At 42.4% G+C, this 121,311-nt stretch overlaps 3 protein-coding genes, 2 long non-coding RNA genes, 1 other non-coding gene and 1 pseudogene across 9 annotated transcripts; 4 read left to right on the forward strand and 3 right to left on the reverse strand.

Moving 5' to 3' along the window:
- Positions 1–3,418: 3,418 nt before the first annotated feature.
- On the forward strand, positions 3,419–4,690 carry LOC100995332 (AP-4 complex subunit sigma-1-like; annotated as a pseudogene).
- Positions 4,691–7,880: 3,190 nt separating this feature from the next.
- LOC112440312 (U2 spliceosomal RNA) lies at positions 7,881–8,071 on the reverse strand. Its single transcript, XR_003028473.1, has one exon. It is a non-coding gene; the product is annotated as a U2 spliceosomal RNA (small nuclear RNA).
- Positions 8,072–10,830: 2,759 nt separating this feature from the next.
- Positions 10,831–17,584, reverse strand: LOC117980642 (uncharacterized). The gene is made up of 3 exons (XR_004672063.3): positions 12,541–17,584; positions 12,080–12,139; positions 10,831–11,545 (listed from the first exon to the last, which is right to left on the reverse strand). It is a non-coding gene; the product is annotated as an uncharacterized LOC117980642 (long non-coding RNA).
- Positions 17,585–19,471: 1,887 nt separating this feature from the next.
- On the forward strand, positions 19,472–26,478 carry PNRC1 (proline rich nuclear receptor coactivator 1). 2 transcript variants are annotated; one of them, XM_003822868.6, is made up of 2 exons: positions 19,472–23,101; positions 25,396–26,478. In XM_003822868.6, exons 1-2 carry the CDS (start codon positions 22,550–22,552, stop codon positions 25,837–25,839), a joined length of 996 nt encoding a protein of 331 aa, XP_003822916.2. In that variant the 5' UTR covers positions 19,472–22,549; the 3' UTR covers positions 25,840–26,478. The 2 variants fall into 2 exon arrangements, with proteins under 2 accessions (XP_003822916.2, XP_014200909.1); XM_014345423.5 differs by having other exon boundaries at positions 19,472–23,089.
- An 11,053-nt stretch (positions 26,479–37,531) lies between these two features.
- Positions 37,532–59,556, reverse strand: SRSF12 (serine and arginine rich splicing factor 12). Of its 3 annotated transcripts, XM_055113955.2 has the most exons (5): positions 59,349–59,556; positions 48,678–48,784; positions 46,960–47,061; positions 46,652–46,793; positions 37,532–40,520 (listed from the first exon to the last, which is right to left on the reverse strand). In XM_055113955.2, exons 1-5 carry the CDS (start codon positions 59,411–59,413, stop codon positions 40,151–40,153), a joined length of 786 nt encoding a protein of 261 aa, XP_054969930.2. In that variant the 5' UTR covers positions 59,414–59,556; the 3' UTR covers positions 37,532–40,150. The 3 variants fall into 3 exon arrangements, with proteins under 3 accessions (XP_054969930.2, XP_034818401.3, XP_034818402.3); XM_034962510.3 differs by lacking the exons at positions 48,678–48,784; positions 59,349–59,556 and adding an exon at positions 48,207–48,345 and having other exon boundaries at positions 46,960–47,083; XM_034962511.3 differs by lacking the exons at positions 48,678–48,784; positions 59,349–59,556 and adding an exon at positions 48,207–48,341 and having other exon boundaries at positions 46,960–47,071.
- A 54-nt stretch (positions 59,557–59,610) lies between these two features.
- Positions 59,611–73,114, forward strand: LOC134730506 (uncharacterized). Its single transcript, XR_010112294.1, has 3 exons — positions 59,611–59,698; positions 61,888–62,005; positions 62,809–73,114. It is a non-coding gene; the product is annotated as an uncharacterized LOC134730506 (long non-coding RNA).
- A 15,934-nt stretch (positions 73,115–89,048) lies between these two features.
- Positions 89,049–109,896, forward strand: PM20D2 (peptidase M20 domain containing 2). Its single transcript, XM_003822867.5, has 7 exons — positions 89,049–90,946; positions 93,595–93,743; positions 97,385–97,527; positions 99,089–99,243; positions 102,658–102,793; positions 106,116–106,223; positions 106,442–109,896. The coding sequence occupies exons 1-7, from the start codon at positions 90,482–90,484 to the stop codon at positions 106,594–106,596; spliced, it is 1,311 nt and encodes a 436-aa protein (XP_003822915.2). The 5' UTR covers positions 89,049–90,481; the 3' UTR covers positions 106,597–109,896.
- The last annotated feature ends 11,415 nt before the right edge of the window (positions 109,897–121,311 follow it).

Below are 121,311 nucleotides of genomic sequence, written 5' to 3' on the forward strand. Positions count from 1 at the left end.
CAGTGACCAGGGAGTATGAGAAGCCAAGGGATTCATGTGATCCATCTTCTAAAATACCAGTACCACTCAAAGATTGTAAAGTAAGCGGAATCTTGCTTTTTCACATATGAAAATCTGGAAAAGAAAGAAACCGTATGCACTGAGCAAATAGAAAATTTGGCACTTTTGAGAACCTGGTGGCAATGGTGTTGCTGTTGTATCAAAGTAATAAGGGTGAGTGAATTTTGAGAGATAAATTATGCCTGACCATTGGAACCAGTGAGCAGCCGAGCATGTGACAGCAGTAAGCCTCCAAAACCTAATTTTTTGGAAAAACAAGCCGGTCAGCTTACAACCAGTGTTTATGATTTTTAATTTTCTTTTTCAAGAGACAGGGTCTCCTTCTGCCACCTAGGCTGGAATGCAGTGGGGCAATGATAAATATTAGTAGCACCTCTGTAGCAGAAAATACTGTATCAAAAAGAAGTATAGGATATTCTTAGATGTTCATCTAAAATATGGATTTTAACCTGTGGTAAATGTGCTTAAACCAAAACCTTCTCTTGAGAATATCCTGACCAAAAAATGGCCAGAGATTTTGTTCCTGCAGCCAGAAAAATCACTCACATATGTCAGATGAGGGTGTAGTATATAGACTATATAAAGAACACTTACATCTCAATGACAAAAAGACAACCCAATTAAAAAATGGGCAAAGGATTTGCCTTAGTCTATTTGGGCTGCCATAACAAAATATCATAGACTGTGGCTTATAAACAACAGAAATGTATTTCTTACAATTCTGGAGGCTGGAAGTCTAAGATCAAGGCACTGGTAGATTCATTGTCTGGTGAGGCTTCACTCCCCCATAGACTATCATCTTTTTATTATAACTCACACAGTGGAAGGGGGCAAAGGATCTCTCTAGGTTCTCTCTTATACAGGCACTAACCCATTCATGAGGGTTCCGTCCTCATAACCTAATCGCCTCCCAAAGGCCCTTCCTCCTAGTATCACCACCTTGTGGATTAGAATTTCAATGTATGAATTTGGGGAACAGACATTTAAGGACTTAAATTTAAGGATGTTTAAGGACTTAAATAGACATGCTCACTTCGGCATCACATACACTTGTTTGTTCATTTTGTATATTTTTTATTTTTATTTTCATCTTGAGACTGGGTCAGGAGGCTGAGGTAGGAGGATCACTTGGACCTGCGAAGTGGAGGCTGCAGTAAGCTGTGATTGTGCCACTGCACTCCAGCCTGAGTGACAGAGTGAGACCCTGTCTTAAAAAAGAAAAAAAAAATCATGTTGTTGTTTGAAGTAAAGTAAGTACTACCAGGTCTAAAACAATCCCAGAGGTCTCCTGGACTCCTTCTAACCACCCTTGCTTCCTGTCTGCTCCCTCCTCCCCCAGACAACCTTTCAATCCTTCTTCTTCCTTCAGTGTATACCTTCATATTTTAAAATAAAATGCATATAGTTTTATACACACACATACACACACACACACACACACATATATATATATATATATATTTATTTTTTTTAGACAGAGTCTCGCTCTGTTGCCCAGGCTGGAGTGCAATGGCACAATCTCGGCTCACTGCAACCTCTGCCTTCCAGGTTCAAGCGATTCTCCTGCCTCAGCCTCCTGAGTAGATGGGATTACAGGCATGCACCACCATGCCCGGCTAATTTTGTATTTTAATAGAGACAGGGTTTCACCATTTTGGTTAGGCTGGTCTCAAACTCCTGACCTCAAGTGATCCACCCACCTTGGCATCCCAAAATGCTGGGATTATAGGCGTGAGCTGCCGTGTCTGGCTAATTTTTTTGTATTTTTAGTAGAGATGGGGTTTCACCATGTTGGCCACGCTGGTGTGGAACTCCTGACCTCAGGTAATCTGCCCACCTCAGCCTCCCAAAGTGCTGGGATTACAGGCATGAGCCACTGTGCCTGGCCCGTATAGTGCTATAATTTTTATATCTTGGTTTTAGATATAAACTGATGACTTCTACTGTGAAGATGAGGTTTTTAGCTCTATTATTACCCAGAATGTCATCTAAAGACATTTAAATGTATACATACATTCTCCTTCCCCATCCTCCTAATAGTTATGTCCTAAGTTTGAATTCTATTGATATTTATGTTTACATATATAATGAATTGTGCTATAGAGACCATTTCTTGTACTTTTTCTCTTTTTTTGCAATTAATAAGTGCCTTACACTTGCTTGAAGAAGTGAATGATATGCCTTCCCAAAATATACCAAATTGGTATTTTGATTATTTTGAGTTGAAAACATTGGAGATGTAGTTTTGGAAAGGGCGAGCTGACCATCTTCTCCCGCATGCAGCAAGCCATCAACATTCCTCTGGGAGGGGCACTCTCCTGCACAAGGCTCAGAAAAGAGCCATTATCCCAGAGTGGGATTGCAATGTACCTGACAAATATATTTATGGAAATCACCCTTATCTTCCATATATCTCCTAGTGACACCCCTGGAAATGTATTGCTCCTACTTAGGTCCCCTTAGTCCTGTGGTTTCTTCTCAGATTCATCATTCTTTGTCCCAAAAGTATAAAAAAAACTGTCTTGCTTTGGCCATTTCTTTGGACTTGACGCTCTTGTGAAGATCCCCATGTATGTGTAATACTAATGAATTTGGGCCAGATGCGGTGGCTCACGCCTATAATCCCAGCACTTTGAGAGGCCAAGGCAGGCAGGTCACTTGAGGTCAGGAGTTCGAGACCAGCCTGGCCAACATGGTGAAACCTCATCTCTACTAAAATAAAAAAATTAGCCGAGTGTGGTGGCACATGCCCGTAATCCCAGCTACTCGGGAGGCTGAGGCGGGAGAATCACTTGAACCTGGGAGGTGAAGTTTGCAGTAAGCTGAGATATTACCACTGCACTCCAGCCTGGGTGATAGAGAGAGACTGTCTCAAAACAAAACAAAACAAAACAAAACTAATGAATTTGTATGCTTTTCTCTTGTTAATCTGCATGGTGTCGATTTGGTTTCTAGAACCAGCTGAAGAACCCACGTAAGACCAACAGGGGTACTAGAAGTGATCTCTGGCTCTCCTACACTCTTTTCTTTAACCTCGTTTTTTATTTACCCAGTATTTATTCATCCCCAAGATCTCTGCCAGAAGTGTACATCTCTTCTTAAGTTCTCCAAACATACTGAGAATTCCAGCAATTTCATCTTCTTCTTTGAAACCTTCCCCTTGCCCCAGGACTCATCTGTCCTCCTGCTGCAGGCTGGGCTAGTCGGCTCTCTCGCCCTGTTGTACAGATGCCATATGGAGACTGCCTCTTACCCTCCCCCCAGAAATTCCTCTCACTCTTCTCCTGAGTGAGCTCTCATGCGTCCTAGATTCCATGTCTTATTCTTTCTTGGTTTACTCTCTTCAGTGAAGCACTTCTTCCGGTAGCTTCCTGGAAAAGACTGCATCGGGAATAAATTTCTTGAGGTGTTATGTGTTTGGAAGATTTTTATTCTACTCTTATGTCTGATTGACAGTTTGGTAGGAAACAGACTTCTAAGTTGGAATTAATTTACCCTTGAAATTTTGAAGTCATTGTTCATTGTCCTCTAGCTTCAAACTGAGATTTCAGATACTATTCCAATTCTGATGCTTTGTGTGTGACCTGTCTTTCCCTTAGAAAGACTGTGGGCTGAGATTGGGGCTCACGCCTGTAATCTCAGCACTTTGGGAGGCCGGCGTGGGAGTGTCACTTGAGTCCAGTTGTTTGAGACCAGCAAGGGCAACACAAGGAGATTCTATCAATACAAATAATTTTTTTTTTTAATTAGCCGGGCATGGCAGACGCCATACTAAAAGCCAAAATGGCTGCCCCGAGGAGGCGCGCACCGCGTAGCTAGTGAAGGTTGGGGAGCAAGCTTCTGCGGGAAAGAGGGAGGGGTTCTCCAGGAAAAGCCGTTGAGAGGACCATCACACCCCAAGCAGCACAGGTTCCAGTTACAGCCATCCTTTGTCTTAAGTCATAACTTTTGAACTATATTTGAAAAAATACTGGCCAAGAAAGAAAAAATGATAAAATTTTTCCTCATGGTGAATAAACAAGGGCAGACTCGACTTTTTAAGTACTATGAACATGTGGATATTAATAAGCGTACACTTCTGGAAACAGAAGTCATAAAGAGCTGTCTCTCCTCGATCCAATGAACAATGCTCTTTCATTGAATTATAAGGATTTTAAGCTGATATATCGGCAGTATGCATCTCTCTTCGTTGTGGTTGGAGTTAATGACACTGAGAACAAGGTGGCTATTTATGAATTCATTCATAACTTTGTGGAAGTTTTAGATGAGTATTTCAGCTGAGTAAGTGAATTAGATATAATGTTTAATTTGGATAAAGTACACACAATTTTGGATGAGATGGTGTTAAATGGCTGCATTGTGGAAACTAACAGGGCAAGAATTCTTGCCCCTCTACTAATTCTTGATAAGATGTCAGAAAGCTGAAAGGAAGTCTCTTCCAGACAACATGGATTTATCAGAAATGCGAGTACCATGGAATACATCTCAACATCTGTAACCCAGAAGAATATGGAAGACCACAATTACAAAATGGGGTATCCTTCCAAAGACATTATAAATAGGCATTTTCCACAGTTCCTAAAAAGACAACAAAACTGTACTTTAAAATATGTACAAAAGAAAAAAATTTTTTTAAACTGAGAGCGAAGTTTTACTTTCTAATTGTAAACATATCTTTCCTACTTCTTTAAATTCTGTTGAGCACCTAAGGAACCCTTATTGGTCTGTGCTGCTTTTTGCAAATTGAATTCAGGAATAGCAGGATGGTAGTGGGAAGAAAGTATGGCAGTTTTCTGTCAGCCAATGAAGTTTTAAAATTTAAACACAAGGCATTTTGAGTAACGTTGTTTTCTGAAGCCTGTCTTTTTTTTGAGACGGAGTCTAGCTCTGTCACCTGGTGCATTCTCGGCTTGCTGCAGCCTCTGCTTCCTGGGTTCGAGCGATTCTCCTGTCTCAGCCTCCCAAGTAGCTGGAACTGCAGGCATGCGCCACTACACCTGGCTAATTTTTGTGTTTTTAGTGGAGATGGGGTTTCACCGTGTTGGCCAGGCTGTTCTTGAACTCCTGGCCTCCGGTGATCCGCCCGCCTCGGCCTCCCAAGGTGCTGGGATTACAGGCATGAGCCATCACGCCCAACCAAGAGGTGTTTTGTTTTTGTTTTTGTTTTTGTTTAAGAGAAGCAGGTCTTGCTGTGTTGTCCAGGCTGGACAGCAGTGGCTATTCACAAGCATGATCATGTTGTACTACAACCTTGAACCTTCTGGGCCTAGCTTTAAAAGCTTTGTAATGTGGGGCTGGTGCAGTGGCTCACACCTGTAGCCCCTGCACTTTGGGAGGCTGAAGAGGGAGGTTCGAAATTTGAGACCAGCCTGGGCAACACAGACCTCGTCTCTACAAAAAGTGCAGGGGTTAGCCAGGTGTGGTGGCGCATGCCTGTGGTCTCGACTGCTTGGGAGTCTGAGGCAGAAGGATTGCTTGAGCCCAGGAGTTCAAGTCTGCAGTGAGCTATGATCGTGTCACTGCACTCCAGCCTGGGTGACAGAGCAAAACCCTGTCTCAAAAATAAAACAGTCCGAGGGTGGAGGCTCAGGCCTGTAATCCCAACACTTTGGGGGGGCCACGGCAGGAGGATTGCTTGAGCCCATTAGTTCAAGACCAGCCTGGGCAACACAGCAAGATCATATCTCTACAAAAAATAAATAATTAGCCAGGTTCGGTAGCTCATGCCTGTAGTCCTAGCACTTTGGGAGGCTGAGGTGGGCAGATCACTTGAGATCAGGAGTTTGAGACCAGCCTGGCCAACATGGTAAAACCTTGTCTCTACTAAAAATACAAAAAAAATTAGCCAGGCATGGTGGCAGGTGCCTCTAATCCCAGCTGCTCAGGAGGCTGAGGCGGTAGAATTGCTTGAACCCGGGAGGCGGAGGTTGCAGTGAGCCGAGATCATGCCACTGCACTCCAGCCTGGGCGACAGAGCGAGACTCTGTCTCTAAAAATAAATAAATAACTAATTAAAAAGTTAGCCAGCTGTGGTGGTGAGCACCTGTACTCCTAACTACTCAAGAGGCTGGGTGGGAGGATTGATCAAGTCCAAGAGTTTGAGGCTACAATGAACTATGATCACAACATTGCACTCCAACCTGGGTAATGGAGAGAGGCCCTGCCTCAAAAAAACCAAAACAAAACAAAAAACTTTTATAACGTGTACCTAACAAAGATTGCAGAGTTAAATTTTATTTGCCAGTTTGTAAAAGCCTTTGATATTCATTTTAAGGGCACTTAGTAATTACAATGCCATTATGTAATTAACTCTGTAGAGAACATTACTTCCAAATAATGGATGGTCAGACATTAAGAGAGCCCCAGAGAGTCCCTACAGCTATCCTTTATGTCCCCTTTTTTGTTTGTTTTTTGGAGACAGCATCTCCCTCTGTCTCCCAGGCCGGAGTGCAGTGGTGTGATCACGCCTCGCTGCAGCCTCTGCCTCCTGGACTCGGGTGGTCCTCCCGCCTCAGCCTCCCGAGTAACTGGGACCACAGGCGTGCACCCTCTCCACCCAGCTAATTTTTGTATTTTGTTGTAGAGATAGGGTTTCGCCATGTTGTCCAGACTGGTCTCGAATTCCTGCGGTCACATTATCCATCTGCCTTCGCCTCAGGCCTGAGCCACTGTGCCCAGTCTTTTTATGCCACATTTTAAAAGGTTTGCTTATTACTAAGCTTACTGTTAATGAAATTTAGTTCAAAGTTTAAAAGTAGAATGCAGCCAGGCACAGTGGCTTATGCCTGTGATCCCAGCACTTTGGGAGGCCGAGGTGGGTGGATCATTTGAGGTCAGGAGTTCAGGACCAGCTTGGCCAACATGGTGAGACCCTGTTTCTACTAAAGATGCAGAAAGGTTAGCTGGGCATGGTGGTACGCGCCTGTGATCCCAGCTGCTTGGGAGGCTGCGGTGGGAGGATCGCTTAGGCCCGGGGGGCGGAGGTTGCAGTGAGCTGAGATTAAGATCGTGCCACTGCACTCCAGCCTGGGCAACAGAGCAAGACTCTGTCTCAAAAAAAAAAAAAAAAAAGTAAATATCTCCCATCTCAAAAAAAAAAAAAAGTAGAATGCAAGAAAATGTCTCTGTACAGGTAGGCATGAAATGAATCCTTCTCTTCCTCCCTTTTACTCCTTTAACCCCTTCTCCTGCAATGTCTTGAAGTAAATTACTGTCATTACAGAAGAGCAACACACTGCATTCCCCCAAAACCTTTCTATATGCTTTTGCTACCCAGTTAACAGAAGAATATACAGAACTGTCTTAGGCGAAAATATGTACAGTAGTCCCTCCCTTATCCACTGTTTTGCATTCTGTGGTTTGTGTTACTCATGGTCAACTAAGGTCCCAAAATATTAAAAGAAAATTCCAGAAATAAACAATGCGTAAGTTTTAAACTGCAAAAATAAATAAATAATAAGATTTTAATTTTTTGTCTTCCTTCCTTCCTTCCTTTCTTTTCTTTCTTTTGAGACGAAGTCTCATTCTGTCACCCACGCTGGAGTGCAGTGGCATGATCTCAGCTCACTGCAACCTCCGCCTCCCAAGTTCAAACTATTCTCCTGCCTCAACCTCCCTGAGTAGCTGGGATTACAGGGGCATGCCATCACACCCAGCTAATTTTTATATTTTAACTAGAGACTGGGTTTCTCCATGTTGGTTAGGCTGGTCTCAAACTCCTGACCTCAAGTGATCAACCTGCCTCAGCCTCCCAGAGTGCTGGGATTACAAGCATAAGCCACCACGCCCAGCCTCTTTTTTTTAGTTTATAGCATGTGGGGTGAGAGAGCACAGATCCTGGAGGTACTGCAATACCAGGTCTATGTGTGGAGTGGACGGAGCATGCTCCTATTCCATCTCCCTGCTCCAAAAATCCATTTAATATGTTGTCCTCAGACAAAGGACGTATCAGATATTAAACTGATAAGAAGAGACACTGTACTTGATCTTAGGCAAAAAGCCAAGAAGCAATTTTAAAAAGGTGTTAATGATCATCTCTTTTTATTACTACATTTCTTGATGTAGGACTCATTTCACACATGTGCTGAGCACTCAGTGAGCTACTTCAACCTCAGACTCATGTTTTTCAGTTCTGGTGTATTTGCATAAATTATTTTTTTGTTAATTTCCTCTCTTCATTTACTCTGTTTTCTCTGTCTGGAATTCCTATTTGAAATATTGGGCCTCCTGGACAGATCTTCTTTCTCTTTTCCTTCTTTTCAAATTCTCCATCCTTAAATTTTACTTTGTGGGAGATTGTCTTAAATGTGCTTATATTTTTCAATTTCAAATTTTTATTTCTGTCACAATAAATATTTTAAATTTTCCTTCCTTCCTTCCTTCCTCTTTCCTTCTTTCCTTCCCTCTCTCCCTTCTTCCCTCCCTCCCTCTTTCTTTCCTTTTCTTTCTTTCTTTCTTTTTCTGTCTTTCTCTCTCTTTCTCTTTCTTCCTTTTTTTTCTTTTTTTTTTTTGACAGGGTCTTGCTCTGTCATGCAGGCTAGACTGCAGTGATATGATCATGGCTCACTCTAGCCTTGACCTCTTCGGCTCAAGTGATCCTCCCACCTGAGCCTCCTGAGAAGTTGGGACTGCAGGTGCATGCCATCACACCTAGCTAATTTTTTATTTTTTGTAGAGACAGGGGTCTCCCTATGTTGCCCAGGCTGGTCTTGAACTCCTGGGCTCAAGTGATCCTTCTACCACAGCCTCCCAAAATGCTGGGATCACAGGCGTGAGCCACCGTGCCCAGCTAGAGGAGTTTTCTTTCTTTCTTTTTTTTTATTATACTTTAAATTCTAGGGTACACGTGCACAATGTGCAGGCTTGTTACATATATATACATGTGCCATGTTGGTGTGCTGCACCCATTAACTCGTCATTTACGTCAGGTATTTCTCCTAATGCTATCCCTCCCCCCTCCCCGCATCCCACGACAGGCCCCAGTGTGTGATGTTCCCTACCCTGCGTCCAAGTGTTCTCATTGTTCAATTCCCACCTATGAGTGAGAACATGTGGTGTTTGGTTTTCTGTCCTTGCGACAGTTTGCTCAGAATGATGGTTTCCAGCTTCATCTATGTCCCTACAAAGGACATGAACTCATCCTTTTGAGAGGTGACAGCGTGCTGGCAGTCCTCAGAGCCCTCGCTTGCTCTCCGCACCTCCTCTGCCTGGGCTCCCACTTTGGCGGCACTTGAGGAGCCCTTCAGCCCACCACTGCACTGTGGGAGCCCCTTTCTAGGCTGGCCAAGGCCAGAGCCTGCTCCCTTAGCTTGCAGGGAGGTGTGGAAGGAGAGGCGTGAGCGGGAACCTGGACTGCGCGCCGCGCTTGCGGGCCAGCTGGAGTTCCAGGGGGGCGTGGGTTTGGTGGGCCCCGCACTTGGAGCAGCCAGCCCTGCCCCTGGCCGGGCGGGGCGCCCGCTCCAATCCGACAGACTCACAGGAACCCATGGAGGCGGGGGAAGGCTCAGGCATGGCGGGCTGCAGCCTGAGCCTCCCCGACAAATGCCGCCCCCTGCTCCAGGGCGCCCAGTCCCATCGACTGCCCAAGGGCTGAGGAGTGCGAGCGCATGGCGCAGGACTGGCAGGCAGCTCCACCTACAGCCCCGGTGCGGGATCCACTGGGTGAAGCCAGCTGGGCTCCTGAGTCTGGTGGGGCCTTGGAGAACCTTTATGTCTAGCTCAGGGATTGTAAACACACCAATCAGCACCCTGTGTCGAGCTCAGGGTTTGTGAGTGCATCAATCGACACTCTGTATCTAGCTGCTCTGGTGGGGCCTTGGAGAACCTTTATGTCTATCTCAGGGATTGTAAATACACCAATCGGCACTCTGTATCTAGCTCAAGGTTTGTAAACACACCAATCAACACCCTGTGTTTAGCTCAAGGTTTGTGAGTGTACCAATCGACACTCTGTATGTAGCTGCTCTCGTGGGACCTCGGAGAACCTTTGTGTCCATACTGGGTATCTAATCTGATGGGGACAGTGGAGAACCTTTATATCTAGCTTAGGGATTGTACACCCACCAATCAGTACCCTGTCAAAACAGACCACTTGGCTCTACCAATCAGCAGGATGTGGGTGGGGCCAGATAAGAGAATAAAAGCAGGCTGCCGGAGCCAGCAGTGGCAACTCGTTCAGTTCTCCTTCCACACTGTGGAAGCTTTGTTCTTTCGCTCTTTGCAATAAATCTTGCTGCTGCTCACTCTTTGGGTTCACACTGCCTTTATGAGCTGTAACACTCACCGCAAAGGTCTGCAGCTTCACTCCTGAAGCCAGTGAAACCACGAGCCCACCAGGAGGAACGAACAACTCCAGACGTGCCGCCTTAAGAGCTGTAACACTCACTGCGAAGGTCTGTAGCTTCACTCCTGAACCAGCGAGACTACGAACCCACCAGAAGGAAGAAACTCCGAACACATCCGAACATCAGAAGGAACAAACTCCAGACGCGACCTTTGGAGTTAACAAACTCCAAACTCCACCTTAAGAACTGTAACACTCACCGCGAGGGTCCGTGGCTTCATTCTTGAAGTCAGTGAGACCAAGAACCCACCAATTCTGGCCACACTTTTTTATGGCTGCATAGTATTCCATGGTGTATATGTGCCACATTTCCTTAATCCAGTCTATCATTGATGGACATTTGGGTTGGTTCCAAGTCTTTGCTATTGTGAATAGTGCTGCAATAAACATACGTGTGCATGTGTCTTTATGGCAGCATGATTTATAATCCTTTGGGTATATGCCCAGTAATGGCATGGCTGGGTCAAACGGTATTTCTAGTTCTAGATCCTTAGTTTTCTTGAAGTGACTCTCTTATCTATTACTGCACAACAAACTACCCCAAAACATAATAGCTCAAAATAACCTTGAAGAAGACAAAAGGGATATAGAGAGGAACCACTTTATTTGCTCACAATTTTATAATTTGGGCTAGGCTCTGTGGGTCAGATTTTCGGCTGGGTGTGGTGGCCCACACCCCTGATCCTACCAAGTTTTTACATTTTTTTTTATTGCATCTTGTTTTTGTTTCATGTATGTACTACATTCCTAACACACTGAGGCTATTAATTAGAGGGGCTTTAAACATTTTTTCTTCTGCTGTATTTATGTCCTACAGGTTCCTTTTATTCCTATTTAATTGTATGTGTGGTTTGATTCTCAAAAATTAAGTCACCCTTGCCTGACTGCTTACACTTTAGGATATTGCAGTAAGAGGCCGATTGTATGCTCTGAGTTTGTTGGGACTCAGAAACCAGTATCCCAAAATATAGTGCTTTGATATGCTGAATGGAAGAAGCTTCAAGTTTTCTCTGACGACACTCTCCACCATCTCTCCCAAAGCACGGGATCAAGCTGAAGTTCCTTCATCTGCCTAAGATCCAGACCCACGAAAAGGAACAATTTTTTTCTTCCTCTTCCTGTAAGACCACATCTGAAGAGACTCTTTCAGGAGATAATGTAGAAATTAAGCTCTGTTCCCCTAACATTCATTCTCTTTACTAATCCCCTAAACAGAATGCTGCTGCTTCTTCCTCCCACAGCCTTTTTGTCTGGATGATATATAAGTTTCTAAACTCCCCTGTGGAGTAAGTAATCACTCTGTGATTCTCCCCAGGTAAAATTTCTATGCCTTTTCTCCAATTAATGTCTTTTGTGAGCTGATTTTTCAGCAAACCTTCAGAGGGCAAAGAGCAAGTTTTCCCTTGGCCCCTGCAGTTCACTGGCTTGTGGACTTCCCTATGGGATGATCTATCTATCTATCTGGCTGGGCTCTATGGTTTTTTTTTTTTTTTTTTTTTTTTGAGATAGGGTTTTAGTCTGTCACCCAGGCTGGAGTGCAGTGGCACAATCATGGTTCACTGCAGCCTCAACCTCCCAGGCTCAAGTGATCCTCCCACCTCAGCCTCCTGAGGACTGCAGGCCCATACCTCTATGCCCAGCTAATTTTTTACTCTTTGCGGGGGTAGGGGGTCTCACCATGTCGCCCAGGCTGGTCTCCAACTCCTGGGCTCAAGTGATCCTCTGGCTGGACCGTATCTTAAAGAACATTAGAAATTAAAGTATATGAGTGTCAATATTTAAACTAATCACATTATATGCACTTGCATATGTTAAGAATAACCGTAATATGCTAATTTACTAGTTAAGCTAAAATATCACCCTCTTCTCTCCCCTGAAACTCAAAAAGCTAATGCCATCATTTTAGATATAGCATTTATAGCAATGAGTCATATTTGGCTGTGAATCATAATCAATGTCTCAAATAAAACTTGGCAGAATATCAGCCACACAGGTTCATCCTGAGCTTTCCTGTGAAGGTGGCTGTGCTTGTTCTTCAGCTCTGAAATCCAAACACACTTCTGGTCTTTCTCTGTGTGTTCAGGAATTTTAAAAATGACATAACTTAGGGAATGTCAGTTTTGTCTTCTTGTACAAACCTTAGATTTTTAAGGATGAAATAAAAACATGATAAAGATAACTCGCTGGGCGTGATGGTTCACGCCTGTAATCCCAGGACTTTGGAAGGCTGAGACGGGCAGATCACTTGAGGCCAGGAGTTCGAGATTAGCCTGGCCAACAGGGTGAAACCCCGTCTCTACTAAAAATACAAAAATTAGCTGGGCATGGTGGTGCGTGCCTGTAGTCCCAACTTCTTGGAGGCTGAGGTGAGAGAATCACTGGAACCCGGGAGGCAGAGGTTGCAGCGAACCAAGATCATACCACTGGACTCCAGCCTGGATGACAGAGACCCTGTCTCAAAAAAAAAAAAGATAACTCAGGCAATGTCAATTTGATTGTTCTGCACAAATCCTAAATTTTTCTGGATGTTATAAGGACATGAAAATGTTCTTTTCTTAGTATGAATTGCCAGAAAATCATTAATCAAATCTCATTTTTCTTCTTATGTTCCAGTGTTACAAACTAAAGAAAAAACTCTATACAGTCTCACTCAGGTTAAAAAATTACAAGCATTTCTCCAAAACAAGTGTTCATTTTCTAACCTTTTACTATCACATAGTTGAAAGAGCTCTACAGTCTGAAATTTTATTCTGTCATATCATTTTAAATTCAAATACTGTAAAAATTGGGGCACTGCAGTATTTTGTAAAAATGAAATATGCTATTTCCCTTATGGAATTGTTGCTGACTAGAAGGACAGGAATGAACTGACTGTCCTGAGGCCTGAAAAGTAAATGAGATTTGGCAGGGTACGTTTCAATCCATTTTCCTTAATTTATTTTAAACTTCTTGAAAATAATTTTACTCCCATTCTGGAGATGTCAAGTGAAATAACCAAGGATAACTAGAATGATAAATAAATAGATTTCCATATTTTACACAAGAGTAGGAACACTTTTTGTATAAATAGTTCACTGGCAACTAAAAAGCAACTTAGTTATTTGGGGATTCTTTTGTTTTTAAGAGAGAAAACGTAAAATTTCAATTCATTAGAATTTTTTTTTTCTTTTTTGGGGGAACAGAGTCACTCTGTTGCCCAGGCTGGAGTGAAGTGATACAATCATGGCTTATTGCAGCCTCAGCCTCCCAGGCTGAAACAATCCTCTCACCTCAGCCTCCTGAGTAGCTGGGACTATAGTTGTGTGCCATCACGCCCAGCTAATTTTTTAAATTTTTTGTAGAGACAGGGTGTCACTATGTTGCCAGGCTGGACTCAAACTCCTAGCCTCAAGTGATTCTCCTCCTGCCTCAGCCTCCCAAAGTGTTGAGATTACAAGTGTGAAACCACTGTACCCAGCTTCATCGGGCTTGAAAGTGAAGAACATGAAAAATAAAACCTGGTTGGGCACGGTGGCTTATACCTGTAATCCCAGAACTTTGGGAGGATGTGGTGGGAAGATCACTTGAGCCCAGGAGTTCAAGAGCTGCCTGAGCAACATAGCCAGACCTTGTGCCTACAAAAAAATTAAAAATTACCCTGGCTTGGTGGCGTGAGCCTCTAGTCCCAGCTACCCAGAGACTGAGGTGGCAGGATTGCTCGAGCCAGGGAGGTCAAGGCTGCAGTAAGCCATGATCGCACCACTGCATTCCAGCCTAGGTGACACAGTGAGACCTTGTCTCAAAAGAAAAAAGGAAGAAAGGAAGAAAGGAAGGAAGGAGGAAGGGAGGGAGGGAGGGAGAGAGGGAGGGGGAGAGAGAGGGAAGGAAGGAAGGAAGGAGAGAGAGAGAGAGGGAAGGAAGGAAGGAAGGAACGAAGGAACGAAGGAAGGAAGGAAAAGAGAGAGAGAAACAGAGACAGAAAGAGAGAGAAAACCTTATTAAACCAGGATAATCAGATGGGCACGGTGACTCAAGTGCTGTAATCCCAACACTTTGGGAGACTGAGGCAGGTGGATCACTTGAGGTCAGGAGTTTGAGACCAGCTGGGTCAACATAGTGAAACCTCGTCTCTACTAAAAATACAAAAATTAGCCGGGCATGGCAGCAAGCTTCTGTAGTCCCAGCTACTCAGGAGGCTGAGGCAGGAGAATCGCTGGAACCAGGGAGGTGAAGGTTCCAGTGAGCTGAAACTGTGCCACTGCACTCCAGCCTGGGTGACAGAGTGAGACTCTGTCTCAAAAGAACAAAAAATCACAGCTAGGTGCCGTGGCTCACACCTGTAATCCCAGCACTTTGGGAGGCCAAGGCAGGCAGATCACTTGAGGTCAGGAATTCAAGACCAGCCTGGCCAACTTAGTGAAACCCCGTCTCCACTAAAAATACAAAAAAATCAGCCAGGTGTAGTGGTGGGCGCCTGTAATCCCAGCTACTCGGGAGGCTGAGACAGGAGAATTGCTTGAACCCAGGAGGCGGAGGTTGCAGTGAGCTGAGATCGCAACACTGCACTCCAGCCTGGGTGACATAGTAAGAATCTGTCTCAAAAAAATAAAAATAAATAAATAAATAAATAAGATAGTCATATTTTCTTTCCAAATTGTCCTGTTGGTTTTCATATCCCTGTCAAAGCTATGGTTCCTCTCAAAGTCAACTAGATTTGGAAATCCAGGAGCCAATCTTTTACTCTTCTTTCTTCTCGCCTCTCCTGACCCTCATATTTCCTACCCTGTCTGGTCTCCCAGCTTGACCAATGTCACCAGTTGGGAGGGAGGGAGGGAAGGAAGGAAAGAAGGAAGAAAGGGAGGAAGGGAGGAAGAGAGGAAGGAAGGAAGGAATTCAGTTTTCCAAGAGAAGTCAGAGATTCCTAGAGTTGCCCTAGGATTCTTACTTCCTGAAGTTGCCCTGGATTTCTTACTTTCATTCCTAAAAAAACTCCACCTCATAAAACTACTACATTGGCCTGGCCAATCCTCTCAATGCTTGTCTGTCCACAGTTTCTGAAATGGACCTAAGTGGTTCCTTATAGACAGGTGTCTCACCATCCTGGCCAGAAGCCATCCAGCACAGGTCTAGTAAAAGAGTTCTGTTGAATGTAGATGATATTGACTAATCATCCAATTATCCTGTCTAGACCAATCCATATTGAACCAGTCAGCTTCCCTCTCTCTGGAATTTGAACTTTAGGTAAACAGCAAGCTAGGTGGTGGTGATAGTAGAAGTAGTAATACAGAAAAAGAACAAACAGAAAGAGTAGTTGAGTCTTTTAGAGTAAAGCTCAACAAACATCTGCTAAGAAGTAACAAATAACCTAGTAGTTAAGGCTATATTGGATCTTGAATCAATTTTGAGTTTCCAAATGTCATTTCAAGTCGGTCAGGTACTACATCATAATTTTTGTTCCTTCCATGAGTTCTGGGTATGAAGGTTTTCCTGGTATCTTATGAGGCCTGGTATGTGGTCAGTCTTCTTGTCTTCCTTATGGCTATGTGTGCATATCCTTAAAACAACCCATTACTTTAGGTAACCTGAGTTAATTCTTGCAATGAAGAAAAAATAATATAAACAATAATCTATCTCTCTCCCTGTCTCTCTCTCTTTTTTTTTTTGAGATGGAGTCTCACTCTATCACCCAGGCTGGAATGCAGTGGCATGATCTCGGCTCACTGCAACCTCTGCCTCCTGGGTACAAGCGATTCTCCTGCCTCAGGCTTCCGAGTAGCTGGGATTACAGGTGCCCGCCACCATGCCCGGCTAATTTTTGTATTTTTAGTAGAGACAGGGTTTCACCATGTTGGCCAGGCTGGTCTCGAACTCCTGACCTCAAGTGATCCACCCACCTCAGCTGCCCAAAGTGCTGGGATTAGAGGCATGAGCCACCGTGCCTGGACTCCTGTATCCTATATATACTTTATAATAAACCAGTAAATGTATGTGTTTCCCTGTGTTCTGTGATCTGTTTTAGCAAATTAATCTAACTCAAGAAGAGGGTAGAGGGAAGCCTGGCACAGTAGCTCATGCCTGTAATCCCAGCACTTTGGGAGACCAAGAAGATTACTTGAGCCTATGAGTTTGAGACCATCCTGAGAACAAAGTGAGACCTCACCTCCACAAAAAAATTTTAAAAATTAGCCTGGAGTAGTGGCATACACCTATAATCCCAGCTACTCAGAAGGCTGAGGTAGGAGGATTACTTGAGTCCGGGAAGTCAAGACTGCAGTGAGCTATGATAGCACCACTACACTCCTGCCTGGGTAAAAGAGCAAGACCCTGTCTCAAAAAACAAACAAACAAAAAGTATAGGTGACAACCTACTACTTGTCATTGGTGTCTGAAGTGGTGGCAGTCTTGTGGGACTGAGCCCTTAACCTGTGGGATCTGACTGTAACTCCAGGTAGACATGTCAGAACTAAATTGAATGATAAATATAGGACACACAGTTCTTGTCCCCTAAAGTGCTTGGTGTGTGAGGCAAAACTCCATGCATCAGGTGACAGAAGTGTGCTGTGTTGATTGTTGTGAGTGTGTGAGTGGAGAGTAGGAAAAACAGTTTGGTTTTTCCTATCTCAGGTCTCATGAGGAACAATCCGATGTTGATCCCTGATGCCTAGATTTTGCTGCTTTTTCTTCATTTAAAGAAATAAAGATTTCTTACAGAATAGAATAGCTCACTCCATGTCTTGGGTCAGAGAAAGGCCAAGATAAGTATGGAACATCTTGTTATGGATATAAAGCAAAAATGTTCTTAAAAATATTTGGGAGAAGTGCTAAAGAGACAATAGTGAGGGAGGAGAAAAGGAAAAATTTAGCAGACAGCTAAAGCTAGTCTTTGGTAAAATTCTTTTAAACAGAAAGACAGCCTGAGAAATCAAGCTAAAGGCACAAATAGAGCAGCCTGGGGAAAAACTCAGGTTGCAGCTGCACAGAAAAGAAAGCAAGGTCCAATATAGAAGCTTTTGTTCTTGGTGTAATCAGTTGGCTCCCAGGAAAAAGTTTCCTCCCCTTTTCAGGCATGTACACGGTGGGCTCCAGGGGAACTTGTACAGAGAGTGGGGGTGCTTACCCAAAACATATCCACAGTTGCACAAACGAGAAGCTGTGCTTTGTGTTTGCCTAAAGACATGTCTGCAGCTGCACAGATAAGGGGAGTTACACAGACAGCTTCACATATAAGGGAAGTTACACAAACAGCTACAGAGAAGAGAGGAGTGTCTTACAAAAGCTTTGTATTCAACTGTAAAAACGGCAACCCACTCGGACTCCCTCTCTGCTGTGGAGAACATTCCTCTTCTGCCTATTAAACTTTTGCTCCCACCTCACTCTTGGTGTCCACGTTCCTTAATTTTCTTGGTTGTGAGACAAGGAGCTCAGGTAATACTTCAGGCAACAAGACTGCTACAATAGAAATATCTTGGCTTTCATTGGCTACACCCTAAGGTTTGAGCAAAAAAAGGGAAATGATTATAGATAATTGAAACTATTTGAATCTATTAAAGTCCATAATGATTCTCCAAAGGGAAAATTTAGTAATAAACAGTTTGACTATAAAAGATAGTGAATGTGATAATATAGATGTTAATTTTTTTTTAATTGCAGAAATAAAGTTATGTGTATGGATGATTTTTTTAAAATCTAAAGCATATATTAGTTTATAAAGCACAGACATGACACTTTCCTTGTGAAAGAAGGGAGAGAAGAATAGCGGGAACTGAGAATCAGTCAAGCAGTCCTGGGAAAAAAATTAACCATACCAAGAACAGAAAGAACTACTCCACAGCATCTGTCACACCTACCAGCCAGGCAGAAGGAAGATCCAATAGTCAGTCAGCACCAGAGTCACACAGGACCATGTAGAAACAGAATTCAATAATGTGTTTCAAAATGAAGATGTGCCTAATCAAATGCCGTGAAGAAGACAGCTAACTGCACATTCTATCCCTGCCTCATGCATGATGAACCCTTTCAATGACTCTATTAATCATAACAAGTTAATGAGGCAAAATCAGTCTACAAAAATGGTTAACAGGCCAGGTCAATACATAATGATAAGAAACTAGGTTCTGCAAGGCTAGCCAACTGAAACTTGAAAAAATACACCGTATTTCAGGGAGAGGCATCAATTTACTAGAAATTAAAAGTTCTGCAGGGCCAGGGGCATTGGCTTATGCCAGCGCTTTGGGAGGCACTGGTGGGAGAACTGCTTGAGGCCAGAAGCTCAAGACCAGCCTGGGCAACAAGCAAGACCCTGTCTCTATAAAAAATTTAAAAATTAGCTAGGTGTGGTGGTACTTGCCTGTAGTCCCAGCTACTCAGGAACCTGAGGTGGTAGGGTTCCTTGAGCCCAGGAGTTTGATACAGTGAGCTATGATCGTGCCACTGCACTCCAGCCTGGTCAACAGAGCAAGACCCTATCTCCATAAACTAAATAAAGAAATACATTCTGCAAATGGCAAGGATTTTTAAAAACTTGATCAATGTATACAATGAGAGCAAGGCTCAGGTAAGGAAGGCATAATGGAGACTGTTACCCAGCTAAGACGCAATTGGTTAAACATCAGCTGGTCTAAATGACATGCTTTTTCTATTTTTTTTTTGAAACAGGGTCTCACTCTGTCACCCAGGCTAGACTGCAGTGGCGCAATTATGGCTCCCTGCAGCCTTGACCTCCTGGGCTCAAGCCATCCTTCCACCTCAAGTCTCCTGAGTAGCTGGGATGACAGGTGGGCACCACCACATCCAGCTAATTTTTGTGGGTTTTGCCATTTTGCCCAGGCTGGTCTCAAATTCTTGAGCTCAAGTGATCCTCCCACCTCGGCCTCCCAAAGTTTTGGGATTACAGGCGTGAGCCACTGCACCTGGCCATGACACGCTTTTTCTTTTGGTTTTATATCTAGGATGAAATAGAATCAAATGTCCATCATTATTATTGTACCCTAAGGCTGCCATTAGTCCTTTTGACACCTTCATACCAATAAGAAAAAGCCACCTTAGTCCATTCTGGCTGCTAAAACAAAATATCATAAACTGGGTAGATAACAAACAACAGAGATTTATTTCTCACACTTCCAGAGACCGGGATGTTCAAGATCAGGGTGCCAGCTGGTCAGGTTCTGGTGAGGTCCCTCTTCTGGGTTGCAGACTGCAGACTTCTTGCTGTGTCCTCAGTGGTATAAGGAGGAGGGGCCTCTGTGGCCTCTAATCATATGCATGAGGGCTCCAACCTGATGACCTAATCACTCCCCAAAGACCCCACGTCCTAACATTATCACACTGGTTATTAGGTTTCAACATAGGAATCTGGGGAAGACACAAACATTCAAATCATAGCGATGCCCAGATGGCCCCAGCTCCTGGGAAGATGTCTTCAAGAGCAGAGTCAAAGCTCTGTTTCAGCTCTCCCTTGACTCTTTGGCCAGGTACCCTCATGCAAATTATAACCTGTACAAACCTGTAACCCCAGAGAGATATAAGTATAGGGATAATGGAGACATTAATTTCAATCTATGGTAACAATACTTTATAAGCACTCCAAGTGTCATAAATTTGTCATTATTGTGAAAATTTGTGCATATTTTGCTTTTTAACACAAATTTTAGATTTTTATTTAAACTCTTCAGAGTACATTATAAAATAAGTTTTGTAATCAATGCTGAAATGTTAGGAAAATTTTTACTTGCTAAACAAAAACATTTTGATTTCCTGGTTGTTTTATGTTTAGAAGACTATTATTTTATAAATTTGAAAGATTAATAATTTGAGCATTAAGCAAAACAGAAGGCCGGGTGCGGTGGCTCACGCCTATAATCCCAACACTTTGGGAAGCTGAGGCGGGCGAGTCACCTGAGGTCAGGAGTTTGAGACCAGCCTGGCCAACATGGTGAAACCCCATCTCTACTAAAAATACAAAAATTGGCCAGGCATGGTGGCATGCACCTGTAATCCCAGCTACTCAGGAGGCTGGGGCAGGAGAATCACTTGAACCTGGGAGGTGGAGGTTGCAGTGAGCCGAGCCAAGATCACACTACTACACTCCAGCCTGGGCAACACAGTGAGACACCGTCTAAAAAAAAAAAAGCAAAATAGAAGTTTGATTAAGTGTTCCTCTTTTCACACAGGTGTCCCTCACACCTTAGACATTACAGATCTAAGCAATAGGCTGGGTGAGGTGGCTCACGCCTGTAATCCCAGCACTTTGGAAGGCCGAGGAGGGCGGATCACGAGGGCGGATCACGAGGTCAGGAGATCAAGACCATCCTGGCCAACAAGGTGAAACCCCGTCTCTACTAAAAAATACAGAAATTAGCTGGGCGTGGCGGGTGCCTGTAATCCCAGCTACTAGGGAGGCTGAGGCAGGAGAATCTCTTGAACCAGGGAGACGGAGGTTGCTGTAAGCCGAGATGGCGCCACTGCACTGCAGCCTGGCCACAGAGTGACACGCCGTCTCAAAAAAAAAAAAATTAAAACTTTTGACTTGCAGTACCTGGACTGGAGATCAAATTCTGATGTTAACTTACCGTTTGATCTTTGACAAGTCCTTTAGCCTTTCTAAGCCTGTTTCCCCAGCTGTAAAATGGGAATAAAATACAGTACTGTCCCTCTAAAAAGAAGCTGAGGCAAAATCAGGCCAAGCTTGGGGACTGCAACCCAGGACCATAGATTCAAGCTGCCCTGAATATACACTCGGATTAGCAAGTTACAAGTAGGTTTTTAAAGGAAAAGAGGCAGCTCCTAAATTGTTTACCAATTTATATTAAAATATCGTGGGCTCTTGACTAGCTATACATTGTTCTTTGTATCTTAAATTTCAGAAACTTAAAGATAATGCGTAGGCGGCTAATCAGGAACAAAATGCCTTTAAACAATTGCCCCAGGCATTAGTAGTGAAAGGAAGAGAATGACAGCCTGCCTACTTCGCAGAGCTGAGGTCTGATCTATTTTTCTTAGTACCTATTCGTAAGGGTTGTTGTGAGGTTAAAGTGAGACAATCTATGTAAAGAACAGTTCCTGGAACATAAATGCTTGATAAATTATGGCCACAATTCTTTTTTGTGGTTGAGCAGTGCGGGGAGATCACGAAAAATTTCTATTCACGCGCAGCTAACAAAATACTCTATGTTGCAGAGCTGTTTCACTTTCTCCCTTTGAGATGCAAGCCGGCTTGCCGCCTCCTCAAGTAACCAGGCACAATGTTGCGATCCCAAAGTCTCACAATCCTTCAAGTATGAAATCAGTAAAAACTCCAACTTCCATTTATGGATTTACGGAGAACTTTTTATACATCGAGGGGCTAATTCAATCAGTAAGTCACTTTGATTTTTACTCTGATCACCGAGACTAATAAGCAGCGATGCCGAACCAAGTAAATGAAAGAATCGTGAGCCATACTTCAGTAGATAAAATTTAAATGTAGACTGATTTTCTTCACGATTGCTAGGGAAGAAATCCTTACAGCGTACTTAGAAATCTTTGTTTTAAAATGATAACGCTGTTATGTTGGGCTGAAAATAAAACGGATACTTCCCCAAGGTCAGCAGCGGAGGAGGCAACCGTGGCCTTGCCAAAGTCGTCCCCTCGTCCCAGCCCCCGTTCTTCCTGCCGCCCTCCCCCTGCCCCCTCCCTTCCCCACCCCCATCAACAAACTCCGCCGGGACATTTCAGTACCACCACTCCCTAGCCGGGCGAAGCGCGGGGGCGTGCTGGGGAGGGGTAAAGAGGGTGGGGCGGAAACCCAATTTCATTGTTCGCGGGACCGATTCTTCCCAAAAGAGCTCGCTGGCAGCGCCTGCGCAGTGCGCGCTCTTTGTGCCAGGCTGCAGCAAGCTGGTTGTTTGTGTGTGTCTACCCGAAGCGGCGGAGGCGGAGCGAGGGGGCGTGGCCTGCCTTGTCGCACTCTAATTGGGCTTTCGCAGGAAAGTGGGCGGACGCGGGGCGGAGCTTCCGATAACAACACTCGGAGCTGGGGCTGTGGCTATTTGTTGCTGCGCCGCCACCGCCCGAGTCATGTTCCGCGATCTTCTCTGGCTCTCCTAGCAGCATCCATCGCCGCCACCCTATCTTCACTGGCTTCACCTTCTCCTCCTCTCTTCGTTGCTGAGCGACAAGCTTCCTAGCGCTATGACTGTCGTCTCCGTCCCGCAGCGGGAGCCGCTCGTCCTGGGTGGCCGCCTTGCGCCGCTTGGCTTTTCCTCCCGAGGTTACTTCGGGGCCCTCCCGATGGTGACCACGGCTCCGCCTCCTTTACCCCGGATCCCGGACCCCCGGGCACTGCCCCCGACCCTCTTCCTCCCTCATTTCCTAGGGGGAGATGGCCCGTGTCTGACCCCCCAGCCTCGCGCTCCAGCAGCTCTGCCCAACCGCAGCCTCGCCGTGGCGGGAGGCACTCCTCGGGCAGCGCCGAAGAAGCGGCGAAAGAAGAAGGTGCGGGCCAGCCCCGCAGGGCAGCTGCCCAGCCGCTTCCACCAGTACCAGCAGCACCGGCCGAGTCTGGAGGGCGGCCGGAGCCCCGCGACCGGCCCGAGCGGAGCGCAGGAGGTCCCGGGCCCGGCCGCCGCCTTGGCCCCGAGTCCTGCAGCCGCAGCCGGCACGGAGGGAGCCAGCCCCGACCTTGCCCCGCTGCGGCCCGCGGCTCCCGGCCAAACCCCGCTCAGGAAAGAGGTGGGGCCGTTGGTGAGTCGGGCCCTTAGACGGTCGCGGCCGAGCTCTGGGGCTGCAGACCCTGCACCCGCCGGGTCGGGCGGGTGGGGGCGGGGTGGGGGGGGCGGCTGTTTACTCGGGAGGGAAGTTTCCGTGACGCCCGCTCCATTCTTGCTTTGGGGGAAGAAGGGGGAAGAGGAGGCATGCGCTGGCGCTTCTGATTGGCTCCCAGGAGTCGGCCAATGAGAAGCGCCGCTGCGCCCCAGCAACAGCCCCGATTTAGAAGGCTGGCGGCGTTCCAGGGGGTTTCGGCGTTCCGGGCGCGCGGCGGGGTGGGGGCAGGGACGGGGCCCGCGGGAGGGCTGACGTCAGCGCGCGCTACGTGCCCGGCGTTCCGGCGCCCATGAAGGAGGCGAGGCCGGGTGGGGGCAGCTGGGGAAGGACTGGGCCCGGCTTTCGGCCTCCCGGCTATCGGGAGCCCCAGTCCTAGTCGGTGAAACGCGGAGACGGCCTCTAACGTCCCGCCGTAGGGGGTGGAGTGGGCTCCGAGCGGCTGGGTTTCGTTTGGTTGGAGTTGTGCCAAAATGTGAGGTGCCCCGTGTGGGACGCGCAGTCCAGTTGGGGCTCTGCCCGCCTCGGGCCTGACCTACTTAGTGGTTCCAAGTTAAGAGTTGGCAGGAGCCGCACAAAACTGATTTTATTACTGTTGCCACTGTGTACTTCGTGTTAGTGTGTCCAGAGTAAGTTTTCAGAAGAGTTAGCAATTGAATTGACTTAGCCCGTCTGATTGCAGTGCTATTGCATTAGGATAAAATGGATAGAAGTTTAAATGGGATTAAGTCTACGAAATGATTTCAAAGTCATGTCAGAATAACGTTTGATGGACTTAAGTTCAATGACTTAATCTTCGTAATAATGAAATGAAAAAGTTCCCGTTATTTAGTGAAGAATGTTGCATTGAATTAGAGATTTGCGGTTTATCTGTGCCCTTGGGAAAAAATTTGCCCACCTTGTTTCTTTAAATTATCGTCTCAATGTCTCCCTTTTAAAATTCCACGACTTTTGAAATATCCGTGATTAGCTAAAAGCTTTTGTGCTTGTTTCCTGGCCTGTTTTCTAGAACAGGTACTAACCAGGGAGCTCTGGCAGTGAACCTTATTAACGTGGAAAGTTGTGGTCCTCTTTCATGTCGTGTCTTGCTTACTACCGCGTTACAAGTATTGGTAGTGCAGTGATCTAGTGGATTACCTTACGCTTTTCCATCCTTTCAAGACTTCCTATAAGGCCCACTTAAGTTGGGAAAGATTAAGATTAGTGAAGCAGCGTTCTTGAAGCAGTTACTAAACCAGAAAGGAGGTACACAGCAAAGATTGTTTCTGGCACTCGTATTTGGAAGAGAGCTCATTAGTCTTCCTTACAGTTGTAGAAAGGTGGACTTGGGTTATTTCAGACTTTTTTTAGTTTGACATTTTAGAACTGGTTCACGTTGCATACTGGTAACTAGCAGTGGTGATTAACTGCATTTTTAGTGGCGAACAAGAGTGAACTTAAAAGTCAAGGGAAATTTAAGTTTTTTTTTTTTTTTTTTCTTGAGACAGAGTCTGCCTCTATCGCACTCCAGGCTGGAATGCAGTGGCACGATCGATCTCTGCTCACTGCAGCCTCCCCTTCCCAGGCTGAAGGGATCCCGCCTCAGCCAGCCTCCCAAGGCGCGTGTTACCACGCCGGGCTGATTTTTATATTTGTAGTAGACATGGGGTTTCGCTATGTTGCCCAGGCTGGTCTCGAACTCCTTGAGCTTGAGCGATCTGCTTGCCTTGACCTCCCAAAGTGCTGGGATTACAGGCGTGAGCCACCATGCCCAATTAAAGTTTTTGTAATTTTCAGCTTTTATTTTAGATCAAGGAGGTACTTGTGCAGGTTTGCTACATGGGTATATTTCGTGATGCTGAGGTTTGGAGTATGAATGATCCCATTCCAGGTAGTGAGCATAGTACCCAGTAGGTCCCCCTCTCTCTCTCAACCCCCCTTCTAGTAGTGCCTAGTGTCTGTTGTTGTTCCCCACTTTATATCCATGTTGTACCCAGTGTTTAGCTCCCAAATTCACTTGTAATTGAGAACTTGCGATATTTGGTTTTCTGTTTCTGCATTAATTCGTCTAGGGTAATGGCCCCCAGCTACATACGTGTTGTCACAAAGAACATAATTTTGTTCTTTTCTATGGCTGTGGGCAAACTTAAACACAACAAAACTAGATATGTGATACGAGGTTCATAACTGATTTTTATCTAGGAACTATATTTACTTTTGTGTTCTTGTCTTTGTAGGTTTTAAAATCAAAGATGGGAAAATCGGAGAAAATTGTCCTTCCCCATGGCCAGCTTGTTCATGGTATACACTTGTATGAGCAACCAAAGATAAACAGACAGAAAAGCAAATATAACTTGCCACTAACCAAGATCACCTCTGCAAAAAGAAATGAAAACAGCTTTTGGCAGGATTCTGTTTCATCTGACAGAATTCAGAAGCAGGAAAAAAAGCCTTTTAAAAATACCGAGAACATTAAAAATTCGCATTTGAAGAAATCAGCATTTCTAACTGAAGTGAGCCAAAAGGAAAATTATGCTGGGGCAAAGTTTAGTGATCCACCTTCTCCTAGTGTTCTTCCAAAGCCTCCTAGTCACTGGATGGGAAGCACTGTTGAAAATTCCAACCAAAACAGGGAGCTGATGGCAGTACACTTAAAAACGCTCCTCAAAGTTCAAACTTAGATTTCAGATTTCAGTATGTGTGTAAAACATAATTTTTCCCATATCCCTGGACTCTTGAGAAAATTGGTACAGAAATGGAAATTTGCCTTGTTGCAACATACAATTGCAAAAGATGAGTTTAAAAAATTACATACAAACAGCTTGTATTATATTTTATATTTTGTAAATACTGTATACCATGTATTATGTGTATATTGTTCATACTTGAGAGGTATATTATAGTTTTGTTATGAAAGTATGTATTTTGCCCTGCCCACATTGCAGGTGTTTTGTATATATACAATGGATAAATTTTAAGTGTGTGCTAAGGCACATGGAAGACCGATTTTATTTGCACAAGGTACTGAGATTTTTTTCAAGAAACAGCTGTCAAATCTCAAGGTGAAGATCTAAATGTGAACAGTTTACTAATGCACTACTGAAGTTTAAATCTGTGGCACAATCAATGTAAGCATGGGGTTTGTTTCTCTAAATTGATTTCTAATCTGAAATTACTGAACAACTCCTATTCCCATTTTTGCTAAACTCAATTTCTGGTTTTGGTATATATCCATTCCAGCTTAATGCCTCTAATTTTAATGCCAACAAAATTGGTTGTAATCAAATTTTAAAATAATAATTTGGCCCCCCCTTTTAAAATAGTCTTGACTCTTTGTGTGTGACTGTTTCTCATGTTTGAATGTGTGACTAGGAGATTATTTTGTGTGGTTAGATTTTTTTGACTTCTAGTTTACTGGCTGAATGTGAGCCGCCATGCCTGGCCATAATCTACATTTTCTTACCAGGAGCAGCATTGAGGTTTTTGAGCATAGTACTTGACTACTCTAGAGGCTGAGACGGGAGGATCTCTTGAGCCTGAGAAGTGGAGATTGCAATGAGCTAGGATCAGGCCACTGCACTCCAGCCTGGGTAACAGACGCTGTCTCAAAAAAAAGGCCAAGAGAAAGTAAGGGAGACAGATTTTGAGTGGGAATGTTAAGCAATCAGGTCAAGTAAAGAAGATCGAATATACAAAGGAACTTCTGTTTGATGTTTTGTGTGAGTCACCATTCCTTCCTTACAAATGCAGATACACCTTCCTCACAAATGGAAGGGAAGCTCATTTAGAAGTTTAGTTTGAAGATGCCCCCAATTTTTAGTCACCAATTTTAGCTTTTGTTAGTAATGTGTTGTAAATATTAATACTAATGACTGACTACAGTGAGTTCTGACATCTCTCCCAAATCAGTTTGTGATTCTAGAAAGGGACACATTAACAGGTTTTAACAACACATTTTTGCACACGGTTATAAAAATTCCTACACAATGTAATATAAGTCCTACCGCCTCAACCACCCTTCTTTCCTTGTCCAACATTTCTCAGCTCTTGTCATTTTGAGCAGTATGTCTGCAATTTAATGTGTGAGGGCTTATGTGTAACGTATGTTCAGGAAATAGAAGGATAAATGGCAGAGCTGAAAGTTTAGGTGGGATGGGGAGAAAAGACAAATATAACTAAAATACAAGCTGTATTCCCCACTCTACAACAACAAATGCCTGAAGAGAGAAAAAGGTAAAGTCCCTTAGGGTGAAGGGACTAATTTTGGTGAGAAAATTTTCTCTTTGGGAATCTGACACCTTAGAAAGTAACACTGAGTTGAGCTGGGCATGGTGGCTCACACCTGTAATCCCAGCACCTAGGGAGGCTGAGGCGGATGGATCACGAGGTCAGGAGTTCAAGACTAGCCTGGCCAAGATGGTAAAACCTTGTCTCTACTAAAAATAGAAAAAAATTAGTCGGGCTTGGTGGCAGGCACCTGTAATCCCAGCTACTCAGGAGGTTGAGGCAGAAAATTGCTTGAACTCGGGAGGCGGAGGTTACAGTAAGTCGAGATCGCACCACTGCATTCCAGCCTGGGTGACAGAGCAGGACTCCATCTCAAAAAAATAAAAAAAATAAAATACACTGAGTTGAGCCTTAAAAGATAAGTATTTGACACACAAAAAAGGAAAAAAATTGTGAGGTAAAACTTTGAGCAGATGGTGGTGTAAAAAGATGCACAACGCTGAATCCCAGCACTTTGGGAGGCTGAGGCTGGTGGATCACCTGAGGTCAGGAGTTCGAAACCAGCCTGCCCAACATGGCGAAACCCTGTCTCTACTAAAAATACAAAAAATTAGCTGGGTGTGATGGTGGGTGCCTGTAATTCCAGCTACTCGGGAGGCTGAGGCAGGTGAATCGCTTGAACCCAGGAAGCGGAGGTTGCAGTGAGCCAAGATTGTACCACTGCACTCCAGCCTGAGCGATGAGTGATACTGCATGTCAAAAAAAAAAAAAAAAAAGATGTACAATGTCCAGTAGCTTAAGAGAAATGTAAGAAAGGAAGGGAAGTTTTTAAAAGGTATATTGGGGTAAGAACACGAAGGGCCTTCAGTGTCACGCGGAAGAGCTTCAACTTTATTTTGTAAGCATGGCAGTTCTCAAAGGTTTATGAGTAAGGGAATGGAATTCTTGCTTCAAAAAGAAAACGTAGAAATATGGAGGACAGCTTGATAAGGGAAAGCTTGAAACAGATTACTCAGGTGAGGATATTTCAGTAGCTCAAAAGAGAAAAGGGCCTAGAGGGCATTATCAGAGGTATGGGCTTATTTGGGGGAATGTTTTAGAGCTAGAATTGAGGATTGAGCATCTGAATAGAGGGTAAGGAAAAGACTTGAAATTGAGCAACTTGAAGGATAAATCTACCAATTAGGGGATTGCAGGGGGATCAGAATTATAAAGGAAGGTCATTTTGATTTGGCATGTTGAACTTTGGGGTGCCTCTAGGACATCCATGTGGAAAGGCACAGCAAGTAGATAGAAAATAGGTCAGATCCAGAGGTATGGCTTTGGTAAATAGTGCACAAAGCAGTAATTACAACAGGGAAATGAGAGTGGAATATTTTATCTCTATCCTTTTCTTTTTGTCTCATAAGATTTAATGCTTTTAGGCCAGGCACGGTGGCTCATGCCTGTAATCCCAGCACTTTGGGAGGCCTAGGGGGGCAGATCACTTGAGTCCAGGAGTTCGAGACCAGCCTGCGTGACATAGGGAACCCCGTCTTTACTAAAAATGCAAAAATTAGCCGGGTGTGGTGGCACATGCCTGTGTTCCGAGCTACTTGGGAGGCCGAGGCAGGAGGACCGCTTGAGCCCGGGAGGCAGAGGTTGCAGTGAGCCGAGATAACGCCACTGCACTCCAGCCTGGGCAACGGAGTGAGACTCCCTGTCTAAAAATAATAATAATAATAATGCTTTACCAGTAGTCTTGACCTCATCCTCTCTGCCTCCTATGGACTGTCAACTTCACTGTGATAGTAGTTGAATTATAATTTCCTCATGAAACTTATATAGAGGTTGTTTTTTTTTTCTGTACCTGTAAAAGTCTGTTATTAGACAGTTCTAATTTAAATTCTGAATTCTGATAGCAGGGGCCCAGTTGGTGCAAAGGAGGAATAAAGTTTCCTTCCCTTTTCTACAATTTGAAATTGGGTGAAACTGATCTTTTATAACTCTTTATCTCTTCTTGCAGCTCTCTCATCTCCTAATAACCCTCCTCATCTTATTGCTGGATAAACTATCCTTTGTTTTCGTGGGTGGAAGGCAATTTATATGCAATCAATATCTGCTTCAGGTTGAAGGAATCAAGTATATGTATCCTTGGGTATGAAAGGCTGATAGTCCCATCATACTCCTATATTTAAATTTTTGAAGGACATTGCTAAACTAAATACATTTTAAAATCACAGAATTGCCTTGCTGAGTCTGATCCCTGAGCTAACTCCTCCAAGTTGTTTTCTCATTGTTGTACTTCTTTCCTTCTGAATCTAGAAATCTCCCGGAAACTGTTGCATAAGTTTTCAAATGGGGAAAGAAAGTATGCCTGTGTTGTGAGATGAGATGGTGTAGGAGACAGAATTGTGTAAACACAAATAATGTAATTCAGGAACTACTTGTTTTGTTAACTTGAATTATAAAAATACCAAATTCAATAACAATTTAAGACTTATAAAAGGTGTTGCATTTAGTGAGGGTCCACTGTTGAGATTTTAGAATTCATTTTCTAGAGCAGGGTTTATAATAATGTGGGCTTAGTGTAGAACTGGCTACACAAATTTTAAATTCCCTCATTAAAGGAATAGCTTATCATAGATTATGTGGCATTAATCATAGTTTCTGAATTTAGTAATGGTAAAAAGGGACAAAGTGGGACAATTGATAGAAGCAACCTACAAAATTTATGAAAGTCAGATACACATTTATCAAAGGAGGCTACATGTTCTATTCAAGCTGCATTTAATTAGAAGAGGTCAGATAATCTTGAACATTTAACAATACTTTAAAAGACAAAATGACATTAAACAATGATAAAAATACCTCATTTCTCTAGTTATTCACACAATATTTTTATGAATGTGGAAGAAAAGATTCAGGAAAGTTAAGTAATTTTTCTTAGTCTAATACAATTAGCATTCAGAAAAATACGTGTTATGTCTGGTTGTAAAGACACTAGATGATAATCACACTCCTCCAAAGCTGGTTATATATACATGGCTGCTCCTACTAAATTATTACAGATAGTTCTCTTCTTCCAAGATTAGAGTTTGTTAATCTGACATTGTCAAATGCAAATTACAAATGTGTTCTTGGCATCTTGGCATTTTAGGATCTTGGGCAAGGGATGGCAAGTAGAAATGTTTTCTTTTTTTGGAGACAGAGTCTCGCTCTGTCACCCAAGCTGGAGTGCAGTGGTGCAATCTTGGCTCACTGCAACCTCCACCTCCTGGGTTCAAGTGATTCTGCCTCAGCTTCCCAAGTAGCTGGGACTACAGGTGCATGCCGCCCTGTTTGGCTAACTTTGATAGTTTTAGTAAACACAGGGTTTCGCCATGTTGGCCAGGCTGGTCTCGAACTCCTGGCCTCAAGTGATCTGCCTGTCTCAGCCTCCCAAGGTGCTGGGATTACAGGCATAAGCCACCCCACTGGGCCTTTTCTATTTGAGACAGGGTTTTGCTCTGTCATGCAGGTTGGAGTGCAATGAGTGGTGCGATCACAGTTCATTGCAACCTCTGCCTCCTGGTTTCAAGTGATGTTCCCACCTCAGCCTCCTGAGTAGTTGGGACTACAGGGACGTGGACATGTGGTTTCACTGTGTTGTCCAGGCTGGTCTCAAACTCCTGAGCTCAAGTGATCCACTGGCCTCGGCCTCACAAAGTGTTGGTATTACAGGAGTGAGCCACCAAGCCCAGCCGAAAACGTTTTCCCTTTTTGTTTTCAGGGTTTTTAAGTGATTTCTTCCTTTTTGTAGCCATTTTGATGATTTTTGGTTATTTCCAATTGCAAATGTTTGATTTAAATTGAACTCACAATTGCCTACTAACAGTAAGATTTTTAAATACAAGATCTTTATTATTTCACTTTACTTGACAACATGGAATCAGAGGGCTTTTTGGTCCCATCAAAACTTTGGATAAGTTACAATTTGAGGGGATTTTCTAACTATAAAACAAGGGCTTTCAACAATCCCTTCCAAAGTTGAGCAAAATTAACCTTACTCTTCAAATGACTAGGCATTTAATGCTCTCAAATTTTAGAAAGGATTACTATCAAAGACTGGAAATGTCCCTTTTCTACCAGACTTTCAAGGCTCTTAGAGTCAGTGTTCATTCAGTCCAGTCTCCTTAACCATCCAGGTCTATTTCTTAAGTTCCTGTAATCATGTGATGCCTGAGACCAGATCCTGAATTTCAAAAATAAGAAAACAGAATTGTTTATGAAAGGTATTCAACCAAGGTTTTCTGGCTGTACTTTAGCTAATTAGAATACCCCATGTATGAATATTCCAGGTTTTTTTTGAAATACTTTGTTAAATTCAAAATACTTGGGGGATAGATGGAAATATATGTGGCAAAGCAGGTGTAATTAACTGCTAACTGTAGAATCTAGGTAGTGGGTATATGGATGTTCCACTTTAAAATTCAGCTACATTTAACATTTTTTTATACTGAAGATTTTTATAATAAAGTGTTAAAGAAAATAGAGTTAGGGAAAATTAAGGCTGCTTTACTGGTTCACTCCAACATTATATATAATTTGAATATTTGCTTTTTTTTTTTTTACTAATAATTCTAAAAGCTCACTTATATGTAGCATACAGCACAAATAAGCTGATCTTATGAGGTTGTAAACTTTGAACCTTCTGAATGTTTTCCTCTGCATTTTCAAGTAGGTTGGCTAGTTGGTTATAATATCTAAAAAAACAGAACTCTAGTTAATGACAGAAACACCAAGGCCATTGTAAATAAGAGCTGAAAGATTAGAGAAACAATAACATATTTAAGCACTGGCTTATTTAGGAAATGTGACAGATAACATTTAATGTTAATGTTAACATAAATGTTAACATTAACATAAATGTTAATACTTGAAGAATAATTAGAGAAGGATAAAGAGGTAAGTTGGGATTATAAAGATTCTGAAAAGGGCTTGGTTTGGTGCTCACGCCTGTAATCCCAGCACTTTGGGAGGCCGAGGCAGTAGGATCACTTGAGGCCAGGCATTTGAGACCTGGCAACATAGTGAGACTATTTCTACAAAGATTCTGAAAGGGATTTATAACTGTCCATGGTTTGAGAAGAGAGTTAAAGAAATGAAAGTGGAATAACAAACTGCAAGCAGCAAAAGGAAATGTGTTTATGAAGAATGTCGCCAGGTACGGTGGTGCGTGCCTGTAGTCCCAACTACTTGGGAAGCTGCGGCAGGAGGATGGCTTGAGTCCAAGAGTTCTGGGCTGTACTGTGCTATGCCACCTGGGGGTCCACACTAAGTTCAGCATCAGTATGGTGACCTCCCAGGAAGGGGGACCACCAGATTTACTAATGAGGGGCGAACTGGCCCAGATTGGAAACAAGCAGGTCAAAACTCCCGCGCTGATCAGTAGTGGGATCATGCCTGCGAATAGCCACTGCACTCCAGTCTAGGCAACATAACAAGACCCTGTCTCTTAAAAAAGAAAAAAAAAAAAGATGCATGTCCCCAGAAAAGAAAGGGGCTGACTGAGGGTTACTTAGCACTGAAGTGACTAGGGAGTAGAGTGTAAGGCAGTGTGCAACTTTTAACATTTCACTGTTTCCTGCCTTTTAAAGCCTTTAATGCTGAGTTAACACCAGTGGAGTAAATGAGATGCTAAAAGCATTGTTTGAAATTATTCCTTAAGTGATGTAGTTCCACTTTCTATGATAGACGCTGAAACTACAATCTTTTGGTCAAAATAAAGGGTGGACAAGGTGTGGTCACAAAAGCCCAAATGAGTATCAGTTATATTTGACCATTGATAGGCAGCTCAGAGCTTTGTATAAAGGACTATTTGTACTTTAGAATACAAAATTTTCATCCATGTTTTTAAGAAGATTATAATGGAGCATGTATAGAAACCTGATACATGGCACTTAATGTGGTACTGCAGATCAAGTCCCAGAAACATCGCCATTACTGGTATTCAGTAATGGTGCTGGGACATTTGAATTTCTATATGAAAAAATATATGTAAATAAAAATATACATACCATTCTAGATTTGTGTAAGTACACTCTATGTTTGCACAACAGAATCGCCTAACAATGTGTTTCTCAGAATGTATCCTGTCATTAAATGATCTATGACTATATCCATTAAAAACTGTAATGGGCCGGGCACGGTGGCTCACACCTGTAATCCCAGCACTTTGGGAGGCCGAGGCGGGTGGATCACGAGGTCAGCAGATCGAGACCATCCTAGCTAACACGGTGAAACCCCGTCTCTACTAAAAATAGAAAAAATTAGCCAAGCCTGGTGGCGGGCGCCTGTAGTCCCAGCTACTCGAGAGGCTGAGGCAGGAGAATGGCGTGAACCTGGGAGGCGGAGCTTGCAGTGAGCGGAGATTGCGCCACTGCACTCCAGCCTGGGCGACAGAGCAAGACTCTGTCTCAAAAAAAAAAAAAAAACTGTAATGAACATTCTAACTAGAATATTAGTATTTTAAATTCAGCTACATTTAACACTTTAAGGCCAAAATTTTAAGGTTTACTGACAACAATCAAAGTCTAAAGATGTTTTTCCTAATAGTCTTATGAAATTATATAAATACTAGCCAGGGGTGGTGGCTCACGCCTGTAATCCCAACACTTTGGGAGGCCGAGGTGGGCGGATCACGAGGTCAAGAGATCGAGACCATCCTGGTCAATATGGGGAAACCTGGTCTCTACTAAAAATACAAAAATTAGCTGGGCGTGTGGCACACGCCTGTAGTTCCAGCTACTTGGGAGGCTGAGGCAGGAGAATAGCTTGAACCTGGGAGGCGGAGGTTGCAGTGAGCCGAGATTGCACTACTGCACTCCAACCTGGCGACAGAGTGAAACTCGATCTAAAAAAAAACAAAAATTATATAAATACTTCACAGTGTTAAGATAAATTTGAGTAACACTTTTTTTTTTGAGCCAAGGTCTCGCTCTGTCACCTAGGCTGGAGTGCAGTCGTGCAAACACCGCTCACTGCAGCCTCGACCTCCTGGGCTCAAGTGATCCTCTCACGTCAGCCTCCTGAGTAGGAGGACTACAGGCCCGCTCCACCACACTCCGCTAATTTTTAACAATTTGTTGCAGAGACAGGGTCTTAACATGTTGCCCAGGCTAGTCTTGAACTCCTGGGCTCAAGTGATCCTGTGGCCTCAACCTCCCAAAGTGCTAGGATTACAGGTGTGAGCCACCATCCCTGGCCCCTTCTTATTTTAAAGATATAAGATTGCTTAGAAGAGTCTGACAAGTTAATAGCTTATATCAATTCTGAAAAGATATTTAACAGAGTAAAATTGTTACTATGAATCTGATACTGCCTCACAAGTGTAATTCCCCCAACCCACAAAAGTCCGTTGATGTTTTCTTATTATTAAAAGAAACAGGGTATCAGTTGGGGCTTAGAAGGCTATTTTATATTGAGATTTTTGTTGACATTAAAGTCAATTTAACAGCATTTTAAGTCTATACTATTAGGAGTAAGCTAAGAAAACTGGAATGTAGTTTTTGTGTTTTTTTAGATTTTTATTATTATTATTTTTTTAATAGAGATGAGGTCTCACTATGTTGCCCAGGCTGGTCTCGAACCCCTGAGTTCAAGTGATCCTCCCACCTCAGCCTCCCAAAGTGCTAGGATTACAGGCCTGAGCCACCGTGCCTGGCCATAGTTGTTTAGATAACAGGTGATCAGTCTTATAAGCTACATTTCTGTAAAAACAAAACAGGTGGTCACAAGCAAATACTAAGAATTCTGGATCGTGTAAACAAAAACAGGTGGTCACAAGCAAATACTAAGAATTCTGGATCATGTCCCTCCATCTACCTCTAAGAAGTAAATTTCTAAAAAGCATGTAGTACTTATGCATTTGGTTAATAGAATTTTACTCCTAGAGAAGTAATTTTGCTTCTCGCTTCAATTACACATTTTCTGAGGAACTACTCACCTTACACAAGCTTTTGCACACAAAAACCAAACAGTAATGAACATGCAAGCAATGTAGTTATAGGACTAAATATTAACTACTGGCTAGGCAGTCTCTCATGTGAAGAGACTGACCCTTTAATCTACCAACATTCTGAAAGAACCTGAAACCTGACACACAGTAAGATTTTTTTTTGAGATGGAGTCTCGCTCTGTTGCCTAAGCGGGAGTGCAGTTGAGTGATCTTGGCTCACTGCAGCCTCTGCCTCCCAGGTTCAAGTGACTTTCCTGCCTCAGCCTCCTGAGTGTCTGGGATTACAAGTGCCCACCACCATGCCTGGCTAATTTTTGTAATTTTAGTAGAGACAGGGTTTCACCATGTTGGCCATGTTGGTCTCGAACTCCTGACCTCAAGCGATCTGCTCACCTCAGCCTACCAAAGTGCTGGGATTACAGGAATCAGCCAACGCACCGGCCTCTTTATTTTTTTTTATTTTTTGAGACAAGAGTCACTCTGTTGCCCAGGCTGGAGTGCAGTGGCACCATCTTGGTTCACTGCAACCTGTCTCCCAGTTTCAAGCAATTCTTCTGCCTCAGCCTCCTGAGTAGCTGGGATTACAGGGTGTGCCACCACAGCCGGCTAATTTTTGTATTTTAAGTAGAAACGGGATTTCACTATGTTGGCCAGGCTGGTCTCGAACCCCTGGCCTCAAATGATCTGCCCCACCCCCCGGAACCTCCCAAAGTGCTGGGATTACAGGCACGAGCCACTGCACCCAGCCTAGATATTTTAATTTGTAACCTATTTACTAGTTTATAAACAGATGTAGGTTGAGTATGGTGTTTTGAATTATGTGAACCAAACATATACCTAGGGTATCCTCAATATCCTATTTTCATCCAGGGAGTGATTTAAATGCTAAGGTGCATAATCCACATTTAGTACTAGGAAATGTTTTCTAAATGTTTAAGAAAAATGAAAGAAGAAATTGACATTTGAATGCCTGTCAGGTACTTGGCATTCTGCTATGCATTTTTTTTTTTTTAACCCTAACAACCCAATGGGGCAAATATATCATTTTACAGGTAAAGAAACTGAGGCTCACAGATGTTAGGTAACTTGTCCAAGGTTGCATAGCTAGTAAATGTGTATAGAATTCAAACTGAATTCTGACTTCAAAATCTGTAAATGTCTCACTGAACCATTGGTCCTTAAACCCTTGGGAGTCATGGACTTGTTTCAAAATTGTATAAAGCTACATCACCTTTCTTTCGAGAAATGCACACAGTAGTTTGGCATTTCACTTTACAGAGCCTAGACCTGAAGCTCTGGGTCTATTATGCCACGTGAAGATACCCTGCACCAGACAGTACTGCATTAAGTAACATATATCTATCTATACAAGTACCCTACATATTCTACTACCCTGTCTTTGGAAAACAAATTTAATTTTTAAATCTAAGAAATTATAATTTTATTTATTTTTGAGACAGTGTCTTACTCTGTAGCCCAGGCTTGAGTATAGTGGCACCATCTCGGCTCTCTGCAAACTCCACCTTCCAGGTTCGAGAGATTCTCGTGCCTCAGCCTCCTGAGTAGCATGCGCCACCATGCCCGGCTAATTTTTTTTGGTATTTTTTAGTAGAGACCTGCTTTCACCATGTTGATCTGCCAACCTCAGCCTCCCAAAGTGCTGAGACGGCAGGTGTGAGCCACCAGTCAGCCAGAAATTTAATGTAGTTTAGAAGGATTACAAAAGTATTTCTACATACCTTTAAATTTTGACTAATTTTGCCTCTGGCAATGGGATCAAAATAAATGCAGCAATTCTTATTTGTAATGCAACAGCATGTCTTAGAATAGTTAGATCTCAAGTAAACTTTACAAATAAAGTACTGGAATTAATTTACATTTAAAAATAAATTAGCCCAGTGGCCTAAAATTAAATCCGAGGCTCCAAATAAAAATTTCAGCAAATTCCCCTATTATCTGTTAACACCGAAAAATATCAGCTGCTATAAATTATTTGTGCATTATTCCTGGGGAGAAAGCAAGCAAGCAGCTGTCATGGCAGTCTTTATTTTCTTTGACCCTAACTTATCCTCTATGATCCTGAATAAATGGTAGGTAGTACCCCTGCACTAAACTTGGGAAGTACTTAAATAAATATAGTCTCTTTAAAAGAACTGATCACAGATGTCTAAAATTAAAACGTTTGATTTATTAATAAACAAAGTATCTCTCTTAAATGGACCAAGAAACAATTCTATGACAAAAGTGAACCCTGGAATATAGATATTCCCAGAAGACAATTTTCCAGGATACCCAGCCAAACAATTTTCACCTAGTCACAAAAGTCATTTTCATCGAAGCCTACAGTCATTCCTTTTTCTAATTCTATTCTCTCATTTCTTTCTAAACATGATTCTAATAAAGCATATACCTGTCAAAGACTTCTCTTTGCAAAAGACATAGGAACAGCAGTCAGGAAGAGGACTCTGAAGCCCAGTCACTCCACAGATCCAAAGTTTATGGCTGTGTGCCCTTGTAACTTAGCCTCTCTGCATCTGTTTCCTTGTCTGTAGTGGTACTAGGTTGGCGCAAAAGTAATTGCGGGATATTTACCTCATAAGAGTGTTGATGGTTAAATACATGAGTGAATAACTTAAAACATATAGAACAGTGCCAAGCATGTACTAAATGCTCAAAAGAGTTTGAGCTATTATCATTCCAGCTTTTTCATCAAACCAAATGGTATCCTCCTAAGCAGCCCAGGGATTACAATGACAAACCTAGTCAGAGGTAAATCAAAGGATTAAATATGTTCAGGAATACAGAGATTTGTGAATACACAGTAAAGATACTATAATCAATCCCTAGTTATTATTTTTCACAATGGTACCTAGTTATTATTATTTTTATAGATAAAGGGGTCTTGCTATGTTGCCCAGGCTGGTCTCAAACTCCTGGGCTCAAGCAATCCTCCTGCCTTGGCCTCCCAAAGTGCTAGGATTACTGGTGTGAGCCACTGTGCCCAGCCCCTAGTTTTTAAAATGATTTCACTTATGTGTATGAACCCAAACATTCTGAAAATACTAAAAATTTCTATCAATATCTGTCTTACTCATTCTTCAGATTATCCTTTAGATTTTCAGTAGTGCCACATAATTTTATAACTAAATTTTATTATAGCGGAATAATTCAAAGAGTTGTAGTTTTGAAATAAATTTTGCTATGATTAGAGAAAATCTATTCAGAAAGTACAATATACATTAATTTATGGCACTTGTCCAAATATTACCAGTATACAAATTATTGTGTAAGGTTGTTTCTTACATATGGGATCTAATATGCAAAGAAAACTGGAATCTGTATTCAAAACAAATAGAAGCAACACTGGCTCCTATATACTAAAAATATAAGACAGATTTTTTTCTTAAACACTCTGGATACAAATACTAACTGTATGGATTGAGAACTTTGAAGTTTTCATAATGTAAGTCACAAAGTATACAAGTAGAGCTCTATAAATATATCCCCTATAATAATCATATGCAAAACCATTCTATCACAAACACTACCAAAACCCTTTGAAAAACATAAACTACAACACATTTTCAAAGAAATTATTAGTTATAACAACTACAAAAGCAATAAATATCAATAAAGTTATTTGGCTGTCAGAAATGAAGGGCAGTATAATGTAAAATTCAAATACTGCAAAGTTGTTTTTTGAAGATGTAGTCTCGAGTTTCTTCTTCTTCTTTTTTTTAAGTTTTAGAGACAGGATTTCACCATGTTGCCCAGGCTGGTCTCAATCTCCTGGCCTCAAGCAATCTGCCCGCCTCAACCTCCCAAAGTGCTGGGATTACAGGAGTGAACCACCACGCTTGGCCAAGTTTCTTAATACAAGGTACTAAACACTCTTTCAAAAATAATAAGACTTGTTCCATATAAAGTTGAGCAAGAACTCTAAAAAGAAAAAATTAAGCAACAGATGAAAAGTAGGTATGTGGAAATAATGGTATCAAATATGATTTTATACAAAATGTACCATTCTTCAAATGTGTAAGTCTTAATATGAATATTTTTGGATTGTGAGTGTTGCTCAGCCTAATTTTTAAAGAATTAGTCTCAAACCATTCAAAATCCAGTATTTCTCAAAAGTTCTGATATTACTAATGTGGTCATGGTGCAGGATGCAATTTCATGTCAACTTACCTATACTGTTCTACCCAATAAAAATATAACCTTTGAGCTTAGGAGAGAATGTATCTTTTGAATGTTTGATCTCTATATATATTCTACTTTTTGGAACATCAGAATTTTGTAATATGAACTAATATCCACCAGGAATTGGCCCAAGTTTAAACAGAAGACACAAAAGAGACATAGGTGTCAAACAGCTTAAGTCTGCTCTATGCAATTATACAGTCATAGTTACTTTTTACATGAAAGTGCTTTAAAGTCAAAAATATTTGTGTAAAAGGTATTATTAACAGTACTAATACTATGCAAGTAGAATTTTAAAAATTAGTTCCAGTTTACTCATTTCCCTTGAAAAGTACCCTTCTGCCACAATGTAAATAAAAAATGGTCCATAAAATGGTGACATTAGACAAATCATAATTTGTAGTGTGGGCCCTTTAAATGGAGACCAAATTTTTATTAATCCAAAGCTAGAGATTTTATTTCTTCCATATGCCCAAAGTAACTAATATCAACTCGCATTTTCTGTATGCCTTAAAGAATTTTTATTTAACATAATGAGAGTTTAATAACTTATATTAAAGACGGCGTGGTGCTCTTTCTGTTGCTGTTCACCAACTGTTTTTATGACGATAACTTCGAGATCTGGAATGTGACCGAAAATGAGAATGCTTTGCTGTTTGTACTTTAGTTTCAGAATTGGTATACCCTTTGGGAGATTTACACGGGGATCTTGCTATTGAGTCAGAATGTCTTCCATGTGATCTTGATTTTGTTCCTGAGCTAGTCTGCTTTTGAGGTGAACTTGACTGTGATTTTCCTATTGACTTGGACCTCTTTTGTAAGGACTTGGACCTTGACCGTCCTCTAGAGCCAAAATTCCTTCTTGGAGTTCTTGACTGCCTTGCTGAGGTAGACCGCCTTGGTAATGATTTGGAACGAGATTTAGACTGGCTATAAGAAAATCGCCTGTGTCGAGACCTGCAAACATCCATAATGTTAGAGCATATATTTCACACAAAATAAGAGATCAGGAAATAACACTTTCAGGAACTTACATACTTTACATAACATTAGTTATATTTTTACTAGATAAGCTAAAAAAATTTCTCATTTTATTATGCATGCTTTTGGTTCAAACATAAGTAACAAGTTTGTAATATTTGTTATACTAGAATATATGGCCAAAACTTTTTACTTTGCTAGACATACAGGGATCAGTTCTGAAAAATACACTGCATATTTGGTCTGGGTTATACAGCTCTTAAGAGGTACAAAAATCTGAAGAAAAAAAGGTTAAAAAAATCAATTATTTACAGTTCAAATAATGCTTATAGAAATAAAAATCTAGATGTAGGACTTTTGGGTCCTGCCATGACAGAACAGCTTGTATTAGACTAATCTTCCCATAGAAAACAGCTCTCTCTCTCTCTCTCCATATATATATATATATGTATATATATGTGTATATATATGTGTGTGTATATATATGTGTGTGTGTGTATATATATATATATACACACACACACATACATGTATTTTTTTTTTTTGAGACGGAGTTTCGCTCTTGTTGCCCAGGCTAGAGTGCAATGGCACGATCTCAGCTCACCGCAACCTCCGCCTCCCAGGTTTGAGCAATTCTTCTCTCTCAGCCTCCAGAGTAGCTGGGATTACAGGCATGCGCCACCACGCCCAGCTAACTTTGTATTTTCAGTAGAAATGGGATTTCTCCATGTTGGTCAGGCTGGTCTCAAACTCCCGACCTCAGGTTATCCCCCTGCCTCGGCCTCCTAAAGTGCTGGGATTACAGGCGTGAGCTACCACACCCAGCCGAAAACAACTATATTGAAAAGCTACACAACATTTATAAAACAACTGTTCCAAGGCACTGGAGGATAATCAACACAAGCAGGAAGAACCTGAGGGATTACAAGCCTTGGCTCTTTTACTAAGACCATTTTTCAAATGACAGCATGGAGGAGTTGAGCCCAACCAGAAAATGGCTATTTGACTAAGCTGAAGAGAGAAAAGTTAATTCAGGGCTACCAAAATGGGTGGGACATGAGAGGCAAAAACTCTAGAGAAGAGTGAATTAGAGACCAAAAAGTACCTCTAAAATTTGCCTACAAATTCTCCTTAAATCACTGGCCATCTTCTAAGTTGTGTGTGTATGGGAAGAGATTCCAAGGGACCAGCAAAAAACCGGAATTCAGAAATTCAAGAACTGCGCTGAAATTTTTATCAGACACACAGTGCTGAGAGAGAGATTAGAGTTCAAACTCCCAAAAGGTCAATGAGGAACATTAGGTAACAACCCAGAAGGGCTACAATCTAGAGGTAAGGGCCATGCCCTAGGAATAAATTCAAAGCCAAAACAAGCAGCTTTAACAACGCCCAAAACCAAGCCTTAAGATCAAAGTGATCTGCCAGTACTCTGTCTACCAGAAGAAAACAACTGTCTTTGGAGAATGATAATGTCATGCAGAGCCTCTATAATTTTTTGTCCATGTCCACATGCTATGTTAAAAAAAAAAAAAACAGGCAAGAATAACTAAAAACTAAGGAAAATAAAAGGCAAAGAATCATTCCCAAAGTGATTTGGATATTGGCATCATCAAACAGGAATTTAAAAAATTACTATGAGTAATATATTTAAGAAAATAAGAGGAAAAGACAAAACAGATAAAAAGATTGTTCAGTGGAAAACTAGAATCTATAAAAAGAAACAAATAGACATTTAAAACTAAAAATATATGATATCTGAAATTAAAAAGTCATTAGATGGTCTTAACAGCAATCTAGATATAGCAGAAGAAATAATGAACTAGACTGGGTGCAGTGGCTCACGCCTGTAATCCCACTTTGGGAGGCCAAGGCGAGTGGATCACCTGAGGTCAGGAGTTCAAGACCAGCCTGACTAACATGGTGAAACCCCATCTCTACTAAAAATACAAAAATTAGCCTGGCATGGTGGTGCATGCCTGTAATCCCAGCTACTTAGGAGGCTGAGGCAAGAGAATCAATCACTTGAACCTGGGAGGCAGAGGGTGCAGTGAGCCGAGATCGTGCCATTGCACCCCAACCTGGGCAACAAGAGAAAACCTCCAAGACAAAAAAAAAAAAAGAAAAGAAATAGTTAACTAAAAGATCATTAGAAAAACATCCTACCGAAATACAGTGTGAGAAAAGGAATTTTAAGAAATCCCTAAAAGAACACAGCAGATACATAGCATACAGTCACACAAGCCAGAGGAAAGACTGAATAAGGCAGAAGCAATATTTGAAGAGATAATAGCATAAAATTTTACAAAACTAACAAAAAGCATTAACTCACAATTTCAAAAAGCTCAATAAACCCCACACAGACAAAGAAAACTACACTGGGCACATCACAGTGAAACTGATGAAAACCAAAGTCAAAGAAAAAATCTGAAAACCGGCCGGGTACGGTGGCTCATGCCTGTAATCCCAGCACTTTGGGAGGCTGAGGCAGGTGGATCACCTGAGGTCAGGAGTTCCAGACCAGCCTGGCCAACATGGAGAAACTCCGCCTCTACTAAAAATACAAAAATTAGCTGGGTGTGGTGGCGGGAGGCTGAGGCAGGAGAATCGCTTGAATCTGGGAGGCGGAGGTTGCAGTGAGCCGAGATTGTGCCACTGCACTCCAGCCCAGGTGACAGAGTGAGACTCTGTCTCAAAAAAAATAAAAATAAAAATAAATCTGAAAACCTTGCCAGAGAATGAAAGACAAATTTCTTTCAAAGGAGCAACCATAAGACTGACAACTCACTATGGGTATCAGAAAAACAATGGAATGACATTTTTAAAGAGAAAAATAAAATCACTGCCAATATAGAATTCTATCCTCAGCAAAAATATTTCTCACAAATGAATTTTAAATAAAGATGTTTTCAGACAAAAGCTGAGATAATTCACTATCAGCAGATGTGTACTATAAGAAATACTAAATATTCACTGCCCTGGTACTTCTCGGTGAGCTGAAAGAGGAAAAAAAGAAATACTAAATATTCTTTAGACTGAAGAAAAATGATACTAGATAGTAACATTGAACTAGATGAAGAAATTTAAAAAGCTTTCTTTGGAGAATGATAACACCATGTAGAGCCTCTTCAATTTTTGGTTTTGTTTGTTTGTTTCTGAGACAGAGTCTTGCTCTGTCACTCAGGCTGGAGTGCAGTGGGGCGAGCTTGGCTCACTGCAACCTCTGTCTCCCGGGTTCAAGTGATTCTCCTGCCTCAACCTCCCAAGTAGCTGGGATTACAGGCACGTGCCACCATACCTGGCTAATTTTTGTATTTTTAGTAGAGATGGGGTTTCGCCATGTTGGCCAGGCATGTCTGACCTCAAGTCACCTGCCTCAGCCTCCCAAAGTGCTGAGATGACAGGCATGAGCCACTGCACCTGGCCTCTCTTGAATTTTTTATTACATATTTATACTGAAAATACATTGATGTAGCATATTTTCTGGAATAAATTCACAGTCTTTTAGAAATTATTAAATTTCATTCATTTTGTAGACAGCTGTAGGAAGCAAAATGAAGAAAATGTCCTTGAAAAAAAATCCTAACATAGTAAAAGAAGGACGCTATAATATATTTGGACTAAAGAAAAGGGAGTTGAGCAATTTTAACACTGTTCAGGAACATTTAGAGTTCTAACATACACACTCCTTGACATAAAGTTAACAAAGATTTACAGAATACCTTTTTTTACATTTTAATAATTTATTTATTTATTTATTTGTTGTGAGACAGAGTCTTCCTCTGTTGCCCAGGTTGGAGTGCAGTGGTGCAATCATGGCTCACTGCAGCCTTGACCTACTGGGCTCAAGGAGTCCTCACACCTCAGTCCACCCTCTCCCTCCCTCCCAGTAGCTGGAACAGGTGTGTGCCACCACACGTGGCTAATTTTTTTTAGTTTTTGTAGACATGGGGGTCTCACTATGTTGCCCAGGCTGGTCTCTCGAATTCCTGGACTCAAGTGATCTCACCTGGCCTCCCAGAGTGCTGGGATCACAGGTGTGAGCCACTGCACCTGGCCATAAGACAGTTATTAAAATGAGAAAAACTGGGGTCAGGGAGGTTAAGCAATGGTCTTATAACAAGTACAAAGCAGAATAGCATTGCCCTGAAAGATGTGGTCCTTCCATCCCTGATACTCCAGGATGATTTGAGACAGTCAAGTATTATACTTTACTTCCACTAGAAGGCAGAAAATGATGTGAATATCCACCTTATTTAAATCAAGCAAGAGAAAAAAACTGGTTCACTAAGGCTGTAATGCATTTAGAAACAATCAATTTAAAATTTTTTTTTTTTTTTGAGACAGAGTCTCGCTTTGTCACCCAGGCTAGAGAGCAGTGGCGTGATCTCAGCTCACTGCAACCTCTGCCCCCCAGGTTCAAGCGATTCTCCTGCCTCAGCCTCCCAAGTAGCTGGGATTACAGGCCTGTGCCACCACACCCACCTAATTTTTGTATTTTTAGTAGACATGGGGTTTCGCCATGTTGGCCAGACTGGTCTCGAACTCCTGAACTCAGGTGATCCGCCCCCGCCCTGGCCTCCCAAAGTGCTGGGATTACAGGCGTAAGCCACTGCGCCTGGCCTGAATTTTTAGTAGAGACAGGATTTCACCATATTGCTCAGAATGGTCTTGAACTCCTGACCTCAAGTAATCCACCCGCCTCGGCCTCCCAAAGTGCTGGGATTACAGGCGTGAGCCACCACACCTGGTCCATATAATTAATTTCTGTTGTGATTCACTATTATTCTAATAGAAATAAACTCCTGGCTAGCAAAATAAATAACTTGAAAATATCTTTTCCCCTGCCCCCAAATTACTATTTAATATGTCTTCTTCAATACTGCCATACTTGGAATTTATTCTTGGTAACTTATCTTTTATAAGTAAATTGATTTACATTAACTTTAGTCAACCACCTTTCACAAGGGATTTTATTATATTTCTTTTTCTTTTTTTTTTTTTTTTTGGAGAGACGGAGTCTCACCATGTTGGCCAGGCTAGTCTCAAACTCCTGGCCTCAAGTGATACTCCCACCTCAGCCTCCCAAAGTGCTGAGATTATGGCACCTGGACATTTTATTGTATTTCTTACGCATTTAAACATTTTTAAAGTTGAAGATTACAAACTGTTGGGCACATTTAGGAAAATTTTATTTATCTAAAACTCATCACCTTGTTTTTTTTTTTTTTTGCTTTTTGTTTTGAGACGGAGTCTCGCTCTGTCGCTCAGGCTGGAGTGCAATGGCGTGATCTCAGCTCACTGCAACCTCCGCCTCCCAGGTTCAAGTGATTCTCCTGCCTCAACCTCCTGAGTAGCTGGGATTACAGGTGCGTGGCTACCACACCCAGCTAATTTTTGTATTTTTAGTAGAGGCGGGGTTTCATCATGTTGGTCAGTTTGGTCTTGAACTCCTGACCTCGAGATCCGCCCGCCTCAGCCTCTCAAAGTGCTGGGATCATAAGTGTGAGCCACTGCACGCGGCTAAGTATGTATTTTTTTTTTTACTTTTTTTTTCTGCTCACTATATATTATCTTCTCATGTAAAAAGATAAAGTTAAGTCTGTAACTTTAACATAAGAATTAATCCCATAAACCCAAGTTAAATAACAATATATGATAAATAGAGAAGAGTGTTATCTTTTAACAAAAATTGATTATGTTTGTACATTAAGCAAAATGACTAAGGTGGGCTGTTTATAAAAACTTTAAAATATTTTCCAGGCTGGGTGCAGTGGCTCACACCTGTAATCCTAGCACTTTGGGAGCCTGAGGTGGGAGGAACACTTGAGCCCAGGAATTTAAGACCAGCCTGGGCAACATAGCGAGACCTCCAATCTCTACAAAAAATTTAAAAAATTAGCCCGGTGTGGTGGTGCACACCTGTAGTACCCGCTACTTGGGAGGCTGAGGTGAGAAAATTGCTTGAGTCTAGGAGGTCAAGGCTACAGTGGGCCATGATTGCACACCACTGCACTCCAGCCTGGGAAACAGTGAGACCCTATCAAAAAAATATATATCTATTTCCCAGAAAAAGTAGAAAATGAAGTTTTCAGTCCTCTTGTACTCACTCTTTGAGGCTGTCTGACCGCCTCCTATTTCTTCCCCATGAAGAACTTCTACTTCGAGTTCTTCTTTGGCTGGGGCTTCTTGATCTCCTGTGATCACTTGGAGAACAAGGATGACGTTCTTTTGATTTCATTTGGCCTGGTGCTGGAACATAAAGAACAAGACTTATGACATAATTCGTTACCTGAACACCACAGTAACAACCACTCAACTAGCAATCATTTACTGAAAGAATTTTAAATTAAAAAATCAGTCATCACTGAAACTCATTCTGCTGAATAAATAAAATCTAGCATTCAGTCACACTTACTTTTGCGATCACCTTGTGCAAACTGTATTTCAATCTGACGGCCACATACCCACTTTCTATTGAGGTTATAAAGAGCATCTTCAGCATCTCGAACATCTTCAAATATGACTAGCTGTTAAGGACACTTTGAACATGAGATATCAAGTAAACATATTTTAAAAGCATTATTTACATGTGAAATGAAATAAATAGGAAAATCAAGTTCAAGTTATTAAGCTCACATCTTCAATATAATATGAATAATCAGAAAAAAAACTTTCACTTTTTCTCATGAAAACAAATGACCCATTATGTTTAGAAGAGTGAGTCTAAAAATAAAAAGAACAAAACAAACATGTAACTGTACTTTTAGTGTCTACAATAGTGTGGCTGCAGTATGCATGTATAATTTGAAAACAAGAAAAACAAAAAAAAAAGTCCAAATTTGGCTAGCATTATAAAATTACAAACTGTTTAGGACTCACTCCCTTCTTTCAGATAAAGGATCTATCAGATTTTTCACTGAATATCAGCATGCAGAAGCCTTTATTCTGAAATTAAAATTACTCTTTCATTAAAAGGCTTAATTTTAAATTTGACATTTAAGAGAGATTAACAAAACTGCACTTATACAAGTGAGTTAAAACAAAACCTGATTTAGTGCTTTAAAAATGGTATCTACTTTTGAACCTACCACTTTAAATGTTTATGTTTTTTTCTGTTTTTGAGATGGCGTTTCCCTCTTGTCACCCAGGCTGGAGTGCAATGGCGCGATCTCAGCTCACTGCAAGCCCAGGTTCAAGAGATTCTCCCGCCTCAGCCTCCCAAGTAGCTGGGACTACAGGTGCCCGCCACCACACCCGGCTAATTTTTGTATTTTTAGTAGACACGGGGTTTCACCGTGTTGGTCAGGCTGGTCTCAAACTCCTGACCTGAGGTGATCCACCCACCTCAGCCTCCCGAAGTGCTGGGATTACAGGCATGAGCCACCGCACCCAGCCAAACATTTATGTTTTTACTACTTGGGATATAAATATAAAAGAAACATAAAAGCAATCTGTAAATATCTGGAATTACATATACTGGTTTGTAATATCCCACTAAACTTCCTTATGTATATAAATTATATAATATTAAACCTAGCTATAATGGAAATTAGCTATATAAAATTAAGTAACTTTTTTTAGGAGGTTGTTCACTGGTTTAATTAAAAAATAACAAACAGAAAAAGCTCAAGATACACAATATAAAACGAGACTGGCAATTACCTCAATGTCACTTGATCTTGAACCTTGACCTTTACTCTTTAAGGCTTGCAAGATGGACTTTATAAGAGACGCAGAACCAACAAAATCAGACTTGGCTTTGACTCTGGAACTCTGAGTAAATGTAGGAAAGCCGAAGTCTCAACCTGGTGTTGGCTTTGTCTTTTGCTTGATAAAGACTTCCCCTCTTCCAGGTCTTTATATCTGTGTCCACCCTCCCTCTTTACTCCTTGATGCTTGAACTTTAGGTGCCTTTTGTCTCGCCTGCTGGGTTTATGCTTGGATTCTAGCTAACAGGTTGGTTCAAACTGGGGGGTGCTTGCCAGCTACTGTGGACTGCTTTAGATCTTCTGAGATAAAGAAATAAACACATTTAATTAGGCAATATTAATCTCATAACATATGCTACTGAATACATATATGTATAAGCACGCATATACAGTATATTCACATGCACACAATAAAATAAAGGATATTGAACATAAGCAAATCCTCTTGGGCGGCGAGTGTAGAAGTCAAGTGGAATGTAAACGTCTACTATAGGGCCATATCGACCAAACTCACGGCGCAAGTCCTCAGGCCTGAAGTGTTTTAGAAATAAGGCAAAGAAATATGAATAGCTGGATTAAAATATTTTGCCTACAGAAATCCACTTGAAACCTTCAAAAGAAAGAACATCATCTAGACCAGCATTATCTAAAATTGTTTTTTGTAAGAATCATGCAAGGTTTTGAAAGAAAGGGAAAAAAGAAAGGAAAAAAACATTCTCAGGCCAGGCGTGGTGGCTCACACCTGTAATCCCAGCACTTTGGGGGACCAAGGTACGTGGATCACTTGAACCCAGGAGTTCAAGACCAGCCTGGGCAACATGGTGAAACCCCGTCTCTACAAAAAAATACAAAAATCAGCCAGGTGTGGTAGCGTGTGCCTGTAGTCCCAGCTACTCGGGAGGCTGAGGCGGGAGAATCACCTGAGTGAGCATGGAGAGGTTGAGGCTGCAGTGAGCCAAGATCACACCACTGCACTCCATCCAGCCTGGGTGACAGAGTGAGACCCTGTCTCAAAAAAAAAGAAAACACGAAAAAAACCTCCCTAGATTCTCAGACCTCTCTTGGAGGTTCTGATTCAGGAAGTATGGATTAGAGGCTGGAAATCTGTATCTTTACAAGCACTCCAGGTGGTTGTTATGCTTAATTTCCAGAAACACTGACCCAGCATATCCACCTCTGAAAGTTATTATAAGACCTAATAAGTAATTGTTTCACTAAGAACACATTCATTTTGCTTCACTTTAATTTCATGTTTATGTTAATCTTGTTTTGAGATAGCAAGAATTAGATTCTAAAGAAGTCCTAAAATTATTTATCAGGCTTTAAAGAAAAATGGATGTTTTAATATTAAACATAAAACAAAGTAACTACTGTATTCCCAAATCTGACAGGTATTTCGAGCCTGCTTATGTGCCTTCTAGTGCGATTAGGTGCTTCAGAAGGGGTACCAAAAAAAAAAACAGCATGATATTCATCTTCATGGAGCTACAATTTAACTGAAGAGACAAAATATTTAGCAATAATAGCTAACAGTTACAGTGCATTTATATGTTAGCCAGTGTTCACCTTACAACCACTTAATTCTTACAATTTCCCTGTGGTTATTTACAGATGATACAGAGAGATTATGGGTGATACAGACAGAATTTCAGGTTATTTACAGGTAATACAGGCAGATTACAGGTGATACAGACAGAGTAACCTATCTATGCTCACTGAGCCAGCAAGTGACAAAGCTAGAAATCAAATTTTCAGTCTCATACTGGTCCATCTTAACCACTACACCCTACTGCTTCATGGTGCTATCATAGGGATTCGGCATCAAGCTATGATCATAAAATGTGGCTCGGGAGAAATAAAGATTCAAAGATGACTAAGAAGCTTCTAGCTTGGACAAATGGAAAGAAGATGGTGTCAGTGACAAAAATTAGAAGAGAGCTAGATCAAGGAGGAAGAAAAGAGGCAAAAGAAGCAACTTTCAGGTTTAGAAATGCAGAATTTGAGGTGATTAGAACACTGATAAGAGTTCTATAAGCAACAGAAAATTGTGATTATATGCATATTAATTAGTGTGTATTAATATAATTATTAGAAGCCAGTGACTAAGGCTAGAGATGGGGATTTAGAAATTACATATAAGATTCAACAAAAATTGACTAAGCATCGACTTTTTGCCAGTAGCTCAGTCAACATTATGACATACTTTATTTCATTTAACACTCATAGAACATGTTTTACTATTAGTTTCTGAGGACAGTGACAATGTCTTTTTTCTTTTACTTATTCAGAATTAAGCAAATACTTATTGAGCACCTACTATGTGCCAGGCTCTAGGAATATAATGAGAAACAAGAAAAACACAATTCCTGCTCCCACAGACCATAGACTGGCATAAAGAGTCTCAACCTCTCCTGAGTACTGTAATCATCTGTGAAGGGATGTTACAGACAGAGGCACCCCAACCCGATGCATTAATTCTGGACCTAATTAGTGTTTTCCATAGTGAGGCCCAGTTATGTTTAATTTTTTCAGGACTTCACAGGCAATTCTGAGACTGAAGGTTGAGAATCACTGCTAAAGCAGGTGTCTTCACCAGCATATCTCTGTACCTAATGTAGCTGCTGGGCACACAGTAGGTACTCAATATATATTTGCCTATCAATGAAAAAAGAATACATTACTGTTACCATTTAAGAGTTAAGGAGACTGAGGGTGAGAGAAGTTACCTTGCCCAGAGATCTACACAGCCAGTAGTAGAGCTAGGATTCAAATGAAGGTCTTCTGAGACAACCAATCCCATCAACCAAATGTAGTGGCTAAGAGGAAAGGGATCATAGATAATATAAAAGAGGAGGCTGCAGCACTGTGTGCCACAGAGGTCTGGAGTCTGGAAGCCAAGGGTGATGGGAGTCAGATGGAACAGGTCTTTTCAAAAGAGCCAATTCCCATTCACTGTCTCCACTCCCTCACCTGTTAGCTGTTGTTTTATTTTTGCACTTTTGGTATGATCTACTTCAATATTCAAAAAAGTACAGAGAATAATAAACACCCATGTATCTACCAACAAGATTTATTTTCTGGCCGGGCGCGGTGGCTCACGCCTGTAATCCCAGCACTTTGGGAGGCCGAGTTGGGCGGATTACGAGGTCAGGAGATCGAGACCATCTTGGCTAAGAGGGTGAAACCCCGTCTCTACTAAAAATACAAAAAATTAACTGGGCGTGGTGGCGGGCGCCTGTAGTCCCAGCTACTCAGGAGGCTGAGGCAGGAGAATGGTGTGAACCCAGGAGGCGGAGCTTGCAGTGAGCCAAGATCATGCCACTGCACTCCAGCCTGGGCAACAGAGCAAGACTCTGTCTCAAAAAAAAAAAAAATTATTTTCTCCGTATTTGACATACTTGCCATAATTTTCAGTATTTTTAAAGAAATATTATATCCTTCTGTTACCAATGGAGGGTCTTGCCTATGAGTCCTCCAGGTTCTTGGCATTTTTAACAAAGAATTGGACAAAATGCACAAAGCAATGAAAAAATGAAGCAATGAAAGCACAGATTTATTGAAATGAAAAGATACTCCACAGAGTGGGAGCAGGCTCAAGCAAGCCACTCAAGTGCATTGGTTACAGAATTTTCTAGGGTTTAAATACCCTCTAAGGTTTCCCACTGGTTACTCGGTTACACCCTATGTAAATGAAGACTTGGCCCACCACCAGTCTGGTGGAGGGAGGCGACCAATTAGAGGCTGAAGCAAAGCTACAAAGTTACACATGAAGACTTGGCCTGGGACCAGTCTGATTGGTTGCAGGAGGGGACCAGTCAGAGGTACTTTCCATTTTTTATCTGTAATACAGTGCAAAGGGAGTAGCCTCTGATCCTTTTGTTACTTGGGTGTAGTGAGGTGGAGTTCTCCTTTTGATTCAGTTCTAGGAAGTCACTGTGAATCGGCCTTAGGTTCCCTGCCTCCAGACCCTATTCTCCTGCTTCAGTATCACTAGCAAAGAAATTGGTAGGCTGGAGGGTATGCCTATCTCAGCTTCACTACATGTTCTTCAGAGTGGCCCAACCAACTTACATTTCCAAAAACATGTGTTAGAATTCCCACTGTTGCCCAGGCATGGTGGCTGATACCTGCAATACCAGCAGTTTGGGAGGCCAAGGTGGGAGGACTACTTGAGCCCAGGAGTTCAAGATCAGCCTGAGCAACATAGTGAGACCCCCATCTCTACAAAAAATAAAAAAAAATTAGCTGGGCGTGGTGTCTATAATCCCAGCTACTTAGAAGGCTGAGGAAGAAGGATCACTTGAGCCCAGGAGTTTGAGACTGCACTGAGCTATGATCATGCTACTGCACTCCAGTCTGGGAAGACAGGGTGAGACTTGTTTGTCTTTTTTTTTTTTTTTGGAGATGGAGTCTTGCTTTGTCACCCAGACTGGAGTACTGTGGCACAATCTCGGGTCACTGCAGCCTCCACCTCCCAGGTTCAAGCTATTCTCGTGCCTCAACCTCCCAAGTAGCTGGGATTACAGGCATGTGCCACCACACCTTGTTTATTCTATTATTAGTAGAGATGGGGTTTTGTTATGCTGGCTTTTAAAATTCCTCTTGAAAATATGTTGTAGTTTTTGGTGCAAAGGTTCTGCACATTTTTTGTTAACTGTTTTCCTAAGTAAGTATGCCTTTTGATGCTATGGTAAATGCAACTGTTTTTTAAAATTGTCATTGTTTTCAATTGTTTGCTGTTAATATATAGAAATAAAGTTTTTGTAAATTTACCTTATATCCTCATAACTTACTAAACTTATTAGTTCTAGCAGTTTTTTTGTTCATTCCCTAGTATTTTCTATGTAAGCAAATATGTCACCTAAGAATGGTTACTTTTATCTTTCCAATTTTTGTATTTTATATCTTTTTTCTTGCCTTGTTGCACTGGTTAGGACCTGCAATAAAACGCTGGAGGTTGTGAGTGGCATTCTTTTCTTTTTCCTGATTTTATAAGGAAAGCATTGTCTTTCATCATTAAGTATGATGTTAGCTATGTTTTTTATAGCTGACATTTATTAGGTTAAGAAGTTCTCTTCTATTCCTAGTTTGCTCACACGTTTTGTTTTGTTTTTGTTTTTGGAGACAGGGTCTCAGGTCTCACTCTGTCACCTAGACTGGAGTTCCATTAATACACTATATTTAACATTAAAAAATTATTCCTTTATGCAGTACAAAAGCAAAGATATTATTTTTCCTAAGCTACATCTTGTTTCACCAGTGAAAAGAAACATAACACAAATTTTAAAACTATTTATTTTGAGACCGAGCCTCACTCTGTTGCCCAGGCTGGAGTGCAAGGGCGTGATCTCGGCTCACTGCAACCTCCTCCTCCCCGGTTCAAGAGATTCTCATGACTCAGCCTGCCGAGTAGCTGGGATCCTCAGGTGAAGCGCCCGCCTCGGCCTCCCAAAGTGCTGGAATTACAGGCATGAGCCACCTCTCCCGGCCTAAAACTTATTTTTAAAATTTCTTTAGTTCTTGTGTTCAATTTCATTTCTGTCAAATTTTACACTAATTCACAAAGCCTTTTAGTGTCTTCTGCTTTTAATTTTTTAAAAATTTGTTTTGTTTTAAAACATTCTTAGTAAATAAAATTTGAAAAATATTTGAAAAAAGGAAGAAGAAAAGTAAGTCCTACTGTCCAAATTAATTTCTTTCTAGTCTCATTTATTTTCTTTTCTTTTTTTTTTTTTTTTTGGAGACAGGGTCTCGCTCTGTTGCCCAGGCTGCAGTGCAGTGGTGATATCATAACTTGCTCCAACCTTGAACTCCAGTACCTAGGACTACAGGCACGCATCACCATGCCCGGCTAACTTTTTTTTTTTGGTAGAGATGAGGCCTTGCTATGTTGCCCAGGCTGGCCTTGAACTCCTGTCCTCAAGGGATCCTCCTGCCTTAGCCTCCCAAAGCACTGGGATTACAAGCATAAGCCACTGAGCCTGGCCCTAGTCTCATTTTCCATATATAGTTTTTTCCTTTTTTCATTTTTTAATATAGTTATGCACCACATAACAATGTTTCAGTCAATGATGAACCATATATATCATGGTGGCCCCATAATCTTATAACAAAGCTGTCCTAGACAGGTGTACCTTTTAAAAAATCTTTTACACCATATTTTTAGTGTCTTTTCTATGTTTAGATACATGTAGGTAAATGTCTTAAAATTGCCTACGGTATTCAGTATTGTAACATGCTGTACAGGTATGTAGCCTAGAAGCAACGGGCCACACCACATAGCCTAGGTGTGTAGCTGGCTTTACTATGTAGTAGGTTTGGGTTTGTACAACAACAAAATCACCAAATGGATTTGTCAGAACCTATCTCTGTCCTTAACTGATGCATGACTGTAACTGAAATCATGCTGCATATATAATTTTACATATGTTTTATTTAACATTTTATCCCAATGATTTATTTTTTTTTGAGACACAATTTCACTCTGTCACCCAGGCTGGAGTGCAGTGGCCGGTATTGGCTCACTGCAACCTCTGCCTCCCAGGTTCATGCGATTCTTCTGCCTCAGCCTCCCTAGTAGCTGGGACTACAGGCGAGTGCCACCACGCCCAGCTAATTTTTATATTTTTAGTAGACACAGGGTTTCACCATATTGGCCAGGCTGGTCTCGAACTCCTGACCTCGTGATCCACCCACTTTGGCCTCCCAAAGTGCTGGGATTATAGGTGTGAGCCACCGCACCCAGCCCAATTTTTTCTATTATTAGTAGAGATGGAGCTTCACTATGTTAGCCAGGCTCGTCTCGAACTCCTGACCTCGAGTGATCCACGTGCCTCGGCCTCCCAAAGTGCTGGGATTATAGATGTGAGCCACCGTGCCAGGCCCCAAGGATTTTGTTTATAAGCATACTAAATGTTAAAGCCTATTTATTTATTTATTTTTGAGACAGAGTCTCACTCTCACCCCCGGAGTGCAGTGGTGCCATCTTGACTCACTGCAGCCTCGACCACCTGGGCTCAGGCGATCCTCCCACGTCAGCCTCTCAAATAGCTGGACTACAGGTGCGCACTACCACACCTGGCTAATTTTTGTAATTTTTGGTGAGACAGGGTTTTGCTATGTTTCCCTGGCTGGTTTCAAACTCCTGAGCTTAAGTGATCTACCCACCTCAGCCTCCAAATGTGCTGGGATTACAGGCATGAGCCACTGTGCCCTATCTTTAAAGCTAATTTTAAAAGTGTCTACATGTCACATTGCTAGTTAACGTATACTGTATACTACTTTGTACTAAAAGGTTAATACAGATTACATGTGATGATTCTAATTTCATATCATCACTCACCTGCTATTCGATCTTAGGCAAAATACTTAACCTAAACGTTGATTTCTCATCGGTAAAATGGGGTTAATAAAGAACATACGGCCAGGCGCAGTGGCTCATGCCTGTAATCCCAGTGCTTTGGGAGGCCAAGGTGGGCGGATTACCTGACGTCAAGAGTTCGAGACCAGCCTGGCCAACATGATGAAACCCCGTCTCTACTAAAAATACAAAAATTAGCCAGGCATGGTGGCACACATCTGTAATCCCAGCTACTCGGGAGGCTGAGGCAGGAGAATTGCTTGAGCCCAGGAGGCAGAGGTTGCAGTGAGCCGAGATCGTGCCACTGCACTCCAGCCTGGCTGACACAGCAAGACTCTGTCTCAAAATAAAACAAACAAACAAAAAAACCACCATACATTATAGGGTTACTGCGAAAATTTAATATATGTAATGTTTTTAGTATGGCACCTAGTACACAGTGAGTATTCAACAAATGTTAGAGATTTCATTCATGTAATATAATCTTGTAGATTTTGATTGTCTGCCAGTGGCAAAGCTAAAAAAAAAAAAAGTGAAAAAATGGAAAAGGAAATCAGTCAATCTCAACTATCAGTCTCAATCACTCACTGGTGAATGAAGTACATAGATCAGAGATCAGGTGTCACCTGCAGATGTGTTTTATTTGGCCTGCATGACGTTTAAACACTTTTAAAATGTGTATAAATATGAAATTGCCAATATTTTACTGCTTTTATTTTTTTAGTTTTTGAGACAGAGTCTCGCCCTGTCGCCCAGGCTGGAGTGCAATGGTACGATCTCGGCTCACAGCAACCTCCACCTCCCGGGTTCAAGCGATTCTCCTGTCTCCGCCTCCCGAGAAGCTGGGATCACAGGCGCGCACCACCATGCCTGGTGAATTTTTTGTATCTTTAGTAGAGACGGTGTTTTACCATGTTGGCCAGGCTGGTCTCAAACTCCTAATTTCGTGATCTGCCCACCTCGGCCTCCCAAAGTGCTGGGATTATAGGCGTGAGCCACCACGCCCGGCCACAGCTTTTATTTTTTTAGACTCTCTAAAGGTCTCTCTGTCACCCAGGCTGGAGTACAGTGATGTGATCATCGTTCACTGTAACCTTGACCTCCCGGGCTCAAGTGATCCTCCCACCTCGGCTTTCCCAGTAATTGGGACTACAGGTGTCATACACCAGGCTACATTTTATAGCTTTCTTTTATTTATTTATTTTTTGAGACAGAGTCTCACTCTGTCGCCCAGGCTGGAGTGCAGTGGCCTGATCTCGGCTCACTGCCAACCTCCACCTCTGGGGTTCAAGCGATTCTCGTGCCTCAGTCTCCTGAGTAGCTGGGATTACAGGCGCCAGCCACCACACCTGGCTAATTTTTGTGTTTTAGTAGAGACGGGGTTTCACCAGGTAGGCCAGGTTGGTCTCAAACCCCTCACCTCAAGTGATCCGCCCAACTCGGTCTCCTAAAGTGCTGGGATTACAGGCGTGAGCCACCGCGCCCAGCCTTATATTTTACAGCTTTCAAATCTACAAATGGGGTTTTCTTTTTTCTTTCTTTTTTTTTTTTTTTTTTGAGACGGAGTCCTCGCTCTGTCTCCCAGGCTGGAGTGCAGTGGCGCGATCTTGGCTCACTGCAAGCTCCGCCTCCCGTGTTCACACCATTATCCTGCCTCAGCCTCCTGAGCAGCTGGGACTACAGGCACCCGCCACCACGCCCGTCTAATTTTTTGTATTTTTAGTAGAGACGGGGTTTCATCGTGCTAGCCAGGATGGTTTCCATCTCCTGACCTCGTGATCCGCCTGCCTCAGCCTCCCAAAGTGCTGTGATTACAGGCATGAGCCACCGCACCCGGCCACGAATGGGATTTTCACATGATTCAACTTAATGCTAACATCTAAAGACTAAGATTACACATACAAAATCCAGATTTCTGATTTCTCTTTACAACTAGTAAGATATATCAACAATAAGTCCAGATGTCTACATGGCAGCTGTCAGCTGGAGCCTAGAGGCAGATGCTGCACCTTTTAGATGGCATATTTCCTTTTCTATTTGCTATTCTATTTCTATTTGATAGTCCACACCATCCTACTGTGCCTTATAGGCTGGCAGCTTCACTCGTTTATATTACCCCGGCTGGCCCCTGTGAACCATTAGAATTGGAAACCTCTGATTTTTCTACAGACACCCTGAAGAGGCTTGATGCTTATTCCATTTTCAAGTTGTCTGTTCAACTGCAAGGTTTTTTAATTCTGCCCAAATCATAAATTATATTCGTGTTTTCTATGTAATATATTGATAAAAAGGCTGACAGAAGAAATGTAAACAAGGCACCTTTTAGATGTTAACTAAGATATATTAACCACAGCATATAGTTGTGATACATGTACTTGCGGTGATCAAATAAAAAATACTTGGCCGGGCAAGGTGGCTCATGCCTGTAATCTCAGCGCTTTGGGAGGCCGAGCTGGGCGGATCACTTGAGGTCAGGAGTTGGAGATCAGCCTGGCCAACATAATGAAACCTCATCTCTACTAAAAATATAAAAATTAGCCGGGTGTGGTGGCACACGCCTGTAATCCCATCTACTTTGGAGGCTGAGGCAGGAGAATCGCTTGAACCCGGGAGGCAGAGGTTGCAGCCAACCAAGATCGGGCCATTGTACTCCAGCCTGGGGGACAAGAGCGAGACTTTGTCTAAAAAAAATTAAAATAACTAAAAAATAAAAAATACTTAACGTTTATTTACTCCTCAAAGGTAAATTATAATACTCATCTCAGATGACTATGGAGTCAAGAGCTCCATGTATCTATACCTCTCTGGCCCCAGGTAAATCATTAAAACTCTTAGTTTCCGCTCTCCTTTATGTACAATAAAACAGTACTGCATAGGTAGAAAGGCTGGGGGGAAGTAAATGAAGTAAGCCCAGTGAAATGAGAATGTCTATTAACACCGTTCCCTCTCCCCCCGCCCCCAATTTCTCCAGCTCCATTAAGGAAGGAAGTGCTATATGAAAAAGTCATTCCTTAATATCTGTGTTCAGACACTCTGTAGACAAAATTCTCAACAGAGGGGTGGGGCATCAGAATCAACCAGGTGAGTCTATACTCACGCCCTTAAAAAGGGTGTTAATACTGGACTCAGAACTTTAAAGAAAAACGCACTGATCTCATTCATTGAAGTTATTTTTTGTATGCAGAATAAAATTGTGTGAATAAAATGCAAGCAGCACCGTCTGTAAGTAGACCAGAACTGGGGGAGAGAAACTGTAAGGCCCGAGTACGCATTATGGTACAAAACGTTCTCACCAGCCCCAATTCCTCTCCATCTAGGAGGGTTGGATGCGCGCGATTTTATCGGGGCACGGCGACAAAGGAGCTGAAACGCGGGCACTCGCTGGAGCGCAAACCCTCCCGGCTCCAGGCGGGGAGCGACCTGAGCTCGGGAGAGGGGCGCCCCGTGTCCCACGGCCCGCCGGCTGCGGTGCTGAACCGCGGAAAGCGACGCGGGCCGGGGACACGATGTGCGCGGCGCCGGGGCTGAAAGCTGGCCGGGAGGGCGGAGGCGCGAGTTCCGCCCAGGCCGCGGAGTAGTCCGAGGGCTCACACCTCCCCCAGTGGCGCAGCCTGGGCCCGCGGGGAGGCTCCGCGCAGCCCCCCCGGGCCTCCGCCGGGCCTCGGCCGTGCTCCGCGGCGCGGCTGTTACCCCGCCCCTCCTCCGCGCCCCCAACCTGCAGCCGCGGCCGTTCACCTGGTGGCGTCCGCGACGTTCCTGATGAATAGGGAGGTGTTGGGGGGCCTCGTGTAGCGAGACATGACCGCTTCCTCCGTTCCCTCCGGGTCTGCCCGCGGCCGCTGGACTCGCTCCGTCTCCCGCTACCGCTGCTACCACCACAGGAGCTCCGCCGGCCCCCGGCGCGACCCCCACCCCTCGGCCTCAGCCCCGCCAGCGCGCAGCCGCAGAGGCCGGCGCAGAGGGGGCGCAGCGCGGCGCCAGCCTGGACGCACGGGCCGGGGGCGGGGGCGGCGCCGGCGCGGCCCAGGGGCCGCGGGAATTCCGAAGACAGGAGCGCGGCCGTTCCCAGGCCCTATGGGATCCGGGTATGGGGGGTCCTGGAGTGCGACGGGATTTGGGGAGGGGGCGGCGAGGGCCAGTGTATGTCAGGAGGGCGGAGGCCAAGAGGGGGCTTGAGGCCGCGGCGGGGACGCCGGGGGTTAGAGGACCCAGAGGTGGTGGCGGGGCTGCGGCTGGGCGGAGGTGGGGGCAGTGAGAGCCGCGTTCAACCCCGTCCCCGCTCAGCCTCCGCGGCCCTCAGCGCATCGTCCTGAGCGCAGGACCTTGGCAGTTGGTAGGCCTCCTGCCCCTCTGGTCTTGAGCCTTCGGCTTTCCAACTGTGAGGTCTCGGTGTTGTTCGGATTTGTTTTTTAATAGAGACGGGGTCTCGCTGTGTTGCCCAGGTGGTCTCAAACTCCTGGGCTCAAGCCTCTCCCGCCTCGGCCTCCCAAAGTGCTGGGATTACAGGTGTGAGCCACCGCGCCTGGCCTGTTGGATTTTTAAGTATTATATGATTCTTCATCCTTTATTCACTTGGGGCATAACACTCAGCTGTGAGTACATTCATTCACATGTTTATTGAGCGTCTACTATGCGCCAGGCACTTAGCGTGGGATATAGCAATGAACGAACAGGCCAAGCCCCGCCCTCTGAGCTTACATTCTAGAGGGGGGACAAACGAATGTACAAATGAATACATGATGTAGAAGACAACAGTTTAAATGCAGGAACAGTTAAGCAAAATTTAAATTACCCTCTCCCTATTCCCCAAAATGTTGTAGCCCATCCCCTTCTAGTTAGACTCGTCTTCGCCTTGCTCCTGTGGCCGGCAGGCACAGCCTGTTATTCAGGGCTGGGAGTGTAACCAGGCAACTCCTAAGTGTGAAGAGTGCCCCTTTTCGCTCGCAGAAGTGGTAGGCTTTGAAGAATACATGTCGTGGTCACCCTTCTAGCTCACAGCCCTCCCAGAGGCTGTGGAGGTTCCTGGGTCTGCAGCTGTACTGGAACGGTGGCTATTCTTTCATTCAGAAGGGATTGCTCTGGCACTGCAGGCACAGGGCTAGACTGGCACCGTGCCTATTCCCCTAGAGCTTAGAATTTGGTAGGGAGGCAGAATCTAACAATCATACTGGTAAAGATACAAACTATAATACAGGGCTATGAAAAGAACTATATGCTGCTGAGAGCAGGCATTGTGGGATGGTGAGCAAGGCTAGAGGGTCACTTATGTTCCCTGAACAAGTCTTGAAGAGATGGGTAAAGAATGGAGAAGAGTAATTAGTGCAGTGGAACAGCACGTGCAAAGGCTTTGAGGCAATATAGTAAACGAGGCAAAACAGGAGCATGAGGCTGGAGAAGAGTTGGAAAATGAGGCTGGAGAGCAGGCTGGATTCATAATACAAAAGCTTAGAATGCTTACCATGTGTTAGTTGGCTAGGGCTGCCATGACAAAGCACCACAGATTTGGTGGCCCGAAACAACAGAAATTTATTCTCTTGTAGTTCAGAGGCCAGAAGTCTGAAATCCAGGTGTCCGCAGGGCCATCATCTATCTGAAGGCACTCTAGGGGAATCCTCTGTTTCTTCCAGTCTCTGGTGGCCCCACACATGTTTTGGCTGTGGATACATAGATCCAGTCTCCACTTCTGTCTTCACATGGCCTCCTCTCTTTCTCTCTCTCTTTCTCTGTCTCTCTCTCTTTTTATTTTAGATGGAGTCTATGTTGCCTAGGCTGATTTCAAACTCTTAGGCTCAAGTGATCCTCCTGCCTTGGCCTCCCAAAGTTGAGATTACAGGTGTGAGCCACTGTATTAGTCCGTTTTCACACTGCTGATAAAGACATACCCAAGACTGGGGAGGCCTCACAATCATGGTGTAGGGCAAATGGCACATCTTACATGGTGGCAGACAGAGAATGAGAGCCAAGCGAAAGGGGTTTCCCCTTATAAAACCATCAGATCTCGTGAGACTTATTCACTACCAGGAGAACAGTATGGGGAACTGCCCCCATGATTCAGTTATCTCCCTCTAGGTCCCTCCCACAACTGGGAATTATGGGAGCTAACAATTCAAGATGAAATTTGGGTGGGGACAGAGCCAAATGGTATCAGCCATCTATCCTATCCAGTTCTATCTCTTATAAGGACATTTGTCATTGGATTTAGGGCCCACTTGGTTAATTCAGAATGATCTCATCTTGAAATCCTCACTTACATCTGCAAAGATTCTTTTTCCAGATAAGGATACATACCTGGAGATAGGACTTGGACATGTATTTTTGGGGGCCGCCATTCAAACCACTACATTGACTTTGCAAATAAAAGAAACTTGGCCAAAGAAAAGAAACTTGACCTGGTAGGTAGTCACAATTACTCATCCCTGACATACTGTTAAGTGGAGAAAAATCAATTCATGAGATATGTAAACGATTAACCTATTTAGTTAAAAATATATTGGCCAGGCGTGGTGACTCATGCCTGTATCCTGGTGCTGTGGGAGGCCAAGTTGGGAAGATTGCTCCAAGCTAGAAGTTCGTGACCAGCTGGGCAACATAAGAGAATCTCCCCACCTCTACAGAAAATTAAAAAAAACAAAATTAGCCAACCATGGTGGCACATGCTTGTAGTCCTAGCTGCTCAGGTGGCTGAGGCAGGAGGATTGCTTGAGCCCAGGAGTTGGAGGCTGCAGTGAACTATGTTTGTGCTAGTGTACTGCATTCCAGCATGAGTGACAGAGCAAGACCCTGTCTGTAAATAAATAAATAAATTTATCTGTATGTTCATGTATAAATAGAATTTTTCTATTCTATTTTTACCTATTCAGGTATAGGTATTATACTCTGATACTTGCTTTCTTCTTATCTTTTAGTATTGTCAGATTTTTTTTAATGCTTTTTATAAATATAGAAAAAAACCACAAAGCTCTTTACAGTTTGAAAAAAGCTTTTGTAGGAGTATCCAAAAATACTTAGCATGCATGTATGGATAGGGGGTGTTTTTTCTGTTCCTTTTGATGGAAATACCTGAGGAAAGGGTCTTCAACTGTGTAAGGAGTTTCTCTTAGCAACTTGAACTTAAAAGGTAGCTGGAATTGATATAAAATAAGTTCGGGAGCCATAATTATTTATATTACATAAAAACGTATGTTCTTTTTTCCAGATATGATTTGAGGCAGCTAGTGTAAAGTGTAAGAAAGCTGTTTTCTGGTTGGAAGGCCTAAGGAGAGAACATCGTCGGGCACGGCCAACTAAGGAATGTTACAGTCAGCTTGGCCAGTGTCTTGCCCTGGTCCTTAAACCAGTTGAGATGAGTAACTGATGAAGCTGTATTTTGTCTTCCCTTTGGCAGATTAGGATACTTGAAGAGGTAGGGGAAAGGCTTAGGTCAAGAGTAAACACCCTGCCTGTCCCTGGACTCATAAACATATTCATATTTACCCCTTGTCCTAGAACTTAGGTGCCATTTAACAAAAGTATTGCTTTATTGAATCATTGCTTTAAGGCACCAGATGGTACCCTCCAGGCTTAGGAGAGTTAATGTTTTTCTTAAATTGCCCGAGGATTCCCAAGGAGTATACCACTGGCAAATCTGACAACTGTTCCCATAACAAAAGCCTCATTTTTACATGAGAGTTTCATATATTGTTCTTCGAAGTAACTGTTACTTCCATTACTTTTTATTTAATACATTTAAAAAATTATGATCAATTAAATGCTTTTTAAGTTTTCACCTAAGAGAGACTTTGATTTGAAAATATTTTAGGAAAACCTGTGTCATATCTCATTTAGATATCATCACCTGACTTTTCAAAAGTAAATACATTTTAAACTTTTTCATTGGAATCACGGTTTCATAAAGAGTATTGCAAGAAAAATTCAGAATCTCTTTTCAGTTTTACAAGTCTTTAAAATTAGTAGTCTATGTTGTGTTTAAAATAGAGCCACATGTGAATCTATTTATAATGTTTGGTTGTTTACTCCTGAATCCTGTCTTTGGGGAAATTGCTGATATGACAATAACTTACTGTCATTTAGAATCTAAACACTTAGGACTTTCCTCTTATCTCTACCTACCTGCACATAGTCTGAGCTGACTATCTCTTACATTCTTTTTGTCTCTTAGAAACATCTATTCTGAATGGTACAGGAGAAGCACAAACCTCTCAATATCATCAGTAGATTTGTGGGAGAAGAGTTTGAATGTAGAAAATTACTGTTTCTGGGTTATTAGTAAAGTTCACGATTCAAGGCTGTCACTATTTCTTCCTAATTACCGTGGATAATCAAGAAGTTGAGGCAGGTTTACAATGTTGAGCAATACATACGATATTTGTTATTCTAAAGCAATCTGATAGAGTATGTGGTTGAATAAGCTTTTCTTCCATTTCTTAAATGGCTCAGAATGGGCTAATTGTCAGGTCTAATCAAGAAGTCAAATAGTGAAAGACTGATTAATATTTTAACTGCATTAAGCAATACATCTGATTAATATCTTAATCAGATTAATTAACTAGTTTTGTTTATTACTGTCATAGTGGATAACTAGAACTAATTGAAAATTAAATTGTATTTAGGTAGGTATTAGTGTCTTGAAATTTGTGTGATTAAAAAGTACCTTGAAGAAACAGTGTCAGGATTAATGAAGTCAACAGAGAATATCATTTTATGTTGTGAACTCACTCTCCAACAGATGGTGCTAGCTTTCCTCTAGTGAGAGCTGCCATGGCCTATCCTTTCTTAAAACAAACCGTGAAGAGTGATGTGGGGATTTGTATAGAACACATTGTAAACATTTTTCTATTACCTATGTACTTTGGTTTATAAGACATCATCATTCCACACAATCAGTTGGAGAATCTATGATTGTATCCTTTTATGAATTTGATCTCTTCTGCTATAGCCATAAGAAATCATGTTTTTAAAAAGGTCATTTGTGTGATAATAGTGTAACTAGGAGGGATCAAACTAACTTTTTCAGAAAAGTCAACTTAGAAGGCCTGTCACTTTTCGTGTATATTCCCTAAAATCATATTGGGTATTGAAAATCTTGGGGGGGTGTTTCTTTCTAATTAATTTGCCATTTGCTTAGTGTTGATCTATTGTATGTGAAGCACAGTGCTAGGAACTGGGGCTGAAAATAGAAGTTATGCTCCTTAATTCTCAAGGACCTAGTCCGTTGTTTCCCAAACTTAAGTCGTTTTCATCCATCCTGTGAGATTTTTGCCATAATGATGTACTTCTTTACCATAATATGTTTACTTTAAATTAGCTCACTTTTATTTAAAAAGAAAGTTCTATCACCAATATTAATTTTTAAAGTTTTATGGACAGAAGGAGAGCCAGGCACAGTTGCTCATGCCTGTAATCTCAGTGCTTTGGGAGGCCGAGACAGGAGGATTGCATAAGGGCAGGAGTTTGAGACTAGTCTGGGCAACATACGATACCTCATCTCTAATAAAAATAAAAACAAATTAGCTGGGCATGGTGGTGTGTGCCTGTAGTCCCAGCTACTCAGGAGGCTGGAGCACAAGAATCTCATGAACCCAAGAGGTGGAGGTTGCAGTGAGCTGAGATCGTGCCACTGCACTCCAGCCTAGGTAACAGAGTGAGACTGTCTCAAAAAAAAAAAAAAAAAAAAAGGTTTATAGACAGAAGGAGAGCCAGGCACAGTGGCTCACGCCTGTAATCCCCGTGCTTTGGGAGGCTGAGGCAGGATGATTGAGGCCAGGAGTTCAAGACTAGTCTGGGCAACATATGATAACTCATCTCTAGTAAAAATAAAAACAAATTAGTTGGGCATGGTGGAGTGTGCCTGTAGTCCCAGCTACTCTGGAGGCTGAGGTGGGAGGATCACTTGAGTCCAGGAGGTTGAGACTGAAGTGAGCTGTGTTCGTGCCACTGCACTCTAGCCTAGGCAATAAAGCAAGATCATGTCTCAAAATAATAATAATAAACAAAACCATGTTGGAAATTCCAGCCGATTACTTTTGTCTGCGCAGGCTCCAAGCCTGCTCTCTCTTATAAAAGGGAAATTAATCACTCAATATAGAGATGTTGAAGACATACTGGCACAAAACTAAAACTTTCTCCCTAATGTAAATATGGAAAGGGCCTAGTCTGGGCAACATACGAAACCTCATCTCTAATAAAAATAAAAACAAATTAGCTGGGTATGGTGGTGTGTGCCTGTAGTTTTAACTCTCACACTATGCAATTCCACATTTAATGTCTCATCAGTGTAACATATAAAACTAAATAGTACCACCACTGGTGAGTATCTTTAATTTTTGAGAGACGTTCTTGCTAGAGATAGACACGTATGTAAATAAGTCATTATAATATTGTTTCATTAGTGCCACATAAAGGTATTTTGGAGTAGTATGGAGGATATAATGGAAACAGATTAGTTCTCTGGGGGGGAGTACTAGGAGTTATTTTAGAGGAAATCAATGTTTGTGCTATTTATTGGATTAAATTCACCCAGGAATAAAAAAAGCAAAGTGAACTCGATGAGCAAAGGGACATTTGTGGTGAGAGTAGTGTAGTGTTGCTGAACTAGGGGAGAAGGAAGGAAGAATGCTAAAGAGATTGGAATGGAGATTTAGAGCCAAAGTTCTTTTTGTTGTTGCTGCTGTTGTTGTTTTTTTTTTTTTTTCAATTCGGGATCTTGCTTTGTTGCCCAGGCTGGAGTGCAGTTGTGCAATCATGGCTCACTGCAGCCCCAACCTCCTGGGCTCAAGCAATCCTCCCACTTCAGCTTCCCAAGTTGCTGGTGCTACAAGTGTGTACCACCATGCCCTGCTAATTTTTAAATTTTTTGTAGAGGTAAGTCTTGCTATGTTTCCAGGCTGGTCTCACACTCCTGGCCTCAAGTGATCCTCCTGCCTCAGCCTTCCAAAACGCTGGGGTTACAGGTATGTAACCCCACTGTACCTGGCCCCATCAAGATTTTTTAAGCAGGAGATTAAGATCAGATTTGTGTTTAATAAGGATATTCTGACAAAAACGTGGAGGATGAATTGGAACAGTAGAGACTGGTACAAGCAGATCAGTTAAAAAGGTCTTGTGTGTGATATATTTTCTCTTCTAAAAAGTATTTCTCACCGGGCGCGGTAGCTCACGCCTGTAATCCCAGCACTTTGGCAGGCCGAGGTGGGCGGATCACGAGGTCAGGAGATCGAGACCATCCTGGCTAACACGGTGAAACTCCGTCTCTACTAAAAATACAAAAAATTAGCCGGGCGTGGTGGCAGGCGCTTGTAGTCCCAGCTGCTCGGGAGACTGAGGCAGGAGAATGGCGTGAACCTGGGAGGCGGAGGTTGCAGTGAGCCGAGACCGCGCCACTGCACTCCAGCCTGGGTGACAGAGCGAGACTCCGTCTCAAAAAAAAAAACCATTTCTCAGCTGGGTGCAGTGGCTCATGCCTGTAACCTCAGAACTTTGGGAGGCCAAGGCAGGCGGATTACCAGAGGTCAAGAGTTCAAGACCAGCCTGACCAAAATGGTGAAACCCCGTCTCTACTAAAAATACAAAAAAATTAGCCGGGCGTGGTGGCAGGTGCCTGTAATCCCAGCTACTCCGGAGGCTGAGGCAGGAGAATCTCTTGAGCCCAGTAGGCGGACGTTGCAGTGAGCCAAGGTCGCACCATTGCACTCTAGCCTGGGCAACAACAGCAAAACTCTGTCTCAAAAAAAAAAAAAAAATTCTCAGCCAGGCACAGTGGCTCATGCCTGTATTCCCAGCACTGTGGGAGGCCCAGACAGGCGGATCACTTGAGGTCAGGAGTCCGAGACCAGCCTGGCCAACATGGCAAAACCCCATCTCTAGTAAAAATACAAAAATTAGTTGGGCATTGGGGTGGGTGCCTGTAGCCCCAGCTACTTGAGAGGCTGAGACAGGAAAATCACTTGAACCTGGGAGGTGGAGGTTGCAGTTAGCTGAGATCATGCCACTACAATGCAGCCAGGGCGACAGAGTGAAACTCTGTCTCAAAAAAAAAAAAAAAGTAAAGTATTTCTTGGCTGGGCATGGTGTCTCATGCCTGTAGTATCAGCACTTTGGGAGGCCAAGGCAGGAGGATGGCTTGAGCCCAGAAGTTGGAGACCAACCTGGGCAACAAAGTGAGACCCCGTCTCTACAAAAAATTAAAAAGTTAGCCAGGTGTGGTGACACGCATCTGTAGTCCCAGCTACTGGGGAGGCTGAGGTGGGAGGATCACTTGAGCCTGTGAAGTTAAGACTGCAGTGAGCCATGATTGCACCACGGCATTCCAGGCTGAGGGACATAGAAAGACCTGTCTTAAAAAAAAGGCCTGGCATGGTGGCTCACGCCTGTAATCCTAGCACTTTGGGAGACCGAGGCGGGTGGATCACGAGGTCAGGAGTTCAAGACCAGCCTGGCCAAGATGGTGAAACCCCATCTCTACTAAAAATACAAAAATTAGCTGGGCATGGTGGCAGGCGCCTATAATCCCAGCTACTCGGGTGGCAGAGAATTGCTTGAACTTGGAGGTTGCAGTGAGCTGAGATTGCGCCACTGCACTCCAGCCTGGGTGACAGAACAAGACTCCATCTAAAAAAAAAAAAAAAAAAAAATAGTTATTAGCATTGTCCACTGAAAAGGCTTAGAAACAATGACCAGCCCAGTACCATTTGGCACCCCTTATGGCCCAGACCATACTCCCTAAATATAATTTTGTCTTAAAATAAACAATGACTTTTTGGAAGTGTGGCTGATTCCATGCTTGAGGGAAACATGTACACAATGAACCTAAAATATCTTGTCATATCAGAAAAAAGTTATCAAAAGCTTCTGGGGTCATGTGAAAAGGATTCCAAAGACAATCCTGGCTAGAGATAAGACAATTTGAGTAGCAATAAGAACAATAACTGCAATGAATTAAAACATATCAAATATTTTTAAGTGCACAAGTTCATAATTATACTAAAAAACAACCCTAATTGGTCACCTTTGGATCCTAACTTTCCTGTATAAATTTATTCCTCAGGGTAAACCAAATGGTTGATGAAGGAAGTTTTGTTTTGTTTTGGTTTTCTAAAAGTATTCCAGTCAATAAAATAGGAGATGATAGAATTATAATGTCATAATTTTGCAACCCCTAATGAAGTAATGGGTCCAGGCAATGGCCATAAATGACTGCTAAATTAATACAAAGAGAAACATCCATTATATGCTCTTCTGAAGGAAGTTCACATCAGTACCTGTGAAATGCTTTTTTTTTTTTTTTTTTTTTTTTTTTTGAGACGGAGTGTCACTCTCTTGCCCAGGCTGGAGTGCAGTGGTGTGATTTTGGCTCACTGCAACCTCTGCCTCCCGGGTTCAAGCAGTTCTCCTGCCTCAGCCTCCCGAGTAGCTTGGATTACAGGCATGTGCCACCAAGCCTGGCTAATTTTGATTTTTGGTAGAGATGGAGTTTCACCATGTTGCCCAGGCTAGTCTCAAACTCATGACCTCAGGTGATTCACCCATCTCAGCCTCCCAAAGTGCTGGGATTACAGGCCTGAGCCACTGCACCTAGCTGAAATGCTCTTCCAAAAACACTGAGTCTAGCCTAGCTCAGCATTGGTTAATAGAACTTTCTGTGATAATGGAAGTGTTCTATATCTGCACTGTCCAATACTGTGGCCACTAAACACATGGGACTATTTAAATTTAAAATAAAGTTTTAAATTCATTTAGTCCTGTTGTGGGAAGTCAGGGACCCCCAAATGGAGGGACTGGCTGGAGCCGCGGCAGAGGAACATAAATTGTGAAGATTTCATGGACATTTATCAATTCCCAAATAATACTTTTATAATTTTTTATGCCTGTCTTTAATCTCTTAATCCTGTTATCTTCATAAGCTAAGGATGTACATCACCTCAGGACCAGTGTGATAATTGTGTTAACTGTACAAATTGATTGTAAAACGTGTGTTTGAACAATATGAAATCAGTGCACCTTGAAAAAGAACAGAATAACAGCAATTTTTAGGGAACAAGAGAAGATAACCATAAGGTCTGACTGCCTGCTGGGTCAGGCAAAAAGAGCCATATTTTTCTTCTTGCAGAGAGCCTATAAATGGACATGCAAGTAGGAAAGATATTGCTAAATTCTTTTCCTAGCAAAGAATATTAATATTAATACCCTTGGAAAGGAATGCATTCCTGGAGGGAGGTCTATAAACGGCCGCTCTGGGAGTCTCTGTCTTATGCAGTTGAGATAAGGACTGAGATAACGCCCTGGTCTCCTGCAGTACCCTCAGGCTTATTAGGGTGGGGAGAAAACTCCACCCTGGTAAATTTGTGGTCAGATCAGTTCTCTGCTCTCAAACCCTGTTTTCTGTTGTTTAAGATGTTTATCAAGACAATACGTGCACTGCTGAACATAGACTCTTATCAGTAGTTCTGCTTTTGCCCTTTGCCTTGTCATCTTTGTTGGACCCTTATCAGTAGTTCTGCTTTTGCCCTTTGTCCTGTTCCCTCAGAAGCATGTGATCTTTGTTCTGCTTTTTGCCCTTTGAAGCATGTGATCTTTGTCCCTACTCTCTGTTCTTACACCCCCTCCCCTTTTGAAACCCTTAATAAAAAAACTTGCTGGTTTGAGGCTCAGGTGGGCATCATGGTCCCACCAATATGTGATGCCACCCCCGGTGGCCCAGCTGTAAAATTCCTCTCTTTGTACTTTCTCTTTATTTCTCAGCCAGCTGCTGACACTTATGGAAAATAGAAAGAACCTATGTTGAAATATTGGGGGCGGGTTCCTCCAATAAGTCCCATGAGCCACTTTTCAAATGCTCAATATCTATATGTGGCTGGTGACAACTCTAGTTCTATCAGTTTTCAGGAAATACAGGGGCTAAAAAAGCACATTAATACCACCAAAAGAAAGCAATCAACAATATCCACAATGTGGAAAACTACAGGGCAAGCTACAAAGTTTCTTCAACAAATTGCAAGAAAAAAGAAAAAGGAGAGAAGCTGGTGTAGGCAAAGCTAGAGGGTGTGGTGGCCTCTCATTCTGTGGCCAAGAACCCCTTGACACTCATTGAGGGGTTCTTCCTGCAGAGTCAGGGGGCTGCCACCAAGATGTGAGGAGAGAAAAAAGGGAGGTACAGGCCAAAAGGCAGGAGGGTGAGGGAGAATGGGGAGTAAAGGGGATGGGATCATGTCCAATCATGTGTATTTGTACAATAGCATTCTACACAGAATGAAAAAAGGGGTGGACCAACATGCATGAATCCCAAGCACATTGTGTTGAGCAAAAGAAGCCAGATACTGCAATCCTAGCCCTCTGGGAGGCCAACGCAGGAGGATTGCTTCAGCTCAGGAATTTGAGGCTGCAGTAAGCTATGATAGTGCCACTGCTTTCCAACCCAGCCTGGACAACAGAGTGAGATCCTGTCTCTAAATAAATAAATAGTTTTTAAATAAATTACTCAGTTTCAGGTATTATTTTAAAAGCAATAGAAAATGGACCAAGACACCCCTCTTCTCTCTGTTTCTTTTTTTTTTTTTTTTTTGAGAGAGGGTCCCACTCTGTTGTCCAGGCTGGAGTGCAGTGGCACAAATGACAGCTCACTGCAGCCTCACCATCCTGGGCTCAAGCAGTCCTCCCACCTCAGCCTCCTGAGTAGCTGGGACTACATGCATGTCACTGTACCTGGCTAATTTGAGACAAATTTTTTGTAGAGACAGGATCTTGCTGTGTTTACCAGGCTGGTCTCAAACTCTGCTTCAACGGATCCTCCCACATCAGCCTCCCAAACAGCTGGGACTACAGGTGTGTGCCACCATGCCCAGCTAATATTAAAAATATATATTTCTTTGTAGAGATGGGGTCTCAATATATTACACAAGCTGTTCTCAATCTCCTGAGCTCAAGCAGTCCTCTTGCCTTGGTCTCCCAGAGTGTTGGGATTACAGCCGTGAGCCACTGTGCCTGGCTCTTCTCTTCTAAATTAAAAAAAAAAAAGTATACAACACTTTTTTTGTTGTGTCTTGTTTTATTTCTGGAGACAGGGTCTCACTGTGTCACTCAGACTGGAATGCAGTAGCATCATCACAGTTCACTGCAGCCTTGACCTCCCAGGCTGAAACGGTCCTCATACCCCAACCTCCTGAGTAGCTGGGACCACAGGCCTGCATCACCACGCGTGGCTATTTTATGTTATATTTTATTTTATTTTATTAGTAGAGATGAGGGCTCACTATATTGCCCAGGCTGGTCTCAAACTCCTGTGTTCAAGAGATCCTCCTGCTGTGGCCTCCCAAAGTGCTGGGGTTATAGGTGTAAGCCACTGTGCCTGGCCAAAACATTTTTATTTAAGGTAAAACATACATACTGTGAAATAATATGTGTGCAATTTGATGACTTTTGACAAATATATACACTTGTGTAACCAACTCTCCAATCTAGATATAAAACACCTTCATCACTCAGAAAGTTCTCTCATTTCTCCTATCAGTCAGTCTTCACTTCTGAAGAGGAATTGCCACTTTGATTTCTATCCACATCCATTAATTTGGATTCTCCTTGAACTTTTTTGTTTTAATAGACATGGAGTCTCACTATGTTGCCCAGGCTGGTCTCAAACTCCTGAGCTTAAGTGATCTTCCTGTGTCGGCCTCCCAAAGTGTTAGGATTACAGGTGTGAGCCACTACATCTGGCTTTGAACTTCTAATAAATGGAGTCATACAGAATGTATTCTTTTGTATCTGGCTGCTGCTGCTTTTTTTTTTTTTTTTTTTTTGAGACTGAGTTTTGTTCTGTTGCCCAGGCTCGGTTGGAGTGCAATGGCATGATCATAGCTCACTGCAGCCTCAAACTCCTGGGCTCAAGCAATCCACTGGCCTTGGCCTCTCAGAGTGGTGGGATGACAGGTGTAAACCACTATGCCTGGCCTATTTCTTACAGTTCTGGAAGCTGAAAAGTTCAAGGTCAAGGGGCTGCATCTGGTACAGGACTTGCTGGTGGAACTCTCTGCAGAGTCCCAAGGTGGTATCACATGGCAAGGGAGCTGAGTGCTAATATGCTAGCTGAGGTCTCACTCTTCTTATAAAACCACTAATCCCACTCCCAAGATAAATTAATCTATTAACCCATGAACTCATTAATCCATGAATGGATTAATCCATTCAGAAGGTGGAGCCCTCATGACCTAATCACATCTTAAAAGCCCCATCTCTCAATAGTGTCACATTGGGGATTAGATGTCAGCATAAGTTTTGGAGGGGACAAATATTCAACCATATCAAGGGGTTACTGAACAGTAATGGCAATAAAGTTTTAAAAATTGAATCTATCTGGCTGAGTACGGTGGCTCACACCTGTAATCTCAGCACTTTGGGAGACTGAGGTGGGAAGATAATTTGAGCTCAGGAGTACAAGACCAGCCTGGGCAACATAACAAGACCCTGTCTCTATTTTTTTTAATTAAAAAATAATTAATTGAACCTATCCTTTCTCTTGACCAGCTCTACTGGTGGCCTACTTAGGTTGCTAATGTGGGATGGTTGCAGGCATAACTGGAGAGGCCTTAAAAGTTTGTTGTGGACTGGTGGAGGCATGGTTACTTGGTAGAACTCTGTGGTGGGTTTCCAGTGACATGGAAAGTCTTCACACCACTGAGGAGTTTGCTTCAGGCTGGTCCTTGGGAAGCCACAAGAGATGCTGGTGGAACTGTCGCTGGATGACATGAGTCCAATTCCTGCCACAGCCTCTAGCCAGAGTCAGTAGTGTGTGCACCTGTCACTGGCCTTTTAGTGGGTTTCATATTTGTTCAGATTTGTCCAGTTGGCCAGAAGCTGACTTTGCGTGAAATGGGAAATGCTGCTTTCACAAACGCTGGTTGCACTGATTCAACTTCTTGACAAGCTGGGCACTGTTCAAAAAGGAGAATGCAAAAGTTAGTCATCTTTGGAGGACATCAACCTCCAAAGAGAAAGTAATCAAAAGTACTGAGCCTATTGGACACCTATGGAAAGCTGACAAGAACCAACTCAATCCTGAAGGAGGAAATAAGTTTCCCAATAAAAGAACCTAATGAAGACAGATCCACTCAAGAAAAAAGGAGATGATGGTTGAAGTTACAGGGATGATGCTGTCACTGGCCTAGCAGTCATCACTTCATAGAGAGCTTATGCAAACAACAGCTTCCTCATTGTCCTTCAGAAGAATGGGCCGTTCCCTTCCCTCCACTCAAACTTCCTGTGCTGCCAAGCCACATTCATTCACCTTCTCTCCAATAGGAGGTTCATTTTTGCCCTGGATCCAAGGAGGCAGTTCCTGCGGAGATCTCCTTTTCCTTCTCATTCACTTTTGGGAAGCACTTACGGAGCCCTCTCAATGGGCAGGAGTTTTTCCTGCACCATCACATCCTAAAAACAGAAATGAATTCTTTTGAAATTAATTCAAAGTTTGAGTGAACAAATTATTGGAACTAAGATCAAGAAACTAAAGACTGGACGGGCGCAGTGGCTCACACTTGTAATCCCAACACTTTGGGAGGCTGAGGTGGGCAGATCACTTGAGGTCAGGAGTTCGAGACCAGCCTGGCCAACATGGTGAAACCCTGTCTCTACCAAAAATACAAAAATTAGCTGGGTGTGGTGGCACACACCTGTAATTCCAGCTACTCAGGAGGCTGAGGGAGGAGAATACCTTGAACCCAGGAGGCAGAGGTTGCAGTGAGCCGAGATTGCGTCACTGCACTCCAGCCTGGGCGACATGGTGAGACTCCATCTCAAGAAAAAAAGAAAGTAAAGACTTTTTACATCGCTTCTCTTCAAAAGGAATTTTAATCTTTTTTTTTTTTTTTTTTTTTTTTTTTTAGCATTTGAAAAACTGCTACTTAATGGCCAGATGTGGCAGCTCATACCTGTAGTCTCAGCACTTTGGGAGGCTGAGGCAGGAGGATACCTTGAGCCCAGGAGTTTGAGACCAGCTTAGGCAACATAGTGAGACCTCATTCTACCAAAGAAATTTTGTTTTTTAATTAGCCAGGCATGGTGATGCATGCCTATGGTCCCAGCTACTTGAGAGGCTGAGGTGGGAGGAACACTTGATCCCAGGAGTTTGAGGTTGCAGTGAGCTATCATCATGCCACTGCACTCCAACCTGGGCAACAGAGTGAGATCCTGTCTCTAAAAAACAAAATAAAATAAGATAAAATATAAAAATTTAATAAAAGAACATACTTGTGTTCAAAATGACATTCGATAAAACTTTAGCTGTTTTATAAATATTTTAATATAAATCTCATAATTATTTGTTTTCTCTATACATAAGTATAGATATTGTTTTATGTAATTATATGTTTATCAATAGTATACAATTCCAAGTGGATTCTATAGAGTCTTCAGAAGCTCTCAGCAGGGTTGGGCCCTGGCTGCGTAGAGTGGCAGTCAGTTCACTAATGCACACTGTATTGGCTCTTCTTGCTTGCATCACCCTCCTGCCTCCTTTATGCCTGCTACATTTCTCATCCTCCCTTGCCTGTAGATATGAATATGACCACATTCTGGCCAAAGACATGTAAAGGGAAATGTAATAAGAGATACCCGGAATGGCCCCTTAAGGGACTTTTTTTCAGCTGAGGGGACACACTCTTTGTCCTTCTCTTCTTCCTACTGCCTGAAATGTGGGCATGATAGCTGGAATGCCAGCAGTTATCTTGGACTCATGAAGAAACCTTGAGGAAGGAAGCCACACACTGGGGATAGCAGAACAGAAGTGTGACTACTTGGTCCCTGATGGCAGTGAAGTTGTCCTGGACTAACACCAGACATATTTTATATGGGAGGGAAATACAATTCTTATTAAATTACATGATATTTGGGTTTTAGAATAAATGCTGCTAAATCTAATTTTAGTGAATCCATCTTGCAGGGGTCTGTCCCGCAGACCTTGACCCAACAACGGATGAATAACGTACACTGACACAGGTATTTTGCCTGTCAGTCCGGCTGAGGGTCTGGGCCACTTACAGACACCAAGGAGGGTGCTGTAGAGTTGCAGCCTCGGCCCTGACTCCTGGCCCTGCCGGCATTTATTCAGCACACATTAAATGACAAAGGCTTTGAGTCAACACCATTAGAGGGTAATTAACCTGGTTGCCCCCACCTAGAGCCATCCTGATCTCAATCCTGATCAAAGGTTAGTTTTAGGACCACATGAGTAAACAAGTTATTTAGCTAAACTCCTCTACATTCCTATGCATCTACGCCCTAAGCCTTTAAGAGAATTCAGCTTCCTTAGGCCAAACACTTAAGTGAACTATGCAAACTCCCAGGCCTTCCAAGAGGGTTTGTGTTTATTTCCTATAGTTTTACAATTTCTCCCACCATCCTGACTGAACCCCCACACATCTTTTATCCTACCCCTTCAGCTCGGTCTTTCTTTGGTGGTGACAAAAGGCAGGTGGGATATCATAGTAGTTACTAAAATAGTTAGCAACCCAAGCCTATTCCTCAAACCACTTGAAGAATGGATTCCCCATTTTCTAGCTCAGTTTCCCCTGTGCAGTGATACCAATAAGTAGGACCAGAAATAGATCCACAACTGGGGGAACTTGAAGCTTCTAAAATTTGGGGGCAACTATATAAGAACACAACATTACAAATACAAAATTAGATACTCTCTCAGGTGGGGTTCCTTAAAAGCAGAGCCTGAGATGGAGATTCTTGTGCAAGTGATTTATGAGTGGGCTCTCAGAAAATTGTAAGGGAGAAAGGGATGCAAGATAGGGCAGGGGTAATTAGGCAAAGGGATGGTTTCGGAAGAGATCTAGCCTCAGGCTGATTTCTTGGGGAGCTCTGGAGTGTAAATTACCCTGCTGTGAGTCAAAAGCTTTTACATCGATCAGTCACTGGGGTGGTTCAAGCTCCCAGGCAAGGTGGCTCCCCCAGGCCTGGGCAGTCAGTCTGCTGCAGAAGGGTACAGGTGTGGGTCCTTGGTAGTGAACACCTGCAGCAGCTGGTAGATGGGTGCACTGGCTTGCTGAAGGGAATCGGGAAGGAGACTAACAACTATTGCTACAGATAAGAAGAGAAAATGGTCATTTAAAATCTTAAGAAATTTGTAAAGATCACAAAATTCAGAAAAATATACCACTTCTCCTTTTTTTACTTCATAATTTTTGATCACCTCTTCATAAGGCAATGGTTTTGTAATGTAGTTTTCTATAGAAAGTCTAGCATAATTGATTTAAATTTGTTTTTATTATTGATCATTTAGAAAAGTTTCTTTTAGCTTCATTATTTAGCTATAATCCATTACAAGTAATGCCATGTATATTTTTAGGATTATCGTCAAATTTGGTAAAGCCTCTATCAAATTTTTTTTTGTATATCGGCTGTAAGATTTAAAGGCATTTCAAGTTTTCTTGGACAGTGATAAATCTTAAGTTCTCTTTGAATTGGCCACACTCATTAACCAGTTTGTCTTCAATGTCTTTATTTCAATGGCATATGAGTTTATATTATCTTTATTGATAAATTTAAATTTTCTTCCAGTGAGTGACATGTTATCAGCCTTCATCAAGATCAGACAGATTGTGTGTAGTACTGCTAAGTTTGTACCCTATACGCAGTAATTCTGATAAACTCAATTTTGTACCATTCCCATTGAAAGAGAGGAGAAAACTGTGAAACAGTTGTAATTGTGTATATGGCATCATTGAGTATATTCTTCACAAGCAGAACTTCCTTTTTGACCAGGAAGATGAAAACAGACTTGTCCCTCCTTAACAATTTTACATACCTGGTGACTAGAAGCATTTCCAATAGACTGACTTTTACCTCCATTCATTTCAAGCCTTGTTTCCCCTTCACTATCCATATACTTACGGTGTTGCCCATTGTAGGACAAGGTCATATTGCAATATGATCTCTGGCCCTGAACATTTACCTGTGCGGATGCCAGATAAGTTGCCATGTGGGCAATAAGAATACTGCTGGATGCCATTTCTGCACCTAGACAGCTAGATGAGTGTTGCAGACGTGACTGCAATACACATAATTATATCCACTAAACCCAAACCAAATGTATGCCCAGTTCAACTTTCCCTTAGTTGGAACCCAGAATGCCTATGGCCACTTCAATGTCAAACTGTGAGGTCTCATCATCTTTGTTAGATCGGTGTTCCCAAGTATCTTACTGACCAAGAGATGTCCTTACCAAGAACATGAGTTAAATCATGTTCACTTAACTCTGCTAATTCAGTGTAATTTATTTCTAATATGTTAATACGCAAAATATTTTCAAACATATACATCTTCATGATACTTAAATCTTTTAAAATTTCCAACCAGAGGCCGGGCGCAGTGGCTCACGCCTGTAATCCCAGCACTTTGGGAGGCTGAGGCGGGCGGATCACAAGGTCGGGAGATCGAGACCATCCTGGCTAACACGGTGAAACCCCGTCTCTACTAAAAATACAAAAAAATCAGCCGGGCGTGGTGGTGGGCGCCTGTAGTCCCAGCTACTCGGGAGGCTGAGGTGGGAGAATGGCATGAATCTGGGAGGCGGAGCTTGCAGTGAGCCAAGATCGCGCCACTGCACTCCAGCCTGGGTGACAGAGCTAGACTCCGTTTCAAAAAAAAAAAATTTCTAACCAGATACACCATATATACCTTTATATTTGGAAATTTTCCACATTTCATGCCCTTATTAATCTTACAGATTCCCTCAGAATAAATTTCTCTTTTGATGAACTCTATACTTCATTGTAAAGTTGCCCCAAAATGTGGTAGTATAGCAAAGAGATGTCAGACAATTTCTCTGGTACGACTAGTGGAGGCTAAGGGTGGAAGCCATTACTACAGTGTTTTCATCTTACAGACATGTTGATATTTTGTATGAGATGTTTCCTCCAGATTATTGTGTCAGCTTTTAAGGGTTTTCAACTCCCACAGGCTTGCTGTCCTGTTAGAATCATGGATTGATTAAGGTGATTCTCTATAAAGTGTTATAATTTCTCCTTTATACACGGTTCTCAATTCCACTGAAACTTTACTAACAATTGCTGCTTTGGATATTAAATCAACCAAAAACTAATAAACACTTACTGAGATTCTACATTAATTTAAAAAATATACAGTGAAGCTAATAGAAAGTCCAAAATGGGACACAAGAAGCACTTTATAGAAAGAATTTCAGGCTGGATGCAATGGCTCACACCTGGAATCTCAACACTTTGGGAGGCTGAGTGGGAGGATTCCTTGAGGCCAGAAGTTTGAGACCAGCCTGGGCAACATAGTGAGATCCCATCTCTAAAAAGAAAGAAAGAGTTTCAGAGTTTGAAACTAGAATCTGAGTTCATGTATAGGGGATTTGTTTATTTCACAGCCTTAGGTATTTGAAGATCAAATTATTTTGGTTTAGCAACTACAGTGGATGATCCTATCATGCAACATAGAAGTTCAGGTTTAATATGATCTTGCATGAAAATTATTTAGCCATTAATCAAAAGCAAAGAGGCTGGTAATAAGCTATTTTGGCCTTTCCATTTATTTATTTAGCTTAGCTTGTTTTCTTAAACTTACTTCACCTTCATTGTGTAATGCCTGGGCTAAAAATGCATATTACAATTTTTTATTTTATTATTTTATTGCAGACAGTTTTAAAAATAGAAATATTTAGACCAGACTACAGCAATATGAAAATTTTACAGCTGCATACTGTTTCCTTATTCCCCCTCTTTTTTTCTCTCTTTCCTTCAGACATATTCATTGTTTGTTTCCTTTGGTAGTTTCTCTATTACTCTAAAATTAATTTATGTGGTATAGGTCTCTTCTAATGGTAAATATAAACCATTGGACATTCCAGTTTAATAACTTTGATTTTTAGGCCTTTTATTCACATTTTCAATATAATTTTGGTTCACTTCCATTCAACAGCATACACTGTTCTACAATTAATTTTGTCTTGTACTAACCCTTGGTATTTAGTGCTATGATCAAATCTGGGGTTTCAAGATTTCTTTTTTTTTTTTTTAATTTTTGCATTTGTTGTAGAGACAAGGTCTCACTATATTTCCTATATTCCCCAGGCTGGTCTTAAAACTCCTAAGCTCAAGCCATTCTCCTGCCTTGGCCTCCCTAAGTGTTGGGAGTACAGGCATGAGACCATGCACCCAGCATCAAACTTTCAAAGCAACATGATAGATCCATATTATATGTCTTCATGGTTGCAGACCTCTGCATGGTCAAGTGTTCCTGGAGAAACAAATTGGACCACTTGCCAACAACAACACTCGGGTACAACTATAAGCTAATTTTAGACAAGAAAAGAAATGAGAGCATCAACTGCTGCCACTTGGTATGAATTAGACAATGAAGAAAGTATTTACTTTTCTGAAATGGTAATAAAAATGGCATTCTAGGTTTTTGGAAATTTTCCAGGTGAGGTTTCTAAAAAACAAAAGATTTTAAAAAACGAAAAAAAAAAATTGGCCAGCTATCACATTTGCCTGAAAAAAATTGAATTAAATATCTCTATCAGTCCTGGCATGGTGGCTTACTTTGGGAGGCCAAAGTGCTAATCACAAAGGCGGGCAGATCACTTGAGGTCAGGAGGTTGAGACTATCCTGGCCAACATGGTGAAACCCCATCTCTACTAAAAATACAAAAATTAGCTGGGTGTAGTGGTGCACTCCTGTAGTCCCAACTACTTGGGTGGCTGAGGTGGGAGAATTGCTTGAACTTGGGAGGCAAAGGTTGCAGTGAGCAGAGATGGCACCACTGCACTCCAGCCTTGGTGACAGTGTGAGACCCTGTCTTAGAAAAATAAATAAATAAATAAACAAATAAATAAATATCTCTATCATAGTTCATCTTGAACAAACTTTTCCCCTAAGCCAAATTAATTTATAACAAAGAAAGCTAGTTTTAGTGAAGTCAGGTAGCTTACAATAATAGCAATGATGAAATTTTTGTTAGTTGACATAGAAAACTTAATATTAGAGCAAATAGGACTGTAAAATGAAGCTTTTGAGGAACATTTTAATCTTTGCTTTTTTTTTAGAGACCGAGTCTCACTGTGTTGCCCAGGCTGGAGTGCAGTGGCACAATCATTGCTTACCAAACTCCTGGGCTCAGTTGATCCTCCCTAATAGATAGGACTACAGGCACATGCCACCATGACCAGCTAGTTTTTAATTTTTTTTGTGAGAAGATGGGGTCTTGCTGTGTTTCTCAGGCTGGTCTCAAACTCCTGGCCTCAGGCAATCTTCCTGCCTAGGCCTCCCATAGCACCGTGATTACAGTCCTGTGCCACCATACCCAGCTAATTTTTTGTATTCTTTTGGAGAGGTAAAGTCTCATGTTGGCCAGGCTGGTCTGTGCACGAACTCCTAGGCTCAAGCCATTCTCCTGCCTCAGCCTCCTAAAGTGCTGGGATTATAGGCGAGAGCCACCCTTATGACCTTATTTCACTTTAATTACCTCCCTAAAGTCCTGCTCCCAAATACAGTCACACTGGAGGTTAGCACTTGGACCTGTAGTTCCAGCTACTCTGGATGCTGAGGTGGAGGATTGCTTGAGCCTGGGAGATTGAATCAGCAATGACCTGTGATCACGCCCCTGCACTCTGGCCCGCGTGGCAGAGCAAGACCCTGTCTCAAATAAATAAATAAGGTGATAAGGGTGGGGCCCCAGCTGGAGTGGCTGTTGGGTATATATAGGCAGGAAAGGAGAGATGAGTCAGTTGCCAGAGGGAGAGAGGTTCTGGGGGAAAAGAGAAATGCTTAAAGCATTTTAAGGAAAGTTTACAGTGCAAGGTATGATGTAATGCTTTCTTTATCTCCCTTCAAAGCATTCAATAAAATATAACCATCAGTGATCTGGATTTGAATTTAATGCCTCAAGTCTGGCCTAAAGATAAAAATGGAGCAAACGGAGAAGCTGCAAAAGGGCCCCAGCCATAAACAAATTACATTTGTTACACAAACGTGAGCATATGCACATGCAGAGACAGAGAGCTGGGACTACAGGCACATACCACCACACCCAGCTGATTTTTTTTGTTAACTTTTTTGTAGAGATGGGGGGGTGGTCTCACCATGTTGCTCAGGCTGGTCTCGAACCCCTGAGCTCAAGCAATCCTCTTGCCTTGGCCTCCTAACATGCTGGGATTACAGGCATGAAGCACCAGTCCTGTCCTATTTACTAATTTTTAGAACACACATATTTTTATTAATGACTTATCACATTTTTAATAAAAATTTATTCCCACAGAACACCTTGAGGATTGTAACCCTGTGACCATCTATACCTGCCATCCATTCCTGCTAGCATCTTTGAAATATGTAGCAACAAATTGACCAGGAAGTTTGAGAAGTGAATCCTTAGTAAAGGTAATTATTAACCATGGTGTGTACACAGTCGAGGTGAACACATTGCTTGAGGATCAATGTAGGAATCTCTTCAAGGACTTTAAAAGCACTGCACCGGGCCCAAGCTCTAGATGTTGTATAGAGGACCAGGGGCAGTCAAAGTTCTCCACCCATTTTCCTAAGCCATAACGGTAGGAGAGAAATGTTCTTGTTAACCACAAGCTGGGTTACGTCTTTGCAGTGTTGTTTTGTACACACTGTGGGGAATCAGGGCAAAGGAAAAGCCTATCCTCTCAGAACCTCCCTGTCCTCATTTCCAGGAATAGTGATGGAGAACAGAGCAGCTAATCTCACTGCCAAGAGAAGGGAAGCCAAAGGGAGCCTCAGGTCATCAGGTACCAGGACATTCAGGGCTTTAAAGTCACTGCCTTCACTTTGTGGGCCATTTGAAGAAATCCGTACAGAACTTGAAAACGAGTTGTAATAGAATCTTGCCCAGCAGAAGCAAGGGTCTGTCAGGTATTTTTGCTCATTCCCTTTTTGTTTTTCAGGGTTGTTTCCTCAGCTTACATTTTTCCCTTTCAACTCACTCACTCCCTGGATGGTTTAATTCCCCTCTGGGTATACCATTACTCATACTAGCTATGTAGAAATGCACTTTCCTTGGTGCTCTGCTGGTCTCCTCCTGGACAACTGCATCTACCTCCTCTCCACGTGTCTAATGCACATCCATCAATTTGCCCCTCACTCTCTTATTTCCCCTATTTTGTTTCATGGCTTTACCATTCACTCAGCTGTTAACCCGAGAAACTTCAGTTCTCTTTCCCCCTTTCTCTGGAGCACCTTCTTCACCTAAACAGACATTCAGTGAGGCATTAAGTCTGGCCATTTCTGCCCATGGAATGTTTCTGGAATCCTTGGACTTTGCAAGAGCCTTTTATTTATTTTTAATTTTTTAAATTATTTTTTAAAGACAGAGTCTCACTCTGTCACCCAGGCTGGAGTGCAGTGACACAATCTTGGCTCGCTGCAACCTCCACCTCCCAGGTTCAAGTGATTCTCCTGCCTTAGCCTCCTGAGTAGCTGGGATTACAGGCGCCCGCCCCAACACCCAGCTAATTGTTGTGTTTTTAGTAGAGATGAGGTTTCACCATGTTGGGCAGGCTGGTCTCAAACTCCTGACCTCAAGTGATTCGCCCATCTCGGCCTCCCAAAGTGCTGGGATTACAAGCGTGAGCCACCACGCCTGGCCTGCAAAAGCTTTTAACTTATCTCAGACCTAAGTCTGTTTCCAATTCATCTTCCAAATAGTCATCAATTATTCTTGTAGAACAAATTTCTGATCTTGTCTCTCTCCTGCTTAATAACATCCAATAGTTTAGCCATTGTCTAAGTTTTATTTTACTTTGAGACAAAAGTCTCACTCTGTTGCCCAGACTGGAGTGCAGTGGTGCAATCATGCTCACTGTAGCTTTGACTTCCCGGGCTCAAGTGATCCTCAAACCTCAGCCTCCAGAGGAGCTGGGACCACAAGTGTGTGCCACCATGCTTGGCTTATTTACTATTTATTTTATTTTATTTTATTTTATTTATTTTATTTTATTTTATTTTATTTTTTGTAGAGTCAGGGTCTCCCTATATTGTCCTGGCTGGTTTTGAACCCCTGGGCTCAAGCTGTCCTCCCACCTCGGCCTCTTAAAGTGCTGGGATTACAGGCATGAGCCACCAAAACCAGCTAAAGTTGTAATTCCTTAGCAATGTGTTGTACACTTCCTCTATGTCCCTTCATCCCCAATCAAATTCACCTTTCTGCTCACCTACTCTCTTAGTTGTCTGCTTTCTGCCATATGACAACCAGCTCTTCCAACACCTTAGCCCAGATTGATTTTACATGTGCTATCTAGTGCGTGTTACGTGTTTGTTTCAGCTAGAGAGGTTTCTGGAGTTAACCAAGTTTGCATGTGTGTCTGGGGATGCTTAGGAGAATGTTGTAAATGACCAGTATACCAGAGTGACACTGTGATTTGCTTCTTCTCCATGCTGGCAGCAGCAGTCCCCAAATCGTGCAGTGGCCAGCATTTTGTTCAGGAGAAAATTGCTGTAGTTCCAAGTATTGTTAAACTGAAACGATGTAGGCTGGATTCACGTGCACTTTTGGAAATACCATATATTTTGAAGGTATTATAAGTTTGATTTTTTTGGTGAAATATCTGCACTCTCTCCTTGGATTAAATCATTTTTGCACTTTTTATTCCTTTCCCCCACAATTATTATTATTATTTTTTTTTTTTGAGACGGAGTCTCGCTCTGTCACCCAGGCTGGAGTGCAGTGACGCGATCTCGGCTCACTGCAGCTCCACCTCCCGGGTTCACGCCATTCTCCTGCCTCAGCCTCCCGAATAGCTGGGACTACAGGTGCGTGCCACCACACCCGGCTAATTTTTTGTATTTTTTAGTAGAGACGGGGTTTCACCATGTTAGCCAGGATGGTCTCCATCTCCTGACCTCGTGAACCACCCACCTCAGCCTCCCAGAGTGCTGGGATTACAGGCGTGCGCCACTGCACCCGGCCCCCCACAATTATTTTTGTTTGTTTGCTTTTCATTCCTGAAATCCTGCACTGAAGCTCTCTGGTACTTCTATTTACTTTTTCTCTACCTTTAATTTTCTTCATTTTATTTTTCATTCCATTCCTTTTTCTGTTTTCAAAAACTTTTTTTTCTCATTTAGCTCATGCTTTGCCATGAGCTCATGCTTTGCCATGTTGGGGATTTTATTTTATTATTTCTATCTTAATTCAAAGAATATAAACCATACAAAAGCCTGCTGCCTTTTCAAAAGGAGTTCTGAATCTGAAACCCAAAATAATACCCAGTATAGTTGTACAATTTGGCTGTATTTTAGTTGCTTTTCCAGGGTAAAGGAAATTTTTGATCTACTCTTTCCACCACAGCACTCATTTGTCATGAATGTCCTGTTCTCAAAGTTATGGAGTCAGTTGTGATGACAGCTGGTTTTCTAAGCAGCCAGGAAAGAAGAGGAATCTTTATATATTTTTTCCCCTTTTTTCTCATCAGGAGCCAAGAAAGAACATTTATATACTTTAAAACCAGTCCTCAAGAGAGAACTATCTGCACTCCTCTCACCCCCCCAAAAAGGTTATACATCTTAATACTAAATTCTGGATATTGTATTGTTTCCTCAGATCCAGCACCAGCTAAAGGAAGGGAGCTTGTATACATTTTTTTTTGTTTCTAATAAAAACATACAGGTTCCTTACCAGTAGCACATAGATAGGGTAGACAGTTGTATGAATATTATGGGTACAAATGAAAGTAATAGTAAGAATTTATGAGCTGACCAGATTCTAGAAAGCCACATGTCCAACTCCATCAGCTTCCAGAAGCAATTCTTCCTGCCCCCAGCTCCACATAAAGGACTGAGAAGTCTAGGAAGAAGCATAACAATGTCTATTGGTAGTCAGTGTCGTTTAATGGTTAATTGCTGCCATTATTCAGTTAGTTTATTAGATTCAAGAAGAATAATCAGCCAACAAATATTTATTAACACAGAGGAAATGCTGACCATAAGATGTTAGGTGCTGGGGAATGCAGTGGGAAAACAAAAGAGTTTAAAGCCTGGAGGGGAAGATAAACGGTCAGCAAGTTATCACAGTTTATCAAATAAATGAATTCAAGGGTGCAAAATACCATGAGCAAGAAATACAAGGTGTCAACAGTAGAAACTGAATACATACGTGCCTGTGGGCATTACCCACCCACCCACCCACCCACCCACATATATACACAAGGAACAGAGCTTGAAATGAATCTGTCTTTCCTCTACCTCAAGTGGCAGCTTTGTTAATTCCTGCAAAGCAATATAAATAGCAGCTTCTATATGAAATTATATGCATCCCTTTTCTGTTGCTGTTTATTGATGCCTGAGGAGGGCAAACATGGGTTCTACTGATGTCAGCAGGCAGAGTTGCTGCAGTAAAATTTATTCAAAATGAGTGTTGTGGGTTCTGATTTGAATAGATAAACTGTAGATGCATTTATGAATTTGCATGTCTGTTTACACAAGCAATAGACCATGGTGGCTGAAAGTCAGCCACTGGAGGCTGACTCTGGCTTCTGTTCTACAGTGGGTCCACTACTTACTAGCTCTATAATCTTGGACATACATCTGTAAAGTGAAGATAAATAACCACATTAACCACCTCATAGTTTGCTGTGAGGATTAAATGAGTTAACAAATGCTAAGCCCTTGGAACAGTGCCTAGCACACAGTAATTGCTCTACAAATGTCACCTATTGCTTTTGCTCTCCAATCCCCCCTTCTCCCCTTTTTTTTTTTTTCTTTTTTATTGATCATTCTTGGGTGTTTCTCGCAGAGGGGGATTTGGCAGGGTCACAGGACAATAGTGGAGGGAAGGTCAGCAGATAAACAAGTGAACAAAGTTCTCTGGTTTTCCTAGGCAGAGGACCCTGCGGCCTTCCGCAGTGTTTGTGTCCCTGGGTACTTGAGATTAAGGAGTGGTGATGACTCTTAACGAACATGCTGCCTTCAAGCATCTGTTTAACAAAGCACATCTTGCACCGCCCTTAATCCATTCAACCCTGAGTGGATACAGCACATGTTTCAGAGAGCACAGGGTTGGGGCTAAGGTCACAGATCAACAGGATCCCAAGGCAGAAGAATTTTTCTTAGTACAGAACAAAATGAAAAGTCTCCCATGTCTACCTCTTTCTACACAGACACAGCAACCATCCGATTTCTCAATCTTTTCCCCACCTTTCCCCCCTTTCTATTCCACAAAACCGCCATTGTCTTCATGGCCCGTTCTCAATGAGCTGTTGAGTACACCTCCCAGATGGGGTGGTGGCCGGGCAGAGGAGCTCCTCACTTCCCAGTAGGGGCGGCCGGGCAGAGGCGCCCCTCACCTCCCGGACGGGGCGGCTGGCCGGGCGGGGGGCTGACCCCCCCCACCTCCCTCCCGGACGGGGCGGCTGGCCGGGCGGGGGGCTGACCCCCCACCTCCCTCCCGGACAGGGCGGCTGGCCGGGCAGAGGGGCTCCTCACTTCCCAGTAGGGGCGGCCAGGCAGAGGTGCCCCTCACTTCCCCGACGGGGCGGCTGGCCCGGCGGGGGGCTGACCCCCCCACCTCCCTCCCGGAGGGGGCGGCTGGCCGGGCAGAGGGGCTCCTCACTTCCCGGTAGGGGCGGCCGGGCAGAGGCGCCCCTCACCTCCCGGACAGGGCGGCTGGCCGGGCGGGGGGCTGACCCCCCCACCTCCCTCCCGGACGGGGCGGCTGGCCGGGCGGGGGGCTGACCCCCCCACCTCCCTCCCGGACGGGGCGGCTGGCCGGGCGGGGGGCTGACCCCCCACCTCCCTCCCGGACGGGGCGGCTGGCCGGGCGGGGGGCTGACCCCCCCACCTCCCTCCCGGACGGGGCGGCTGGCCGGGCGGGGGGCTGACCCCCCCACCTCCCTCCCGGACGGGGCGGCTGGCCGGGCGGGGGGCTGACCCCCCCCACCTCCCTCCCGGACGGGGCGGCTGGCCGGGCGGGGGGCTGACCCCCCCACCTCCCTCCCGGACGGGGCGGCTGGCCGGGCAGAGGGGCTCCTCACTTCCCAGAAGGGGCGGCCGGGCAGAGGTGCCCCTCACCTCCCGGATGGGGCGGCTGGCCAGGCGGGGGGCTAACCCCCCCACCTCCCTCCCGGACAGGGCGGCTGGCCGGGCCGGGGGCTGACCCCCCCCCCCACCTCCCTCCCAGACAGAGCGGCTGGCCGGGCAGAGGGGCTCCTCACTTCCCAGTAGGGGCGGCCGGGCAGAGGCGCCCCCCCCACCTCCTGGACAGGGCGGCTGGCCGGGCAGGGGGCTGATCCCCCCACCTCCCTCCCGGACGAGGCGGCTGGCCGGGCGGGGGGCTGATCCCCCCACCTCCCTCCCGGACGGGGCGGCTGGCCGGGCGGGGGGCTGACCCCCCCACCTCCCTCCCGGATGGGGCGGCTGGCCAGGCGGGGGGCTGACCCCCCCACCTCCCTCCCGGACGAGGCGGCTGGCCGGGCAGAGGGGCTCCTCACTTCCCGGTAGGGGCGGCCGGGCAGAGGTGCCCCTCACCTCCCGGACGGGGCGGCTGGCCGGGTGGGGGGCTGACCCCCCCACCTCCCTCCCAGACGAGGAGGGAGGACGCTCCTCACTTCTCAGACGGGGTGGCTGCCGGGCGGAGGGGCTCCTCACTTCTCAGACGGGGCGGTTGCCAGGCAGAGGGTCTCCTCACTTCTCAGACAGGGCGGCCGGGGAGAGACACTCCTCACATCCCGGACGGGGCGGCAGGGCAGAGGTGCTCCCCACATCTCAGACGATGGGCGGCCGGGCAGAGACGCTCCTCACTTCCCAGATGTGATGGCGGCCGGGAAGAGGCGCTCCTCACTTCCTAGATGGGATGGCGGCCGGGCAGAGACGCTCCTCACTTTCCAGACTGGGCAGCCAGGCAGAGGGCCTCCTCACATCCCAGACGATGGGCAGTCAGGCGGAGACGCTCCTCACTTCCCAGACGGGGTGGCTGCCAGGCAGAGGCTGCAATCTCGGCACTTAGGGAGGCCAAGGCAGGCGGCTGGGAGGTGGTTGTAGCGAGCCGAGATCACGCCACTGCACTCCAGCCTGGGCGCCATTGAGCACTGAGTTAACGAGACTCCGTCTGCAATCCCGGCACCTCGGGAGGCCGAGGCTGGCGGATCACTCGCGGTTAGGAGCTGGAGACCAGCCCAGCCGACACATCGAAACCCCGTCTCCACCAAAAAAATACGAAAACCAGTCAGGCGTGGCGGCGCACGCCTGCAATCGCAGGCACTCGGCAGGCTGAGGCAGGAGAATCGGGCAGGGAGGTTGCAGTGAGCTGAGATGGCAGCAGTACCGTCCAGCTTCGGCTCGGCATCAGAGGGAGACCGTGGAAAGAGGGGAGAGGGGAGAGGGGAGAGGGGAGAGGGGGGAGGGGAGAGGGGAGAGGGGAGGGGAGAGGGGAGAGGGGAGAGGGAGCTCTATCTACCACACAGTCCTTCTCTCCCTTCTCCCCTTTTTTTAGCCAACTAACTGAGCAGGATAATATTGAATCTCGTGGATACAGGGTAATTTTCTTCAGCAGAATACCAGAGAAAGATTTATTAAGTATCGCCAAGGGGGCCCAGGAATTTAATAACACATTTGTTGTTTTTAGAGCTGAGTTTTTGTTGGAGTGTTAACTGAGAAAGAAAGTTTTCAGACGCGAATGGAATGTGACATTTACTCTGGTATTATTAGCATATAGAGTAGTAAAAACAGTAGTTGATAGTCTTCGTGCATGTTAGCTTCCCTTAGACTTATTTTCAAAATATTCATTTGGTTTATCACATTAATATATTGTGTCCCATTTAACATAGTTGAGACAAATTAAGGAAAGATGATAGGGTATGAAGAGCTGATAGAAGCTTTTAATATGTGGAAAACCTCAGAATATAAACATCTACAGTGTTATTAATAGGCATACCGTCAACAACAGTTTTTCAGACTTTGTGCTTCACTCTGGAGAAAAACAAGAGCATGACATCTTGAATTTCTTCACTGGGTAATTAAAAAACTCAGTTATAATGTAACACCAGCTGCACATATCATGTTAGTGGAGTTCAGCATCAATTAAAATTATAAACGAAACCTGTCATATGTTCCCTTTCAAAGCTGTTCAAGACAACTGTCCAAATCAACAAAACAGTATGAATATTTACTACCATAAATCTTTTAACTCTTTGGTTTTAACTCATTTCAAATTTTTAGTTCTACTCTATTCAAATAAATTATTATATAATAGCTAATACATACCAAGAGCTTACTGCATAATCTAGCTGCTGTTCCAGACATTAGTAACCAATGAGAAAACTGTAGAGAGTAGCTGCAGCTTTTAGTAATACAACGTCAGAAGAAAGTGGGGGCAGTACCGAAACTTAACGTACAGTACCGTCGTTAGTACAGCATTGACACTGACGGCCTCCTTCAGGAAATACAAACCTTGTGAGGTTTTAATTACTAATGCTACAGAGTGGCGTTTTTCCGAGGACTGTGTTCCACTTGGTCTGTCTCTGATGGCTATTAACTAATAACCGTTCTCATTCTGCTGCTGTGGGAAATAAGCAACAACGGAAAAGTAATCGATAATCTTAGAGCATAACTCAAAGGCCAGAGCAGCCAAGGAGGTGGAAGAGTCCCGAGCCCTGCCTTCTCCACAGCACCCCCAAAACCCCACGGCGGGGCAGAGCGCCTGGTAGGGTACGAGCGGCCGCCAGCGTTTCCCGCGCGGCGCCGGGGGCGGCCCCGGGACTGGGGGTGGTGCCCTGGGAGCTGTGTGGCCGCGTGCGCGCTCCGCCGGGGTCCTGGAGGCCTCTGGGCGCGTGCGCGGGCGGTCGCTACCTGCGGCCGGGCCAGGGAGCGAGAGGGCGCAGAGGGCAGCGGGCTTGGGCAGCATGAGGCCCGGAGGGGAGCGGCCCGTGGAAGGGGGCGCGTGCAATGGCCGCTCCGAGCTGGAGCTACTGAAGCTGCGCTCGGCAGAGTGCATCGACGAGGCGGCCGAGCGGCTGGGGGCCCTGAGCCGCGCGATCTGGAGCCAGCCCGAGCTGGCCTACGAGGAGCACCATGCCCATCGCGTGCTGACGCACTTCTTCGAGCGGGAGCCGCCCGCGGCCTCCTGGGCAGTGCAGCCGCACTACCAGCTGCCCACGGCCTTCCGCGCCGAGTGGGAGCCGCCGGAGGCCCGGGCACCGAGCGCCACGCCACGCCCGCTGCACCTCGGCTTCCTCTGCGAGTACGACGCGCTGCCCGGCATCGGCCACGCCTGCGGCCACAACCTCATCGCTGAGGTCGGGGCGGCGGCCGCGCTGGGCGTGAGGGGGGCCTTAGAGGGCCTCCCCAGGCCGCCTCCGCCCGTGAAGGTGAGGTGGGGCCCGGGTGCGGGACCCTATCCGACTGCCCGGGTCGGGGGCGACCCGGGAAGGGCGGGACTCTCGTGCGTCCCGCGCGCCTCGGTGCCCTCCCGCCCGTGGCAGGTGTATGCGGGACCGCGCTAAACCTGCGGGCCTCGCCTCGGCGCAGGAGCAGAGCTGAACCCCCAGTCAAAGTCAGTTCGCGTTGCCGACCTGGCGACATCTTGCAGATTATTGTTTCCTCCTCTCTAGTTATAAACAGCTCTGCTGAGTTGTTCCCTTAGGAAAGAACTTACACCCAAGCCTGGTGTTTGTTACGGGTTATTTTTGGTAACTGAGAGAGGCAACAGCAATTTGCTGACAAGGTTGTGCCATCAATCTCAGGAGGAAATAACTTTTTGTAGGTAATCCTACGGCCCCTTTTTATTCGTCTCCAAATAAATCTTTTGTTTGTGGCAGTCCTAGAAAATGTGATTCAAGTCATTGGTATTTGGATAGGAATTTTCAGTCGCTAGAACCACCAGACCCCTAGAAGTATACAAATAAAGGGGAAGTGAATGAGCATTATACATAGATGAGTTCATCCTTAAGTCTTAATTTTTTTGTTTTATGATTTTAAGAAATACCTCGACTCTTTAAACAGGGAAATGTCGTTTATGTTTGTCGTAGGGCAAGTTTAATCCTGTGTTACTCTGCTTTTCCAGATGGTATATTCTACACTATGAGCTAAGATTCAATCGTCATTCAGTTAAGGGGAAAACAAATGTTTTATTTTCATACTCTTTAGTTCATTTCCCCCAGTGTCAGTAACCTTCCTCTTTTATCCTAACACTACATCTTTTGTGGCCTTTTCACTTTAGCTGCCTTCTTTTTTCTGTCTCTGGAGGCTCGTTTTTGCATTTGTTAGGTTTTTGTTTGGGTTGGGGGAAGCATACTTTGCCATGTCACAAACACTGGAGAGATTTCACTTCAACCACGTTTTTGAAAGGTTCTGAGTAGTCAGCGAGAGACATATCGTATTTAATGAGTTAAGGGTCAAGAATGAAGAGCGGTGGGCGGATCAGTTGAGGTCTGGAGTTCGAGACCCGCCTGGCCAACATGGTGAAACCCCTGTCTCTACTAAAATATATTAAAAAAAAAAAAATTAGCTGGGCGTGGTGGCTCACGCCTGTAATCCCAGCTACTCGGGAGGCTGAGGCAGGAGAATCGCTTGAACCCAGGAGGCAGAGGTTGCAGTGAGCCGACATCGCGCCACTGCACTCCATCCTGGGCAACAGAGCGAGGCCTCCTCTTAAAAAAAAAAAGAGCGGCGGCTTCATGTCAGAGTTTGAGCACTGTAGAACCGCCAAAAAAAGCTAAACTTTGAGAAATGTACACTCTTTTTTTTTTTTTTTTTTTGAGACAGTCTCATTCTGTCGCCCAGGCCGAGTGCAGTGGTCCTATCTCGGCTCACTACAACCTCCGCCTCCCGGGTTCAGGCGATCCTCGTGCTTCAGCCTCCTGAGCTGGGATTACAGGTGCGTGCCACCACGCCCAGCTAATTTTTGCATTTTTTAGTAGAGACAGGATTTCGCCATGTTGGCCTGGCTGGTATCGAACTCCGGACCTCGGGTGATTTGCCCACCTCGGCCTCCCACAGTGCTAGGATTACAGGCATGAGTCACCGCTCCGGGTCCACTCTTCTAACTTCAAATGGTTGTTCTCAATTTTAGCAAGGTTAAGTTATTAATTATCTGAAAATGGAATTTAAGTTGATTTCCTTTGCAAGCCAAGACTTTTCCAGCTTGTTTCATTGTGTTCTTATACATGATCTTGAAAATATATTAGTTGTTTATTTTGATTTTTAAAATTGTTTGAAGCAGTTAAGCTTAAATATCAAAGTAAAATGTTTATTCTGTAAAGTTCTCTTTTGTTTAATTAGGTGTTTGGTGACCAATAAATCTGCCTGGTTGAACTGGTGGAATCGAATTAGTAAGTTTGTGTAATAGTTGGCTGTTTCTAACTGTGGCATTAAGACTTGTTTAATGTTCTTCATAAAGGATTAATGAGTTCAGACTTTTAAAGTAGGTAGCCCAGTAAGGAATCAGAGTTTAGGCCAGAAGATCAGGACATCTAATCCTAATTCTGCCTGAAGACTTGCTCTGTGACCTGGGGCAAGACACTTCACTCAATTCCTCAAAAACACCCCCTGTAAAATGATGATAGAGATCACCCACCTACCTCACAGGGTTGTTGTGAGGATAAGTAGTAAGTTAACAGAAAGTTCCTGACTCGTAAAGTACTTAAGAATAATTATATACATACACTGAAAGGCTTAGTCGAGAGGAACCTTTTTGAAACAAATCCTAACAAATTTTGAGGAACTAAACTTGTAGTATTTTTTTTTATCTTTGCCATTAGTTGACTTGTAAAATTGGGAAAAGCTTTTTATAGTGTCTTTAGTACATATTTTGCACCAAGTTGGTATAACAATGTACATTTTGTGATTAATTTAGCACCATTTGTTGATGCCCATTGCGTAAGCGTCATAGAACAAAACCTGTCTTAATAGGTTAAGGACTTTAATGTAGATTGTGAATACATATGCAGGTGAACCTGTTTGATATATTCCTATGAGGATTTTGTTGTTTTTCCCTGACATGAGTATTTCCTTCTAGGTAGTTGTCCTGGGAACCCCTGCAGAAGAAGATGGTGGTGGCAAAATTGATTTAATTGAAGCAGGGGCTTTTACAAATCTTGATGTTGTTTTTATGGCCCATCCATCACAAGAGAATGCTGCTTATCTACCAGATATGGCTGAACATGAGTGAGTAATCAAGTTGAAGATAAACTTCTTAGGGGAACACAGGCTATAGAATACTTTTATGTCTAAACCCGAGACGAAAACTCCACATTTGTATATTTAAGAAGTAAATTGAAAGACAATAACAAGATGTCTTGATCTATGGAGTGACATTTGGCAAGCCTCTTCTAATTGAGATTCATTATGGTGTTCATAATTGGAGTATTAAAATAGTAGCACTTAGAAACCATAGGAATAACAAACATGTTGACAATTAAGTTCTCTTTTGAACTGTCAATAATCTGGTGTCTGGAAAACATCTGTCCTTTCATATGAAATTGTCTTTGCAACTGAATAGATTTGCGAGAGATCGTTCTATTAGATATGGGAAGAAACCACACTTATCCATTTTATTTACTTTAATTTGAGTTCTTTGCAAAGAGGATAAATTATGTCCTGAGAGAGAATATGGAACATGAGTAGCTATGGTTTTTGTGGAACTTCTCATTCTGTGCTTTTCCAATTTGTCTGGTGCTGAAACCTTTTATTTGTCTTTCTTTATGTTGAAGAACTCACTTTTTAGTACCTAGGAGCACACATCATTGAAGTGGTTTGGATTTTTTATACCAGAAATTTCAACCATAGTAGTAACTATAGTAGTTAATGGTCCAGGCACAAGGAGCCAGTGCTCAGCTGCTTCAGCAAAACCATGTGTTTTCCTCAGAAGTAGCTCGGTACTGAGGGAGTGATAGCAGAACCATCACAGCAGTGCTTCTAGATTGTACCCGGGTATCCCACCTCTTAGCACCTTACCAGGCCCTGTTTTCAAAGGGTGATCATTTTAACTATTAGGGTATCTTCCTTCTTATCACTGGAAATTGGTACTGTGGCAGTAGGAGGAATCTTTGAACTTTGGTTTCAAGGGTGGTGGTAAACTAGTCCATCTCTAGAAAACACTGGGGATTAGAAATCTCTGCCCTTGCCTCTGACTAGAAGGGGCCTGCATATGCAGGCAGGCTCTGCAGCTCATTACCCTTCTGGGACTTAAGGTTAGGCTTCGTGGTCTTGGTTCTGAAGTCAGCGCACTTGACCCCAGACCTTCTCCTAGTATCTGCCTTCTTAGCTTTCTCACTGATCATCTCTTTTTTTTTTTTTTTTTTTTTTTTTTTTGAGGCTGAGTCTCACTCAATTGCTCAGAATGGAGTGCAGTGGCACGATCTTGGCTCACTGCAACCTCCGCATCCCAGGTTCAAGTGATTCTCCTTCCTCAGCCTCCTGAGTTGCTGGGATTACAGGCGTGCGCCACCACGCCCAGCTAATTTTCATATTTTTAGTAGAGACAGGGTTTCACCGTATTGGTCAGGCTGGTCTTGAACTCCTAACCTCAAGTGATTCACCCACGTCAGCCTCCCAAAGTGCTGGAGTTACAGGCATGAGCCATCACACCTGGCCTTCATTGGTCATCTTTTAAGATAGAAAAGAGAGGTCAGGCGCAGTGGCTCACACCTGTAATCCCAGCACTTTGGGAGGCCAAGGCAGGTGGATCACCTGAGGTTAGGAGTTCGAGACCAGCCTGGCCAACTTGGCAAAACCCCATCTCTACTAAAAATACAAAAATTAGCCAGGCATGGTGGTGGGCACCTGTAATCCCAGCTACTTGGGAGGCTGAGCCAGGAGAATTGCATGAACCTGGGAGGCGGAGGTTGCAGTGAGCCAAGATCGTGCCATTGCACTCCAGCCTGGCCACCAGACAAGTGAAACTCCATCTCAAAAAAAAAAAGAAAAAAAAAAAGAGAACAAGATCAAGAATTCATTTTTTTTAAAATTACTAATCCACTTTTCTTAAAAATTCTTTTTTTTTTTTTTCCGAGAGAGTCTCGCTTTGTCACCCAGGCTAGAGTACAGTGGCGCAATCTCAGCTCACTGCAGCCTCCGCCTCTGGGTTCAAGGGATTCTCCTGCCTCAGCCTCCCATGGACCTGGGATTACAGGCGAGCACCACCACACCCAGCTAATTTTTGTATTTTTAGTAGAGACAGGGTCACCATGTTGGCCAGGCTGGTCTTGAACTCCTGACCTCAAGTGATCCACCCGCCTTGGCCTCCCAAAGGGCTGGAATTACAGGCATGAGCCGCCAGGCCCAACCACAAATTTCTAATGAATAAGATAAAGCAATCCTGCTGACCACCTTTCCCAAATCCAGTCCTTTTTCTAGAGGTATGTATCCTTTTCAGAGTGTTTTTGGTGTACTTATGGGACATAAATAGAATCCTGTATAAATTAAATTGTGAAAGAAGGTTTTCCTCAAGTATTCCACTCAATATATTGTTCTGGCTTTTTAAAATTAAATAGTATGTCTTGAAAATAATTCCATATAATCCTTCTCGTTTTTATAATATTTATCACCAGTTGTGATGAAATTCCAGTTTTGCCAGGCCAGGTGGCTCACACCTGTAATCACAGCACTTAGGGACGTCAAGGCAGGAGAGTCTCTTGAGCCCAGGAGTTCATGACCAGCCTGGGCAACATGGTGAGACCCTGTCTCTACAAAAAAAATTAAAAATTAACTGGGCATGGAGCACTCCTGTGGTCTCAGCTATTCATCTGTGGGAAGCTGAGGCAGAGGAGGATTGCTTGAACTTGGGAGGTGGTGACTGCAGTGAGCTGTGATCACGCCACTGCACTCCAGCCAGGGTGACAGAGCGAGATGAGTACCAAAAAAAAAAAAAAATTCATTTCAAGGTCATGGTGATAAGATATATATCAAGGAAATAACAATACAGTATCCTGAAATCTAATACGTGTTTGATGTTTTTACTTGATTTTTGTCCTGCTAATAGAATGTTTGGAATCAGTTGAGAAGAAATATCGTAAGCATTCTAAGGACTCCTGAATCTAACCCATTAAAATAAGTCCAGATTGGTTTTCTAATCACCTAAATGTGGGTATTATTAATCAGGCTTAAAAAGTGTTATCAAAGCACGTCAATCACAGAGCTTTATAAGTAACTATTCAACACGCAATCCTTTCTCTAATCTTTTTTTTTTTAATTGTATTAGAGCAGTTAGACTGGTGTGAGAACTTAACAGTTTATTAAAATGTAAAATATTAGTGATGTAGGCATTTTGGAACATAATAAAATATTGGATATTGGTCAGGAACAACTGCTTTAATACTAGGGTATCTTGTGATAACATTGAATATAATCTGATTTTCAGAGGTTGTCTTAACCCACTTCAAATAGTAACTCCTTTCTGTCTTTCCTGACCTTCCACCTCTTAAGACAGAATTTCTGATTTTTTACAGACTTTTGATAATAGAATCATCACAATGCTGTGTAAAAACATACAAGATCCATTTTTTTTTTTGTAATTTCAGCACCTGATACCATATTGCATGTTTGCATTAGATTGTGTATACATTTAATCTTTTCTCTTTTTCTCTCTTTTTTGGGAATGCTTTCTTTGTGTCAAGCACTATGTTACCTAATAATAAACTATAACTAACATAAATAAATTGCAGTGTTATTACTACAAATAATTTGCAAATCAAAAGTCCAGCAATGTGAATTAATTTTGAATAGTAGTTGGGTAATTCTGACTACCTGGATTTTCTTACTTTAGCAATAATAACAAAAGTAATTTCAAATGATTTTTTATTTCCTAGTGTGACTGTGAAATACTATGGAAAAGCATCTCATTCTGCTTCTTATCCCTGGGAAGGATTAAATGCATTAGATGCTGCTGTGCTGGCCTATAACAATCTGTCTGTGTTCAGACAGCAAATGAAACCAACCTGGAGAGTTCATGGTATGAATGTCAAATACTTTCTATAATAGATGGTGCTTGCTATAGTTCAGTGCAGTATAATTATTTAATATTCAATTTTTAAAAATTTGGAAATATTTTTGTACTTCATATGAATATTCTGATTTTTAAGCATATTTTCAGAAATTCATGTGACAGGATACTAAGATGTTTGTCTATATAGGGTTAGAAAGACAGTTTTGATTATTGTACATAAATGGAATGTCATCTTTGAGTATCAAAGGTTTTATGTAAGGAGCTGTGTTCTTTCGGTGGGTGTTTGAAAATTGGATCTTGATTTTCCAGTTGTCCTCATTATTTCTTAATGATAACCAAATTTTGTCAATTAAAAAAAGGTATAATAACTGCTAGTTTTATTTAAGTGCTGTTAGTCCTGAGTAATATCTTTTTGTGTGATTTTTTGTTTTTGAGACAGTCTTGCTCTATTGCCCAGGCTGGAGTGCAGTGGTGCAGTCTCGGCTCACTGCAACTTCTGCTTCCTGGGTTCAAGTGATGCTCCTGCTTCAGCCTCCCAAATAGCTGGGATTACAGGCAGGCAAACACCACCAAACCCAGCTAATATTTGTATTTATTGCAGAGACGAGGTCTTGCTATGTTGGCCAGGCTGGTCTCAAACTCCTGGCCTCAAGTGATCTGCCCACCTCAGCCTCCCAAAGTGCTGGGATTACAGGTGTGAGCCACCAAGCCTGGTCCTGAATAGTGTCTTTTAAAATTATATATATATATATCACCATAATATAAATACAGTCAAAGTACTGTCTTGAAGGCACACATTTGTTTTTTAATTTATTTCCTTATGATTTAGGAAATTGTTATATTTTAATATCTATTCTTTACCTGATTTTGCTATAGCCTGAGGTCAATTTGTAATTGTACTTTTACCAGTTTTCCTGCTTTAGTTTCTTTGAAAGGAACAAACAGCAATGTGTAGAAATATTTTTTTAAAGTAGGTCATATGACATTGGATTTTTTGTATCTATTTTAGTTATTACTTCGAATGAATAAATCTTAATTCTTTATAATTCCAAATAAATACATTTGTTTTGACAGTTGATAATACTTAGTGATCTTTGACCTGCATTGGTTTTTTTCTTGGCATGAAAATTATTTTTCCTAGAGCTAAGTGCCATTTAAAATGCTCATGGGATTCCTGAGGTATGAGGGTAATTATAGAACCTCATACCATTGTTGAGGTATGGTAAAATCTTTTCCAGAAAGCTTAAGATGTTACTAATTTTTTTTGTGGTTATATAATTTCTAAGTTTCATTATAGTCTGGATCATAATTTCTTAACATTATATAAATTCTTTTGAATGAAGTGCATATGGATAATTATTTTTTCTTATCAGCCAAAAAATATCACCCTATGTAAAGAAATTTCAGTTGTACAACATAACAAAATCTTTGATTGGTGTATTGGTGGAGCTAGTGAGTTTAAATTATTTTTATTTATGAACATATTGGCTGAAAAACTTAATGGGTGTATTTAAGCTTAAAGAAATGGTCACCAAGCTTAATTCTAGTAATTTGGTTCTTTTTATAGGTATAATAAAAAATGGTGGTGTAAAACCCAATATCATTCCCTCTTATTCTGAATTAATCTATTACTTCCGTGCACCCTCGATGAAAGAACTTCAAGTTTTGACCAAAAAGGCAGAAGATTGCTTCAGAGCTGCAGCTTTGGCTTCAGGGTGCACAGTAAGAACTTTTAAAAGTTAATCTAAGTTACAATCAGAGGTATATATGTGGGCTAGCGCTGTTAGATTGAAATCTAACTTGACTCTCTTATTTGGTGACATGTTGAATATGCAAAATGAATTGGCTGAATAGTTAATGTGAAAGTCTTTAATTTTTACACGTTTCATTCCTCAGTGCTTGCAATAGGGAAGATGACAGGTCATCTTACTTATATAGTAATTAGAATAATTCTGATACTTCTATGCTAGAATCCCTGCCTTTTTACAAGTTATATTCTTCCTTGTCGGCAGTTATACTTTTAGAATTGCTATATGTAGTTTCTATAAAGGAAAGTTTATGGCAAAATCAGCAAAAGCTTTTTTTTTTTTTTTTTTTTTTTGGTTGGGGGACAGGGTGTTGCTCTGTTGCCCAGGCTGGAGTTGCAGCGGCACGATCTTGGCTCACTACAACCTCCGCCTTCCAGGCTGAAGCAATCCTCTCACCTCTGCCTCCCACCTCAGCCAGCTGAGTAGCTGGGACTACAGGCACGCACCACCACACGTGGCTAATTTTTTGTATGTTTTTCTGGAGACAGGGTCTCACCATGTTGCCCAGGCTGGTCTCAAACTCCTGAGCTCAAGTGATCCACCCACCTCGGCCTTCTGAAGTGCTGGGATTATAGGCATGAACCACCTCGCCCAGCCAGCGAAAGCTATTTTTGAAGTTAGGGTGTGTATAGTAGTGATATAAATACTATGGCTTGCTGGAATGGAAGATAAAATAGACACAGAAGTTAGTTAAGAGGTTTTATTGATTTGTTTCTGTTTGTTTGTTTTTGAGACAAAGTCTTGCTCTGTTGCCCAGGCTGGAGCGCAGTGATGCAATTTTGGCTCAATGCAACCTCCTCTGCCTCCTGGGTTCAAGTGATTCTTATGCCTCAGCCTTCCAAGTAGCTGGGACTACAGGCGCTTGCCACCACACCTGGCTAATTTTTTTTTCTTTTTTTTTTTTTTGAGGCGGAGTCTTGCCCTGTCACCCAGGCTGGAGTGCAATGGCGCAATCTCAGCTCACTGCAACCTCTGCCTCCCAGGTTCAAACAATTCTCCTGCCTCAGCCTCCTGAGTAGCTGGGATTACAGGCGCCTGCCTCCACACCCGGCTATTTTTTTGTATCTTTAGTAGAGACGAGGTTTCATCATGTTGGCCAGGGTGGTCTCGAACTCCTGACCTCGTGATCCACCCACCTCAGCCTCCCAGAGTGCTGGAATTACAGGTGTGGGCCACCATACTGACTGGTTTTGTTGATTTGAACTATAAAGTTAGTATTTAAAATCACGTACTGTGTAAAGTGGAGTGAGTTTTAGAATTATACAAGATAAGAATCTTGCCCTAGAGGGAGCCTGTAGTCTAGTTGGAGAGACAAGATCTTGACCCATAACTCTCAGCCTAGCTAATTCTGTAACCTTTAGAAATGTTTAGTGTCTTTGGCTCTCCATTTTCTTGCTTGAAAAATGGAGATAATAACAATTTATCTTAGGATTCTTGTGATAATTAAATGAGATAATGTTTCTGAAGGGTTTAGAGCCCAGCCTTCATTTATATTGCCTTATTTTTTTCTGTTCTTATTAGTCTAGAGATGTATGATTGATTCACGTAGTAGCAGTATCTCACAGTAGCAGTAATTCTCAGAAAGCATATGTTACGTGTCCTGAGAGTAGTGTGGAATGTGTCGTGAGGATCAGAGGTGGGAAAGAGTGGCCTGGGGCTGTTAACCTTGGAGGAAGGTTTTGTGGAAGACTGTAGACCTGAACTGAGCTTTGAAGGTTGATCATACTTTCAGATATGCATGGGAAAGACAGAGACTGACAGTTCTTAGGGAATATAGTCAGCAAAGATAAGAATATAGAAGCTCATGTTGTGTTGTAGTTAATCGATAAACATATGGACAGATGTAGGAGCAAAGATGTATTCTCATATGCCACTAGAGAAGATGGTTATAGTGAATGAAGACTGTGAAATGTCCATAGCCGAGGGCAGTAAAAACTAAATATTTATTCCCTTATTCATTTATAATTATAAATATTTATTTGTGAAGTACTTATGCATGTGAACTATTATCATTAGGCAATATCTCAAGGTATACAGTATTCCCTTATGGTAAGGTTTGTTGTTATTGGATTTGAATCTATATTTAATTTAATTTATTTATTTTTAAAGTTTTTTGCAGAGATAGGATCTCCCTGTGTTGCCCAGGCTGGTCTCAAACTCCTGGGCTCAAGTGATCCTCGTGCTTTGGCCTCCCAAAGTTCTGGGATTGCAGGTGTGAGCCACCTTGCCTGGCCTAAATCTATATTTTAAATAATCTTTTAGTAATTTCTTATATTTTGGCTGACTTGTAAGGTCTGATTTGGTTGTCATAATTTCTACCGTAGATGTTGCTAAGAATAAAAGAAATGTCATCTCTGCCATTTTATGATTGGCTTTTGCTAATATTGGTTTGAGGGAATATTGCCAATTTTTATTTAATCAAAACTGAATCTGTAAATCCACTTAACTGGGCACATAAAAGCTGCTTCCATATCTTTATATACTGAAATTAATAAATGAGGACTGTTGTCAACCCTTCCTCATTGCAAATCTTCTACATTTCCCTCAGAGTACTTTTCTACCTCTCACACCAGGCAGTGATGTCAGTGTCAGTTTGCATATTGAATATTAGTAAAGCTTAATTTCTTTTTTTTGGAGACTGAATCCTAGAGCAGTGTTCCTCAGAGTGTGGTTTTTGGGTCACCTATGTCAGAATTACTTTGAGGTGCTGGTTAAAATAAAAATTAGGCTGGGTGCAGTGGCTCATGCCTGTAATCCCAGCACTTTGGGAGGCCGAGACGGGCAGATCACATGAAGTCAGGAGTTTGAGGCCAGCCTGGCCAACATGGCAAAACCCCATCTCTACTAAAATACAAAAACAATTAGCTGGGCTTGGTGGCAGGCGCCTGTAATCCCAGCTACTTGGGAGGCTAAGGCAGGAGAATCACTTGAACCTGGGAGGCGGAGGTTGTGGTGAGCTGAGATCGCACCACTGCACTCCAGCCTGGGCAACAGAGTGAGACTCCATCTCAAAAATAAAATAAAAATTTCTGGGCCCTTCTCATACCCTATCTAGGTGACTGAAGTTGACACTTGCTAGCTAGTATAGAGCTTGGTGACATTGTGGGGTTTAGTGTATATATAACATAAAAGAGAGTCCTAGGAACTCTCGTTATAGAAAATAAATCTTTTTTCTTTTTTAAGGTAAGAGATTTGAGAGTGTTTATATCTGGAAGGGAAAGTATCTTCTCTTAAAACCTCTTCCTATTAGAGAACAATCACTGGTTTGAAAATTAGATAGTGAATTTGAGTTTTTTATTTCAAAATTTGTTTTGCAATTTTTTATTAGGTGGAAATTAAAGGTGGAGCACATGATTATTACAATGTTCTTCCCAATAAGAGCCTATGGAAAGCCTATATGGAAAATGGAAGAAAGCTAGGAATAGAATTCATTTCAGAAGATACAATGTTGAATGGCCCTTCAGGTAATTAAGTGTTTTTTTATATATTGAGCTATTTGAGGAAGAGAAATACCATCTTTGGTTAAATTGGTTGTATTTAATGGTTTGGGAGGTCAGGAGGTACTACTGACGTTTTTAATATTTTCACAAACTTTATGGTTAGGGGAAAGAAACTAATGGACTCTTAAGTGAGTGTAGAATGTCAAACGAGCAGACTTGATTTTAGAAATAGTCAACCTACATTTTTGTCTGTATTCTAAATATTTTCTAGTGTTTAAGTTTCGTTAGTTTTAATTTTTAAGTAAGTTGCTAAGGTGGGATATAGAATTTTAATTCATTCTCAGTCATCACAATAAGCAGGTTACTAAGTACTTAGTTATCTGGGGCATTTTCAGTTTCTGAGGAGCAACAGACAGCTAGAATTGAAATAAGCATATTTGGGGTTATGTTAGTTTTTTTTTCCTTTTAAAAGCATATTATTACTAATACATTTGCAAGTTAGAGATGTATCATCTGTTTTAAAAATAGATGTTGTTGAAGTAGGCCCAAAAGGACTTGGTGGTGAAAATGGGGTGTCAGTGTCATTCATTAAGATAAGGAGTTCAAGAGAAAGAGCAGGTTAGGGTAAGAGGGGGTTGTTATAAATTATTAGTATGTTAAACTTGAGGTGCTTATAGTATTTCTAAGTGGAGCTGTTCAGTACCTGTTAAATCTAGAACCCAAAAAGATGTCTAGTTTGGAGATTTAGGAGTTGTCCATATATGAAAGGTATATAGAAGACATAGATGTCGATGAGGTTGCCCAAATACATAGAGGAAGAAGATTCCCAGAGATCAGACATTGGCAGTCAACGAAGTGGTCAGAGAGAAAGCCAGACAATCAGGAGAGAGGAGAAGTCATGGAAGCCAAGGGAGAAGAAAACTTACAGAAGAGAAGGAGGCATAAATCATGTCAGGTGCTGTAGAGACTGAATAAGATGAATATGGTCTAGTGTCCACTGGACTCTAGTAATTAGAAATTCATGAATTGTCTGGAAGAAAATAGTACAAGACCAGTGGTACCAGATGCTGGGTCTCACTTCTCTACCCAGGGCATTGACTGCTGAGATAGTGGAAGTAGCAAATGAAGACTATTCTTTTTCAAGAGAGTTAGCTTTCAAGGAAAATAGAAAGAGTGGATACAAGCTTGAGGGAAATACGGAAAAGAAAATAGTTTTTAAGGGAAGATACTTGAGAAGTAGATGTAATGTTTAGGAAGGAGGTCAGGGAGTTCAGAGACTTTCCCTCTAGGAAGTAGCACACAGTGAGCATTGAGCTGGTAGGGCTGAGGGATTGAGAGAGAATTGCCACTGAGAGGAGTTGTCCAGGGACATCAGAGTTTCATGTTTTCTTTTGTTCTGGACAGCAAGAGAGCTCAGCTCAGCATGGTTCTGTTCTTTTACCCTAGCAGGTTTCTGCAGTCTAGCTGAACAAGGGAAGACACATGGCCTGCTCTACCCCGGGTTTGGGTTTTATATAATGGACAAAACAGTAGGATAAAGTGGCTGTGATTTTGGTATGATTTGTGGGCTCTAGGGTCTAGTTCCACAAGTAAGATCTTAAAATATGCAACAGGTTTTTTTTTGTCCATCTTTTTTTGTTTTGTTTTGTTTTTACACTCAGACTCTTTAGACTCTTTAAACACTGGAGAGACTTTTTCCATCCTGTTCACTGATGTCCCATTACTGTGCATCCTCAGTGTCTGGAGCCGTTTCTGGCACAGTTAAGTGCTTAGTGAATATTTTCTGAAGCAGTACTTCTATAGAGGCTACTATGCCTCAAAGTCTGGCCTCAGTCTGCATTTACCACATAACTAGCAGCTGTGAGACTATCGGCATGTTATTTAATACCCATAAGCCTTGGTTTCTTCATGTTTAAAATGGAAACTGTTCTAAATGTTAATGAGAATACATACAAAGCACTTAGGATTGTGTTTGGAACGTAGTATTCCAGATAAATGTTAGCTACTCTTTGTCACATATTCCTTTATTCTCTTACCAATCACTGTGTAGTCTCACTTTGCCTGCATGGTGTTTGACGTGTAATAAACATTCCGTAAATATCCATTGAGTGAACATAAGGCTTTGTTTTTACTGTGATTTATTCAACAAGTGCCTGTGTGTCAATCCTGTGAGAAGCTAGATGCACAGTCATTTCAAATACTATTTCTTGCCTCATACAGCCTCATAATTTAGTTTCTGACATAAGCATGAACCAAATCATCCAATACATGGAAAATTAAAAAGTACTGTAAATGAGAGTAATACATCTCTGTGAGAGCTTATGCTAGAGGAATTTCACTTTATGGGAAGGTGAAGTAAGTAAGGCTTTGCTGAGGAAATGATGCTTAAGATGGAATTTGAAGGTTAAGTAAGAGTTACAGAGGTGATGCAGGGATAGCATGTGCAAGGGTCCTGTGACGGGGAGAGCATGGTGAGTGTCTAGAGCGGCTAGGGCATCGAGAGTAGTGGGAACATGGTATGAGATCAGGTTGGAAAGGTGAATGAAGATTGAAAAAAAAAAAGACGGCAAATAGACTAGATGCTGCTAGACCAATTAGGAAACTTCTAGTTCAGGCAAGAGATAATGATAGCATAGGCTGGGGACAGGTGTTGGTGATGGTGATGCAAAGAGCGTTAGGATTCTGAGATATTTGGCAGGTACTGTTGATAGGTGGAGTGGAGGTAGAAGAGAAAGATCATGAGTTTGACTTTAGATATGTTAAGTTTGATCTACCTTGAAGACATCCAAGAGAAGATACCAGGCTGGCAACTGGATGTATGAGCATGGAACTTAGCAGAGACTGGGAAGAGATTTGAGTTGGTGGTGATTTGAAGCAATACATACGGACAAAATCTTGAGAAAGAATATGCAGTAAGAAGAGAAAGGGGCCTGGAATGGAGTCTCCCGTAACTAATATTTCATTGTCAGGTAGAGGGGGCTCTATCCCCAAGAGAGACAGAAGAAGGGGCCATCAGAGAGGCAGAAGGGAAGCCATGCAAGTGCTGTGTCACAGAAGAGAAGAAAGGGAGTAGGTGGCAGTGTGGAGTGCTGGCCAAGAGGGCCAGTAAAAGCCGTGAGACAAGGTGAGGGCAGGTTTGCAGTGACCTTCATGAGAGATGTGACTGATACAGGGGAGTGGGTGGCAGACTCAGTGGAAGGTGAGCCCGTGAAAGCATGAGCATACGGACAACTCTCCAAGAAGCTCGCTTCTCTGCGTCTCTTCTAACAGGAACTGTGACTTTATAACTCCAGAATACTTAACCACATATACTTAAATAGACTTTTCTTACTTTGTGTGTTCCAAGGATCTACGGATTTTGGAAATGTTACTTTTGTGGTTCCTGGAATTCATCCATATTTTCACATTGGATCTAATGCCTTGAATCATACTGAACAGTACACTGAAGCTGCTGGTAAGTGTTGTTGGATATGACTGTTTTGGCACACACACTCTTCTTCTGGTAGTAGCTGCCTTTCTGTTTAACCTACTATTTCACTACATAACATCACCTCAGTAAATACTGCACTGTGGTGGGCAGTTGGAGAGCCAATTGAGATACGGATAGCTAACCTGTGAAATTAAATACAGCTTAAATAAGTAAGGAGGTATTTTATTTTCTCTACCTTTTAGGGTCACAGGAAGCTCAGTTCTACACTCTGCGGACGGCCAAAGCTCTGGCAATGACGGCACTGGATGTTATTTTTAAACCAGAGTTACTGGAAGGAATCAGAGAGGACTTTAAACTGAAACTTCAAGAAGAACAGTTTGTAAATGCAGTAGAATAAAAGGAAGACTTAGGGGCCACTTATAAATCAAGAAGACGTGATGATTTTTTTCTTTTAATCTCTTTTAATGAAGGCATGCTTATTTTTTAATCTTAAAGGAGTAAAATTCTTTTTACCTGATAAGTGAGGACAGGGTGTGGAGAAAACATATTACCTCATATCTAAAGTGAAAATTTTTGCAAATCCGTACTTGATAGGATTATGATATTACAGGAGCTGGTATGTGATGCCATTCTTTCTTTTTTTTTACCCCGCAACCACTCACCTTCACAGTAGTGATACCATTTCTTAACCTGGAGGATACATGGCATCATTTTTATAAAATATGTTAATAAACCTTTTTATAAGCCTTAAATGTTATGTGTATTTTTAAAAGCTTAAGAGATTTCAAACCTTATATTCAGAATTGACACCCATGAGAGTGTTTTGTGGTATAGGGTGGTAAACTTGTTCTCTAATCGATATTAATTCCTCTACCAGATTGTATATTTGAAGCCAGTGTCTTTCTTTTTTTTTTTTTAAGATAGAGCCTCGCTCTGTTGCCCAGGCTGAAGTGTAGTGGCACAATCTCGGCTCACTGCAACCTCTGCCTCCCAGGTTCAAGTGATTCTCCTGCCTCAGCCTACCAAGTAGCTGGGATTACAGGTGTGTGGCACCATGCCCAGCTAATTTTTGTATTTTTAGTAGAGACGGCATTTCACCATGTTGGCCAGGCTGGTCTCGAACTCCTGACCTCAGGTGATGCACCTGCCTCGGCCTCCTAAAGTGCTGGGATTACAGGCATGAGCCACCGCACCCGGCCTGCCAGTGTCTTTTTAATACACATGTGTGTTGGTATTTTTAAATTGTTACAGTATCTAGCATATTGCTTACTCTGAATATTCAGTACTTTTTGAATAAGCAAATATTGCTTCCTTGCTTGGAATCATCAGAGTTTAAAGTAGCTTCGTGGATGGACCATGATCCTAAGATGAGTTTTAATTTTGTGTTTATAGTCATCTCTTGTACAACGTGGAGAAGAAAAGATATACTTACTACTTTGCTTCAGGTACACATAAGAAAACCTCTTTTTTAAAAAAATTTTTATTTTTTTACATAATAGAGACAGGGGCTCGCTGTAGGTTCCAGGCTGGCCTCAAACTCCTGGGCTCAAGCAATCCTCCTGTCTTGGCCTCCCAAAGTGTTGGGATTTCAGGTATGAGACACCACACCTGCCCATTTTTGTTTGGTTTTTTAATGGGCAGGTTCTTGCTCTCCCAGGCTGGAGTGCAGTGGTGTAATCACAGCTCACTGCAGTCTCGAACTCCTGTACTCAAGCAGTCCTCCCACCTCAGCCTCCTAAAGCACTGGGATTACAGGCTTGAGGCACTGCACCTGGCCCTGACCATTTTTTAAAAAGGTTAGGCTTAGTGCAAAGTTTAAAATTATATGATTCTTAAAATACTGAATTAGTTTCTAAACTAAACTAGAGGTATAGATGGACCTGCTTGAGGTATCTTTGTTTTTATGGAACATTTTTATTACATGCCTTTATAATTTTTCATTGTTCACACCCTGTACTGAAACCTTTTTCTCAAATACCAACTCTTGGCTATGTTAAATTTGTAGACTTTAAAAGATGTTATCTAAATTAATGGTTTAAATATACAAATTGAGAATATTTTCTTTTTAGTGGCAATTTTAAAAGCAGGCCTTAATATGGGACCTGCTTTTAAAGTAAAATATGTGGTACTGTGAATTACTAAATTGCTATATACCATGTAATAGTGAGTATAGCTAATATTTAGTATGCCTTTTAAAAATTTTGGACTCCTTTTCGGTTTTAACAAATTCTCCACATTATGTGAACTACTCAAGAAATTTTCCCTTTTTAATTGCCTCTATAGCACTCATAAGAGCTAGGGCATTAGGATAAACTAGAATATTTTATGTTTATGAATACTTGTATAAACTTAAAAGTATTTTGATTTCCCACAATTTCCCAAAGGAATGTTTATTTATTAAGAGTTGTGTTGATAATTTAACTGTTACAATTTCAGCAGTTGAATTCAGTGAACATTGGTTGAGGAGTGCCTATTTCTAAGCACTGGGTGTAAGAAGAAAAGACACTTGCAAAAGGAAGAGCTAAGATTAACGTAATTTCTTTGGTTTTTCTATTGCTTGTTACTATTATGTAAAAACTGGGTGGCAGTTCACAAGGAAGATTGTTGTAACAGAAGAGTGACAACCAATAGTTTTTTGATCATTAAATCAAATTTTGTAAACAGTGGCAGGAGCGTGGACTTAAAACAAGGCTTGCTTATTTGGTTTTGTCAAAATTTTACGAAAATATATGATATATATTTATACTAAAACTATATAATCCTTAGATTTAGAAAAGCAATCAGTTAATGTCTTTAGCACACTAAAGCAGTATTAAACACAGGTACAAGTTGGAAATTGTAGAAAACTGAAAGAAAACAAAAGACAAAATGTCTATGGTAGGGAATAAAAGAGTTTTCGATATTATGTAAAATTATGTGTATTTTCTTCTCTTTTACATAAATTGTTTGTGAAAAGTGTGCTCAACTTTTTTACAAGAGTGATATTAATTTGGATTTATTTTTCAATATAATTTGGAGACCCTTCGTTATCCAAATAAAATTGATGAGTTTCTGTGCCTGTAAAAAAAAAGAAAAAAAGAAAAGAAAAGACACTGTTGCATGCCCCAGAAAGCTTGTGGTGGGTGGTAAGTTCTCACGAGATTTATTTATCTGAGCAACATTGGGACTGAGGGAACATCTGAAAGCTACCATCTTGAAAATTTTTGAGGAAGTGTTTCTGAAATATTTAAAAATACTTAAGTCAGTCATTTTGAACAAAAGAAATTGATACAAGAAGTTTTTTTTTTTAAGGATGATTGTCTAATTTTGTAATATGTTGTTTTTTAAAAACCTGTCTGATGGTGTTTGATACATTTCTAACTTTTTACCTGAGTTATCTCTTTAGTCTTTTGGAAAATATCCTACACAATACTAACCTTTAAAACTATCAAATTTTTGTTGTAAGATAAATGTTATCTTTGTACTAGATAGCAACCCTTTATAAGGTTGTAAGGTATGATAAACTGCTTATTTTTTTACATACTTCATATCAAGCATTTTGCAGTCCAATTACATAGTTGAGGATGGTGTATTTTGTTATGTATGAAGTTAATATTTTCAAGTAAGCAGTCTACTACCATCAGATTATAAGCTTTTTTGTAATAATAGGTACATAAAATGTGTATGAAAAATCTATAATAAACATGTTTATCTGATAGCAATTGTCTTGCTTTTTTAATGACCTGAAGATATATGTACGAAGATGAAGCACAATCATCCAAATCCATTGTGATATACTATACTTTTTCTTACGCATCAGTATCATAGACGTTGACTTGCTTTTCCACTATGTGTCAAATATTTTAAAAGAACAATTAAGTTCTTTTGTTTAAAAATGAATGTTTCACTAGTCTCAGAAGCTAAAAAATTGCAGTGCAAATTGTACATGGCAGGAGGTAAATACATATAGTATTGAGTTTCCTTTTTTAAAAAAAGTTTACACATTTAATACAGAGTAATTCCATATAATAACACAAATGCAATGGAACAGGTTTTTGGATCCTGGCTAAAGTATAAGTGCCTCATATGAGAAAAGTCACAAATGTCCATGTTTTTTTGTTTAAACTGGTTTTTAATTTTTATTGTTATTTTTGGAGACAGGTTCTCACTGTCACCCCGGCTGGAGTACAGTCAGTGTTGTGATCATGGCTCACTGAAGCCTCATCTTCTAGGCTCAAGCAATCTTCCTGCCTCAGCCTCCTGAGTACCTGGGACTATAGGCATGTGCCCGGCTAATTTTCAAACTTTTTATAGAGATGGGGTCTCAAACTCCTGAGCTCAAGCGATCCTCCTGCCTTGGCCTCCCAAAAGACTAGGATTAGGGCATAAGCCACTGTGCCCAGCCTTAGACTGGCTTTCAAAATAGAGCCCAAATCTGTTCTTTTTAAAAGAGATTAATATGTAAGATTAGCTTTTGTTAGTTCAATAGATCAAAGCACCTAACCACCTTAAAAGAGAAACCTCAGAAATACAAAACAGAGAAGATTATCAGGTCAGGGTCTTAAGTGGACAATAATCAACTTGTTGAGGTCAGAGACAGTAGACATTGCCTCCCTGGATGAACAATCGCATTTGGGAGTTTGAATTTTTTTTCTATTTGTTGTGTTGTTGGTCACTGACAACATATTTAGCTCAAGAGAATGGGAAAGAGTTAAAAACTTGCATCTTTTCCATTTGCGTTTATTTAAGATGAACCAAAGCTTCTAAATTGACTCACTGTTATTGCCTGAAATGATAAGGATTCAGGATTAACAGTAGCCTCATGGCATGTCATCTGGTCTGGCACTTTCTTTGAAGAAAGATTGTGTGTTAGAGTACAGAAACTTAAAGAGTTTGATTAGAAGCTGAATAAAAATCCTTGAGTATGAATAGTTAAGAGTTTGCTCATTGGGCTGGGCACGGTGGCTCACGCCTGTAATCCGGCACTTTGGGAGGCCGAGGTGGGTGGATCACCTGAGGTCAGGAGTTCGAGACCAACCTGGCCAACATGGTGAAACCCTGTTTCTACTAAAAAAATTAGCTGGGCGTGGTGGTGGGCACCTGTAATCTCAGCTACTCGGGAGGCTGAGGCAGGAGAATTGCTGGAATCCGGGTGGCAGAGGTTGCAGTGAGTCGAGATCGCACCATTGCACCCCAGCCCGGGCCAACAACAGTGAGATTCTGTCTCAATGAATGAATGAATGAATGAAAGTTTGCTCATTGCCTGAGAGCAGGATAGGATGCCAGGAAGAAGTGAACTCAGATGCAGTTGAAACCTAATGCTTTAAACTAATATCCAAGTCCCGTTATCTCTGAACATGTGTGGCGGTAAATGATTGTTGAGCCATGACGTTTCTTCAGATATGGAGCAGTTACTCACAGCACCTATTTGGTGTGCTTGCCATAGTTTTTGAAGGCTTATAGGTGGGTCGTGTGTTCTTTAAGAAAAAAGATCCCTTGTAAAAATATATAAGAATAGTTTATAGTAGAAAATCCAGGCTGGGTGCGGTGGCTTACGCCTGTAATCCCAGAACTTTGGGAGGCCAAGGTGGGCGGATCACCTGAGGTCAGGAGTTTGAGACCAGCTTGGCCAACATGGTGAAACCCTGTCTCTACTAAAAATACAAAAATTAGCCGGGCGTGGTAGTGCAGTAGTCCCAGCTACTCAGGAGGCTGAGGCAGGAGAATCTCTTGAGCCTGGGAGCCAGAGGTTGCAGTGAGCCAAGATTGTGCCAGTGCACTCCAGCCTGAGCAACAGAGTGAGACTCCATCTCAAAAAGAAAAAAGAAAATCCCAGGCAGAAAGAGATTACAACCATGATTAAGCATTTTCTCCAAGCAGATTTGAGACTATGCTTCCCAGCTTCTGATGTTGCCACTACACCCCACCTACCCTCTGCTACTTTCCTTTTTTATAATGTTTCTTATTTTTTGTTTGTTTATTTTGAGAAAGGGTCTCACTAGGTCACCCGGGCTGGAGTGCTGTGGCGTAATCAGGGCTCAGTGCAGCTTCAACCTCCTGGGCTCAAGTGATCCTCCCACCTCAGCCTCTGGAGTAGCTGGGGCTCCAGGTGTGCACCACCATGCCTGGCTAATTGTTAAAAAAATTTTGTAGAGATGGGGATCTTACTATATTGCCCAGGCTGGTCTCGAACTCATGGGCTCAAGCAGTCCTCCTGCCTCAGCCTCCCAAAGTGTTGGGATTTCAGATGTGAGTCACTGTTCCTGGCCCCGTCTGCACTTTCTAAATTCTCCTGGCCTAAAGTTCCACTGATGATGATGAGCCCTGGAATTTTGAGGTCAATAATCCTGTAGCTGAGTGTCAGAGAAGTCTAATTTTTTTAACAGAATAATTTTAATAATATAATTACATCATTTAAATCAAGTAGCTGATAATGTAATCGCCCAATGGGTTCTCCTTGCCCACTGCCCAGATAGAGCTGATTTATCAAGATGGGAGTTGCAATAGAAAAGAGTTTAATTTACACAGAGCTAGGCTAAACGGGTGAACAGAGATTTAATACTCAAATTAGTCTCCCTGAAAATCTGAAGACTGGGGTTTTTTAAGGCTAATTTGGCAGGTTGGGGGTCAGGGTGGTGAGTGCTGATTGGTCAGGTCGGAGATGCAATCATAGTGGGGCCCGAGTGGGTTCTTGCTGAATTCTGTTCTTGTGTGGGATCACAGAGCTGGTTGAGCCAGATGGAAAATGGGTCTGGGTGGCTCCGGCTGGTGCAAAATGGGTCTGGGTGGCTCCGGCTGGTGCATCAGAATGGGGCTCTGAAGAATACCTCAAGCCCTGATCTTAGGTTTTGCTATAGTGATGTTATCCCTAGGAACAATTAGGGAGGTTCAGGATCTTGTGGCCTCTGGTTACAATGACTCCTAAATGATAATTTCTAATCTTGTGGCTAATTTGTTAGTCTTAACAAAGGCAGCCTGGTCCTCAGGCAAGAAGGGGGTTTGGGAAAGGGTTGTTATCTTTGTTTCAAAGTTAAACTATAAGTTCCTCCCAAAGTTAGTCTGGCTTACACCCAGGAATGAACAAGGGCAGTTTGGCGGTTCGAAGCAAGATGGCGTCAGTTAGGTCAGATCTCTCTCACTGTCGTGATTTTCTCACTTATAATTCTTGCAAACATGGTTTCAATAATACAATCCAGGGAAGTGGGACTTTGTTTTTTAGATTCAGGGGGTACATATGCTTGTTTACATGGGTATTACGTGTAACATACATACATGTATACATGCAATACATACTACCTGCAATGTCCAATGGACATTGTATCCAATAGGTAATTTTTCAACTCTCACCCTCCTCCCTCCCCACCCCCTTGTGGAGTTCCCAGAGTCTATTGTCTCATCGTTATGTCCATGTGTACCTTTTGTTTAGCTCCTACTTATAAGTGAGAACATGAGATACTTATTTTCAGTTTATGTGTTCTGTTTCTGTGAGGATAATGGCCTCCAGCTCCATCCATGTTGCTGCAAAGGACATGATTTCATTCTTTTTTATGGCTGTGAGAAGTCCAATCTTATGAATAAAGCAATAGTCCAGCAAGAAGTAAAGTACTATATTGCTTAGAAAGGGCAGCTGTCTGAAATCTTTCCAGTGAGCCCCAGCTGCACTTCATTTTATTTCCTGCCTGTGAGATTCCCCTGTATTCTATTTCTTTTTTAAGTTAGAGTGGGTTACTGTTCATACAATCAAATATCACTAAGGTATAGTTTAATATCCTTTCCTGATTTTTTTAAGTCTTAAAAAGCTAGGGACCTAGAGTTGTACTACCATAATATAATAAAGAAAATTGATCTCAAATCAACCTCATTCTATATGCTCATTGTTAATGTAAGGAAATAGTCTGTGATAGGAATATAAGGAGTATTCATCACAATATTATTATTTCTTTCAATACTAGGGGAAAGATTGAATTGTATATCCATAGTATGGAGTTATTTTAATGGCTACAAAATGTGGAGAGTTTTTAGTAGAAAAATGATAATGCTGTGTTTTGGAAAAGAAAAAATTAATCTTTGCCTTCTAAAACTTGGTGAACTTTACAGGTTACTCCCCTGCCAAAAAAAAAACAACAAAAAAAATCAACACTTAAATCCTAGGTAACTCGGATTCATACTCCACCAGAATTAAAAAAAAAAAAAATTAACTGAGCTTTGTGGTAGAGGAATATTTTAAAGATATATTCCTGAACAAACATTTCTTCCTATTTTGAAGAGACAATTGTGTTCTTTAAAGCTGGGCTTCTGCCAGGCACAGTGGCTCATGCCTGTAATCCCAGCACTTTGGGAAGCCAGGGCAGGCGGATCACCTGAGTTCAGGAGTTTGAGACCAGCCTGGCCAACATGGTGAAAACCCATCTATATTAAAAAATACAGAAATTAGCTGGGCGTGGTGGCCCACACCTGTAATCTCAGCTACTCAGGAGGCTGAAGCAGGAGAATCCCTTGAACCTGGGAGGTGGAGGTTGCAGTGAGCCAAGATGGCACCACTGTACTCCAGCCTGGGTGACAGAATAAGACTCTGTCTCAAGAAAAATAAAAAGTAAAAATTAGGAAAAAAAAAACAAAGCTTGGTGTTTGAAGGTGCAGACCCTAGGGGGATAGTTTAACAATTTCTTTGAGATCAATAGATCAGCTATAGCTCTTAACACAGTGCTTAGCACATATAATAAACGCTCAATATGGAATAAGTTGTTGAATGCATAGAGGCAACACTCATCACTTTCTATGAATGACAAAGGTGTATGGTTATGAGAACCTAGTTTAGAGCTTTGCTAACTTGAATGTGTATATGAATCACCTGGGGATCTTGTTAAACTACAGGTTCTAATTGAGTGGGCCTGGGATGGGGCCTGAGAGTCTGCTTCCCTGACATGTTCCAAGGTAATGCCAGTGCCGCTCTGGGGATACTGTGAGTTACGAGAACCTAATTGTAATTATCTCAATTAAAAATAGGTGCATTGAGGCTGGGCGTGGTGGCTCATGCCTGTAATCCCATCACTTTGGGAGGCCGAGGCAGGTGGATCACCTGAGGTCAGGAGTTCAAGACCAGGCTGGCCAACACGGTGAAACCCCATCTCTACTAAAAATACAAAAGTTAGCCAGGTGTAGTGGCAGGTGCCTGTAATCCCAGCTACTTGGGAGGCTGAGGCAGGAGAATCGATTGAACCCAGGAGGCGGAGGTTGCAGTGAGCCAAGATCATGCCATTGTACTCCAGCCTGGGTGACAGAGTGAGACCATCTCAAAAAAAAAAAAAAAAAAAAGGTGTAGTGATTACCCAAAAGTGGAAATCCAACTTGAGGAATGCCATGGTAATTAAATTGTGTTATGGAAAAGTATTACAAAATAGGAAAATAGTTCTAATGTTGTACCTTAAATTTTTAGTTTTTAGGTAAAGCTACCCAATATATTTGAGTATAATCATACCATATATCATAACTAAAGACCATTTTGCAAAGACTGTTAACTATTTGGGATGGCAAAGCCAGCAACTTTATAGCTAGGTTCATATTAAGCTGTAGTTACAGTGTTTTGGAGACAAGCCAGAACATTAAAATAAGGATAGTTACGTGCAGAGGCATAACATGAGAAACAGTACCAATTTGGGGTGAAGACTGAGAAATTTTCAAAGATCATTTTTTCTTCTCTCATCATGCTTGAACTGTTTCTCTGCACATGTCATTAACTGGGCAATATAAAGTTGATTGCTTTCCAATAGAAAGTCTAAGAGGGCCAGGCATGGTGGCTCACGCCTGTAATCCTGGCACTTTGGGAGGCCAAGGCGGGCAGATCACATGAGGTCAGGAGTTCGAGACCAGCCTGGCCAACATGGTGAAACCCTGTCTCTACTAAAAATACAAAAATTAGCCAGGTGTGGTGGCAGGCACCTGTAATCCCAGCTACTCAGGAGGCTGAGGCAGGAGAACCACTTGAACCCGGGAGGTGGAGGTTGCAGTGAGCCGAGATCACGCCATGCCATTGTACTCCAGCCTAGGGTGCAAGAGCGAGACTTCGTCTAAAAAAAAAAAAAAGAAGAAGAAGAAAGTCTAAGAGAAAGAAACCACTGGAAAATTACAAACAGAATCCTGTTATAACACGCCTGAATGAGATTTAAAACTTGGCCTTTGAACAACAGAAATCTTGGCACTGCAGCCAGTAAAATTTCCTAAAGCAACTTCTGCCTCTTTAATTCTTCTCAATTCCACTCACCTCTCACCCTGCAACTAATGTCTTTTTCTTTGGAATCTATCATTTTTAGGAACAATGTTTTGGAATGACATTCATCTGGGTTCTACATTGCAACAAAAAATTAAATTTGAGGTTGTATTTTTTATTTGTTGCTGGACTTTCTTTCTTGTTCCAGTGGGTTTTCCTCAGTGTTAATGACCACTTCTAGAAATGTCAATTAAAATTTTAAGACACAGAAATGGTGGGAATTTGAGAGGATTTACTTTTTGCACCTCTTTATGGCATGTGGTTCCCTGTCTTATGTTTATTATTTATTTATTTATTTATTTATTTATTTATTTATTTATTTATTTTGAGACAAGGTCTTGCTTGTTGCCCAGGCTGGAGTGCAGTGGTGCAATCTCAGGTCACTGCAACCTCCACCTCCTGGGCTCAAGCGATCCTCCCGCCAGTGCACCCTACCACACTCAGCTAATTTTTTTTTTAAGTTTTTTTTTTTTTTGGTAGAGACGAGGCTCTCTGTTAGAGACCAGGCTGGTCTCAAACTCCCGGGCTCAAGCCATCCTTGCACCTCAGCCTCCCGATGTGCTGGGATCACAGGTATGAGTCACTGTGCCTGGCTGTCCTGTCTTATTTTTAGTTTTCAAAACAAATTAGATTTTTAAAACGTTTAAAGGACTTTTGTTTATTGGAGAATCACAAAGTTTAGATAGGTACATGAGGGTTCAGTCTACAAAATGCCAAAGCAGTTATTCAACTCAGCATACCAAACTGTCTGACATTGTATACACTCAAAACATATTGCCTAAATTTGTATCTTTCAGTCATTGGGGTTGTGTTTAACTCCATTTGGACTGAAATGGAAGTTTTTCACTTTTTGCTTTGTCCTGCTGACTAGATTTTAAATTTCCAATTTTTTAAAATTTCCTTAATTACTTTCACAAGATTTTATGAATTTTTTTAGAGACAGGGTCTTGCTCTGTCACTCAACCTGGAGTGCAGTGGTGTGATCACGGCTCACTGAAGCCTTGACCTCCTGGGCTGAAGTAATCCTCCTGCCTCAGTGTCCAAAGTAGCTAGGACTACAGGCATGTGCCCCCATGCCCAGCTGAAGCTAATTTTTCTATTTTTTGTAGAGACAGGGTCTCACCGTATTGTCCAGGCTGGTCTTGAACTCCTGGGCTCAAGTGATCCTCCCACCTCAGCCTCCCAAAGTGCTGGGATTACAGGCAGGAGCCACTGTGCCCGGCTAAAATTACACTGTTTTAAACAGGGTATTGAAGCTTGCAAATCAAGAAAAATGAAAAAGATAAACACTTCCCTATTTTCCTCTCCCCATTATAGATATAAGGTATAGTTGTGTGGTTGAACACTTCATATAAGTTAACCTCACTTAGGCATGGCTTTGATTCTCAAAGAGATTCAGTTATCTTCATTCAGTTCTCATGGCCAAGGCCTGCCTGCCAGCCAAGTAGCCTACAAATGCATGTGTTTCATCACAATAGGTACCGAGTGTGTACAGAGCTATAAATGCTACTTGAAGAAACCCACTAAACTCACCAATAAGGATCTGTTCATTGTTTTTGGTGTAAACTAGAGGGCATTCATAAAACACTCTGGTCTCAAGAAACGTAAGGATATTTCCTTCTACACAAATAGTAATACTTGAAATAATTGAAAGGAAATAGATTGAAATTAAATTTAGAATATGGAATTGAAAACACATTCACTTATTTTAAAAGTTGTGATAATACTGAAGTGAGTGAAATGGTTTTACTTTAACATTGTTGACGTGTGCATTGGAGAATGTACTTTCTTATTTACTGCAGGTACTGAAATTTCCCATACATAGCAAGCCCTGAAATTCAGCTGTAGCAATTTTCTTGATAACATCAAAATGAAATTGTTCTTTCTATACGTGGATTATTGTGATTGTGATTTTAGCAACACATGGTGGTGGGCTCCATGGTTCTGAAGGAGGGGATGCAGGCACAGGACTGGGTTATGTCAGGGACTCTCCACGTTCAAAAAACTCATCATACAAAAAGCTGATGGACTGACATTTTAAAAAATAAAACAAGCTGAACCTTCACCACAGATAGTTTAAGAAGCACTGGTCTAAAATGTTTCCTACAAAGTAATAGGTGCTCAGTATTACTTGACGAATATATGAATAAATAAATGAATTAACGAATTAATTAAAATATACCAATGATCAGTTAAAATATTTCCTTATAGCAGTGTTTATGTATTGTGTATGACAGTTTGGTTGTCCAGTATTTATTATCTGTAATAAGGTGAATGAACATTGAGTAAAAAATCTTTCACTTAAGGTTGGGCGCGATGGCTCATGCCTGTAATCCTAGCACTTTGGGAGGCCGAGGTGGGCATATCACATGAGGTCAGGAGTTCGAGACTAGCCTGGCCAACATGATGAAACCCCATGTCTACTAAAAATACAAAAAAAAAAAAAATTGTTGGGCGTGGTGGCAGGCACCTATAATCGCAGCTACTCAGGAGGCTGAGGCAGGAGAATCGCTTGAACCCAGGAGGCAGAGGTTGCAGTGAGCTGAGATCATGCCACTGCACGCCAGCCTGGGTGACAGAGCAAAACTCTGTCTTAAAAAAAAAAAAAAAAAAAAAAAGGCCAGGCAAGGTGGCTCATGCCTGTAATCCCAGCACCTTGGGAGGCTGAGGTGGGTGGGTCACTTGAGGTCAGGTGTTCAAGAGCAGCCTGGCCAACATGGTGAAACCCCGTCTCTACTAAAAAATAACAAAAAAAAAATTAGCCAGCCATAGCGGTGTGTGCCTGTAATCCCAGCTACTCGGGAGGCTGAGGCAGGAGAATTGCTTGAGCCTGGGAGGTGGAGGTTGCAGTGAGCCGAGATTGCGCCACTGCACTCCAGTCTGGACAACAAGAGTGAAACTCGGCCTCAAAAAAAAGAGTCTTTCACTTATTAACCATGTTATCTGCATGTTATTCCATCAGCCTCTCTCGGCCTTTAGAATTTCCTCATTCAGGTTCAAATGAAACAGAATGTGAAAGTATTTTTTGTAAAACTGGATTTACAAATGTGAGGTTTCACTGTCACTAAAATATAAGCCATTTTTTATTCTAAGATCTAGCATCACCACCCTTCCCTATAAAGTATGAATTACGAAAGCAACTAAAGAATATTGAAACTCCAGTTCTCTACTGCCTATAACCCTTCTGCACATCTGGATGATGCCTACATTCTATCACAGTGATAAAAATCCTTCAGAATCCTACAGCGCCTTCTGAACTACCAGGCAGAGAATACATTATGTTTGATATAGTTTTAGTCAAATACATTTTAACTCTTTAAAAATTAATTATTCAAGCCAGGCACAGTGGCTGAGGCAGAGAAAGATTGCTTGAGGTCAGGAGTTTGCTTGAGACCAGACTGGGCAACATAGTGAGATCTTGTCTCTATAAAAAATTTTTAAAATTAAAAAAATTATTAAATATGGCCACATGGTATTTGCCCATTAACAAGACAATATTATTAACCACATCTTCCTACTCATGCCAGTAAAACGTATTAAGTACTATAGATGCTCAGATATATTATGTGGTTTTCTCCAAAATTATCCTTCAAAAAATAGGGAGTTGCTTTATATTTGGGTCCTTACGAAGTCATACTACAGAGCTCTCTGTCAATTACATAACTTTGACAGAAAAGTAATGCCTTAAGAAAACACATTAGCATGGAAATTATTCAATTAATGCTAGTTTTAGATACTCATAGTGGTCACCGGGAATTGCCAGAAAAGATAGCAAAGACATTTAATATGAATTTAATCACTGATTCCTCACAATCACTGTGTGACTATCAAAGTAAATAAGTCTTTTAAATATCACTTTAAAAAACAATGCTGCATGTGTTGTGTTGCAAAAATCAAGAATAAACATCTAAAAGATGCATTAGATATACTATTAAGCAAATTGATAATTTCTATTGGCATCTGTTATTGAATGAATTGTGTCTCCCTATGGGCCCCAAATTCATATATTGAAGCCCTAACTCCCAACATAGCTGTATTTGAAGATAGACCTTTACAAAGGTAATTAAGGTTAAATCAGGTCATTGGCATGGGCCCTATTCCAATATGACCAGTGTCTTTATAAGAAGAAGAAATTAGGACACACACATTACAGAGGAAAGACCATGTGAAGACACAGTGGGAAGATGGCCATCTACAAGCCAAGGAGAGAAGCTTCCAGGGAAACCAAGCCTGCCAACACCTTGGTCTTGGACTTCGGCCTCCAAAACTGTAAGAAAATAAATTTCTGTTGTTTAAGCCACCCAGTCTGTGGTACTTCGCTATCGCAACTTTAGCACACTAATAGTGTATCCCATAGGTTGCTTCAAATGGTGGAGTATCCTGTACAAATAGATGGAAGTTCAGATGGTGTGCCCTGGATACATTCCAGTTCACTCACAGTGGCCCTAGTGATCATGAGGAAGAAGACAGCAGCAAAGATGTTTGTAAAGAGTTTGATTGCAATTGTTCTATAAAATAATCATGGAAAAAACCAGCGTTTTAAAAATAACATTTTTAAACATCAAAAGTTAACATTTAGGGGTCAGGTGCGATGGCTCACGCCTTTTTCCCCAGCACTTTGGGAGGCTGAGGTGGGAGGACTGATTGAGCTCAGGAGTTTGAGACCAGCCTGGGCAATATAATGAGACCTTGTCTCTACAAAAACTTTAAAAAATTAGCTGAGTGTGGTGGAGCATGCCTGTAGCCCGAGCTACGCAGGAGGCTGAGGTGGGAGAATCACTTGAGCCTGGGAGGCAGAGGTTGCAGTGAGCTGAGATGGCACCACTGCACTACAGCCTGGGTGACAGAGTGAGACCCTGTCTCAAA

Source organism: Pan paniscus, chromosome 5 (genome assembly GCF_029289425.2).
Source record: "Pan paniscus chromosome 5, NHGRI_mPanPan1-v2.0_pri, whole genome shotgun sequence".
Taxonomy (NCBI): domain Eukaryota; kingdom Metazoa; phylum Chordata; class Mammalia; order Primates; family Hominidae; genus Pan; species Pan paniscus.

Bases quoted from the DNA above. Each gene is read 5' to 3' on its own strand.
- PNRC1 (XM_003822868.6), top strand. From the start codon at position 22,550: ATGACTGTCGTCTCCGTCCCGCAGCGGGAGCCGCTCGTCCTGGGTGGC. The intron at 23,102-25,395 runs GTGAGTCGGGCC...TTGTCTTTGTAG, and splicing joins GGAAAGAGGTGGGGCCGTTG to GTTTTAAAATCAAAGATGGG.
- SRSF12 (XM_055113955.2), bottom strand. From the start codon at position 59,413: ATGTCTCGCTACACGAGGCCCCCCAACACCTCCCTATTCATCAGGAAC. The intron at 47,062-48,677 runs ATCCTTTATTTT...AGCTAGTCATAT, and splicing joins AGGATTTGCTTATGTTCAAT to TTGAAGATGTTCGAGATGCT. The intron at 40,521-46,651 runs GTGAGTACAAGA...GGATGTTTGCAG, and splicing joins CGGTCAGACAGCCTCAAAGA to GTCTCGACACAGGCGATTTT.
- PM20D2 (XM_003822867.5), top strand. From the start codon at position 90,482: ATGAGGCCCGGAGGGGAGCGGCCCGTGGAAGGGGGCGCGTGCAATGGC. The intron at 90,947-93,594 runs GTGAGGTGGGGC...ATTTCCTTCTAG, and splicing joins GGCCGCCTCCGCCCGTGAAG to GTAGTTGTCCTGGGAACCCC. The intron at 93,744-97,384 runs GTGAGTAATCAA...TTTATTTCCTAG, and splicing joins CCAGATATGGCTGAACATGA to TGTGACTGTGAAATACTATG.